This window comes from Salvelinus namaycush, chromosome 3 (assembly GCF_016432855.1).
Source record: "Salvelinus namaycush isolate Seneca chromosome 3, SaNama_1.0, whole genome shotgun sequence".
In the NCBI taxonomy this organism is placed as follows: Eukaryota; Metazoa; Chordata; class Actinopteri; order Salmoniformes; family Salmonidae; genus Salvelinus; species Salvelinus namaycush.
Genome location: NC_052309.1, coordinates 33,326,875 through 33,471,053, shown reverse-complemented (window position 1 = coordinate 33,471,053; position 144,179 = coordinate 33,326,875). Strand labels below are relative to the sequence as shown.

The following is a 144,179-nucleotide window of genomic DNA, read 5'->3' as shown; positions in this document are numbered from 1 at the left end:
CGGCCTGCCACAAGGAGTCACTAGGACAAGGAAATCCCAGACGGTCGGGTCGAACCCTCCCCTAACCCAGACGCCGCTGGGCCAATTGTGAGCCCCCTCATGGGTCTCCCGGCTGTGATGAAGTCTGGGATCGAACACGGGTCTGTAGTGACGCTTCATGCACTGCGATGCAGTGCCTTAGACCTCTGCACCACTCGGGAGGCCAGGCAGCCCAATTCTAATTGGTCTTTTGACCAATCGCATCAGATCATTTCACATCAAGATTTTTTCAGAGCTGATCTGATTGGTGAAAAGTCTAATTAGTGAAAAAAGATCAGAGTTGGGCTGCCTGTGTAAACGCAGCCCCTGACTCCCCTTAGTTTCTGCTGCTCTGACATACGCCATATTCCTCTTCAATCCACAGATGGATCATGTTTTATCAGAGGCTCGACAGCTTCCAACGGCAAAGATAAACACTGCCTCTCCCCATCGCACATAAAGGAACTTTTCTCAATTCTACATAATCTTTTTTAATATTCCCGCTCAATCTTGTGGTGTCAAAAGGCGGCCCTGATTTGTCAGCATGTCTCAGCGTGTGCCCGGGTTTGGCAAAGAGAGAGAAAAACAAATTACAAGACAGCAGTTCTCTTTTTCTGGGAATGAATAATCTGAACTCCGGGGGCTGATCTTGCGCCCGTCAGTCTCAAGCATATTCAATATGCTTCCCGGACTCCTGGACATCTACAGCACCCGATGCCATACGAAGGCCAAAAAGATCATCAAGGACATCAACCACCCCCGAGCCACTGCCTGTTCACCCCGATATCATCCAGAAGGCGAGGTCAGTACATGTGCATCAAAGCTGGGACAGAGAGACTGAAAAACAGCTTCTATCAGACTGCTAAACAGCCATCACTAGCACATCTGAGGCGGCTGCCTATAGACATAGATTAGGGATCACTGGCCACTTTTAGAAATGGATCACTAGCCACTTTAATAATGTTCCGTATCTAGCATTACTCATCTCATATGTATAAACTGTACTCCACACTATTCTACGGTATCTTAGTCACTTTTGAATTGTGTTTACATATTGCATCACCCATTTCATATGTATAAACTGTATTGTATTCTATACTACACCAGGACATCAGAGGCTGCTGCCTATAGACATAGATTAGGAATCACTGGCCACTTTAAGGAAATGAAACACTAGCCACTTTAATAATGTCTCCGTATCTTGCATACTCATCTCATATGTGTAAACTGTACTCTATACTCTTCTACGGTATCTTACTTACTTTAGTTGTTTGTAAATGTTGCATCACCCATCTCATATGTATATACTGTACTCTATACTACGCCCATTTATCTTAGTCCAATGCCGCTCTGACGTATATGTATATTCTTAATCCATTCCTTACTTAGATTTATGTGTATTTTCGGGAAATATGTTGTGAAACTGTTAGATATTACTTGTTAGATATTACTGCACTGTCGGTGCTAGAAGCACAAGCATTTTGCTACACCCACAATAACATCTGCTAAACACGTGTATGTGACCAATAACATATGATTCGATTTGATCTGATTTATGTCCATGCAGACGAATGCATGGGCACACACATATACACACACACAAGCACATGCTCATGCACACGCTTGTATTAAAAAGTATGCATAAACACACACACACGCATGCACACACATACATACATGCATGCACACAAACACAGTGCAGGTTCAGCAGTAGAGCAAGCAAGCTTTACTTTCCACATCACAGAGCAAGCTCAACTTTGGCTTCATTTGAATAGTTCTTAACCAAGGCCTAAATAAAGTAGTAAGGCTGCTACCACACTGGATGTTGAAGGTTACATGGATTGTGTCTAATTTGTTACTTCAGTTCCAAAAGGTTGGCTGGCAGTAAGGACAAGACCAATAATGGGTATGGAGAAACAAATAATCATTGAAAACAAAGACTTGTATTATCGATGAATTAACATTGCCAAGTAATATAAGACACCAGAACTAGTGGCTGTGATGTACTTGCCAACTCTTGCTGAATGCAAATTGGTGCCTACTTATGATTGGTCCTACAGTTGTAAATTGTACATAGGTCTGGAAAGCTGGATAGGGGGGATCATTTAGCTATTTGATTTTGAATTTTAGGACCCCTGTGTATGTATGGAAAAATATATACAAATGTGTCCTTTACTACTATAGCCCATAAAAATGCATTGAATAACACATTCACAATGGCAAAATATATCATAAGGAATAAGGTTTTGAAGTGTCTGTCCTATATCTAGGAGACACTGTATAAGAAATTTCAGGAAATATGTGTTTTCTAGACACATATTTGACCCCTTTTTTTTGTTGGCACAAAACAACTTCCATACTTCCATTCATTTGTATGGGTTGCCTTCAGACGAGTCCCGTGGGACTTCTTCGAGAAACACATCAAACCCAACACACAAGGGCACAAGCCAACAGATGGAACCCAATGACTGGCTCATTATTCAGGTATGAGATCCATGCACAATCACACAGCCTAGCCTATGGCTATGATGCTGCCCTCAACATAAGACGATGATGAGGACACCCTTCATGTCTGGGTACAAGGAAAAATATTACTATTATTGCTGAGCATTGAACTTGTTGTAATTATATTGCCTACTGTCCAGGACATATACTGTACACAGTGTTGACACCATGCCAATTAATGAACAATGGACAATATATGGAGGTGCAACACGTACTGGGACTGGGATTACTTTTTGCTGCTGGCAAGGAGAGATGGCCAGTCCCATATGGGCTACTACTACACAATAGCTTTTTTGCTTTTGCTTGTTTTTCTTCCTGTTGCTTCCTTTCCCCCTCTGTTTAGTCTAGTGAATTTATCTTACACAGAGGACTGCCCTACAGGCAATGATCTAGAGATGGAGAATTCAAATCTTACCCTATGCTGTTTTTTTTGTTGAACCTGATAATTAATTGCACACACCTGGTGTCCCAGGTCTAAATCAGTCCCTGATTACAGAGGAGCAATGAAAAAAATGCAGTGGAACTGGCTTTAGGTCCAGAGTTGAGTTTGAAGGATGTAGAGCACATAAAGTAGGGCAAATTTAGGTTTATGGTCATTTAAAGCATATTGCTAATAATAAATTAAGATAATGGATTTTTGACTGTTTAGGCATTAGGCTTGCATATCTGTCATATCTGCTTTTTGTTTTCATTTTCTTTATTTTTTCTTCATTACCCACCCTTACTCATCAAGTCTCCTAACTCAAATGTAAAGGTCTGAATTGGTTACTTATTTAGTTTTAACTTCTTCTTCGTCTTTGATACATTAAGACCAAAAATATGCTGCTTAATTGATTCCATATGTAAGGCTGACATCCGCCGTTATGCTATAACAATCTAATTATAGTGCAGGGCCGGAGGAACCGGGGAGGGAGGGTTGGGGCCTAGGGAGGAGGGGTGCTGGGGAAGGGGAGCAAGAGGGAACGGTTTATAGAGAGGGTCTTCTTGGTGTGGCGCGACCAATGGGTGGGTTTCCCTGTGGTCCTGTTTTTTATTTCACATCCATGGGCTTATCAACACTAAATATAACAATTACATTTTAGAAAAACAATGGCAACCATAGCTATTCTCTCATGGAATTTGAAACGTCTTAATAAACGTTCCAGCTGTCTTGATAGTCTAGCAGGAAAGTATATTGATATAGCAATGCTCCAAGAAACACACGTCCAAAAGGATGCACATAGACTAGAGAACTATTTGTACAAACTGACTGCTTTTTCATAAGGCCCAAACAAAACTAATGGTGTAATCATAATAATACATAAGAAACTCAAAATCACCATAGTTGGTAAAATCAAAGACCAAGAAGGCAGAATCACTTTCCTTAAATGTATCCATAATGGGGGAAAAAATGCTTTATTAATATGTTTGCTCCAAATTCATATGACCATACTTTATTTTATTCTCTGAACATCATATTGTTAGAATTAACTGAATTCAAACTGGTTATTGGGACAGACATGAATGCCATTCTGGACATGCAGGACAAATCTAATAAGACCAACTACAATCCGCAAGCAACCAAGGCTCTCCAACATATACTCTCTGATTACAACATTGATGCCTGGGAAGCTCATAAAAAAGAGTACACTTTCTATTCAAACAGGTGTAACGGATGTGAAATGGCTAGCTAGTTAGCGGTGGTGCGCGCTAATAGCCTTTCAATCGGTTACGTCACTTGCTCTGAGACCTTGAAGTAGTGGTTCCCCTTGCTCTGCAAGGGCTACGGCTTTTGTGGAGCGATGGGTAACGATGCTTCGTGGGTGACTGTTGTTGATGTGTGCAGAGGGTCCCTGGCTCGCGCCCGGTTCGAGGCGAGGGGACGGACGTAAAGTTAAACTGTTACACAGGCACAAAAAATTATATCGAATCGATTTCGTACTATTATCTACATATGATCATCATGTTTACTACTGCCAGATACACATTTCAGAATCTCTTAAAATAGCCACAAGATGGCACTTTAATGTTCCCTTTCTACAAAATCTTACTTATGTGAACAATTTGAAACAGAATTGAATTAATTCATAATGATTAACAAAAATTCAGTCAATGATCCTCTGATCTTATTTGATGCCATTAAAGGTTTTATTAAAAACAATGCATTTTTCATCTGGGCTGAATAAATCACAATTAAAGAAGTTACCAGAATTGGGAAAAGTTGTTAACAATGTTAGAGCGTTCTCAAAAAAAAAGAAATCAGACCAGGTAGTGACTACTCTCTCAAGTCAAGACAGAACTAAATCTATTGATAAGAGAGAGAACATAATTTGCCCCCATCATTAGACTCAACCATTACTTCTATGGTATATGTAAGGATGCCACCCAGTGTTCTCACTATCTTTGGTAAACACAAAAACTATTTTCAAAAGTGATATAGTCCCATCTCAAAATGTATTATCCTCAGATAACCTCTGAAGTCTATTACATATCTTACATGCCTTATCAGAAACCAAAGCTCCTTATGCAATTCTATCTCTTGACGCAGAAAATGCGTTTTGGAACATATGGGACTTGGCTCCAAATTCATTAATATGATTACAATTCTATATGCCAATCCCTCAGCCATAGTAATAACAGGCAATATCTGCTCTGCTCCCTTCAGAATAAATAAAAGTAGCAGGCAAGGTGATCAGCCTAGTCTCATAGATTAGACATAACACAGTCACCCAAGTCATAGACTGTTTTCTCTGTTACCGCACGGCAAGTGGTACCGGAGCACCAAGTCTAGGACCAAAAGGCTCCTTATTAACAGCTTCTACCCCAAAGCCATACGACTGCTGAACAATGAATCAAATGGCCACCGGATTATTTATATTGACCCCCCCATTTGTTTTTTACACTGCTGCTACTCGTTGTTTATTATCTATGCATAGTCACTTCACCCCTACCTACATGTACAAATTACCTTGACAAACCTGTACCCCCGCACATTGACGCGGTATAGCCTCGTTATTGTTATTTTATTATAACTTTTTTTGTTTTTGTTTATTTGGTAAATATTTTCTTAACCTTTACTTAACACCTATCCCGGATCCGGGAGCATCCTCATCAGTAAAAGCTGGCTAGCATAGCCTAGCATAGCGCCACAAGTAAATAATAGCATATAAATATCATGAAATCACAAGTCCAATACAGCAAATGAAAGATAAACATCTTGTGAATCCAGCCATCATTTCCGATTTTTTAAATGTTTTATAGCGAAAACACAATATGTATTTCTATTAGCTAACCACAATAGCCAAAGTAGCCAATATTTTCTACCGCATAGGTAGCTATCACAAAACCGACCAAATATAGATATAATTAGTCACTAACCAAGGAATAACTTCATCAGATGACAGTCTTATAACATGTTATACAATAAATTTATGTTTTGTTCGAAAATGTGCATATTTGAGGTATAAATCATAGTTTTACATTGCAGCTACCATCAAAAATATCACCAAAGCAGCCAGAATAATTACAGAGAGCAACGTGAAATACCTAAATACTCATCATAAAACATTTATGAAAAATACATGGTGTACAGCAAATGAAAGATACACATCTTGTGAATCCAGCCAATATTTCCGATTTTTTAAGTGTTTTACAGCGAAAACACAATATAGCATTATATTAGCTTACCACAATAGCCAAACACACAACCGCATTTATTCACCGCATAGATAGCATTCGCAAAAACCAGCAAACTATATAAAATTAATCACTAACCTTGACCAACTTCATCAGATGACAGTCTTATAACATCAGGTTATACAATACACTTATGTTTTGTTCGAAAATGTGCATATTTAGAGCTGCAAACCGTGGTTATACATTGTGAATATGTAGCATCGATTCACCAGAATGTCCGGAGCTATTTTGGACACTCACCTAATCTGACCAAAGAACTCATCATAAACTTTACATAAAAATACTTGTTGTATGGCAAATGAAAGATACACTGGTTCTTAATGCAACCGCCGTGTTAGATTTTAAAAAATAACTTTACCATAACAAACAGCTTGCGTTATTGCGAGACTTCTCTGCCATTTTGGCGGGCGCTTAGGAATAACATTTTCCACAGAAATACGAAATAACATCATAAATTGTTCTTACTTTTGTTGAGCTTCCATCAGAATCTTGTACAAGGAGTCCTAGGTCGAGAATAAATCGTTGTTTGGTTTTAGAATGTCCTTTTCTCCTGTCCAATTCGTGCCACAATGCTAGCCAATGTTGATGACGTTCCCAGTTTCTCTCGACGCAAAGAACGGAAAACTCCAAAAGTCCAAATAAACGTTGAATAAACTGATAGAACTCGGTTGAAAAAACTTGCTTTACGATGTTATTATCACATGCATCAAATAAAATCAGAGCCGGAGATATTAGCCGTGTATACCGAACGCTTATCATAAGACAATATGGAGGTGCTTCCCGCGCCTAGGTAGAGAAAGGAAATTCTGGACACGTCATTCCAAGAGCTCTTGTTCGACCTCAGATCAAGCTAGACACCCCATTCCACCTTCCACTGCCTGTTGACATGTAGTGGAAGGCGTATGAAGTGCATGCATATCGATAAATATTAGGCAATTGAATAGGCAGGCCCTGGAACAGAGCATCATTTTCAGATTTTTCACTTCCTGTCTGGAAGTTTGCTGCAAAATGAGTTCTGTTTTACTCACAGATATAATTCAAACAGTTTTAGAAACTTGAGAGTGTTTTCTATCCAATAGTAATAATAATATGCATATTGTACGATCTAGAATAGAGTATGAGGCCGTTTAATTTGGGCACGATTTTTTCCAAAGTGAAAACAGCGCCCCCCTATTGACAAGAAGTAACTCCTAACCTTAACCCTAACCTTAACCCCTAACCCTAACTCCATATCATACGAAATGGATGATGGACATCAACAAATTAATACATACCATATGAAACATATCATATAATACTAATTGAGGTGTCCCGGATTTACTATTACTATGTTACGTCTACCCCTGAGTCCAGGTTGAGGTGATTCCATCTCACCTCTGCTATTTTTATTGTCTATGGAGCCTCTGGCCCAGGCAATCAAAAGAAATTACAACAAATTACACCAATATCACTAAATTCTATGGATTACTTCTACACCAATATCACTAAATTCTATGGATTACTTCATCTCATTATACGCTGACGATATCTTTATCTAGACAGTGTATCGCAATCCCTCCCAAATGCTTTTTGAGAATATATATATTTCCTTCCTTAGATAAAACCGTTGGCATAAATTAAATCCAACCTCAGTAGATGGACTAATATCCCAGTTGCTTTAACTGGCAGAATATCTATTGTCGAAATGAATAATTTCCATGGATCAATTTCTGTAGTCCCCCTTCTGACTATTGGAATAAAATCAACAGTGCGATTTACTAATGTACAGTATATGGCAAGGTAAGCGATCCCAGATAAAATTGATGGGGAGTTGGGGTGTAAGCCCACCTCTTTTTGTTTATTATTCTTTACATACCAATTATACTATTACAAAATCCATTTTGATCAATATGATCATTTCTCTATATGCATTGCTTACTTTTGTTTTTCTTTTGACTGGCAGCCCATGCGCACGTTATATAAACTAAATATATCAATTGAAAATGTTATTGTACCTGTAAAACTCCCAACAAAAATGACAAAACAAATAAAAACTTGGTAAAGAAAAAAGAAGTGACCATTTGATATTCCTGATATATCACCATCGTGCCACCGTGAAACAGTGTGGCAGGGCTTACAAACAATTACAGACTACAAAGGGAAGCCCAGCCGCGAGCTGCCCAGTGACACGAGCCTACCAGACAAGCTAAATCACTTATATGCTTGCTTCGAGGCAAGCAACACTGAGGTATGCATGAGAGCATCAGCTGTTAAGGACGACTGTGTGATCACGCTGTCTGTAGCTGACGTGAGTAAGATCTTTAAACAGGTCAACATACACAAGGCTGCGGGGCCAGACGGATTACCAGGTCATGTGCTCCGGGCATGTGCTGACCAACTGGCAGGTGTCTTCACTGACATTTTCAACATGTCCCTGATTGAGTCTGTAATACCAACATGTTTCAAGCAGACCACCATAGTCACTGTGCCCAAGAATGCATGACTACAGACGCGTATCACTCACGTCCGTAGCCATGAAGTGCTTTGAAAGGCTGGTAATGGCTCACATCAACACCATTATCCCAGAATCCCTAGACCCACTCCAATTTGCATACTGCCCAAACAGATGCACAGATGATGCAATCTCTATTGCACTCCACACTGCCCTTTCCCACCTGGACAAAAGGAACACTTATGTGAGAATGCTATTCATTGACTACAGCTCAGCGTTCAACACCATAGTGCCCTCAAAGCTCATCACTACGCTAAGGATCCTGGGACTAAACACCTCCCTCTGCAACTGGATCCTGGACTTCCTGACGGGCCGTCCCCAGGTGGTGAGGGTAGGTAGCAACACAGCTGCCATGCTGATCCTCAGCACTGGAGCCCCTAGGGGAGCATGCTCAGTCCCTTCTTGTACTCCCTGTTCACCCACGACTGCATGGCCAGGCACGACTCCAACACCATCATTAAGTTTGCAGACGACACAACAGTGGTAGGCCTGATCACCGACAATGACGAGACAGCCTATAGGGAGGAGGTCAAAGACCTGGCCGGGTGGTGCCAAAATAACAACCTATCCCTCAACGTAACCAAGACTAAGGAGATGATTGTGGACTACAGGAAAAGGAGGACCGAGTACGCCCCCATTCTCATTGACGGGACTGTAGTGGAGCAGGTTGAGAGCTTCAAGTTCCTTGGTGTCCACATCAACAACAAACTAGAATGGTCCAAACACACCAAGACAGTCGTGAAGAGGGCACGACAAAGAATTTGCTGGGTCCTCAGAACCTCAAAAGGTTCTACAGCTGCAACATCGAGAGCATCCTGACTGGTTGCATCACTGCCTGGTACGGCAATTGCTCAGCCTCCGACCGCAAGGCACTACAGAGGGTAGTGCGTACGGCCCAGTACATCACTGGGGCTAAGCTGCCTGCCATCCAGGACCTAATTATTTCAGAGGAATTGGCAGAGGAAGGCCCTAAAAATTGTCAAAGACCCCAGCCACCCCAGTCATAGACTGTTCTCTCTACTACCGCATGACAAGCGGTACCGGAGTGCCAAGTCTAGGACAAAAAAGGCTTCCCAACAGTTTTTACTCCCAAGCTACAAGACTCCTGAACAGGTAATCAAATGGCTACCCGGACTATTTGCGTTGTGTGCTCCTCCCCCAACCCCTCTTTTACGCTGCTGCCATTCTCTGTTTATCATATTTGCACAGTCACTTTAACTATACATTCATGTACATGTGTACATACTACCTCAATTGGGCCGACCAACCAGTGCTCCCGCATATTGGCTAACCGGGCTATCTGCATTGTGTCCCACCACCCACCACCTGCCAACCCCTCTTCACGCTACTGCTACTCTCTGTTCATCATATATGCATAGTCAATTTAACCATATCTACATGTACATACTACCTCAATCAGCCTGACTAACCGGTGCCTGTATGTAGCCTCGCTACTGTAAATAGCCTCGCTACTGTTTTTCACTGTTGTTTTTATTTCTTTACTTACCTACTGTTCACCTAATACCTTTTTTGCACTATTGGTTATAGCCTGTAAGTAAGCCTTTCACTGTATTCGGTGCACGTGACAAATATACTTGGATTTGATTTGAAAAGAAAAACCAACCAAAAATGTAAGAAGTGCTATACTAGAAGTATTTTATCAAACAGAACATTTGTGAAATGCATTCAAAGCCTAAAACATCTCTTTCTAAGAGATGAATGATGCTTTGATGCAGCATAGTGGTGCAAAAAACATTAGATGGTCAGCCTTGCAGTTTCAATAAAAAGCACGGTGGAATTGTAATAAAGCAAGCGTTGGGTGTGAGGAATAAAAGTCGATAAAACCATTACCATTGTTCCTGAGCAGAGACATCAATGATGAATTCTTTATTCATACAGTGACCTTGAAGGAACGGAAAAGGGGTTACTGGTTTGAGCACAGATTATAAATCTCCAAGAACATACAATAGTCATCACTTAAAAACACATAATTACACATAAAAAGGGTTTGAAGGTTGAATAAAAAGAAAGCAATTCAACGCTAACATATAATACCACTCCCCTGTTTTGTTGCCATACATAAAACTTTAAATATCTACGGCTTCATGACCCTGAGACAGTGTTTTGTAAACAACATAAACACACAGCAAAATTCCCACCCATGGAGGCACTCGCTGGCAGACCTCCCCTCCCATAATTGGTAACAATGCTTGTGTTGGACGGCCTGTTGGACACTGATTAGGATGATTAACATGATCTACAGCCCCCTTCTCTCTCTCTTACCCACCCTCTCTCTCTTCACTCTCTGCCCCCATCTACCCCCCCACCCTCTCTCTCTTCACTCTCTGCCCCCATCTACCCCCCCACCCTCTCTCTCTTCACTCTCTGCCCCCATCTACCCCCCCACCCTCTCTCTCTTCACTCTCTGCCCCCATCTACCCCCCCACCCTCTCTCTCTTCACTCTCTGCCCCCATCTACCCCCCCACCCTCTCTCTCTTCACTCTCTGCCCCCATCTACCCCCCCCCACCCTCTCTCTCTTCACTCTCTGCCCCCATCTACCCCCCACCCTCTCTCTCTTCACTCTCTGCCCCCATCTACCCCCCCACCCTCTCTCTCTTCACTCTCTGCCCCCATCTACCCCCCCACCCTCTCTCTCTTCACTCTCTGCCCCCATCTACCCCCCCACCCTCTCTCTCTTCACTCTCTGCCCCCATCTACCCCCCCACCCTCTCTCTCTTCACTCTCTGCCCCCATCTACCCCCCCACCCTCCCCCATTTCTCAGTGTGTTTACAGCACAACAAGGAAGAGCCTTCATGAATATTGGCCTCTGGATATAGGACATATCTCCCGTCGCTCCTGGTTGACAGATAAATGACTTGGCCACTGTGGCTCCACAGTAAATTGGAAATTGGACTTGTATCTAAATGGGGGTGTCAGAGAGGGCAACTCTAAAGAGGCTGATGATCCACTGAGTGACATCAGGGCTATTTGTTAGTTGCTCTGTGTCTGTATTGGCTGTGGAATTTGTGCAACTCCACCTGTTGATGCCCTTGTAGTCTGAATAGAAGTTGTTTTGAATGTACAGTATGATGTTTATTAGTGTTTTAAAAGCCTATACATGTGATTGCCATATTGTGGAAATAAGTGTGAAGTGCTCCTCTAATACATATTTCACTAAAGCCAACAGGGAATTGATTGTCAATGGGTGTCTTGGACATCTGAGATGACCCAGATAACAAGAAAATCACTTTTCAAACCACGTCCCTCGCTGTCACAGCAAACCAAGCTTAATTGAAGCGTGATGACTTCATTGAGTCTAACAGCATTACATCGAATTAGGGTGTGAAATAATATTTGCAGGACAGGTCAGATGTATATCAGAACAGCATTTCATGTTTTCTGTTAGAAAAACTACATGAAAATTTAAAGAGGCAGAGCTTCTGCAATCGGGCAGAGCTATCAATTTAGACAATGGCATATTTAATGCAGGACCATTTTCCAGTTCAAAAGAAGTTCTATTTGTAATCTATTGGCTAAATTATCAGCCAACTTAAAAGTTAACTGCTGTATGATTTTATAATATGCATAAAAACACACTCTTTAACTATGCAATTAGCCACAATTTGTGTGGTCATGTACAATTAATTTGCTCCTCATTTTACTATTCACAAATTATTATCAACATCATTAAGTTTGATTTGCATTTTTTCAGCCGGAGCAAAGTTTCTGTTATACAGAAAAGTAAAGCATGAGAGATTCCCACTGGACCATAAACTATTGCTGTGCATAAACTGCATCAGCCAAACATATACCATATACTGCTGCTGCTTCATTTCATACAGAAATATTTGTAAGCTAAACATAATTCATCAACTTCACTAGGGTATGTGGGGCGCCAATTTCAAAACAGAAATCCCATAATTAAAATTCCTCAAACATACAAGTATTTTACACCATTTTAAAGATACACTTGTTGTAAATCCAGCCACAGTCTCCGATTTCAAAAAGGCTTTACGACGAAAGCACACCAAACGATTATGTTAGGTCAGAGCCAAGTCACAGAAAAACACAGCCATTTTTCCAGCCAAAGAGAGGAGTCACAAAAAGCAGAAATAGAGAAAATTAATCACTAACCTTTGATGATCTTCATCAGATGGCACTCATAGGACTTCATGTTACACAATACATGTATGTTTTATTTGGTAAAGTTCAGATTTATATAAAAAAATCTGAGTTTACATTGGCGCATTATGTTCAGTAGTTCCAAAACATCCGGTGATTTTGCAGAGTGCCACATCAATTTACAGAAATACTCATAATAAACATTGCTAAAAGATACAACTGTTATGCATGGAATTTTAGATCCACTTCTCCTTAACTTCTTTGGGCTGCAAGCCCGACATCGGTACACTTATGACAAAAGCCAGCTCAAGTGCAGGGCGCGAAATTCAAAATATATTTTTTAGAAATATTTAACTTTCACACATTAACAAGTCCAATACAGCAAATTAAAGATAAACATCTTGTGAATCCAGCCAACATGTCCGATTTTTAAAATATTTTACAGCGAAAACACCACGTATATTTATGTTAGCTCACCACCAAATACAAAAAAGGACAGACATTTTTCACAGCACAGGTAGCATGCACAAAACCAACCTAACTAACCAAGAACCAACCAAACTAACCAAGAAACAACTTCATCAGATGACAGTCTTATAACATGTTATACAATAAATCTATGTTTTGTTCGAAAAATGTGCATATTTGAGGTATAAATCAGTTTTACATTGCAGCTACCATCACAGCTACCGTCAGAAATAGCACCGAAGCAGCCAGAGTAATTACAGACACCAACGTGAAATACCTAAATACTCATCATAAAACATTTCTGAAAAATACATGATGTACAGCAAATGAAAGACAAGCATCTTGTGAATCCAGCCAATATTTCCGATTTCTTAAGTGTTTTACAGCGAAAACACAATATAGCATTATATTAGCTTACCACAATAGCCAGAAACACAAGCCATTTACCAGCAGCAAAAGTTAGCGATCGTAACAAACCAGCAAAAGATATATAATTTTTGACTAACCTTGATAAGCTTCATCAGATGACAGTCCTATAACATCAGGTTATACATACACTTATGTTTTGTTCGAAAATGTGCATATTTAGAGCTGAAATCAGTGGTTATACATTGTGCTAACGTAGCTACTTTTTCCCACAACGTCCGGATATTTTTCTGACACTCACATATTCTGACCAAATAACTATTCATAAACATTACTAAAAAATACATGTTGTATAGGAAATGATAGATACACTAGTTCTTAATGCAATCGCCGTGTTAGAATTCTAAAAATAACTTCATTACGACATGCAGTTTACGTTATGGCGAGAGCGTGCCCAAAATCTGGGCGCAAACTACTAGTTCACATGTTCGACAGATATATGAAATAGCATCATAAAATGGGTCCTACTTTTGATGATCTTCCATCAGAATGTTGTACAAGGGGTCCTTTGTCCAGAACAATCGTTGTTTGGATTTAGAATGTCCTCTTCTCCAGTCAATTAGCACGGAAAGCTAGCAAAGTGGCGCGAAGCTCTCCTTCCTGAACAAACGCAGACAAAGCAACACGCCTAACGTCCTGAAAAAATCTCAATAATCTAATAAAACTATATTGAAAAAACATACTTTACGATGATATTGTCACATGTATCAAATAAAATCAAAGCCGGAGATATTAGTCGTCTATAACGACAGCTTTAGAGAAGGCAATACCAGGTCACTTCTCGCGCTCTCCAGAAAACAGGAAATTGGGGTCACGTCATGCCAAGAGCTTTTATTCGACCTCAGATCATGTTATACACTCCATTTCTTCTCTCACTGCCTGTTGACATCTAGTGGAAGGCGTATGAAGTGCATGTATACTAATAAATATCAAGCACATTTATAGGCAGGCCCTAGAACAGAGCATCGATTTCAGATTTTCCACTTCCTGTCAGGAAGTTTGCTGCAAAATGAGTTCTGTTTTACTCACAGATATAATTCAAACGGTTTTAGAAACTAGAGAGTGTTTTCTATCCAATAGTAATAATAATATGCATATTGTACGAGCAAGAATTGAGTACGAGGCCGTTTGAAATGGGCACGATTTTATCCAGGCTACTCAATACTGCCCCTGCAGCCCAAAGAGGTTAATGCAACCGCTGTGTCAGATTTAAAAAAAACTTTACGGAAAAAGCAATAATCTGAGTACAGCGCTCAGAGACCAAAACAACCCAAACAAATATCCGCCATATTGTATAGTCAACATTAGTCAGAAACAGCATTATAAATATTCACTTACCTTTGATGACCTTCATCAGAATGCAATCCCAGGAATCTCAGTTCCACAATAAATGTTTGATTTGTTCGATAAAGTCCATCATTTATGTCCAAATACCTCCTTTTTTTTGCGTTTGGCCCAGTAATCAAAATTCATGAGGCGCGATCACTAGGTGCAGACGAAAAGTCAAAAAGTTCCATTACAGTCCGTAGAAACATGTCAAACGATGTATAGAATCAATCTTTAGGATGTTTTTAACATAAACCTTCAATAATGTTCCAACCGGAGAATTCCTTTGTGTTTAGAATTGCAATGGAACGCAAGCTACCTCTCAGGTGAACGCGCGTGGTCAGCTCATGGCACTCTGGGAGAGACCTTACTCAATCCCCTCTCATTCGCCCCCACTTCACAGTAGAAGCCTCAAACAGGGTTCTAAAGACTGTTGACATCTAGTGGAAGCCTTAGGAAGTGCAATATGACCCCATAGACACTGTATATTTGATAGGCGATGAGTTGAAAAACTACAAACCTCAGATTTACCACTTCCTGGTTGGATTTTTTCTCAGGTTTTTGCATGCCATATGAGTTCTGTTATACTCACAGACATCATTAACACGCTTTTCATCCAAAATTCCCAGTGCTGCCCCCTACCCTAGAGAAGTTTTAAGCAAACAACATTAAAACAAAACTCTTGGCCCTTGTCATGAGACCTACATACACTAATTATTTCCCAAATGCAAAATGACTGTCACAACAATTCATGACAGTTGTTTCTTCATAAGAAGTTATCGTAAGGGATTAAGTGGGAAGCAATTTAGCTTTTGTTTAGCTAGCATATCATCCAAGGTCTCTTTATCAGCCCCGCAACAAAGTTTCTCCCTGCATGCAATCACTGAATCCGAGGTGCTAAAGGAGCTCCTGAAACTTGACCCCAAAAAACCACCTGGGTCAGATGGTTTAGACCCTTTCTTCTTTAAGGTTGCTGCCCCTATCATCACCAAGCCTATCTCCGACCTTTTTAACCTGTCTCTCCTTTCTGGGGAGGTTCCCATTGCTTGGAAGGCAGCCACAGTTCGACCTTTATTTAAAAGGTTGAGATCAAGCTGATCCTAATTGTTATAGGCCTATTTCTATTTTGCCCTGTTTATCAAAAGTGTTGGAAGAACTTATCAATAATCAACTGACAGGCTTTCTTGATGTCTATAGTATTCTCTCTGGTATGCAATCTGGTTTCCGATGATCGATGATGTCGCCATTGCCCTTGAACCTAAGCAATGTTGTGCTGCTATTTTTATTGACTTGGCCAAAACTTTTGATACAGTAGACCATTCCATTCTTGTGGGCCGGCTAAGGAGTATTTGTGTCTCTGGGGGGTCTTTGGCCTGGTTTGCTAACTACCTCTCTCAAAGAGTGCAGTGTATAAAGTAAGAAAATCTGCTGTCTCAGCCACTGCCTGTCACCAAGGGAGTACCCCAAGGCTCAATCCTAGGCCCCACGCTCTTCTCAATTTACATCAACAACATAGCTCAGGTAGCAGGAAGCTCTCTCATCCATTTATATGCAGATGATAGTCTTATACTTAGCTGGCCCCTCCCCGGATTTTGAGTTAAATGCTCTACAACAAAGCTTTCTTAGTGTCCAACAAACTTTCTCTACCCTTGACCTTGTTCTGAACACCTCCAAAACAAAGGTCATGTGATTTGGTAAGAGGAATGCCCCTCTCCCCACAGGTGTGATTACTACCTCTGAGGGTTTAGAGCTTGAGGTAGTCACCTCATACAAGTACTTGGGAGTATGGCTAGACGGTGCACTGTCGTTCTCTAAGCACATATCAAAGCTGCAGGCTAAAGTTAAATCTAGAATTGGTTTCCTCTATCGTAATCGGTATTCTTTCATCCCAGCTGCCAAACTAACCCTGATTCAGATGACCACCCTACACATGCTACATTACGGAGATATCATTTATAGATCGGCAGGTAAGAGTGCTCTCGTGCGGCGAAATGTTCTTTACCATTCGGCCATCAGATTTGCCACCAATGCTCCTTATAGGACACATCACTGCACTCTATACTCCTCTGTAAACTGGTCATCTCTGTATACCTGTCGCAAGACCCACTAGGCCTCACTCCCCACTATCTGATATATGAACTGCAGCCCTCATCCTCCACATACAACACCCGTTCTGCCAGTCACATTCTGTTAAAGGTCCCCAAAGCACACACATCCCTGGGTCGCTCCTCTTTTCAGTTTGCTGCAGCTAACGACTGGAACAAACACTCAAACTGGACAGTTTTATCTCAATCTCTTCATTCAAAGACTCAATCATGGACACTCTTAGTGACAGCTGTGGTTGCTTTGTGTGATGTATTGTTGTCTCTACCTTCTTGCCCTCTTGCGGTTTTCTGTGCCCAGTAAGGTTGCTACCATGTTGTGTTACTACCATGTTGTCATGTTGTGTTGCAACCATACTGTGTTGTCATGTGTTGCTGCCTTGCTATGTTGTTGTCTTGGGTCTCTCTTTATGTAGTGTTGTGTCTCTTGTCGTGATGTGTGTTTTGTTCTATATTTATTTTTAATTTTTAATCCCAGCCCCCATCCCCGCAGGAGGCCTTTTGCCTTTTGGTAGGCCGTCATTGTAAATAAGAATTTGTTCTTAACTGGCTTGCCTAGTTAAATAAATTAAATTTAAAAATCAGTCTTGACAGTGTAAAGTCATAGGTCATAAACCAACATACACATTTCAGAATGGTTATGGCAGTTTTAAACTATTCAAGAACCTAGACACTTGGTTGGAGCACCTAGTCAATGTACAGTAATTTCTCTCAGTCCACTTTGCACCAATGTATACTATGTGAGAGACAAAACCACTTAACATTTACTGTCACTTGTCCCCTTGGAAGTGTTTAATTGACTCATGCTGAGAGATGTTCTTTAACTGGTGTTAAAGGTCCAATGCAGCCATTTTTATCTAAATACCTAATCATTTCTGGGTAACAATAAGTACTTTACTGTAATTGTCTTAGCTAAGAGCAATTTCTCAAGCAATAACTTAGCTAGGACTGTCTGGGAGAGGTCTGAGTGGGGAGGGGAAAATGAAAACTAGCTGTTACTGGCAGAGAGGTTTGGAACTCTTTTTCTTATTGGTCTATATACAGTAGGGGTTGCAGTTGCGTCACAAATCACTTAGCAACCACGCCAGGCGGCATGATGAAAGACCAAAGTCAGTCTGCTAGAACTTTGCCCTGTTTGTCCTCCAATCGTCTACATGGCTGGCTGCGTTTTACTACCACTGAAAACATTATTCTGTTTTTCTAAGGACACAAAAAATGGAGTGGGAGAACCTCTTAAAGTAAGTAAATATACTTTGAAAGTGATGAAAAACAATCTTGCTTGCTAGCGTGGAACCCTGTATTATCGGCATATTCAACAGCGTTTAAGAAATATATTACCGTCAATAGTGTTATCATGTGATCAAGCCATCCATTTCTTGGTGTCGTAAAAATGTTAGCTAACAGGTTATCAATTAGAATGTTTGATATTTCAGTTGAAATGCTACTTTTATTAGCTTTTTGACAAGTGGTTTAGCTAAAACATACATCCCATAGTATCGGCATACTATCCCCAGTCATTGGCCACCTTATTATTTTGTTCAATTGCAAGATATATCCGTTAAATTTTGTGTGTTTATCAGATAGTTGACTAGGTGGCTAGCCTTCCAACTTTTAATTGCGTAGCCCGGTTCGCCATCCTGTGGACTTAAACATTTTTATTTTTCAGTGTTTTAAGCAAATAATGTCTCATAATTTGTTTTACAGATTAATCTTATGTTTTGAGAAAGTAGCTAATAGTTTAATACTAAAATATAAATTAGCATGAATAATTTAAATCAAATAAAACTTTAATTTCAGTGATGTGCATTGACAAAAACAATAAACTCTTTTGGAGTTTGTGTTGCAGAGATGCACTTGGAAAGTAAAGGAGAAATACACAAGATGGGTTGAATAAATATATATATTATTTTAGACATGTCTTTTTTTTACAAATAAATAATTGCATATGAAAACAAACAAAACAAATAATTACATCAACCTCCATCCCTATATTATCACAGAAATCACAATAAAAGCAAGCTTCAAATCCAGCTTCACATTGCAGTTCTATAAAACACATAACAAACAGTAATCTTTTTCATACTTCAACATGTGTTTACCTGTGGAGGTGGCTGTATTCGAATTGCTGGGGGCAGGAACACCACACGAGGCTGCTGTGGTGATGTTACCAGGGTAGAAGGAGTAGGCGGTTGGTCCAGAGGAGGCCGCTTTGGTGGTGACAGACAGGGGGGTGATGTGTGCATCGTGGTGGTGGTAGACGAAACCACTGACGATGAGTTGGAGGAGCAGATGTTTGTAGTGGTGGGGCTGAGAGGCTGACGATGGTGTGGCCGAGAGAGCAGGCACATGGCCTTTTTCTGCAGCTGCGGGCTCCGGAGGCTCCTACAGGAGTTGCACACTGGGAGGCACTGGCGGTGGTGATGCAGCTGTGAGGAGTGGTTCCAGTGGGGGGTCCAGCAGAGGCGATGGCATTGGTCTCATCCATGGCAGCCCTCTCATGTCCTGTGTTCTGAGGCAACCCGACCCTCTTTTTCTTTGCCATCTCACCCCTCTCCTTCCACTGGCACGTGTATTCCTCCCTGGTGAGGCATGTGGCGACCACAGGGAGTCTTCTGTATCGGTCTGTCCCCAGGTCCTTCACTATCAGCCCCCCCCCCCCACTATCCAGGCTATATCACATCCGGCCGTGATTGGGAGTACCATAGGGAGACGCACAATTGACCCAGCGTCGTCTGGGTTTGGCCGGGGTAGGCCGTCATTGTAAATAAGAATTTGTTCTTAACTGACTTGCCTAGTTAAATAAAGGTTCAATAAAAAATAAATACAATATTAGGGGGTGCTCTTCTAGGGCTGGGACTGGAGCAAGGGCTGAGGGTCCTCCTATGGTCGTAGGGAGGAGGTGCTTCCAGGAGAGGCAGTGCTGGGACCCAGTAGGGACCGAGACAGTATTCAACAGGACCCTTCGGCGTTCAATGGCACCGGAGGGGATGGCTGACATTTAATGGGCTTTTAACCAACCGTGCTATTTTATTTATTTTTTTGCATTGTTTGTAACTCATTTTGTACATAATGTTGCTGCTACAGTCTCTTATGACCGAAAAGAGCTACTGGACATTAGAACAACGATTACTCACCTTGAACTGGATTAATCATTTTTCTTTAATGAGTCAGAACGAGAGGGATTTACTCCAGACACCCGACGAGGCCCTCATCCACGTCATTCGGAGGAACAAGACGGAGATATCAGGGAAGGAGATCGGGGTGCCTTGTAAGGATTCAACAAAGAGTGGCAAACTGCCTTTACCTTCGGTACTATTGGCCAACGTACATTCGCTGGATAATAAAGTTGACGAACTACAAGCACGTATATCCTACCAACAGGACATCAAAAACTGTAATATCTTATGTTTCACTGAGGCGTGGCTGAACGACGACATGAATAACATACAGCTGGCGGGTTACACACTGTATCGGCAGGATAGAACAGCAGCCTCTGGTAAGACAAGGGGTGGCGGTCTATGTATATTTGTATACAACAGCTGGTGCACGATATCTAAGGAAGTCTCGCAGTTTTGCTCGCCTGAGGTAGAGTATCTCATGATAAGCTGTAGACCACACTATCTATGAAGAGAGTTCTCATCTATGTTCTTCGTAGCTGTCTATTTACCACCACAAACTGATGCTGGCACTAAGACCGCACTCAATGAGCTGTAAACGGCTATAAACAAACAGGAAAACGCTCATCCAGAGGTGGCGCTCCTAGTGGCGGTGGACTTTAATGCAGGGAAACTTAAATCCGTTTTACCTCATTTCTACCAGCATGTTAAATGTGCGACCAGAGGGGGAAAAAAAACTCTAGACCACCTTTACTCCACACACAGAGAAACGTACATAGCTCTCTCTTGCCCTCCATTTGGCAAATCTGACCATAATTCTATCCTCCTGATTCCTGCTTACAAGCAAAAACTAAAGTAGGAAGCACCAGTGACACGGTCAATAAAAAATTGGTCAGATGAAGTAGATGCTAAGCTATGGGATTGTGTTGCAAGCACAGACTTGGAATATGTTCCAGGATTTGTCCGATGGCATTGAGGAGTACACCACATCAGTCACTGGCTTTATCAATAAGTGCATCGAGGACGTCGTCCCCACAGTGACTGTACGTACATACTTCAACCAGAAGCCATGGATTACAGGCAACATTCGCACTGAGCTAAAGGGTAGAGCTGCCTCTTTCAAGGTGCGGGACTCTAATCCGGAAGTTTACAAGAAATCATGCATTGCCCTGCGACGAACCATCAAACAGGCAAAGCGTCAATACAGGGGTAAGATTGAATCACACTACATCGGCTCTGACACTCATCTTATGTGGCAGGGCTTGCAAACTATTACAGACTACAAAGGGAAGCACAGCCGCGAGCTACACAGTGACACGAGCCTACCAGATGAGCTAAATCACTTCTATGCTTGCTTCGAGGCAAGCAACACTGAGGCATGCATGAGAGCCTTAGCTGTTCCGGACGACTGTGTGATCACGCTGTCCGTAGCCGACGTGAGTAAGATCTTTAAACAGGTGCACATACACAAGGCTGCGGGGCCAGATGGATTACCAGAACGTGTGCTCCGGGCATGTGCTGACCAACTGGCAGGTGTCTTCTCTGACATTTTCAACATGTCCCTGATTGAGTCTGTAATACCAACATGTTTCAAGCAGACCACCATAGTCCCTGTGCCCAAGAACACAAAGGCAACCTGCCTAAATGACTACAGACCCGTAGCACTCACGTCCGTAGCCATGAAGTGCTTTGAAAGGCTGGTAATGGCTCACATCAACACCATTATCCCAGAAACCCCTAGACCCACTCCAATTTGCATACTGCCCAAACAGATCCACAGATGATGCAATCTCTATTGCACTCCACACTGCCATTTCCCACCTGGACTAAAGGAACACTTATGTGAGAATGCTATTCATTGATTACAGCTCAGCGTTCAACACTATATTACCCTCAAAGCTCATCACCAAGCTAAGAATCCTGGGACTAAACACCTCCCTCTGCAACTGGATCCTGGACTACCTGACGGGCCACCCCCAGGTGGTGAGGGTAGGTAGCAACACATCTGTCATGCTGATCCTCAACACTGGAGCTCCCCAGGGGTGCGTGCTCAGACGACTCCAACACCATCATTAAGTTTGCAGACGACACAACAGTGGTAGGCCTGATCACCGACAACGACGAGACAGCCTATAGAGAGGAGTTCAGAGACCTGGCCCGGGTGGTGCCAGATTAACAACCTATCCCTCAACGTAACCAAGACTTAGGAGATGATTGTGAACTATAGGAAAAGGAGGACCGAGCACGCCCCCATTCTCATCGACGGGGCTGTAGTGGAGGAGGTTGAGAGCTTCAAGTTCCTTGGTGTCCACATCAACAACAAACTAGAATGGTCCAAACACACCAAGACAGTCAAGAAGAGGGCACGACAAAGCCTATTCCCCCTCAGGAAACTAAAAATAATTGGCATTGGTCCTGAGATCCTCAAAAGGTTCTACAGCTGCTACATCGAGAGCATCCTGACTGGTTGCATCACTGCCTGGTACGGCAATTGCTCGGCCTCCGACCGCAAGGCACTACAGAGGGTAGTGCGTACGGTACAGTACATCACTGGGGCTAAGCTGCCTGCCATCCAGGACCTCTACACCAGGCGGTGTCAGAGGAAGGCCCTAAAAATTGTCAAAGACCCCAGCTACCCCAGTCATAGGCTGTTCTCTCTACTACCACATGACAAGCGGTACCGGAGTGCCAAGTCTAGGACAAAAAGGCTTCTCAACAGTGTTTACCCCCAAGCCATAAGATAAGATAACAGGTAATCAAATGGCTACCCGGACTATCTGCATTGTGTCCCACCCGCCAACCCCTCTTTTACGGTACTGCTACTTTCGGTTCATCATATATGCATAGTCACTTTAACCATATCTACATGTACATACTACCTCAATCAGCCTGACTAACCGGAGCCTGTATGTAGCCTCGCTACTTTTATAGCCTGTCTTTTTACTGTTGTTTTATTTCTATACCTACCTATTGTTCACCTAATACCTTTTTTGCACTATTGGTTAGAGCCTGTAAGTAAGGATTTCACTAAGGTCTACACCTGTTGTATTCGACGCACATGACAAATACATTTTGATTTGATTTAATTTGAATATAAAATTGTCCATCCAGGATGAAAATGTTTATTTTGGCATCACCATGCACAGCCACATTTACATCACCCACATTGAGAACAGTTAGTCCAGCATTCTACATAAACACATAGAACACCAAATACCTGAATATTTTGTCTGCGTATTTCATCAGCTTCTGTCTGGTGAAGGGGAACCCATGGCTGGCCCAGTAGATACAGTACTGCACCAGAGAATTTTCATCCTCTGATGCAAGAAATGTGGGTGGTCCATTGCGACAACCACGGGTCACCCGGCCACTCAGCCTGTCCACCAGAGTCTGCTGAGGTACACCATGCACCTTGGAGAATAAGAAAAGAAAACTGTTATTAGCAGATAAAATTCACATACACCTGGTAATCTCCTAAAGTACAAAAGATGCCAATCCTTGGCAGCCTGGCGGATAGCCATCCCTGCCCCGCAGTCCTTCATGGTATGGAACATATCCACCTCACTCCACTGCTTCCTCTTGACTTTCTTTAAGTAGAACAGAACTCATTTGGCAGACAAAAACCTGAGAAGACTACCAAACAGGAAGTGAGAACTCGATTTTCAAAACAGTGCCAAATGATAACCCATATAGTTATGGATAAGCAAACACTTCCTAGGGCTTCCACTAGATGTCGCCGTCTTTAGATTTTGGTTACATGATTCTACTATAAAGGAGGGGCTCATAGGAGCTATTTTACTGAGTGGTCTTCAGAAATTCTCAGTCTCATTTTGCGCGCGAGCGAGAGAGAGTGCTCTCGTTCCAATGCTCTTTCCTCAGACAATGAAATTCTCCGGTTGGATCCTTATTGATGATTAATGTTAAACACATCCTAAATATGGATTGCATACATCATTTGACTTGTTTCTACGACCTGTAACGAAACCTTTTGAGTTTTTGTCTGGAGGGATTGCTCGTGCGTCATGAAAATGGATTCGTGGGCTGAACATGCTAACAACAAGTGGCTAAATGATGGGCTTTATGGAACTTTTCAGTCATTTATTGTCGAACTGGGAATCCTGGGAGTGCCTTCTGATGAAGTTATTCGAAGGTAAGTGCATATTTATAGTGTTTTTGTAGCTTCTGTTGACGCCAAAATGGCGACTATTTCTTTGGCTGGATTGTGCTCTGAGCGCCGTTCTCAGATTATTCTTTTTCCATAAAGTTTATTTTGAAATCTGACACAGCGGTTGCATAGAGGATAAGTTTATCTTTAATTTTGTGAATAACACTTGCATCTTTTATCAATGTTTATTATGAGTATTTCTGTAAAATCACCGGATGTTTTGGAATCAAAACATTACTGCACGTAACGCACCAATGTAAACTGAGATTTTTTAAATATATATATATATGCACATTATCGAACAAAACATAAATGTATTGTGTAACATGATGTCATATGACTCATCTGATGAAGATGTTCAAAGGTTAGTGATTAATTTTATCTCTATTTGTGGGTTTTGTGAAAGCTATATTTGCTGTGAAAAAATGTCTGTGCTTTTTTGGATTTGGTGGTGAGCTAACATAAATATATGTTGTGTTTTCGCTGTAAAACATTTTAAAAATCGGACACGTTGGCTTGATTCACAAGATGTTTATCTTTCATTTGCTGTATTGGACTTGTTAATGTGTGAAAGTTAAATATTTCTAAAAAATATTTTTGAATTTCGCGCGGTGCCTTTTCAGCGGAATGTTGTGGGTGTTCCGCTAGCGGAACCCCTGGGCGAGAAAGGTTAAACTGCACTCTAACTGAAGTTATACTGAATTGTACTGCAGTTATACTGCACTCTGACTGCAATCTTTTTTCATAAGGGCAGTGATAGATGTAAAAAAGATCATGGTTCAAAGTAAAAAATACATTTTTGCAGATTGCGCAAAACACCCCTGTCAGATGACTACAATTTTTGATACGGTAAAGCTTGACAACATTCATCTGTTTTCGTATAATCTAATACTTACAATTTCTTTCCTTTTTGGTTACTAAGCAGTTCTATCAACATTTAGCAACTAAGCTAGCAACATTAGCAAATCCGTTAGCTATAAGTCATAGGTTAAAAACTGCACTTACAGACCACACATATTAAATTATGTGTGGTCTGTTAGTGCAGTCAAATTTTACAATATACAGCGTGTCCCACAAAACGACTACATATGTAACTTTTATGAAAACTCCCATAATCTAACGTAACTGACAAATTGTAATGACAATTGGTGGTCAGCTAGCTAAAGGGTGTATTTAGTCGCAAAACTTACCGTTATTTTCCAGTTTTGAGTTTGAGGCGATTTAGTCCTCCAACCACTAGAGAGTGTCTGAAGAAAGGGGGTGTCCTATGTTGGGGTAAAATAGCTACAGTAACTTAACGTTTGTGTGCAGGCTAACTCAAATGAACATCTAACTTAATCTTAGTTACAGTTGAAGTCGGAAGTTTACATACACCTTAGTCAAATACATTTAAACTCAGTTTTTCACAATTCCTGACATTTAATCATAGTAAAAATTCCCTGTCTTAGGTCAGTTAGGATCACCACTTCATTTTAAGAATGTGAGATGTCAGAATAATAGTGGAGAGAAGGATCTATTTCAGCTTTTATTTCTTTCATCAAAATCCCAGTGGGTCAGAAGTTTACATACGCTCAATTAGTATTTGGTAGCATTGCCTTTAAATTGTTTCACTTGGGTCAAACATTTCAGGTAGCCTTTCACAAGCTTTCCTCAATAAGTTGGCTGGATTTTGCTGGTGTAACTTAGTCAGGTTTGTAGGCCACCTTGCTCGCACACACCTTTTCAATTCTGCCCACACATTTTCTATAGTTTGGGGTCAGGGCTTTGTAATGGCCACTCCAATACCTTGACTTTGTTGTCCTTAAGCCATTTTGCCACAATTTTGGAAGTATGCTTGTGGTCATTGTCCATTTGGAAGACCCATTTGCGACCAAGCTTTAACCTGTTTGGGCTGCAGGGGCAGTATTGAGTAGCCAGATAAAAGGTGCCCATTTCAAACGGCCTCGTACTCAATTCTTGCTCGTACAATATGCATATTATTATTACTATTGGATAGAAAACACTCTCTAGTTTCTAAAACCGTTTGAATTATATCTGTGAGTCAAACAGAACTCATTTGGCACAAACTTCCTGACCAGGAAGTGAAAAGTCTGAAATCGAGGCTCTGTTCTACTTCCTGCCTATAAATGGGCATGATACGTATTAGTATACATGCACTTCATAGACCTTCCCCTGGATGTCAAGAGGCGGTGAGAGAAGAAATTGAGTGTTTATCTTGGTCTGAAGTGGAATACAAGCTCTTTGTATGACGTGTCCCCCATTTCCTGTTTTCTGGAGAGCGCGAGGAGGTACCTGGATTTGCCTTCTGTTTAGCTGCCGTTATGGACGACCAATATCTCCGGCTTTGATTTTATTTGATACATGTGACCATATCATCGTAAAGTATGTTTTTTCAATATAGTTTAATCAGATTATTGAAATTTTTTCGGGAGTTTTGCCGTGTTCCGTTCTCTGAGTTTGTTGACGATGGAGAGATTCGCGCCACTTGGCTAGTGCGCTTGCTAATTCAAGAGGGAAAGTGGCCGTTCTAAATCCAAACAACGATTGTTCCCGACAAAGGACCCCTTGTCCAACATTCTGATGAAAGATCAGCAAAAGTAAGAAACATTTTATGATGCTATTTCATATATCTGTCGTACATGTGAACTAGTCGTCGGCGCCCAACTTTTGGGTACTCTAGCTATACCGAAGCTGGATGTCGTAATGAAGTTATTTTTTAGAATTCTAACACAGCGATTTCATTAAGAACTAATGGATCTATCATTTCCTATACAACATGTATTTTTTAGTTATGTTTATGAATAGCTATTTGGTCAGAATATGTGTGTCAGAAAAAGTGTCAGAAAAATATCTGGACGTTGTGGGAAATAGTAGCTACGTTAGCACAATGTGTAACCACTGATTTCAGCTCTAAATATGCACATTTTCGAACAAAACATAAGTGTATGTATAACCTGATGTTATAGGACTGTCATCTGATGAAGAATATCAAGGTTAGTCAAAAATTATATATCTTTTACTGGTTTGTCACGATCGCTAACTTTTACTGCTGGGGAAGGGCTTGTGTTTCTGGCTATTGTGGTAAGCTAATATAACGCTATATTGTGTTTTCGCTGTAAAACACTTAATAAATCGGAAATATTGGCTGGAATCACAAGATGCCTGTCTTTCATTTGCTGTACACTATGTATTTTTCAGAAATGTTTTATGATGAGTAATTAGGTATTTGACGTTGGTGTCTGTAATTATTCTGGCTGCTTTCGGTGCAATTTCTGATTGTAGCTGCAATGTAAACTATGATTTATACCTGAAATATGCACATTTTTTGAACAAAACATAGATTTATTGTATAACATGTTATAAGACTGTCATCTGATGAAGTTGTTTCTTGGTTAGTTTGGTTGGTTCTTGGTTAGTTAGGTTGGCTTTGTGCATGCTACCTGTGCTGTGAAAAATGTCTGTCCTTTTTTGTATTTGGTGGTGAGCTAACATAAATATACGTGCTGTTTTCGCTGTAAAACATTTAAAAAATCGGACATGTTGGCTGGATTCACAAGATGTGTACCTTTCATTTGCTGTATTGGACTTGTTAATGTGTGAAAGTTAAATATTTAAAACAAATATCTTTTGAATTTAGCGCCCTGCACTTGAGCTGGCTGTTGTCATATTGTGGCGGCCTCGGGCTGCAGCCATAAGAAGTTAACTTCCTGACTGATGTCTTGAGATGTTGCTTCAATAAATCACATAATTTTCCTGCCTCATGATGTCATCTATTTTGTGAAGTGCACCAGTCCCTCCTGCAGCAAAGCACCCCCACAACATGATGCTGCCACCCCCGTGCTTCACAGTTGGGATGGTGTTCTTCGGCTTGCAAGCATCCCCCTTTTTCCTCCAAACATAACGATGGTCATTATGGCCAAACAGTTCTATTTTTGTTTCATCAGATCAGAGGACATTTCTCCAAAAAGTATGATCTTTGTCCCCATGTGCAGTTGCAAACCGTAGTCTGGCTTTTTTATGGCATTATTTGAGCAGTGACTTCTTCCTTGCTGAGTGGTCTTTCAAGTTATGTCAATATAGGACTTGTTTTACTGTGGATATAGATACTTTTGTACCTGCTTCCTCCAGCATGTTGTTCTGGGATTGATTTGCACTTTTCACAACAAAGTACGTTCATCTCTAGGAGACACACTCAGGAAGGAGACGCATTCTATGGCGGCTGTGTGGTCCCATGGTGTTTATACTTTTGTACTATTGTTTGTACACATGAACGTGGTACCTTCAGGCATTTTGAAATTGCTCCCAAGGATGAACCAGACTTGTGGAGGTCTAAAAAAATAATTCTGAGGACTTGGCTGATTTCTTTTGATTTTCCCATGATGTTAAGCAAAGAGGCATTGAGTTTGAAGGTAGGCCTTGAAATACATCCACAGGTACACCTCCAATTGGCTCAAATGATGTCAATTAGCCTATCAGAAGCTTCTTAAGCCATGACATAATTTTCTGGAATTTTCCAAGATGTTTAAAGACACAGTCAACTTAGTGTATGTAAACTTCTGACCCACTGGAATTGTGATGCAGTAAATTATAAGTAAAATAATCTGTCTGTAAACAATTCTTGGAAAAACAACTTTTCATGCACAAAGTAAATGTCCTAACCGACTTGCCAAAACTATAGTTTGTTAACAAGAAATTTGTGGAGTGGTTGATACACTTAGGTTGGAGTCATTAAAACTCGTTTATGTAAACTTCCACTTCAACTGTACCTAGCTACCTAACTTTACAAACTGTATAGCTATCTAAATTAATTAACCTGTTTTGGAGACTGGTTTTTGTTTGGATTTTCAGATGACTGACGTGCCCAAAGTAAACTGCCTGTTACTCAGTCCCAGAAGCTAGGACTTGCATATACTTGGTAGCATTGGATAGAAAACACTGTTAAAATAATGTCTGTGAGTATAACAGAACTGATATGGCAGGCAGAAACCCGAAGAAAATCCATCCGGAAATGTCTTTTTTTGAGTTCACAGGCCATTTCAGTGCTAGGCTATGGGCTAAATACAAATAGATAGGACCCAGATTGCAACAGTCTTTAGAAAGGGTTTTAGGCTTGTTTTTTGAAAAATTAGCAAGTAGTTGGAAAAACTACAAGGTGTCTCTCATTAGAAAGTAGTGTTGTTGGCTCGTGAATGAGGTGTGCGCTCTTCGTTAATTATCTTCCCTATTGAACATACTATTCTCCCTCTTAAATATGATCATTTATGTAGATATTAGAGTACCTGAGGATTAATTAGAAACAGCGTTTGAGTTGTTTGGACGATCTTTACCGGTAACTTTTTGCATTTGTTTGTGTGCATGTTGAATGAGTGGATTACTGAGATCATTGGCGCCAACTAAACTGACTTTTTTGGATATAAAGAAGGACGTTATCGAACAAAACGATCATTCATTGTGTAGCTGGGACCCTTGGGATTGCAAACAGAGGAAGATCTTCAAAGGTAAGTGATTTATTTAATCGCTATTTGTGATTTTGTGACGCCTGTGCTGGTTGAAAAATATTTTGGTGTGGGGCGCTTTCTGAAATCTGACAACGCGGTTGGATTAACAAGAAGTTAAACTTTTAAATGATTGATGTATTTTCATGAATGTTTAATATTACAATTTTTGTATTTTGAATTTCACGCTCTGCAATTTCACAGGATGTTGTTGTAGGTGTCCCGCTAGCAGTTCATGCGCCCAAAGAGGTTTGAAATTGTGCGCACAATTGGCCCAGCATTGTCCGGGTTAGGGGAGGGTTTGGCTGGGGTAGGCCGTCATTGTAAAATAAGAAGTTGTTCTTAACTGACTTGTCTATTTAAATAAAGTATTGAAAATATTCTCCATTTCGAGTCCCTAGCGAGGGAAACTGAGGACAGAAAGATATAGCAACATAATATTCAGTGCTGTTTAATTTGAGCATAATGAAGCCTGTTTCTTTGTGATTCTGATCTCAGATACAGAGCTGTTAAACCCTGTCTGCAGATGAAGAGGACCCAATGAATGTCCCAAGAGAATAAGGGTACATCCTTGTATACAATTGGTTATATGTAAACCTATGTTTGCAAATGTAAACAAAAATACAGTTTAAATGTCACAATGTACACTGCTCAAAAAAATAAAGGGAACACTTAAACAACACAATGTAACTCCAAGTCAATCACACTTCTGTGAAATCAAACTGTCCACTTAGGAAGCAACACTGATTGACAATAAATTTCACATGCTGTTGTGCAAATGGAATACAAAAAAGGTGGAAATTATAGGCAATTAGCAAGACACCCCCAATATAGGAGTGGTTCTGCAGGTGGTGACCACAGACCACTTCTCAGTTCCTATGCTTCCTGGCTGATGTTTTGGTCACTTTTGAATGCTGGCGGTGCTTTCACTCTAGTGGTAGCATGAGACGGAGTCTACAACCCACACAAGTGGCTCAGGTAGTGCAGCTCATCCAGGATGGCACATCAATGCGAGCTGTGGCAAGAAGGTTTGCTGTGTCTGTCAGCGTAGTGTCCAGAGCATGGAGGCGCTACCAGGAGACAGGCCAGTACATCAGGAGATGTGGAGGAGGCCGTAGGAGGGCAACAACCCAGCAGCAGGACCGCTACCTCAGACACAGCAAAGAATTGTAGACCTCCACAAGTCTGGTTCATCCTTGGAAGCAATTTCCAAATGCCTGAAGGTACCACGTTCATCTGTACAAACAATAGTACGCAAGTATAAACACCATGGGACCACGCAGCCATCATACCGCTCAGGAAGGAGACACATTCTGTCTCCTAGAGATGAACGTACTTTGGTGCGAAAAGTGCAAATCAATCCCAGAACAACAGCAAATGACCTTGTGAAGCACGGTTGGGATGTTGTGGGGGTGCTTTGCTGCAGGAGGGACTGGTGCACTTCACAAAATAGATGACATCATGAGGGTAGAAATGTATGTGGATATATTGAAGCAACATCTCAAGACATCAGTCAGGAAGTTAAAGCTTGGTCGCAAATTGGTCTTCCAAATGGACAATGACCACAAACATACTGCCAAAGTTGTGGCAAACTGGCTTAAGGACAACAAAGTCAAGGTATTGGAGTGGCCATCACAAAGCCCTGATCTCAATCCTATAGAAAATTTGTGGGCAGAACTGAAAAAGCGTGTGCGAGCAAGGAGGCCTACAAACCTGACTCAGTTACACCAGCTCTGTCAGGAGGAATGGGCCAAAATTCACCCAACCTATTGTGGGAAGCTTGTGGAAGGCTACCTTAAACGTTTGACAAAGTGAATCAATTTAAAGGCAATGCTACCAAGTACTAATTGAGTGTATGTAAACTTCTGACCTACTGGGAATGTGATGAAAAATATAAAAGCTGAAATAAATCATTCGCTCTACTGTTATTCTGACATTTCACATTCTTAAAATAAAGTGGTGATCCTAACTGACCTCAGACAGGGAATTTTTACTTGGATTAAATGTCAGGAATTGTGAAAAACGGAGTTTAAATGTATTTGACTAAGGTGTATGTAAACTTCCGACTTCAACTGTATATATAGGGGCAGTACTCAGTTACATCACTTCCTGAAACAGGAGGTAAAAAATGTATGACATAGTTTCACAATATTAACATTCACTGCATCAAAATACATGATCATACACATGGAATGTGATCAACATTTACAGTAATATACGTACACATACAATATTCAATTAGGATTAAAAAAACAAAACACAATTTGGACATATTGAAACTTAGTTAGTGCAAATCCAACCCTTGTAATCTAGGTTGTGAAATGTCTGGAAGCAGGAGATGATGGGGTTAAAACATGTACAACTACTACTTCCAAATTCAATGCCAGATACTTTTCTCACAGAAGGTCTGAGTGACACTTGGAGGTGCCACTGTGATAATGAAAATGGTTTTCCTAAGACTACCACAACAATTATATTGTCTGTGCTAAATGTGTTTAAATTGTAAAAGAAAGAGAGAATAGTTAGGCTATAAGAAATAAATGTTATTCAATGGGGCAAGGCAAAGCAGAGATTACACACAAAATACTTCAATTGCACCCATATAACTATAGCCTATTATTAAAGTACAGTATGTTTAAAAAATCATAAACAATAGTATTTTACATGTTGTTCCAGATTATGTTTTATATATTCATACGTGTCCTCAAATAAATGACTGTGAAACAGTGTTTCTGTTTATTTAGAAGTGATTGGTACACCCTTCAAAGGGCGCATTTTTGTCATGAATACAAGGTGATGGTGCTCTTTACTTAAATGGCACAAGAGAATCATTCAGATTGGCACATCATATGACAACCATTTTGTCTAACTGCCTAAGGACTACCTGGACTGATAACTCCTGGCTGGTCGTGCTGCTGACCCAGTTTCAACTGTTCTGCCTTCGGCTATGGAACACTGACCTGTTCACCAGACATGCTATGCTCGGTTATGAAAAGCCAACTGACATTTACTCCTGAGGTGCTGATCTGTTGCACCCTCCATAACCACTGTGATTTATTATTTGAACCTACTGTTCATTATGAACGTTTGAACATCTTGAAGAACAATCAGGCCTTAATGGCCATGTACTCTTATATTCTCCCCCCGTCACAGCGTGGGGAGATTACGTAGAACAATTATCTGACGGACAGAAGAGTGAATATGCACACAAATGAAGCAATTATTTTTTAAATAAGTTTATTGATACATTTTAGATTGCAACTCAATTCATAAATACAAACTGTATACAGAAAGTATAATAAATGTAAGATAGTTAACTGACACGTATTCGCATTATTACAATGCTGTCTATATCCATTTGTTTTGCATAGAATGTGCGAGGATCTTCTTCATTTACATCATGGTGAAAACAAACAAACAAAAAACGAGAACAAAATGTTACAATGACTTCTCAGCCTTTGCAAAACGTGTTTTAATCGTAATTGAATCTTCTCAAAGAGGACTAAATAAATGTATGTGAACTAAATGAATACCTCATACTCGAGCACGGATGACACAGCTATCACTCCTGAAAGCGTTATATCACATCTGTATCTTAAAATATGAAATAAGCATCCTCTTTTGATTGAATAGAGGGTAGGTAACCAATGTCTCGTTCGAAATGACAAGCTGCACACTATTTTCAGACACATGAGAGAATGGCCCCTAATGTAAAACCCAAAGCAAGGTACGAAGTGAAAAAATTATTGATTGTGAGTGTCGTTTTGTCCTCATAACCTCATCAACATTTTGTGCTCCTTTCACATGTAATGCTGTTCAAAATCGCCTCAAGACATGACGTCACACATGCTTGTTAAGCTAAGAACTAAAGCAAATTAAATTACACAAGAATGCACTTACACTCAGCTCAGAAAAATTGTTCAACTAAATATCTCAGAAACACGCAAAATATGTCATATGTCGGGCCTCCCGGGTGGCGCAGTGGTCTAGGGCACTGCATCGCAGTGCTAACTGCGCCACCAGAGTCTCTGGGGCCGCGACCGGGAGGTCCGTGGGGCGATGCACAATTGGCATAGCGTCGTCCGGGTTAGGGAGGGTTTGGCCGGTAGGGATATCCTTGTCTCATCGCGCTCCAGCGACTCCTGTGGCGGGCCGGGCGCAGTGCTCGCTAACCAAGGGGGCCAGGTACACGGTGTTTCCTCCGACACATTGGTGCGGGTTGGAGGCGCGCTGTGTTAAGAAGCAGTGCGGCTTGGTTGGGTTGTGCTTCGGAGGACGCATGGCTTTCGACCTTCGTCTCTCCCGAGCCCGTACGGGAGTTGTAGCGATGAGACAAGATAGTAATTACTAGCGATTGGATACCACGAAAATTGGGGAGAAAATGGGATAAAAAAAAAAAAAAAAAAAATATGTCATATGTCAATCAACTAGTGTTTACACCCATTTTAATGAATTAAAGATTCATAAAACATCATTTTGCAAATTAGAATATAATAATCATGGCACTCAAAGTCCTGCTTTTAGCTCATTAGATCTCATTCAACTGGAGAGGTGTGAGAGACAACACATAGCTAGCGTTTAGAACACCCACAAAATGGTAGCTCTGATATACACTGCTCAAAAAAATAAAGGGAACACTTAAACAACACAATGTAACTCCAAGTCAATCACACTTCTGTGAAATCAAACTGTCCACTTAGGAAGCAACACTGATTGACAATAAATGTCACATGCTGTTGTGCAAATGGAATAGACAAAAGGTGGAAATTATAGGCAATTAGCAAGACACCCCCAATAAAGGAGTGATTCTGCAGGTGGTGACCACAGACCACTTCTCAGTTCCTATGCTTCCTGGCTGATGTTTTGGTCACTTTTGAATGCTGGCGGTGCTCTCACTCTAGTGGTAGCATGAGACGGAGTCTACAACCCACACAAGTGGGTTGGCACATCAATGCGAGCTGTGGCAAGAAGGTTTGCTGTGTCTGTCAGCGTAGTGTCCAGAGCATGGAGGCGCTACCAGGAGACAGGCCAGTACATCAGGAGACGTGGAGGAGGCCGTAGGAGGGCAACAACCCAGCAGCAGGACCGCTACCTCCGCCTTTGTGCAAGGAGGAGCACTGCCAGAGCCCTGCAAAATGACCTCCAGCAGGTCACAAATGTGCATGTGTCTGCTCAAACGGTCAGAAACAGACTCCATGAGGGTGGTATGAGGGCCCGACGTCCACAGGTGGGGGTTGTGCTTACAGCCCAACACCGTGCAGGACGTTAGGCATTTACCAGAGAACACCAAGATTGGCAAATTCGCCACTGGCGCCCTGTGCTCTTCACAGATGAAAGTAGGTTCACACTGAGCACATGAGCACATGTGACAGACGTGACAGAGTCTGGAGACGCCGTGGAGAACGTTCTGCTGCCTGCAACATCCTCCAGCATGACCGGTTTGGCGGTGGGTCAGTCATGGTGTGGGTGGCATTTCTTTGTGGGGCCGCACAGCCCTCCATGTGCTCGCCAGAGATAGCCTGACTGCCATTAGGTACCGAGATGAGATCCTCAGAGCCCTTGTGAGACCATATGCTGACACATGCACATTTGTGGCCTGCTGGAGGTCATTTTGCAGGGCTCTGGCAGTGCTCCTCCTTGCACAAAGGCGGAGGTAGCGGTCCTGCTGCTGGGTTGTTGCCCTCCTACGGCCTCCTCCACGTCTCCTGATGTACTGGCCTGTCTCCTGGTAGCGCCTCCATGCTCTGGACACTACGCTGACAGACACAGCAAACCTTCTTGCCACAGCTCGCATTGATGTGCCATCCTGGATGAGCTGCACTACCTGAGCCACTTGTGTGGGTTGTAGACTCCGTCTCATGCTACCACTAGAGTGAGAGCACCGCCAGCATTCAAAAGTGACCAAAACATCAGCCAGGAAGCATAGGAACTGAGAAGTGGTCTGTGGTCACCACCTGCAGAATCACTCCTTTATTGGGGGTGTCTTGCTAATTGCCTATAATTTCCACCTTTTGTCTATTCCATTTGCACAACAGCATGTGACATTTATTGTCAATCAGTGTTGCTTCCTAAGTGGACAGTTTGATTTCACAGAAGTGTGATTGACTTGGAGTTACATTGTGTTGTTTAAGTGTTCCCTTTATTTTTTTGAGCAATGTATATCATTCTGTGTCTTGAGCCACTGACGGTTAGCCTATTGAATATATATAATTATATCCCCATCACAGAGAAACTATGTATGTTTGAAGATGTCTTTCACTCTTAGTCTATAAGAGTACCACTGCCAGACAGCCACTAGGAAGGTTTCAATTTCCAGGTTAATTCAACAATGTCGCAAAAAAAGTAGAAATTGTGATGATGGAAATGGCAGATATAGGATTCATTTTCTAAAGATTGACAAATTTTTATCTGTTCGACAGGGGTGTATTTTTCTTTGTCTAACTTTCTTTATTGGAAAAATTATGATGGAAACTGTGTTTTTGAATAAATTATGATTTACAGGACAATGATTGTCCTGACTCAAGAATTCCTGAATTACTTTGCCTTGCTTTTCTGGTTGGCTGGCAAGTATCAACATCCAATTATTTCAGATCTACAGGAGTGCAAGTTTCACCATGGCACGGACCGTGGAGATACGTTGGCACATGAGAATTTTTCATCAGAATATAATATGCCAAATATTAGTCAATTATTGCATTCTATCCATGCTGGCTTTTGCGGGCAACCTGAGAAATAAAACAAATAGGTGGAAGGGCATACAGGCTGTCACCAATTTCTTAATGCGCGATTTTCCTAAATGGGTAATGGAAACACTTTTTTAAAAAGAAAGTTAAATAGAAACACACCCTAGCAGGCAATTGTCACTTTCTAAATGTTGACCAAAAATCACTGGACCAGTTAAAGGAAACATACTGTAGCTATTGTCAAATGATGGACCCTTATGAGACTTTTGAGTTAGCTTTTCTGCTATAGTTGCAGGGAAATTATCTCACAAAACATGTAAAGGGTCTTAGATAATCCTTCTGAAGCTAAGTGTGAACTGTGTTTGATCAAGCACTTTTGGAAAATCTGATTCTAAAGTCCCCCATCCTATATAAGATCCTTTATCTTCTTTCAGTAGGCCAGAAGACAGACTTGAACGAAGGCAAAGATTAACAGTGTCTCTCATTAGAATAATTCTACAGGAAGTCCTCCATAATAATGGTTATTTGTTTGTGTACCCAGAAGCACTGTCATGTGAGTGACTGTCCAATCAACCTACATGGAAGCATCTGAAATCGGACTCTCCTCTTCATAAAAGACAACCTTGACATTGGAAAGGCCCGGTCAAGGGTTCACTGTTGAGTCATTGATGGGTATATATTTTAGAGCACTGTTTTCAAACTCCAGTCCTTGAGTACCCCCAACAGCACACATTTTTGTTGTAACCCCGGACATGGACACCTGATTCAACTTGTCAACTAGTCATCAAGCCCTCAATGAGTTGAATCAGGTGAGTTTGTTGGGGGTACTCGAGGACTGGGGTTTGGAAATGTTGTTTTAGAATTACAAACAGAGACTATCTAATAACTGGAGTCAGAATGACATGTATGTGCAGTGGACAGGAGAGTAGTAGAGGACTAGGGCCGCTTTTAATGATTTGCAATCCTTAGTCTGTTATTGGGGTTGTGGCAGAGGGAACCAGTGACCGGCACTTAGCAAATACTCACTAATGAGGCTCACGGCAGCCATTTGCCCAGTTCCTAACCAATCAAAACACACATCAAACACTCTGGACAGTCTGTCTCACTATAATGAAGAGGAAAAGGGGAGTTAAACTTAATTTGAGTGGTGTTGATACAGTCCTCTGATCTAGTCAATTAGCACTGGACACACTCAGGTTTGTACACTTTGTGTGTGTCTGTGTCATAACTTTTCCATGGTGCAGAACACTGAAATATAAGAATGCTGTAGTTTGGGACAACTGATCTGCTTTTCAGACAACAATAACTGTATAAAACAGACCAAATTCAATATGCCTGGGGAAATGCTTCAGTCATCTTGACATTTAGTTTATTATATACTATCAGCAATACTCAGTGGCATTTTACAGTGTGTGCGTCTGAAATCTAAATTAATAAAAGGCTTTTATGTGGAGAAAAAAAAAACGTTTTACAGAGCCAATACAAAACGTAACATCTCTTGAATATACAGTAGCACAACATTGACAGAGCTGTAAAAACCCTCCTGGAGACTGTATTGCTTTCCTCAGCAGGGATGCTGCGCTAATAACGAGTGGTCTAAGCTGAGGCAAACAGCCCCATTGAAATGGAGTAAAGGAAGAGGACGTCGATGCAAGGCAAAGTGGACTTGAGTACATCCATTTTCTCTCTAATAAACTTGAACAAAGACACTGTTCACTTCAGATCGCTTCAGGAGGATTGCAGTGTATGGGAGCTAAGGACAAGTACTCAATGAGTACTGTACAAGATGACTACTTATCAAGTCATAGTAGGGGCCCCTCCACTTTTTGGTTTGTGTGTCGGTTACTCTGAGCATCATTGAACAAGTAGAGCCAAATACACAATCGATAAAAGGCAAAAAAACCTCTTAGTAGAACAAATTCCATACAACACACGAGGAATGCAAAGACCTCACCCCCAACTGCCAAACAAAATGGGCTAGTATTCATGTGTACTATTGAGCTCAGCATGTGAGAAGTTCACACAAAGAAGAGGACCAACATAACAAAAAAGCAATATCCCTTCTCCCAAAAGGCAAACATTGTACACTATACATGCGTACCTGTAGAATATCAAGATGTTTACTTTTTCAATCTTTTTTTTTACAAAAACACATGATATATAAAAGCTTTAATTTGCAAAAGAGCATATTCTCAATTTATCGAGGATATGTCCTTGACACACACAGATGTGATTGTGTATTTACAGATAAACTATATAAAAAAATGACTCTCTCGCTTATATCTCAAAAAAACATGTGTTTACCAATATGTTGGCCCAAATATTCTTGTCAAAGGGATTAAATCACTGAAAAAATATGAGAAAAGAAGAGGGAGAAAGAGGGTGTGGGTGCATGCAGTTGGGTGAATCAGAGATATCTTTGCATTCCCATCCTCTACACACAAAACGGATTTAACCGAAAGGAAAAATCAAATGTACTCATTAACAAAAGAAAGTCTGTGTGATGTGCTTCTCCTTGCCACAAGTGCATTGATATAAGGCACAGGCACAATTTTCCCCTCTTTGAACAGAGTGGGTCACAATGGTTCAGTCCCAGTACGAGGAAATGGTAGGGTGATCACCTATGAAGACCATCACATCTCCATCAAATCAAATCAAAGTTTATTGGTCGCATACACAGATTTGCAGATATGCTCTCTATGGTATTTATGGTATATATACAGTATATACTCTATGGTATATATTGAGATATACTCAATGTTTACCATAATGTTCCCTTAGCTGTGTGGGTTAAAAATCTGTGCTGCTGTTGTTCTCTTCATGATTCTATAAAGTCGACATTGACGTGAATTGACATGATATGCAAGTGTTACCAATCTTGACACATTGACAATCATAATCATTCACAAAAGAAAACACTATTGGCACACACTTCATGTTTCAAAACAAGAGACAATATTGTTAGAACTGCTAACAAACTGGAAAAATGTAATCATAGAACAAAATAGCAATGAGCCTTCTCTATCACTACATGTGTGGTAGATGACTTGAAGCAAAGAGTGTAAAATGGCAGGATATTGCAGGGTTTCTAAATGTGGGTGATCACCCTAGTGATTCTGGTACTGAAATTGTCTTCAGGACAGCGAACAGAACATTGTCACTCTGAGTGTCTCTTTGTAAATCGCAGGAGGATCCCTCTCAGTTTCTGCCAGAGGGTTGTTAGGAGGGACAGAACACTTTGTGTGTGTGTGTGTGTCTCTGTGTGTGTGTGTGTCTCTCTCTCTCTCTCTCTCTCTCTCTCTCTGTGTGTGTCTCTCTCTCTCTCTCTCTCTCTCTCTCTCTCTCTCTCTGTGTGTGTGTGTGTGTCTCTGTGTGTGTCTCTCTCTCTCTCTCTGTGTGTGTGTGTGTGTGTGTGTGTGTGTGTGTGTGTGTGTGTGTGTGTGTGTGTGTGTGTGTGTGTGTGTGTGTGTGTGTGTGTGTGTGTGTGTGCATGTGTGTTTGATAACAATGTGCATCATGTGTGTCGGTATGATCTATATGTGTATTTTTTATGTGTATGTGTTTCAGCATGTGTATGTGTGTTTCAATGTGTGTGTGTGTGTTTCAATGTGTGTGTGTGTGTTTCAGTATACATGTATGTGTGTGTATGTTTCAGTGCTTGTGTGTGTGCGTGTGTGTGTAGATATTTTTGTGTGTATGTGTTCTAGAGGCAGACGTTGTTGCTGATCTGGCAGGTGGAGCCTGTTCCGGCCTGTGAGAGGAAGAGTTTCCCATTGGGACAGACGCACACCTCATAGACAGTCTGTCTGGAGGTGGTCCCCGATGGAGAGGCCTTGCCCTCCGGCAGACGCAGCAGCCTGATCCTCCGTGCGTCCAGATTGATCTGACCAAGAGGAGACAAAGGAAGATAAAGGCAGAGAGATTTTATTTACGTACAGTATTTGTAGGTGGGTAGGTTGCTGAGTGAGTGAGAGAGAGTAGAGAGAGAGAGCGTGAGAGAGAGAACTGTGTGTGTGACTCCACCCATGTATTAGTTAAAAAATCACCAAGTATAGCCTCCTCTACCTAACAACAAAACAATCATAATGAGCTTGAGATGATAGATCACTCAAAGCACTGTTGACAATATACTGTAGATCTGTTTGCATGATCTGTTCATTGTAGAAAACAAAACACAACTCTACATTTTGCTAAAGGCATCTCTGCCATGCTTCTGGGCTGAAGAAAAGTGGCTATCGGTGGACAAAGCCATTACAGGCAATAACCTCTTAACGGTCACACACCTAACTCATCTCTGAGCGCTCCTTCATGATTTAAGATGAACAAATCTATACCCAGGCGTTTAAGCACTCTTAGCATCTTTTTTTCTATCTCGAACCTAAAAGGGTTCTTCGGCTGTCCCCATAGGAGAACCCTTTGAAGAACCCCTTTTGGTTCCACATAGAACCCTTTTGGGTCAAGGTAGAGCCCTTATGGGTTCCATGTATAACCCTTTCCACAGAGGTTATCCTATGGGGACAGCCGAAAAAAACCTTGTGGAACCCTTTTTCCTAAGAGTGTACCTATCAATTCCAGCAATAACTTCTAACTTTAATTTGACATTACCATTTGAATTGGTATTTCTTCTCTTTCACCCAACTTTACCATTCCATCCACCCAGTCTAAATCCCATCTCTCTAATCCCCCTTGCCCTCCCGGGACTGGGCTTGTATTTGCCCGACCGGGAGTGGAACTGCTCCATATATAAAAAGGTAAAAGGAGTCATTATCAGGCGCCTGGGTGGAAGCATTCCCATCAAATGACCTGGAACACTTTAGCAGGGAGTCTCAGCTGACTTCTCCACACATCTGCTATTGAGCAAATCTCTGCAGTGAGAGAAAGGCTGGGGGATGGGCAAGTCTCTAATAGGCAAACCTCACCACTAATTGCGGTTGCAAGTGCCAAGGGGCTCCTAGAGAGCGAGAGCTGTCTGTGAGGTGTCTGTCCACACATCAGGCAGGTGACACATGGACAGTTGGAAGGCTTCTCAAATGGAGTGTGAGGGCAGACACCTCACAGACAGATTTAGCAAAGCACTAAAATGTCTGATATAAGTCACATCAAGTCCATAAAATGGAGAGGGGCCTCTGTTTATGTGTTATATCATCTAGTCACATTACTCTGTTAAGTCTTCTTATTAAACTTAGGAAGAAGGGCAACAATAGGACAAATTAAGTTTTACCCTCATCCAGATTTTCCTCACATCATAACATTGACAGACAGATATACAGATGTAGAGTATACACAGTGTGAGAACTCTTAATGCAGCTTTATTTCCTTCCTGACCTCCTTCCTTCATGACATCAATGATGAACTGATCTGACATAACTTGAAAATGAAAGCTATCGAGTGAAATCCTTTAGATCAGTGACTACTTTAAGGGAGGAGGATGGAAAGATGGAAAGATGAAAAGATAAAAGTTGGGAAAATGGGTCCCCTACCTCTCCGTCTTTGGACTCCAGGCGTAGGTCACTTCTACACGTGGCCTGGATGTCCCCTGCCTCTGCCAGGATCTGGATTCCTTTAGGGGCCTCCATGTACAGAGACCGCGTGGGAGACTCCAGTCTGGAAGAGAGAGAAGAGACAATTCCACCAATGACAATATATAGTAAAGAATATCCAAGATAGAGCCTGGGAGAAAACAGAATAATTATGCCCCTTGGTAGCTATGACTGCTGTTTACTGAAACACATGACACACAAACAGAAAAACAAACAGAAAGTGAAAGTGTCAGGTGTATTCACTACATCATGACTTTTGCTAATCGTTTTTCTTCCTACAATAAAATGTGTCTGTTGTTCATAGTATAACGGGCTTCCATTGTCTCAGGATCTCATATCAGAGTATAACTTTTGTGGAGTGTTGTTATCCCTCAGTCAGTGAATGAAGATATGAACCAGAGCCTGGAACGAAGATATGGAGACAGTAGACAGTAATCTAGGATAAGAGGTTGTGGCTGCAGGTGAAGTTCTTCTCTGGCCCCTGCCAGCCTCAGCCGCTGCCCAACAAGGAAATTAAGTATCGATCACATGGTCAAACAAACAACTAGCAGCATTTATATTCCAATAAGTAGCTGTCATCTTTATTCATATCAAACGGGTTTGGTTGACCTTACTTAAACATTTAAATAATGAAGGGGAGGGAGATCAATGCTAGCTGAAGGATCTCGAATTATATCAAATTTTCCTTACATATTGCTGTGATATTACTTGACTGTATTCTAGTATTGTATTATTATGTTTCATATTTCATATTCATATATATTATGTATCATATTTTATAAACTGGGTGGTTCGTGCCCTGAATGCTGATTGGCTGACAGCCATGGTATATCAGACCGTATACCACGTGTATGACAAAACATTTATTTTTACTGCTCTAATTACGTTGGTAACCAGTTTATAACAGCAATAAGGCGCCTCGGGAGTCTGTGATATATGGCTAATATACCACGGCTAGGGGCTGTATCCAGGCCACTCCGCGATGCGTCGTGCCTAAGACCAGCCCATAGCTGTGGTATTTTGGCCATATATCACACCTCCTCAGGCCTTATTGCTTAAATATATCATATTATAATATTCTAGGATATTTCTGCCATCTGACTTGTTAACATTGGAAAAAGGAGGACAGAAAAGACAACAAAGGGGCCTGGGTTATTATTATAAGAACATAATGGCCACCAAAGGCTGTGCAATGACACTGGGAAATCATTAAACGCTTATAAGATTCAGGCAGTCGGAAATAATGTGGGCAGAATGTCAAAACAGGCTACATATCTAGCGACTGAGACACAACCCTAAATTACACCTCAGTTGTTAAATGATAGGCCATGTAACTGTTATCACACTGCAATCTCTCCATCTCATCTTCAGCCCTTGAGAGAAAAAAATGCCCTGTTTATACCTAGTGCTAATATGCTTCTTTTGACCATTGACTTATGGCATCAATGTGTCTTAAAGTAAACTAATAAATATATATATTTTTTAAATATACAGGGAGGGACCAGGAAGTCTGGTCAGCATGGATGGAAAAGAGACACATTTTAATATCATGTCTAGACACGTCTGAAAAGATGGGCACAATCAGAATGTGGACAAGATCAGGACAACGGACGCATGTTAGAACCAGGTATAAATGGGTCTTAAACTGTACACTGAGATGAAGATGAATGAAGAGTGTGTGAACAGATATGTTGAGGATATTTAACATTGAGGAGATGTGTTCAACATCTAAGAATGTAATTGGAAATATAGAACATTTCCCCCTTGAATCAAAGCAGATTGTTGGAGGGATGTGTGGTTATTTTCATCACGAGACTCTTCCATTTTTTGTCTCTCCCCTGCACAATCCTATTCAAGGATTTCATTAATGGACAAAGTGTTCCTTCAACAAATGCCCATATAAGCCTGGCTGTCACATTGCTAATGAACGAGTGAAGGTTATGTACCAACACTTATATTGATCCTGTAGTTGTGTTCCAAATTACCATTTACCTAGCACAAGCATGTTAGTTACTGTAACATACAGTGCATTTGGAAAATATTCAGACGCCTTGACTTTTTCCACATTTTGTTACATTATACCCTTATTCTAAAAGTTATGGGGGGAAAAATCCTCATCAATCTACACACAATACCCTATAATGACAAAGAGAAAACAGGTTTTAGAATTTTTGTTAAAAAAAAAATATATATGTATATACAGCTCTGGTAAAAATTAAGAGACCACTGCAAAAATATCAGTTTCTCTGATTTTACTATTTATAGGTATATGTTTGGGTAAAATGAACATTTTTGTTTTATTCTATAAAACTACTGACAACATTTCTCCCAAATTCCAAATACAAATATTGTCATTTAGAGCATTTATTTGCAGAAAATGACAACTGGTCAAATTAACAAAAAGGATGCAGTGTTGTCAGACCTCGAATAATGTAAAGAAAATAAGTTCATATTGAGAAATCGGGGAGAAGGGCCTTGGTCAGTCAGGTGACCAAGAACCCGATGGTCACTGACAGAGCTCCAGAGTTCCTCTGTGGAGATTTGAGAACCTCCCAGAAGGACAACCATCTCTGCAGCACTCCACCAATCAAGCGTTTATGGTAGAGTGGCCAGACGGAAGCCACTCCTCAGTAAAAGGTACATCACAGCCCGCTTGGAGTTTGCCAAAGGCACCTAAAGGACTCTCAGACCATGAGAAACAAGATTCTCTGGTCTGATGAAACCAAGATTGAACTCTTTGGCCTGAATGCCAAGCGTCACGTCTGGAGGAAACCTGGCACCATCCCTACGGTGAAGCATGGCGGTGATAGCATCATGCTGTGTGGATGTTTTTCAGCGGCAGGGACTGAGAGACTAGTCAGGATCGAGGGAAAGATGAACGGAGATCCTTGAAAACCTGCTCCAGAGAACTCGGGACCTCAGACTGGGGTGAATATTTACCTTCCAACAAGACAACGACCCTAAGCACACAGCCTGGACAATGCAGGAGTGGCTTTCGGGACAAGTCTCTGAATGTCCTTAACTGGCTCAGCCAGAGCCTGGACTTGAACCCAATTGAACATCTCTGGAGAGACCTGAAAATAGCTGTGCAGCGACGGTTCCCATCCAACCTGACAGAGCTTGAGAGGATAGCTTGTAGCATCATACCCAAGAAGACTCGAGGCTGTAATCACTGCCAAAGGTGTTTCAACAAAGTACTGAGTAAAGGGTATGAATATAAATTTGCAAACATTTCTAAAAACATGTTTTTGCTTTGACATTGTGGAGTATTGTGTGTAGATTGATGAGGAAACCTTTTTTTTTTTTTTAAATCAATTTTAGAATAAAGCTGTAACGGAACAAAATGTGGAATAAGTCACTGGGTCTGAATACTGACCGGATGCACTGTAAGTGCAATTCAATTGTACCAACCAGGGAGTTTGCGTGTGGACATAATGCTTTGGACATAATGTCCACTCTTTGACAGAAAACATAGCTCTAAGTGTGTCTGCTAAAACATAGATTAACAGAATAATGCTGTCATGGTACACCACGTCCTTTCAAAGAGGATCAACACAACTGGACATTACTTTGTTTGGAGTTGGACGTCAGTGTGGGAGGATGAGAAACAGCATCAGACTATCTCTACTAAAGGAGAAAACATTTCATGTTGGGTTTAGTTGCCATATTGTGATCAGAAAATAGTCTAAACAAAAATAACTATACCCTCATTGGTTAGATTCACAAAAAATGAATTTCAAAAAGCATTTATTGTTATGAAAATTAAAGCAACCACTCCCATGCATTAATCAGCCCAAAGTGCACTTCCTCTTTGAAAAGCCTGTGATTGTGAGCCTCAGCCTGGCTATCTATCTGTATTCAGGGTCGGGGTGTGCTGTGTGCCTCAGATGCTTCTGGAGGGAAAATAAAACAGATTATAAGACAGAACGTTACAGCAACAGCATCCTTGGCATTGTCTCAGGATCACAGAGAGTCGACTAATCAGACGCTTGACCAAGAAATTAAGGTTGTGTTGGGAATAATAGAAGAGGCTGAGGTAGATGTGATGTGCATCTCCTGGTGCACTGTTCAATTATTTATTATTAATGTTTTTGCCATTGCCCTCACTGGCTTTCATGCAATTTAAATGTGATCTTGTCCGAGGTGTCAGACTCGGCGATGTAATGAACACGATGGGAGACAGAGAGCTGGTTTCAAGCGCAGGGCGCAACAGGTGTTTATTTGTAAAGGACCACAGGAGAATGAAGGTAGCTGGGTACAAAAAGGCACCAGTACAGGCAGGGAAAAGGATAGTATCGTCGTCCAGGAGATCAGGCAATAGGTTGATAACAGGAAATCCGATAGGCTAAAGTACAGGCAGGGAATAGGAAAAAGCCACCGTTAGTGAGGATGGCCAAAAACTATCATACACAGGAAGATTACATTACAGTAAACACAGTGATCCGAATAGAAGTGGATCACAAAACAAGCAATACCTCACAATGATGAGGTGCAAAGAACTAAAGTAAATAGTGTGTGATAATGACATACAGTTGTGTGAACAAGTGATCAGAATTCAGGTGATTGGGATCTGGAGAGTGAGCTGCGTTCAGGGGATCTACGTGTTTGAGAGTGTGAGCTGGAAAGTGGTCTGGAAAGTGAGCTGCGTTCAGGGGATCTACGTGTTTGAGAGTGTGAGCTGGATGCAGACGTTACAGGTGACAGTTGCTATCCATTGGAGTGCTGTGGTTGGTTCCCTAAAATTCTGAGGAGGGTTTAGCGAAGGTTCAATTACTCTGATAAATATATACTTTATAAAGGTGGTTTGTCTGACAGGTCTGGGGCTTATTGCAGTGTGGATGGGAGTGCTGACCCCATTGGGGCCCAACTACAGTCACAGCATTTGTTTTAATGATTACAAATCACCTCCAAAACTCTGCTCAAAGGTAAAACAGTTATAGCGGTCAAACAATAAATCTGGATAAATGGCGGCTCCGTTTTCAAAGAAAGCCATTTATGGCTTAATGTCACATTACTTTTTGAGAACACATTCCATGTTCAAGGAGTTATTGTGGTGCTTTTTTGCTCTCAGGCTAGGCGTCATATTGTTTTGTTTGTATCTGTGTAGAGAACGGGTCAGGACATCTGTCAAATAGTCCTGACCTCCTTTCTGCCGCCATAAGTGAGAAATGCATTCAATAGAAGGACATGTCCTATGGATGACACATTAACATCAACCATAGAGATATGATGATGGTTATTGGTCAAATTCTATAACAATAGCAGGGAGAGGGAGAATATGACACTCAAAATAGAACATGGTGGGATCCAGAATTCTTACCTGCCAAGGATTCCAACACATTATGTAAAGATTAGATTTTTACTCATGCTCCACTGCGCTCACCCCTCTTTCTAATGTAATTGGATAGTTTCGGCCATATCTCATTTTCAATTGGCCACTTGTCATAAAATTATGCATAAATAGAAGAAAAAGCCCTAGCCTACAACCAACAATTACACTGGGAATTGTATGCAGGAGCTTCGGAGCATCATTCAAAGTGATCTGTCCTTTTCTGACGGAACGTTTTTAAATGATCATTTCAAAAGCGCCATCAATGATGGATGAGTCATCACACAAAGTCATATCTCTGGAAGCAATATTATACATTTGTCATGGAATGCTCTCTGTCTGTCTCTCTCTGTCTCTCTCTCCACTCTTTCTCCAATTAACAACCCAAATAGCACTGTAACAGTAATCCAAATGCAATCTATATGTATCTACACCAAATGAATTTACACAAGATATAGTATGAATCATATGTACATCAGTAAATATATTAGAGTGAGCTATGTCAAGAATCCGGTATATAAATAAATATTTGAGGTGATGTCAGGGAGTGGGAGAGAACTGTGTGTTTATAGTGTGTTCCTTTTGATTGATGGGTGTCAGAATGTTCGCTGTACATGGTGGCAGGGCTGATAACCAGTGTCACCTGTCAGCGAGGGTAAGGCCACTGTTACCATCTCTCCTCTCACTCTGACAGGGCCAGGGGGAGGGAGATAAGTTCTGTGTCTGTGGCTTTACTAAGTTCTTTTAGGGGGTAAGGTGGAAGGTGAAGTGAGTGTGAAGTGAGTGTGTGTCTGTGTGTGTGTGGGTATATGTGTGTGTGTCTGGGGGGGTGTATATATACCGTTTTTATACATTTTCTATAGGATTGAGGTCAGAGCTTTGTGATGGCCACTCCAATACCTTGACTTTGTTGTCCTTAAGCCATTTTGCCACAACTCTGGAAGTATGCTTGGGGTCACTGTCCATTTGGAAGACCCATTTGCGACCAAGCTTTAACTTCCTCACTGATGTCTTGAGATGTTGCTTCAATATATCCACATCATTTCCCTGCCTGATGTGCACTAGTCCCTCCTGCAGCAAAGCACCCCCACAACATGATGCTGCCACCCCCGTGCTTCACGGTTGGGATGGTGTTCTTCAGCTTGCAAGCCTCCCCTTTTTCCTCCAAACATAACGATGGTCATTATGGCCAAACAGTTCTATTTTTGTTTCATCAGACCAGAGGACATTTCTCCAAAAAGTACGATTTTTGTCCCCATGTGCAGTTGCAAACCGTAGTCTGGCTATTTTATGGCGGTTATGGAGCAGTGGCTTCTTCCTTGCTGAGCGGCGTTTCAGGTTATGTCGATATAGAACTCATTTACTGTGGATATGGATACTTTTGTACCTGTTTCTTCCAGCATCTTCACAAGGTCCTTTTCTGTTGTTCTGGGATTGATTTGCACTTTTCGCACCAAAGTACTTTCATCTCTAGGAGACAGAATGTGTCTCCTTCCTGAGCGGTATGATGGCTGCGTGGGCCCATGTTGTTTATACTTGCGTACTATTGTTTGTACAGATGAACGTGGTACCGTTAGGCATTTGAAAATTGATTCCAAGGATGAACCAGACTTGTGGAGGTCTACAATTTTTTTTCTTAGGTCTTGGCTGATTTCTTTTGATTTTACCGTGATGTTAAAACTTCTACGGACCACCCATCCCATCAGATTTAAAAAAATAACTTTAGTAAAAAGCACAGCATGCAATAATCTGAGACAGCGCTCAGCCATTCTCCGCCATGTTGGAGTCCAAAGAGTCCACAAAAATACGAAATAACATCATAAATATTCCCTTACCTTTGATGAACTTTCATCAGAATGCAGTGCCAGGAATCCTAGTTCCACAATAAATCGTTGTTTTGTTTTAGAATGTCCATTTCCTCTGTCGAATTAGCAACTTTGGCTAGCATGTGTAGCTCACGTGTCCATGAAGATTTTACGCATGAACGAAAAATTCAAAAAGTGATAATAAAAGTTGAATAAACTGGTCAAACTCAGTTGAGAATCCATCTTTAGGATGTTTTTCACATATATATCCAATAACGTCCCAGACGGAGCATTTCTTCGTGTCTACCTAACGCATTGCAGACAAAGATATGACAAGCCCTAAGTGCGTAGCCAAATACTGCCAATATGGCTGACCTCTCACTCCAACGACTCCCATCCTGTCCCACAGAAGGCTAGACACTTCATTCCACGTTCTACTGCCTGTTGACATCTAGTGGAAGGCGTATGAAGTGCATACAGATCTATAAATACAAGACAATTGAATAGGCGAAGCCTTTCACAGAGACCCATTTCAGAATTTTCACGCCAAATGAGTTCTGTTTTACTCACAGATATAATTCAAACAGTTTTAGAAACTTCAGAGTGTTTTCTATCCAATAGTAATAATAATATGCATTTCATATGATCTACGACAGAGTACGGGGCCGTTTAAATTGGGCACAATTTTATCCAGAAGTGAAAAGGGCGCCCCCTATTTCCAAGAGGTTTTAAGCAAAGAGGCACTGAGTTTGAAGGTAGGCCTTGAAATACATCCACAGGTACACCTCCAATTGACAAAAATTGTGTCAATTAGCCTATCAGAAGCTTCTAAAGCCATGGCATCATTTTCTGGAATTTTCCAAGCTGTTTAAAGGCACAGTCAACTTAGTGTATGCAAACTTCTGACCCACTGGAATTGTGATACAGTGAATTATAAGTGAAATAATCTGTCTGTAAACAATTGTTGGAAAAATTACTTGTGTCATTTACATAGTAGATGTCCTAACCGACTTGCCAAAACTATAATTTGTTAACAAGACATTTGTGGAGTGGTCGAAAAACAAGTTTTAATGACTCCAACCTAAGTGTATGTAAACTTCCGACTTCAACTGTATGTGTGTGTCTGTGTGTATATGTATGTGTGTGTGTGTGTGTGTGTGTGTGTGTGTGTGTGTGTGTGTGTGTGTGTGTGTGTGTGTGTGTGTGTGTGTGTGTGTGTGTGTGTGTGTGTGTATGTCTGTGGGTGTGCATGTACAGCTTCTTCTGTCTATTCTATTCTTTTAAGACACAGAAGTGAGATTACTAGTGACCTCACCAACTCTGCAATTTAAACACAACCGGCTCCAGTCTCTCAAAGTACACTTATTGTTTCCTCCCCAACACTTCAATTAATGTGTATGTGTGTGTGTGTACCTACATGTTTTGGTGGTAGCGAGATAGGTGGTAGTATAGTCACAAGGGGGTAATATGTTGGTGGAGGCTTGTGGCTTACGCTCCATGTGGCTCTGAATGCTCATTGATATGTATCTGCAATGTATAAGGGTTCAAGTCCTTTGTTCTATTTCAGACTTCCTTTGTTCTCTATGATAAGGTTTGAGGCCTTTGTCTTTGTTCTCTATTATAGGGGTTCAAGTCCTCTATTAAAAGGCTAGAGTCCTTTCTTTTTGTGAAACCTTCTTTTTGAATAGAAGTGAGTTGCTAGTTGAGTTGCAATTTTTACAGGTGTGGTTAATGTAAGTCTTCAACAAGCTTTTTGAAGTGAACAAAAGTTTTATGGGTAGCCAGGCTACTACAGAGACAATTTGTGTTCTAGAAGAGGTTTGAGTCCTTAAAAGGGGTTATATAAATAGATATACAGTGGCAAGAAAATGTATGTGAACCCTTTGAAATTACCTTGATTTCTGCATAAAATGGTCACTAAATGTGATCTTCATCTATGTTACAACAATAGACAAACACAGTTTGCTTAAACTAATAACACACAAACAATTATACATTTTCATGTCTTTATTGAACACACCGTATAAACATTCACAGTGCAGGGTGGTAAAGTATTTGAACCGTTGGATTTAATAACTGGTTGAACCTCCTTTGGCAGCAATAACCTCAACCAAACATTTTCTGTATTTGCGGATCAGACCTGCACAACAGACAGGAGGAATTTTGGACCATTCCTCTTTACAAAACTGTTTCAGTTCAGCAATATTTTTGGGATGTCTGGTGTGAACTGCTCTCTTGAGGTCATGCCACAGCATCTCAAATCAGATAGAGGTCAGGACTCTGACTGGGCCACTCCAGAAAGCGTATTTTCTTCTGTTGAAGCCATTCTGTTGCTGATTTACTTCTGTGTTTTGGGTTGTTGTCCTGTTGCATCACCCAACTTCTGTTGAGCTTCAATTGGCGGACAGATAGCCTAACATTCTCCTGCAAAATGTCTTAATAAACTTGGGAATTCATTTTTCCGTCGATTATAGCACACTGTCCAGGCCCTGAGGCAGAAAAGCAGCCCCAAACCATGATGCTCCCTCCACCATACTTTACAGTTGGGATGAGGTGTTGATGTTGGTGTGCTGTGCCTTTGTTTTCTCCACACATTGTGTTGTGTGTTCCTTCCAAACAACTCAACTGTGGTTTCATCTGTCCACAGAATATTTTGCCAGTAGCACTGTGGAACATCCAGGTGCACTTTTGCAAATTTCAGACGTGCAGCAATGTTTTTTTTGGACAGCAGTGGCTTCTTCCGTGGTGTCCTCCCATGAACACCATTCTTGTTTAGTGTTTTACGTATTGTAGACTCATCAGAGATGTTAGCATGTTCCAGAGATTTCTGTATGTCTTTAGCTGACACTCTTGGATTCTTCTTAACCTCATTGAGCATTTTGCGCTGTGCTCTTGCAGTCATCTTTGCAGGACAGCCACTCCTAGGGAGAGTAGCAACAGTGCTGAACTTTCTCCATTTATAGACAATTTGTCTTACCATGGACTGATGAACATCAAGGCTTTTAGAGATACTTTTGTAACCCTTTCCAGCTTTATGCAAGTCAACAATTCTTAATCTTAGGTCTTCTGAGATCTCTTTTGCTCGAGGCATGGTTCACATCAGGTAATGCTTCTTGTGAATAGCAAACTCAAATTTTGTGAGTGTTTTTTATAGGGCAAGGCAGCTCTAACCAACATCTCCAATCTCGTCTCATTGATTGGATTCCAGGTTAGCTGACTCCTGACTCCAATTAGTCATTAGCCTAGGGGTTCACATACTTTTCCAACCTAAACTGTGAATGTTTAAATTATGTATACAATATAGACAAGAAAAATACAATAATTTCTGTGTTATTAGTTTAAGCACACTATGTTTGTCTATTCTTGTGACTTAGATGAAGATCAGATCAAATTTGATGACCAATTTATGCAGAAATCTAGGTAATTCCAAAGGGTTCACATACTTTTTCTTGCCACTGTATATATATATATTTTGGTGTTAAATAAATATATAAACATAGAGATATATATTATACAGCTTTGGAAGTTAATATAATGCCATTGTTAAGAGAGAAAACCAGTCTAGAAAAGGACGGAACAGCTCCTCCAGATGTGAGCATGATAAATATTTTAAATTCACTGTCTTGTGATAGGAAGAACCATTTCAAAGTAGACAAGTGTAGGCAAGAGATAATAAAGAAATATTTCGCCATTATTGACAAAGATGGAATATGGAATCTGTCTGATATACAAAAAGTTTGGGGAAAAATACAGAGAATGTCTAATTCCTTGACAAAGACGATGGTCTTTAACTGTATTAGCCGAAGTAAGAAAACAGGATGAGAAATTCTTTCGGGAGAATCAAATCAAAGTTTATTTGTCACGTGCGCCAAATACAAAAAGTATAGACCTTACAGTGAAACGCTTACTTACAGGTGTCACGTTCTGACCTTTATTTTCCTTTGTTTTGTCTTTAGTTAGTATGGTCAGGGCGTGCGTTGGGGTGGGCAGTTCTATGTTGTCTGTTTCTATGTGGGGTTTTCTAGTTTGGCCTGACATGGTTCTCAATCAGAGGCAGGTGTTTTGTGTTGTCTCTGATTGGGAACCATATTTAGGTAGTCTGTTTTGTATTGTGGGTTGTGGGTTATTGTCTATGTCTTTACGTAAGTTGCCTGTGTCTGCACTTGTCATAGTATAGCTTCACGTTCGTTCGTTTGTTGTTTTGTTAGTTTGTCAAGTGTTCTTCGTTTCGTCTTCGTTAAATAAATTCAAGTATGTATTCAAACCACGCTGCGCTTTGGTCCGATCCTTGCTCCTCCTCAGACGAGGAGGATTACGACGTTCGTGACAGAATAACCCACCAAACCAGGACCAAGCAGCGTGGTAACGGGCAGCAGCGACAGCAGCAGCAGCGTACACAGGACTTCTGGACATGGGAGGAAATTCTGGACGGTAAGGGACCCTGGGTTCAAGCTGGAGAGTATCGCCCCCCTCGTGAAGAGCTGGAGGCAGCTAAAGCCGAAAGGCGGTGGTATGAGGAGGCAACACGGAAGCGAGGCTGGAAGCCTGAGAGTCAGCCCCAAAAATGTATTGGGGGGGGGGGGGGGGGGGGGGGGGGGGGGGGGGATAAAGGGGAGTGTGGCGAAGTCAGGTAGGAGACCTGCGCCAACTTCCCGGGCTTACCGTGGAGAGCGAGGGTACGGGCAGACACCGTGTTATGCGGAAGAGCTCACGGTGTCTCCTGTACGTGTGCATAGCCCGGTGCGGTACATCCCAGCTCCACGTATCGGCCGGGCTAGAGTGGGCATTGAGCCAGGTGCCATGAAGCCGGCTCAACGCATCTGGTCTCCAGTGCGTCTCCTCGGGCCGGCGTACATGGCACCAGCCTTACGCATGGTGTCCCCGGTTCGCCAGCAAAGCCCAGTGCGGGCTATTCCACCTCGCCGCACTGGCCTGGCTATGGGGAGCATTCAACCAGGTAAGGTTGGGCAGGCTCGGTGCTCAAGAGCTCCAGTACGCCTTCACGGTCCGGTATATCCGGTGCCACCTCCTCGCCCCAGTCCAGTACCACCAGTGCCAACACTACGCACCAGGCTTCCTGTGCATCTCCAGAGCCCTGTTCCTCCTCCACGCACTCGCCCTGTGGTGCGTGTTTCCAGCCCGGTACCACCAGTTCCGGCACCACGCACCAAGACTCCTGTGCGTCTCCAGAGCCCTGTACGCCCTGTTGCTGCTCCCTGCATTAGTCTTGAGGTGCGTGTCCCTAGCCCGGTACCACCAGTTCCGGCACCACGCACCAGGCATACTGTGTGCCTTAGCAGGCCAGAGTCTGCCGTCTGCCCAGCGCTGCCTGCGCTGCCCGTCTGCCCAGCGCTGCCTGCGCTGCCCGTCTGCCCAGCACCGTCTGAGCTGCCCGTCTGCCCAGCGCCGTCTGAGCTGCCCGTCTGCCCAGCGCCGCCTGCGCCGCCCGTCTGCCCAGCGCCGCCTGCGCCGCCCGTCTGCCCAGCGCCGCCTGCGCCGCCCGTCTGCCCAGCGCCGCCTGCGCCGCCCGTCTGCCCAGCGCCGTCTGAGCCGCCCGTCTGCCCAGCGCCGTCTGAGCCGCCCGTCTGTCCTGAGCCTTCAGAGCCGTCCGTCAGTCAGGAGCCGCTAGAGCCGTCCGTCAGTCAGGAGCCGCTAGAGCCGTCCGTCAGTCAGGAGCCGCTAAAGCCGTCCACCAGTCAGGAGCCGCCAGAGCCGCCCGCCAGTCAGGAGCTGCCAGAGCCGCCCGCCAGACAGGACCTGCCAGAGTCGTCAGTCAGCCAGGACTTGCCAGAGTCGTCAGTCAGCCAGGACCGGCCAGAGTCGTCAGTCAGCCAGGACCGGCCAGAGTCGTCAGTCAGCCAGGACCGGCCAGAGTCGTCAGCCAGCCATGACCTGCCAGAGCCGTCAGTCAGCCATGACCTGCCAGAGCCGTCAGTCAGCCATGACCTGCCAGAGCCGTCAGTCAGTCCGGAGCTGCCCCTCAGTCCGGAGCTGCCCCTCAGTCCAGAGGCACCCCTCAGTCCAGTGGGGCCATTTAGGAGGGTCGCCGTTCCTAGGGGGGGGGTGTACTGTCACGTTCTGACCTTTATTTTCCTTTGTTTTGTCTTTAGTTAGTATGGTCAGGGCGTGAGTTGGGGTGGGCAGTTCTATGTTGTCTGTTTCTATGTGGGGTTTTCTAGTTTGGCCTGACATGGTTCTCAATCAGAGGCAGGTGTTTTGTGTTGTCTCTGATTGGGAACCATATTTAGGTAGTATGTTTTGTATTGTGGGTTGTGGGTTATTGTCTATGTCTTTACGTAAGTTGCCTGTGTCTGCACTTGTCGTAGTATAGCTTCACGTTCGTTCGTTTGTTGTTTTGTTAGTTTGTCAAGTGTTCTTCGTTTCGTCTTCGTTAAATAAATTCAAGTATGTATTCAAACCACGCTGCGCTTTGGTCCGATCCTTGCTCCTCCTCAGACGAGGAGGATTACGACGTTCGTGACAACAGGCTCTAACCAACAGTGCAAAAAAGGTATTAGGTGAACAATAGGTAAGTAAAGAAATAAAAAAAACTGTAAAAAGACAGTGAAAAATAACAGTAGCGAGGCTATATACAGTAGCGAAGCTATAACAGCAGCGAGGCTACATACAGGCACCGGTTAGTCGGGCTGATTGAGGTAGTATGTACATGTAGATATGGTTAAAGTGACTATGCATGTAGAAGTTGGAAGTTTACATACATTTAGGCTGGAGTTAATAAAACTTGTTTTCCAACCACTTCAACCACTGTTAAAACTTCTTATGGTTGAGATCCCGCTAACAGGATCGATATGACAACAGCCAGTGAAAGTGCAGGGCACCAAATTCAAACAACAGAAATCTCATAATTAAAATTCCTCAAACATACAAGTATCTTATACCATTTTAAATACAATTTTTAAGGTAATCTTGTTGTTAATCCCACCACAGTGTCCGATTTCAAAAAGGCTTTACAGCGAAAGCACCACAAACGATTACGTTAGGTCACCGCCAAGTCACCGAAAAACACAGCCATTTTTCCAGCCAAAGACAGGAGTTAACAAAAGGCAGAAATAGAGATAAAATAAATCTCTAACCTTTGATGATCTTCATCAGATGACACTCATAGGACTTCATGTTACACAATATATGTATGTTTTGTTCGGTAAAGTTCATATTTATATAAAAAAATCTCAGTATACATTGGCGCGTTATGTTCAGTAGTTCCAAAAACATCCAGTGATTTTGCAGAGAGCCACATCAATTTCCAGAAATACTCATAATAAACGTTGATCAAAGATACAAGTGTTATACATGGAATTTTAGATCCACTTCTCCTTAATGCAACCACTGTGTCAGATTTCAAAAAAGCTTTACGGAAAAAGCAAACCATGCAATAATCTGAATACGGCGCTCAGAGCCCAAACCAGCCAAAAAGATATCCGCCATATTGTGCAGTCAACAGAAGTCAGAAATAACATGATAAATATTCACTTACCTTTGATGATCTTCATCAGAATGCACTCCCAGGAATCCCAGTTCCACAATAAATGTTTGTTTTGTTCGATAATGTCCATCATTTATGTCCAAATAGCTATTTTTGTTAGCGCGTTTTGTAAACAAATCCAAAGTCACGAAGCGCGTTCACTAGGAGCAGACGAAATGTCAAAAAGTTCCGTTACAGTCCGTAGAAACATGTTAAACGATGTATAGAATCAATCTTTAGGATGTTTTTAACATATATTTTCAATAATGTTCCAACCAGAGAACTCCTTTATCTGTAGAAATGCAAACCCCTCACGTGAACGAGCGTCACGAGCCTGTGGCACTCTCAGACCACTGACTCAAAGAGCCCCTATGAGCCCCTCCTTTACAGTAGAAGCCTCAAACAAGTTTCTAAAGACTGTTGACATCTAGTGGAAGCCTTAAGAAGTGCAACATGACCAATATCCCACTGTATCTTCAATAGGGAATGAGTTGAAAAACGACCAACCTCAGATTTCCCACTTCCTGGTTGGATTTTTTCTCATGTTTTGCCTGCCATATGAGTTCTGTTATACTCACAGACATCATTCAAACAGTTTTAGAAACTTCAGAGTGTTTTCTGAATACTAATAATATGCATATTTTAGCAACTGGGACCGAGTAGCAGGCCGTTTACTCTGGGCACCTCTGGGCACCTTATTCATCCAAGCTACTCAATACTGCCCCTAGCCTTAAGAAGTTAACAAACTATAGTTTTGGCAAGTCGGATAGGACATCTTCTTTGTGCATGATACAAGTAATTTTTCCAATAATTGTTTAGAGACAGATTATTTCACTTATAATTCACTGTATCACAATTCCAGTGGGTCAGAAGTTTACATACACTAAGTTGACTGTACCTTTAAACAGCTTGGAAAATTCCAGAAAATGATGCTATGGCTTTAGAAGCTTCTGATAGGCTAATTGACATCATTTGAGTGCAGGAGGGACTGGTGCACTTAACAAAATAGATGGCATCATGAGGCTGGGAAATTATGTGGATATATTGAAGCAACGTCTCAAGACTTAAGTCAGGAAGTTAAAGCTTGGTTGCAAAAGGGTCTTCCAAATGGACAATGACCCCAACCATACTTCCAAAGTTGTGACAAAATGGCTTAAGGACAACAGGGTCAAGGTATTGGAGTGGCCATCACAAAGCCCTGACCTCAATCCTATAGAACATTTGTGGGCAGAACTGAAAAAGCATGTGCGAGCAAGGAGGCCTACAAACCTGACTCAGTTACACCAGCTCTGTCAGCAAGAATGGGCCAACATTCACCCAACTTATTGTGGAAAGCTTGTGGAAGGCTACCAGAAACGTTTGACCCATGTTAAACAATTTAAAGGCAATGCTACCAAATACTAATTGAGTGTATGTAAACTTCTGACCCACTGGGAATGTGATGAAAGAAATGAAAGCTGAAATAAATCATTCTTTCAACTTTTATTCAGTGTGCTGTGAAATCTGTGAATGTATTGTCATGTTTTTCAAGTTGTATAAACTGCCTTAATTTTGCTGGACCCCAGGAAGCGTAGCTGCTGCTTTGGCAGCAGCTAATGGGGATCAATAATAAATACAAATACAAATCAACATAATAAACCTGCTGTTATGAGATTTGTGCAGGTTCCGAGTGAAACCAACAACATTATTCGTTCAGTAGAAGAGAAACCTGGTGTATGTCATTATTGCGGGATTTCTGGTCACTGGCAACGAGAATGTCGGAAAAGAAAATGTGTTCTTATGAGGAATGGCCAGGAGAAGCAGGGTCCGTCTAAGGGAAAATGGAATCACGATAACTGTCACGATCGTCTTGACTTTGTAGAGAGGACCAAAACGCAGCGTGTGAGAAATACATTCTTCTTTTATTTGAGAAGAGCAACGAACGAAACAAAACAACAAACTGACGACCGTGAAGCTATATAAACAGAAATGGTGCTGACACTGACCACTACACACTGACATAGACAATTACCCACAAATACCTAAAGCCTATGGCTGCCTTAAATATGGCTCCCAATCAGAGACAACAATAAACAGCTGTCTCTGATTGAGAACCAAATCAGGCAACCATAGACTTTCCTAAACACCTACACTGAACACTACCCCATACATACAAAAAAAAACTTAAACAAACACACACCCTAAACTAGACAAAACACACAAAGACAACCCACCCCAACTCACGCCCTGACCAACTAAATAAATAAAAGAAAAAGGAACAATAGGTCAAGAACGTGACATAACCCCCCCCTTAAGGTGCGAACTCCGGGCGCACCAGCATAAAGTCTAGGAGAGGGTCTGGGTGGGCGTCTGTCCACGGTGGCGGCTCTGGCACTGGTCGTGGTCCCCACCCCACCATAGTCACTACCCGCTTTCGTAGCCTCCTCCAAATGGCCACCCTCCACATTAACCCCACTGGATTAAGGGGCAGCACCGGACTAAGGGGCAGCACCGGACTAAGGGGCAGCACCGGACTAAGGGGCAGCACCGGACTAAGGGGCAGCACCGGACTAAGGGGCAGCACCAGGATAAGGGGCAGCACCAGGATAAGGGGCAGCACCAGGATAAGGGGCAGCTCCGGACTGAGGGACGGCAGCTCCGGACTGAGGGACGGATCCTGTCTGGATGGCGGATCCTGGCTGGCTGGCTCTGGCGGATCCTGGCTGGCTGGCGGATCCTGGCTGGCTGGCTCTAGCGGATCCTGGCTGGATGACGGCTCTGGCGGATCCTGGCTGGATGGCTCTGGCGGATCCTGGCTGGACGGCTCATGGCTGGCTGACGGATCTGGCTGCTCATGGCTGGCTGACGGATCTGGCTGCTCATGGCTGGCTGACGGATCTGGCTGCTCATGGCTGGCTGACGGATCTGGCTGCTCATGGCTGGCTGACGGATCTGGCTGCTCATGGCTGGCTGACGGATCTGGCTGCTCAAGGCTCGCTGACGGCTCTGGCTGATCCGGTCTGGCGGAAGGCTCTGGCTGATCCGGTCTGGCGGAAGGCTCTGGCTGATCCGGTCTGGCGGAAGGCTCTGGCTGATCCGGTCTGGCGGAAGGCTCTGGCTGATCCGGTCTGGCGGAAGGCTTTGGCTGCTCCTGTCTGGCGGAAGGCTCTAGCGGCTCCTGTCTGGCGGACGGCTCTGTAGGCTCATGGCAGACGGGCGGCTTTGCAGGCTCATGGCAGACGGGCGGCTTTGAAGGCTCAATACAGACGGGCAGTTCATGCGGCGCTTGGCAGACGGACAGTTCAGACGGCGTTGGGCAGACGGGCAGTTCAGGCGCCGCTTGGCAGACGGGCAGTTCAGGCGCCGCTTGGCAGACCGGCAGTTCAGACGCCGCTGGGCAGACGGCAGACTCTGGCCGGCTGAGACGCACTGTAGGCCTGGTGCGTGGTGCCGGAACTGGAGGTACCGGGCTAAGGACACGCACCTTCAGGCTAGTGCGGGGAACAACAACAGGGCACACTGAACTCTCAAAGCGTACTATAGGCCTGGTGCGTGGTACCGGCACTGGTGGTACCGGGCTGAGGGCACGCACATCAGGGCGAGTACGGGGAGAAGGAACAGTGCATACTGGACCCAGGAGACGCACATTTGGCCTAGTGCGTGGTGCCGGAACTGGTGGTACCGGGCTGGGGACACGCATCTCAGGGCTAGTGCGGGGAGGAGGAACAGGGCATACTGGACCCTGGAGACGCACATTAGGCCTAGTGCGTGGTGCCGGAACTGGTGGTACCGGGCTGGGGACACGCATCTCAGGGCTAGTGCGGGGAGGAGGAACAGGACATACTGGACCCTGGAGACGCACATTAGGCCTAGTGTGTGGTGCCGGAACTGGTGGTACCGGGCTGGGGACACGCATCTCAGGGCTAGTGCGGGGAGGAGAAACAAGACGTACTGGACTCTGGAGACGCACAAAAGGCTTGGTGCGTGGTGCCGGAACTGGAGGACTGGTACGAGGGGCTGCCACAGGAGAGTTAGTACGTGGAACTGCTACAGGAGGTGCAGGACTAGGGAGGCGTACAGGAGGCCTGGTTCGTGGGACTGTCATTCCCAGACGGTTAGCACGCACCTCAGGACGAGCATGGAGAGCTGACTCAGGTAACATCACTTCCCGCACACGCTCTGTCGGGTGGATTTTGTGCCTCACGCACCAACACAGCAGCTCCCTCATTTCACTCTCCTCCAACCTCCCCAATAAATCCTTAACAGTCTCTGTATCATTCCCATTGCTCACCTCCAATAAGCCCGACTGGCTCAGGTTCCTTCTTAGGGTCCTCACGGGTAGCACGGGAAGTTGACGCAGATCTCCTATCTGGACTCGCCACACTCCCCATGAGCCCCTCCCCAAGAATTTTTTGGCGTTTCCTCGAGGGCTTCCTACCGCGCCTTCGTGCTCCTTTCTCCAGCTCCATAATCCTGTAACCCTCCTCGCACTGCTCCAGCGAATCCCAGGCAGGCTCCGGCACTTTCTCTGGATCGCACGCCCACCTGTCTATCTCTTCCCAGGTTGTTCTCCACTCATCCTTTTCCCGGGTCCATTCCTCCACTAAGCGCTGTTCCATCCTTTCACGCTGCTTGGTCCTGGTTTTGTGGGTAATTCTGTCACGATCGTCTTGACTTTGTAGAGAGGACCAAAACGCAGCGTGTGAGAAATACATTCTTCTTTTATTTGAGAAGAGCAACGAACGAAACAAAACAACAAACTGACGACCGTGAAGCTATATAAACAGAAATGGTGCTGACACTGACCACTACACACTGACATAGACAATTACCCACAAATACCTAAAGCCTATGGCTGCCTTAAATATGGCTCCCAATCAGAGACAACAATAAACAGCTGTCTCTGATTGAGAACCAAATCAGGCAACCATAGACTTTCCTAAACACCTACACTGAACACTACCCCATACATACAAAAAAAACTTAAACAAACACACACCCTAAACTAGACAAAACACACAAAGACAACCCACCCCAACTCACGCCCTGACCAACTAAATAAATAAAAGAAAAAGGAACAATAGGTCAAGAACGTGACAATAACAGCCCCAACGACACAATGCTGATGCAGAAATTTAAGAAGCTCTCTCCAGCTCAGCAGCAGATTTTGCTGGATGCTGTGGAGGTAAACTAATGGACTCCCTCTTACGTCCCATCCCAGCTGAAATTGGATGGAATATATGTGAACATGATGGTTAACAACTTTGCAGTAGATTGTTTAGTAGATACGGGTCCTGAAGTCACTTTATTGCCCATATATTATGCAAGACATGTATGTCCTCAGTACACAGGCAAGAAGATGAGAGCAACAGGAGTGGGGGGGTGACAGATATGAAACAGACCAAACCATTATCAAATTCTATTGGTCCAATGAAGATTGATGCACGGGTGTGGATAGGCTCATTTGAACAACCTATTTTAGGCCTTGATGTTATTATGCAACTTGACTCTACATTGAACGTCTATGAAGGTTAAGGTGACGTGGCAAATTAGACAACTGCAGGGCTCTACAGTTCAGAACCATCCTATTTGTACTATGAAGAAAAATGAGAGTGGAACTTGGGATATGGAACCAGTGTGCTTGACAGGTGTTGCCCCACCTTGCACAAAACAATATCCCATTAGCAAGGAAGCTATGGACGCTACTAAAGTAGTGATTAAAGATTTATGGGACATGGGTTGAAAAGACACCATGTAATCCAGCTACTCTGATGTATCCTACAGATACAACATTACTTGAACACGACTGTTGTGAGTTGGTTTTGGATCAGCTCTCTGATGGGTTTATAGAGTTTATCTTATACACAGATGGTTCGAGCATTGTGGAGGGGGGTGTGAGGATGGCTGAGCATGGGTAGTTACTACAATGGACAATGTGATACTACCATGCACGTTAGATTTGAGAAAAGCAGACGTTCACTTCATGAGTGACACAATGCTTAACTATTGCATACAACAGTAGGGGAAGCAGACAGACAATTAAAAGAGGTGTGGGGAATAACTCCCAAGGGGGAACATGATGTAGTACCAGGACAGTGGGTGATGCTAAACAAATATGAAACAGACACATTAGGGCCAAAATGGGAAGGTCCTTATCAAGTTTTGCTCATAAAGAGGTCAGCAGTAAAAGTACAGGGGCAATCACGATGGATACATGTCATTCATTGCAAGGTTGTCCATTTTGATGACAAAGTGAAGCCTGGAGAATAAAGAACTGATTGATTAGCAAACGGGGGCCAATCTCAGGTGAAGAAGCATAGTAAGATGATCAGAAATTGATAAGCTTCTATGTTGTATACCGCAGTCATCATATTAGGGATATCTAGGTGAAAGGTCAACATTTTCCTGAAAATTGGGGCTTGATTACTTAGGGAAATCTATGTGAAATATGAATTTCTCTTAAAACCAGGACATGTTACTTTCACTTTTTGTTTCCTTCGTTACAGGTTATGATAATCTATCGTCTGAGGCTGCAGCAATATCCTTCAATTCAAGGAATGTACCTGAAATAATACAAGATCACCGGTGAAGTGCAACCAGTGGAACGGAAGAAGAATTTCTCACTACCGGCAGACTGTCAGAACAGAAATCTATGTGGGACTGATACCAGTGTGGAAGAGCTGGTCACTTTTAAAGGACTTGGTGAATGATTACCTTGCCAATAGGATGATTGAATATTGTCTTGCAGACAATTGTTATTTTTTGTGTGTGTGAGTTTCCTCCTAATACAGGATGTGGTAGGAACCGAAACATCATCATTACACCTTTTTTGAAATCAATTTCTTATTGTAACAGCAAGTACTGTGTGCCCTTTGTGTTTTATAGAAATGCAAGGTGTTTAATGTGAATGATTTTATGCTTACTGCTAATGTTTTTTATACTGTCTATTTTTCATGTTATTTAATTGTTTTCTAAAAATACATTTTAAGTATATTTATTTTTAAAATGGTCTAGGGGGGAGTGTAAGAATATGTTGAAGATAAATACACAACGCAGAGACAGAGGACGAGAGGTCAAAAGGACAAGAAGTCAATAGAGTAATAACGATTAAGGGAAATAGTGTTTTTTCTGTAATAGGGAATTATTGATCAATGGTTCAGAGACATGGGAGGAATATGTCTTCTGAAATAGGATACTTGTCATTTGGCCATTGGCTAGTTTTATTGCAAGGGATTCTAATTGGTCAACCACAGGCTAGGGCTAGGTTATAAAACTACATGCTGTCCCTTTGTTCTTGGGAGATAATCACAGGAGAGAACCACTGGAGAGCATCACTGAGGACAGGGGAGAATGACCATCTACCTCCCTGTATGATTTGTCCTCTTCGAATAAACCTATTTTCCTCCCTGATTTGCATTGGGGTCTGTGTTATTAAAGAATAACATAAATTGCTAACATTCATTATCTCTCTCTCTACCAATGTGTCTCCCCTGCCATGTCTACTCAACCACTTGCCAGCCAGCACCTAAACTCATTTATCTTTCCCTCTTCACGAGTGAGAACTTCCTTCAATTCGATTTTGATGAGCATCCGGGCATTGATCTGGGCGTAGTGAGGGCCAATCCAAGCAGCAGTCCTGCCAAAGATACGGCCATTGATCTCTACATGTCAGAATCCACAAAACAACGCTTCCGAATGGTTCTCCATCGACATTCCACTGGACAGGAAGTAGAGCTAATTGCTGGAGGAGTATACATTGCTTACAGAGTTTCTCCAAGCTACAGGTCATTGGAAGAAAGAATCGAAACCTTCTGAACCAGTTCAAAGGCTTTAGCAGTTTAATGTTACACTGTAAAAAGGGCTCTAAAGTGGAACAAAATGTTTTGCTATGTGACGAAGAGTTTTTTGGGGGGGCGCACTGTGCGACTAGGAAAAACCCCCAGATAATAATTGTTTTAATGATACGGCTACACTCTACCGTTGTTTCCATGTGCACTAAACAAAAAAAGCAAGTGCAGATTCGACAGCGTCATGGCTGCACCATTACTATAGCAAAAACGGCTTGCTTGAAGCCCAACCAGGTCAAAAGATCTGACCCATATTACCTGCGCAACATTTTTATCTTCCTATTGTGGCTCGCCGGGACCGCAGTTTACATTCATAAACCATGTCGTGGGATGTTCTAAAACTACTCGCGAGTCATTAATGATTTGTTTACTCTTTGTTCAGTCATGTTACTTCATTGGCTAGCTAACAACCTGGTAACTTTACCAGTATATCCAAACATTTTGTAGCACAGAAAGAAAGGAAAAGGGATGGTAATCCTGTGTGGTTCAGCTTGTAGAGCAATGCCAGTTTTGTGGCTTCAATTCCCACATGGGACCAGTATGAAAATGTATATACTCACTACTGTAAATTGCTCTGGATAAGATGGTCTCCTAAATTGTAATTGGATAGCTTCTTCAGGAGATCAATGATCATAGCATTTTTTGTGTATACACAATATGTATGTACGTATATATACAGTACCAGTCTGCAGCAGAGGTAACTCTGGGTCTTCCTTTCCTGTGGCGGTCCTCATGAGAGCCAATTTCATCATTTCAAAGTTCTTGAAATGTTCCAGATTGACTGACCTTCATGTTTTAAAGTAACGATGGACTGTTGTTTGTCTTTGCTTATTTGAGCTGTTCTTGCCATAATATGGACCAAATAGGGCTATCTTCTGTATACCACCCCTACGTTGTCACAACACAACTGATTGGCTCAAACACATTAATAAGGAAAACATTCCAGAAATTAACTTTTAACAAGGCACGCCTGTCAATTGAAATGCATTCCAGGTGACTACCTCATGAAGCTGGTTGAGAGAATGCCAAGAGTGTGCAAAGCTGTCATCAAGGATAAGGGTGGCTCCATTGAAGAATCTCAAATATAAAATATATTTTGATTTGTTTAACACTTTTTGGGATACTACATGATTCCATATGTGTTATTTCATAGTTTACAATGTAGAACATAGTAAAAATAAAGAAAAACCCTGGAATGAGTCAGTGTGTCCAAACATTTCACTGGTACAGTACTGTATATATCTTTTTTTGCAAAGCATAGCTTTATTGTGCATAAGTCAATGGAACTTGGAGATACACAGAGAGTAGCCACCCAGTCTAAGGGCCTGCGGGTGCTGCATCAGCGATCTTCTTGGCTGCTGCATTGGCTGTCTTATGGCCTTTCTATTTGTGCTTCTTGGAGAAACGCATGTTCTTCGTGAACTTAGTTTCGACCCTTTTCATGGACTCGTAGCGGTTTGATCTGGGCTTCTTGATCCCATTCCTGTGGGCCATACGGGACTTGTGGGTGGTGTGATTCTTTGCCATTTCTGTTCTGTGGCTCTGCCACACGTACGAGATGACAATCGGAAGAAAGCAATGATCATAGCAATGAATGAATGACAGATTTCTTGAATGTTGTCAGGACAAACCTGACATTTTAAAGAGACAGTGTACAATTTTAAATGTAATGCATCTCAGTAGGAACATTTTGCTTTTACACATTGTAGAAACCTAATACTCCTCACATGACTGGAATTTCAATAACATGGATTTGTATCAACATCTTATAATAAACTCTTTGCAGTGTTACATATTAGTTTCAAAAGTGGCTACAATTCATAAAGGCCCAATATAGGCTGTATCTCAATCAATTGAAAAAAATATTATTTTAAGGTGCTCCTACATTCCATGTGGTGCTCGTAATTTAAAATTTTTTGGGAGCACCAGTGCTACCGATGAAAAATGTTAATTTAGAGCCTTGGCCATGTGTTTTGCGCCATCATAACAGATTTTATCCTGTGTTTTTATCCTTATCTAGAAATGAGAATTAAAATTGTCTGAGGATGGTGCTGGACCATCTGAAATAAAAAATAAAATGCTTTAAATAAAGGTTATATCAAGGTCATGTGACATGATTGCGCACAACACAGTGCTCTAGATAGGGAAGGGTGGCTGGGGAGATGTATTTCTAAAAAACATGCAACAATTTAAAAGATTTTACTGAGTTACAGTTCATATCATATAAGGAAATCAGTCAATTTAAGTATATTCATTCGGCCCTAATCTATGGATTTCACATGACTGGGAATACAGATATGCATCTATTGGTCACAGATACCTTAAAAAAAAGGTAGGGGCGTGGATCAGAATACCAGTCAGTATTTGGTGTGACCACCATTTGCCTCAGGCAGTGCGACATATCTCCTTTGCATATAGTTGATCAAGCTGTTGATTGTGGCCTGTGGAATATTGTCCCACTTCTCTTCAATGGCTGTGCGAAGTTGCTGGATATTGGCGGGAACTGGAACACAATGTCAAACACGTTGATCAAGAGCATCCGAAACATGCTCAATGGGTGACAGATCTGGTTAGTATGCAGGCTATGGAGGAACTGGGACAGCTTTCCAGGAATTGTGTACAGATCCATGCGACATGGGGCTGTGCATTATCATGCTGACACATGAGGTGATGGTGGCAGATGAATGGCACGACTATGAGTCTCAGGATCTCATCACGGTATCTCTGTGCATTCAAATAGCCATTGATAAAAATGCAATTTTGTTCGCTGTCCGTATCGTATGCCTGCCCATACCATAACCCCACCACCAGCATTGGGCACTGCTCAGAACCTTGACATCAGCAAACCGCTCACCCACATGACGCCAAACAAGCTGTCAGCCATCTGACCGGTACAGTTGAAATCGGGATTCATCCATGAAGAGCACACTTCTCCAGCGTGCAAGTACCCATTAAATGTGAGCATTTGCCCACTGAAGTCGGTAACGAAGCCGAACTGCAGTCAAGTCAAGGCCCTGGAGAAGACAACGAGCCGCAGATGAGCTTCCCTGAGACGATTTGTGACATTTTGTGCAGAAATTCTTTGGTTGTTCAAACCCACAGTTTCATCAGCTGTCCAGGTGGCTGGTCTCAGACGATCCCGCAGGTGAAGAAGTTGGATGTGGAGGTCCTGGGCTGGCGTGGTTACACATGGTCTGCGATTGTGAGGCTGGTTGGACGTAGTGCCAAATTCTTGAAAACAACGTTGGAGGTAGCTTATGGTAGAGGAATGAACATTAAATTACCTGGCAACAGCTCTGGTGGACATTCTTGCAGTCGGCATGCCAATTGCATGCTCCCTCAACATTTTTGACATTTGGGGCATTGTGTTGTGTGACAAAACTGCACATTTTAGGGTGGTCTTTTATTGTACCCAGCACAAGCACGTAAACAAATGTGTGCACAACATTTTAGAGAAATAAGCTTTTTGTGTGTATGAAACAATTCTGGGATCTTTTATTTCAGCTCAAGAAACGTGGGACCAACACTTTACATGTTGCTTTTGTATTTTTTTTCAGCGTATAATGGTTGACATTGGTAGTATGCATGGGGTTAGAGTAGGGCTTCCCATACTCGGCCCTCGGGACCCTAAGGGGTGCACATTTTATTTGTTGCCCAAACACCACACACCGGATTCAAAGCTTGATGATTAGTTAATTATTTGAATCAGCTGTGTAGTTCAAGAGCAAAATGTGCACCCCTTGGGGTCCCAAGGACCAAGGACCTTGGGTTAGTAAATCATTTCACAGGCAATAATCCAAATCACACCCTCACTCTCGCTGAGCGACACACCATGGTTTAGGGAAATGCCCTGTAATCTTCAGTCAGCCCAAATGCACTAGCATAAACTAAACTGTACAGTAGGTCCTCTGCCCACGACGGGAGCAATTTTTCCATCATTTTATAATAGCAACCCAGTGACATGCCACAGCAATTCCCCATCCGTTTTTTTGTTGAATGTTGTTTGATTATAAATGCACAGAACATGAGAAAGGTGATGCATGGTGTTATAGCTGTGTGTGAGTTTGTGTATGTATGTATGTACAGTATGTATCTACAATATGTGTGCACATCAGGGTGGATTATTCAAAGAGAAATGTATTTTACCGTAGCTCTTTGAAGGGCTCGGCCCTGACGTGTGGCGTCTCCACAGATTTGCTGAACACGGCTCCCTCGGCACCTGCAATCACAGAACCACAACATTAGCCAGGAGACCTCCCCACTCTGCAAGCCATCGGCCCGTCGCTCAATACCACACTGTGATGCCAAATCAATGGACATAATCTCTGAAGCCACAAATCTATTTGGGCCGCCATGTCCAACAAGTTCTCACCTACTCCACACAGTTAACTTTGGCTCTGAGCTACTGTAGTCCCACTCTATGCTATTGAATAAACCTTTAGGTTAGGGTGCTGCATCACAGTAAGCAGAATCAGGCTAGCGGATCAAAGGTCTCGACTAAATGTGTTTCAAAGCCCATTGTGTCACCGTAGGGACACCAAAACACCTAGAAATAAACGTGTTATTTCAATTATAGGAACGGGATGATGGTCGGGTACCAGAGTACTTGAGAAAATTTACAAGGCCGTTACTCCTTTAGGGTTGTTTTTAAATTACAGCTCTCAGCTTTTCGCTCTGAATGTGGTGAGGGTAAATATGCAAAGAGAAACGCTCCCTCGCCCATGTGGAAAGATAACTCTGTGCTTAACGATCTGTTCCAGGAGGAGCTCTTCTGTTCTTCTGATGTACAGTCTTCAGAAAGTATTCACACCCCTTGACTTTTCACACATTTTGTTGCTTTACACAGTGGGATTAAAATGGATTTAATTATCAATGATCCACACAAAGTACTCTGTAATGTCAAATTGGAAGAAAAATTCTAACCTTTTATTTTATTTAAAACACTAATATATCTTGTTTAGATAAGTATTCAACCCCCTGAGTCAATACATGTTAGAATCACCTTTGTCAGCGATTACAGCTGTGAGTCTTTCTGGGTAAGACTCTGAGAGCTTTGCACACCTGGATTGTACAATATTTGCCCATTATTCTTCAAAACATTCTTCCAACTCTGTGAAGTTTGTTGTTGATCATTGCTAGACAGCCATATTCAAGTCTTGCCATAGATTTTCATGCCAATTTAAGTCAAAACTGTGACAACAGTAGGCTACTCAGGAAAAATATATGTCGTGTTGGTAAGCGACTCCAGTGTATACAGTTGAAGTCGGAAGTTTACATACAGTTAGGTTGGAGTCATTAAAACTTGTTTTTCAACCACTCCACAAATTTCTTGTTAACAAACTATAGTTTTGGCAAGTCGGTTAGGACATCTACTTGGTGCATGACACAAGTAATTTTACCAACAACTGTTTACAGACAGATTATTTCACTTATAATTCACTGTATCACAATTCCAGTGGGACAGAAGTTTACAAACACTAAGTTGACTGTGCCTTTAAACAGCTTGGAAAATTTCAGAAAATGATGTCATGGCTTTAGAAGCTTCTGATAGGCTAATTGACATCATTTGAGCCAATTGGAGGTGTACCTGTGGATGTATTTCAAGGCCTACCTTCAAACTCAGTGCCTCTTTGCTTGACATCATGGGAAAATCAAAAGAAATCAGCCAAGACCTAAGAAAAAAACTTGTAGACCTCCACAAGTCTGGTTCATCCTTGGGAGCAATTTCCAAACGCCTGAAGGTACCACGTTCATCTGTACAAACAATAGTACACGTATAAACACCATGGGACCACGCAGCCGTCATTCCGCTCAGGAAGGAGACACGTTCTGTCTCCTAGAGATGAACGTACTTTGGTGTGAAAAGTGCAAATCAATCCCAGAACAACAGCAAAGGACCTTGTGAAGATGCTGGAAGAAACAGATACAAAAGTATGTATCCACAGTAAAAACGAGTCCTATATCGACATAACCTGAAAGGCCGCACAGCAAGGAAGAAGCCACTGCTCCAAAACCGCCATAAAATAGCCATACTACGGTTTGCAGATGGGGAGAAAGATCGTACTTTTTTGAGAAATGTCCTCTGGTCTGATGAAACAAAAATAGAACTGTTTGACCAATTGATCATCTTTATGTTTGGAGCAAAAAGGGGGAGGCTTGCAAGCTGAAGAACACCATTCCAACTGTAAAGCACGGTGGTGGCAGCATCATGTTGTGGGGGTCCTTTGCTGCAGGAGGGAATGGTGCACTTCACAAAATAGATGGCATCATGAGGGAGGAGAATTATGTGGATATATTGAGGCAACATCTCAAGACATCAGGCAGGAAGTTAAAGCTTGGTCACAAATGGGTCTTCCAAATGGACAATGACCCAAAGCATACTTCCAAAGATGTCACAAAATGGCTTAAGGACAACAAAGTCAAGGTATTGGAGTGGCCATCACAAAGCCCTAACCTCAATCCCATAGAAAATTTGTGGTCAGAACTGAAAAAGCATGTGCGAGCAAGGAGGCCTACAAACCTCACTCAGTTACACCAGCTCTGTCAGGAGGAATGGGCCAAAATTCACCCAACATATTTGGAAAGCTTGTGGAAGGCTACCCGAAACGTTTGACCAAAGTTAAACAATTTAACGGCAATGCTACCAAATACTAATTGAGTGTATGTAAACTTCTGACCCACTGGGAATGTGATGAAAGAAATAAAAGCTGAAATAAATCATTCTCTCTACTATTATTCTGACATTTCACATTCTTAAAATAAAGTGGTGATCCTAACTGACTTAATTAAGACAGGGAATTTTTACTAGGATTAAATGTCAGGAATTGTGAAAAACTGAGTTTAAATGTATTTGGCTAATGTGTATGTAAACTTCGACTTCAACTGTATTTGTATTTGTGTTTAAGGTAATTGTCATGCTGAAAGGTGATGTCACGTTCCTGACCTATTGTTCCTTTTTCTGTTATTTATTTAGTTGGTCAGGGCGTGAGTTGGGGTGGGTTGTCTTTGTGTGTTTTGTCTAGTCTAGGGGTGTTGTATGTGTATGGGGTAGAGAAGAGTGAGGTTGTCTAGTTATGTCTATGGCTGCCTAGATTGGGTCTCAATCAGAGACAGCTGTCATTCATTGTCTCTGATTGGGAGCCATATTTAAGGCAGCCATAGGCAGTAGGCTTTTGTGGGTAGTTGTCTATGTTGAACGTTTGTTGCTTGTCTGTGCACTTACGTTATTTAGCTTCACGGTCGTTTGTTAGTTTGTATATAGTGTTCGTTTTGTGTTTTCTCTCTCTTCTCAATAAAAGAAGATGTATTTTGCACATGCTGCGCCTTGGTCCAATCTGTCTCAAGAAGACGATCGTGACAGGTGAATTAATCTTCTATTGTCTGTTGGAAAGCAGACTGAACCCAGTTTTCGTCAAGGATTTTGTCAATGCTTAGCTATATACTGTTTATTTTATCCTAAAAAACTTCCTAGCCCTTGCCGATGACAAACAACATGATGTAGTCACCACCATGCTTGGAAATATGAAGAGTGATACTCAGTGATGTGTTGTGTTGGATTTGCCCAAAAACAACTCCTTGTATTCAGGACAAAAAGTTAATTTCTTTGCCACATTTACTGCAGTATTACTTTACTGCCTTATTAAAAACAGGATGCATGTTTTGCAATATTTTTATTCTGTACCGGCTTCCTTCTTTTCACTCTTTCATTTATGTCAGTATTGAGTAACTATAGTACAATGTTGTTGATCCATCTTCAGTTATCTCCTATCACAGCCATTTATCTTTGTAACTGTTTTAAAATCACCATTGGCCTCATGGTGAAATCCCTGAGCAGTTTTCTTCCTCTCCGGCAACTGAGTTAGAAAGTCTGCCTGTATCTTTGTAGTGACTGAGTGTATTGATACACTATCCAAAGTGTAAATAATAAATGCTCCATGCACAAAGGGATGTTCAATGTCTGCTTTTTTGATAACCCAACTACCAATAGGTGCCCTTCTTTTCGAACCATTGGAAAACCTCCCTGGTCTTTGTGGTTGAATCTGTGCTTGACATTCACTGCTCGACTGAGGGACTTTACAGATAATTGTATGTGTGGGGTATGTTAAACACTAGTATTGCACACAGAGTGAGTCCATGCAACTTGTTATGTGACTTGTTTAGCAAATGTTTACTCCTGAACTTATTGAGGCTTGTCATAACAAAACGGTTGAATACTTTTTGACTCAAAACATTTCAGCTTTCCATTTTTAATTAATTTGTAAACATTTCTAAAAACCTAATGCCACTTTTACATTACGGGGTATTGTGTGTAGATCAGTCACACAAAATCAAAATTTTATCAATTTTAAATTTAGACTAACACAACAAAATATGGAAAAAGTCAAGGGGTGTGAATACTTTCTGAAGGCACTGTATATCTATTGACAGCAGCACGGCAGCGTTGGTCCTCCTGTATGCATCCCAGAGTCCTCTTGGGCGCAGGCTTGCCAGGGGGGGTCTGCTCTGTGTTGGGTTTGAAGAGCTCCGTGGGGGAAGTTTGATCCATTCTTTTACTTTGACAGCTTTGCTGCTGGGAGTCACACCTCCTCAGCAGGAGTGAAGGGAATGGCTATGAGACTGTCACTGGACTTCTGTGTTGTAATGTATATGGATGAGACGTAAAACAACTCCACTTTCAGGGGGTTTAGAGTCCACCTGTTGTAAAGACAATTGATTCGACATGATTTGGAAAGGCACACACCTGTCTATATAAGGTCCCACAGTTGACAGTGCATGTCAAAGCAAAAACCAAGCCATGAGGTCGAAGGAATTGTCCGTAGAGCTCCGAGACAGGATTGTGTCGAGGAACAGATCTGGGGAAGAGCTGGCTGCCTTAGAGTTGGCCGCCCAGCCAAACTGAGCAATCCGGGGAGAAGGGCCTTGGTCAGGGAGTTGACAAAGAACCCGATGGTCACGCTGACAGAGCTCTAGAGTTCCTCTGTGGAGATGGGAGAACATTCCAGAAGGATAACCATCTCTGCAGCACTCCACTAATCAGGAATTTACAGTAGAGTGGCCAGACGGAAGCCACTCCTCAGTAAAAGTCACATGTCAGCCTTCTTGGAGTTTGCCAAAAGGCATCTAAAAGACTCTCAGACCATGAGAAACAAGATTCTCTAGTCTGATGAAACCAAGATTGAACTCTTTAGCCTCAATGCCAAGCATCATGTCTGGAGGAAACCTGGCACCATCCCTACGATGAAGCATGGTGGTGGCAGCATCATGCTGTCGGGATGTTTTTCAGCTGCATGAACTGGAAGACTGGTTAGGATCGAGGGAAAGACTAATGGAACAAAGTAGGACCTCAGGACCTCAGACTGGGGCGAAGGTTCACCTTCCAACAGGACAACGACACTAAGCACACAGCCAAGACAATGCAAGAGTGGATTCTGGACAAGTCTCTGAATGTCCTTGAGTTGCCCAGCCAGAGCCCAGACTTGAACCCTATAGAACATCTCTGGAGAGACTTGAAAATAGCTGTGCAGCGACACTCCCCATCCAACCTGACAGAGCTTGAGAGGATCTGCAGTGAAGAATGGAAGAAACTCCCCAAATACAGGTGTGCCAAGCTTTTAGCGTCATACCCAAGAAGACTCAAGACTGTAATCGCTGCCGAAGGTGCTTCAACAATGTACTGAGTAAAGGGTCTTAATACTTTATTTATTTGTAATAAATTTGCAAACATTTCTAAAAACGTGTTTTGTCATTTTGCGGTATTGTGTGTACGTTCATGAAGGAAAAAAATGATTTAATCCATTTTAGAATAATGCTGTGACGTAACAAAATAAACTATGGCTATGTACAAAATATACCCCAACTTTGCATGCGCCAGTTTTCACGCAAAACGTGGCATTTATTAAACATTTTCTTGATGTGAGAATGTGCTCACCACCCTGCAAACTTTAGCGGTTGAAATATTGTATTGCAAGCTGGTAAGTAAGTATTTTGTGAAATTGGGGGATATGATGAAAAGCTTATTCATTAAAGATTTCTAATAGGAAATAACATTTCTAACATTTGCCATTAATGAGAAGTGCGAAAATCTGTGTGTTTTATATTTAGAATCTAAAATAATTAGACATAGGAATTTCATAACCATTGCAGAATATATTCCTCACCTTTTCTGGCCGGGATGGGTGCATATTCCCAATGGAGACATACACCAAATTACCATGCGCATCTCTCATTTAATTGGACCTAGTAGCCTAGTAAATAGATAGGCTATATGTATTTCAAGTTTTGCAATATCATAGGCAGCGCGGTTTATAATATTGGTATACAGTCGAATTTAACTGCTAATCTTTTACATTGAAGTAGGCCTACAGTATGTAGCAAGTTTCAAGTTTTATTGTCATGTGCACAAGTAGCCTACAGTGAAATACCTTTCTTGCTTGCTCTTTCCCAACAATGCAGTAATTAATACCAGTAGTACTATAAAACATAAATTACAAAGTCAAGTAGAACAAAAACACACAAGAAATACAACTGTAACTACTGTAATTTAATTTTTTTAGTAGCCTGCCCTACAATGTTTCAGAATTCAAAAGCAGTCCATCATATTTAGGTTGGGGGAAAAGTTGATATAAAACATTGTTGAATTCAAAACATTCTGATTACAGGTCCCTGACAATTTGCCATTGCTATTGTTTTCTCGTTCAGAAACTGCCACAGTCCTTTTCCAGATACAGCATAAATTACTGCTAAAGATTAAGATTCTGCCAAAAAAGTAAATAGACCAGTAGTTTATGTAAAATATTTGACAGTATGGGTAGGCTACAGCATTGCTGTGCGATAAGAGCACAACATCATTGTCTATTTCATCTCAGAGCCTATACCAACACAGGATATATAAACCCAATAAACTATTGATAAACTAAATATTGAACAAAGATTCATCTTTTGCATGCCGTGGTCTAATCACAATAGTTCAAAATTATACAGCAAATAAAGGGCGTTAATGTCACCATAAAAGCGGAATGGAGGCGTTTTTCTGGCTGTTTTCAGGCTCGTTCACGCATGCACAGTTTTACGACAGTTCTGATTGATAACGGGAAACGTGTATGTATGGTTGCGCCAAGTTTATAATTCTCAATATTTTTGTACAGTATATGCGCAGACTTTTCAGAAATGGCGCATCCAAAAATATAGTGTGAAATTTACGCAACGGTTATAAATGAGGCCCCAGATTTTCTGAGCAATCTTTCGAACTATTGGACATGTAAAGGCCCATCATCTGTAAATCCCTCCCCAGCGTTGATCTGAGCATGTGCTAGCACGAGCAGGCGAGCTTCCTACTTTTGCGCAAGTGAGTTCGGAAATAATGAAAGTATGCATCTTTGAAATAGTTTTCACATACAAACTTTAAATGTCCGAACTCAGAATCAAATATTCTTAATTAAAAAACATGGTCGATGTGTTCGAACGTTTATTTTGGTTGCCGATTTTCTGCATTTATCAAAGCCCAATCAGGTAGCCTGATTTCAGATGTGCCCATGTAAACAGGATTATTAGGCAAATCGTTCTTGCGAAGCATGTAAACATTTAAATCGAACTATCATATTAATCTGACTATTTACAATATTTGTATTATTGTGTGCATGTAACTTAATGTAGACTACTGCACACACATATACACACAAACTAATAAGACTACACTCAGAAAAAATGGTTCCAAAAGAGTTCTTCTACTGTCCCCATAGGAGAAACCTTTTGGTTCCAGGTATAACTCTTTTGGGTTGGATGTAGAACCTTCTGAAGAAAGAGTTCTACCTGAAACGTAAATGGTTCTACCTGGAACCAAAAATAGTTTTTCAAAGGGTTCTATGGGGACAGCCAAACAACCTTTTCAGGTTCTAGATAGCACCTTTTTTTCTAAGAGTGTATAGCAGATAGGAGACATCCCACAGTCCCCAACCCCAAATAGCCCGTCACAAGTAACCCACCAACTTACAGAGCAGAAAATAAAACGTTCATACATATTTCTACACTGTAGCCCTTCAAGTACACATGAGCCCTTCAAGTAAATATCCAGGCCTCACAGCCAAAATATTGCCCTTTGCTCAGATGGTATGGAAAAGAGTTGTGATGCAGCTTTTATGGGGAGATATTTCACTTTATGGTGTCTCCTACGGTAAGCGACTATTATATTATGAGAGAAAGGTGGTCAATACAGTGCCAGCTTAGCGGTAACAAATTTCACAATTACTTTTTTGTGTGAAAATGCTGACAGAGAAAAACTCAGCCCCCCGCCTGACAGCCGAGATTGACATTGATCGGTGAGATACACAAACCATTCAAACTTGCCAACCATATCCATGAAGAGTAATAGAGGCTGTCCATATGTAATGTTATGTTCATAGAATACATGGTGAGGGTGTGTGATGAGCTGTCAAGACAGCAGCATGTCAGAATACTGTACTGTCAAAGCCAGTTTTGGGGAGGGATTTACAGATGATGGGCCTCTTTTGGCAAAAAAAAAAATCACACTTAAGGTGAGTACAGTCTGTTGAAGTTTGTTTCAGTAGGTGTATTCATACAGTCAGAGGGATTCAACCAACAATATAACCCAGCATGGTTTTGGCAAAATGCATAACAGCATTAACACATTGAGTTAGAACTTGGAAAATCTGTACTAAACGGCCAGTGCAGTTTAGCAAAAAACACAACATCAGTTCCCCATTCTGACACAGTAGAGCCCAGACAGCCTTCAATCAAACACTACTACCAGCCAGCTAGCCACAGTCCATAGATGAAAATAATAGATGATCAAAGCCCCTGGGAGAGAAATGATTAAAGCGACTCAGTGTGGACAGACAGACTGCAGCCGTAGTCAGATCAAGACCAGGAAACAAAATCACTGTGGGAAGAAAAAGGCTGCCTTTAGCCTTTGGCTGTATGCACAGTGTGTGGCTGAGTCTGTGGTGCCATTCAGGCTAACTGACAGATCAGTACTGTTAGTTAGGAGAAAGGACTGTAGCAGTACAGTATGTGCCTTTTTGGTATTAGGCATACCACACAGTGTCTATAATGTCTTCACTTTCACACCTTAATTAGAGAGCAAGTTAATGTGATGCAGTCCTAATATGGACACTGTAATAGTGAATGTTTGATATTCCCCATATACAGCATACTACATAGTTGGGTATCTGGTAACACAATGGGGTTCAACATAGGGAGCAGTACTGGATAGGATCAAACTGTCTGCTGCCTTAATTGCAGTACAATCAAAGCTTAGTTGTACTACGAATGGCCTTAAATCAATAGCCAGCCTATGAGATTCAATCGATCAATATCTTCTCACTTGTATTTACACATCACCTCATGGATTTTAGTCGACTTTCATACATAGGCAACCACACACGTGCACATGTTATTATCTGTTATTATCTATGCATAGTCATTTTAATAACTCTACCTACATGCACATATTACCTCAATTACCTCGACACCGGTACCCCAGCACATTGACTCTGTACTGGTACCTCCTGTATATAGCCTCGCTATTGTTACAGTATTTACTGCTGCTCTTTAATTATTTGCTATTCTTATCTCATACTTAAAAAAAAAGGTATTTTCTTAAAACTGCATTGTTGGTTAAGGGCTTGTAAGTAAGCATTTCACTGTAAGGTCTACACCTGTTGTATTCGGCGCATGTAACAAATACAATTTGATTTGATTTGATGTGTGCACAAGCGTGCTTACACACACACGCGCACACACTCGTAAACGCGCACACTCACATGCATTCACATTCACACACCTCTCTCTAAACACTCCATTGGGAACCTGACTGGGCCAACTCTCCCAGTGACATCCTGTAATGCACCGGCCATAAACGTCCATAAACAGATTGAGTGAAAGATCGATAAAGCCATTTAAGTTTTATTTCCAACTTCCCACATAATGTCCCTTCTGAAATTATTTTGTCAATGTGTTTCCATTACGTCTCCTTCGACCCTCCCAGTCCGCCAGTCTCCTTTTGATCAATCAGCACATTATGAAGCATGCAGCAGGATATATCACTAGTGTTTGGAGGCCTCATAAACATTCACTTAATGTCTTCCATAGCGACTGGTGGTGGGATAGAGGGAGGCGATGGAGAAGAGTATATGGGCAAAGGATGACAAATGTGAGACGTGTTTTTAAATAGCCTATGTAGCACAGTCTGTACAGACCGGGCCTCCCAGTGAGAGGTTATGTTGTTTATCCAGACATATCAGTAGGCATTACGGCTGCACCCGCATTACATGGCCTGCGGGTCTTCCACATCAGTAGTATTTAACTGGGATTGCACTGCTGCTGAGCTGATATCTGGATCTACTGCTGTATTTACACTAGGATGTTCAAGGGCCTTTTTATGATAGCAGACCTGTATCTACACATAGAATCAATCAATGTTTAAATTACCTTTGGCTATCATGATTGCATAGATGTATATCGATTGAGATGGGATAGATGTACACTACCGTTCAAAAGTTTGGGGTCATTTAGAAATGTCCTTGTTTTTGAAAGAAAAGCAACATTTTTTTGTCCATTAAAATAACATCAAATTGATCAGAAATACAGTGTAGAGATTGTTCATGTTGTAAATGACTATTGTAGCTGGAAACGGCTGATTTTTTATGCAATATCTACATAGGCGTACAGAGGCCCATTATCAGCAACCATCCCTCCTGTGTTCCAATGGCATGTTGTGTTAGCTAATCCAAGTTTATCATTTTAAAAGGCTAATTGATCATTATAAAACCCTTTTGCAATTGTTAGCACAGCTGAAAACGGTTGTGCTGATTAAAGAAGCAATAAAACTGGCCTTTAGACTAGTTGAGTATCTGGAGCATTAGCATTTGTGGGTTCGATTACAGGCTCAAAATGGCCAGAAGCAAAGAACTTTCTTCTGAAACTCATCAGTCTATTCTAGTTCTGAGAAATGAAGGCTATTCCATGCAAGAAATTCCCAAGAAACTGAAGATCTCATACAACGCTGTGTACTACTCCCTTCACAGAACAGCGCAAACTGTCTCTAATCCGGGGGACGGGGACGGGGACTTGCTTCCATTCAGTCACAAGAGCATTAGTGAGGTCGAGCACTGATGTTAGGCGATTAGGCCTGCTTCGCAGTCGGCGTTCCAATTCATCCCAAAGGTGTTCGATGGGGTTGAGGTCAAGGTTCTGTGCAGGCCAGTCAAGTTCTTCTACTCTGATCTCCACAAACCATTTCTGTATGGACCTCGCTTTGTGCACGGGGGCATTCATGCTGGAACAGGAAAGGGCCTTCCCCAAACTGTTGCCACAAAGTTGGAAGCACAGAATCGTCTAGAATGTCATTGTATGCTTTAGCGGTAAGATTTCCCTTCACTGGAACAAAGGGGCCTTGCCCGAACCATGAAAAACAGTGCCAGACCATTATTCCTCCTCCACTAAACTTTACAGTTGGCACTATGCATTCGTGCAGGTAGCGTTCTCCTGGCGTCCACCAAACCCAGATTAGTCCGTCAGACTGGCAGACGTTGAAGCGTGATTCATCACTCCAGAGAATGCGTTTCCACAGCTCCAGAGTCCAATGGTGGCGAGCTTTACACCACTCCAGCCGACTCTTGGCATTAGGCATGGTAATCTTATGCTTGTGTGCGGCTGCTCGGCCATGGAAACCCATTTCATGAACCTCCCGACAAACAGTTCTTGTGCTGACGTTGCTTCCAGAGGCAGTTTAGAACTCAGTAGTGAGTGTTGCAACCGAGGACAGACAATTTTTACGTGCAACACACTTCAGCATTCCCGCTGTCCTGTTCTGTGAGCTTGTGTGGGCTACCATTTCATGGCCGAGCCGTTGTTGATCCTTGACGTTTCCACTTCACAATAACAGCACTTACAATTGTCCAGGACAGCTCTAGCAGGGCAGATATTTGACGAACTGACTTGCTGGAAAGGTGGCATCCTATGACAGTGCCACGTTTAAAGTCACTGAGCTCTTCATTAATAAGGCCATTCTACTGACAATGTTTGTCTGTAGAGATTGCATGCCTGTGTGCTCAATTTTATACACCTGTCAGCAACGGGTGTGGCTAAAATAGTTGAATCCACTAATTTGAAGCGGTGTCCACATACTTTTGTATATATAGTGTATGTACCTCAATTACCTAGTACCCCGTGTATATTGCTAAGTTATTGTTACTCATTGTGTATTTATTCCTTGTGTTATTATTTTTCTATTTATTCCTCGTGTTATTCTTTTTGTATATTTTTTTATTTTCTTACTATTTCTATTTTTTAAAATTCTGCATTGTTAGGAAGGGCCCGTAAGTAAGAATTTCACTGTTAGCCTACACCTGTTGTTTATGAAACATGTGACAAATAAAATTAGATTTGATTTGTATATAGCCTCGTTATTGTTATTTATTGTACTATTTTCTATTTTTATTTGCATATGTTTTTACTTTTTAACTATGCATTGTTGGGAAAGGCTTTGTAAGTAAGCATTTCATGGTAAAGTCTACACCTGTTGTATTTGTTGTATGTGACAAATAAAATGTCATTTAATTTCCAATTAATGGAAACACCAGTGCAGCATCCATAAATAGGATTCCAGCAATAATACTCAGAGAGAGCAAAATCCAGGTGGCCGAATGCAGGAAAATTGGAACTATATATCTGCCTTGGGTGCAGTGCCATTTAGCGGCAGAATTACATAAGTTTGTTTCCAAGGACCTTTTATAGTGAAAGTGGTTCTCGCTCCTGGAACAAAAGTGCACTTGAGTGTTGCGGAGAAGTAGGTTCTTGGACGTGATGTACAGTTGAAGAGTGCTCCAGGGATCCTCAGTAGTACACTAGATTGCAGATTATAATTAAATACATTTAGCATCAGCCTCTTTGTTGGAGTAAGTCAGACAGGGGTGGGATGGTTGCATTGGTGAAAGCGGTGGGGAGGAGAAGAGCACACCCCACATATAAAAAAAAAAAAAATGGTATACTATGGTATAAATATTATAGAATTCACTGTAGTGTTTCTGCAGACTTTACTGGAGTATTCACTGTAGTGTGTTTGAGGACCAAAGTAGGCAAAAACACTACAGTCAATACTGTTGTATTTACTGTAGTATACTGTAGTATTTACAGTTAACTATAGTATAACTACTGTAGTAAAATAAAACTTTAGTAAATACTATAGTAATTAATGTCGTGTTTTTGCAGATTGTAGTATACTGTAGTATTTACTATAGTGTTTTTGCGGACTGTAGTATACTTTAGTATTTACTGTAGTGTTTTGCAGACATTACTGTAGTATTTACTATAGTGTTTTTGTTTTGTTATCTTTGACATAGAAATGGAGGCTTTCTCCTTCAGGAAACCTACTGGAGAAACAGTAAAATACCACATTTTCCATAACCTGTAGCTATGTGAGACTGGGAGTCTGAACAGATAGTTCAGAGCTTCTGTTCTTTTCTATAACCCGTTGGGAACACAATTTATGGACTATACTTGGCATAGATTTCTCACTTATAGGTGGACAAATTGCGATATGGTGGAGGGGAATGGGCAGTGTATATGCAAATTAAATAGTGTAGTATAGTATTCTACAATTTACTATAGAATTTAATAGTAAGTACTGTAGTATTCTATAGTAAACCATTTTTTCACGTGGGACTGCATCAAGAACATGGCTCAACAGGGACTGATAACTTGTAGATATTAAACGGGGAAATAGTTTGTTAGTAAAAGCAAGCAGTAAAGTATTTTAAGGAGACTACTGCAGATGGCATGAGAGTGATGTTTAATTACACCAGAACATATTTATTTTGTAGCCGATCATTTTTGATGCACAATTGCAAGTAAATGTAGGCTATCTGTTTACTGTATGTATTGATTTTCTATATACTTGTACATTAAGTACTATATTTGCAACGTCATGATTTCACAGTGGCTTTCAAGTAGTCTACTGTCAATCTGCTCATCCAGTTTATAGCTACAAACTGCAGTGCTCACACCCGTACATGAAGTACTATATTTGCAAAATCATGATTTCACAGTGGCTTTCAAGTACTGTACTGTCATCTGGTCATCCGGTTTATAGCTACAAACTTCAGTGCTCACACCCGTAGTAGGCGCCTAGTATAGAGGGAGATGGAGCGGGATGGGAGAACAGAGTGTCAGTGGGGCCGATAACATCATCCTCTGCTACCAGGCCATTTGTCACCCAAGGAGCTACTGTAGCATGGAGCCGTACATGGAGCTGTGGAACACATCACTGTGCCTTGTGGTTAATCAAGCTCCGGGCAGCCACAGTCTGGAAGAGTGATATCACACTGATGAGTGTGTGTTTGTACAGTATATATATATGTGTGTGTGTGTGTGTGTGTGTGTGTGTGTGTGTGTGTGTGTGTGTGTGTGTGTGTGTGTGTGTGTGTGTGTGTGTGTGTGTGTGTGTGTCCTTGACCAGACCTTGGGAGGAATCATTAGAACAACAGGCCCATTGCAAGAATAAAGTGAACAAGTAAAAAAGGAATGGGCATCACTGTTTGGATAACTGTTAGTAGCAATATCTCATTGGTCTGTCTATTCTTATTGTGTATACCGTAAACTACTTCATTCCAAGGTTACTCTTTAATTTCAATAAAGCCAAAGCCCGGTTTAGGGTGGTACTATATAATGCACGTTGGCTATATTTAGACAGACAGCCCAATTCTGATATTTTTTTCACTAATTGGTCTTTTGACTAACCAGATCAGCTCTGAAAAAGATATGATGTGAAGATCTGGTGTGATTTGTCAGATATACAGTATATACAAGAGGAAAGTCATTGTAAATCGAAAACCGATCTCATACTGCTGCAAAAGTCATCTAAAGATTCTCAGGCTTACATTTCAGTCCATTACCAATGCCATCCATGTTCCAAGATACCATTAGTTATCATGGTGGATGCAGTTAGATGCTATTTTCATTGGAAGCGAGGTATACATCAACACCTAGACCATCCTCCCTCTCACATATCCTTGACAGGAATTATATATCCTCAAAATGAGAAGAAAAACATTATACGTCTGTAATGCCAGTGACATACAGTACTGTGCCTTCAGAAAATATTCACACCCTTTTATGTTTTCCACAAATTTGTTGAGTTACAAATTGGGATTAAAATGGATCTAATTGTAATTTTTGGTTAACGATCTACATAAAACACTCTAATGTCAAAGTGGAAGAACAATTCTAAAATAATAATAATTAATTAACAGGAAATTCATTCATATATTTTGATTAGATAAGTATTCAACCCCCTTAGTCAATACATGTTAGAATCACCTTTGGCAGCGATTACAGCTGTGAGTCTTTTGGGTCTCTAAGAGCTTTGCATACCTGGATTGTACAATATTTTCCCATTTTTCTTTAAAAAATTCTTAATAAAGCTCTGTCAAGTTGGTTGTTGATCATTGCTGGACAGCCATTTGAAAAAGATCAAGTCTTGGCATAGATTTTCAAGCAGATTTAAGTCCAAACTGTAATTAGTCCACTCAGGAACATTTAATGTTGTCTTGGTAAGTAACTCCAGTATATTTGGCCTTACATTTTAGGTTATTGTCCTGCTGAAAGGTGGATTTGTCTCCCAGTGTCTGTTGGAAAGCAGACTGAACCAGGTCTTCCTCTAGGACTTTGCCTGTGCTTAGCCCTATTCCATTTATTTTTATCCTAAAAAAACTCCATTGTCCTTGCCGATGACAAGCATACCCATAACATGATGCAACCACCACCATGCTTAAAAATATGAAGAGTGATACTCGGTGATGTGTTTGTTGTGTTGGATTTGCCCCCAAAATAATGCTTTGTATTCAGGAAAAAAGTTCATTTCTTTGACACATTTTTTGCAGTATTACCTTAGTGCCTTATTGCAAAAAGGATGCATGGTTTGGAATATTTGCTATTCTGTACAGGCTTCCTTCTTTTCATTCTGTCATTTAGGTGGGTATTGTGGAGTAACTATAATGTTGCTGATCCATCCTCAGCTATCTCCTATCACAGCCATTTAACTCTGTAACTGATTTAAAATCACCAAATCATGGTGAAATTCTTGAGCGGTAGGGGTTTGGTGTATTGATAGACCATCCAAAGTGTAATGAATAACTTCACCATGCTCAAAGGGATATTCATTGTCTGTTTTATACTCATCTACCAATAGGTACCCTTCTTTGCGAGGCATTGGAAAACCTCCCTGATCTTTGTCGTTGAATCTATGCTTGAAATTCACTGCTCGACTGAGGGACCTTACAGATAATTGTATGTGTGGGTTACAGAGATGAGGTAGTCATTCAAAAATTATGTTGAACACCATTATTGCACACAGAGTGAGTCCATGCAACTTATTATCTGACTTGTTGGGCAAATCTTTACTCCTAACAGTTATTTAGGCTTGTGATAACAAAGGGGTTGAATATTTATTGACTCAAGACATTTCAGCTTTTCAAATTATAATATATATATTTTTTACATTATTCCACTTTGACATTATGGTGTATTGTGTGTTGATCAGTGACACACAATCTAAATGTAATCCATTTTAAATTCAGGCTGTAACACAACAAAATGTGGAAAAAGTAAAGGGGTGTGAATACTTTCTGAAGCTCTGTATAAACAAGACTTGGTAGGCAAACAATGCCTCCATGATTTTTCAAATGGCCTGCCGGGCTCTCAAACACATCTTGTTTGTCAGAGACACTCAGTGCTGTAAACCCTGAGACTGTACTGACTTCATGGTTACAATCTAATCTAGCTTTGTGACCTGTGGTGGGCTCGATTTATGTGGACCGTGAAACCAAGCCCTAGGAAGAGGCCCAGGTAAAGCAGAGTGCAGAGAAGCAGAGGGTATAACTCACTGGCTTTTATGGATTCTTTATCATCTACTTAGCATGGTCACCTGACAGAAATCCAATGGTCACTTTGCAAAGCACATTCCCCATTCAGACCTGATCAAATGGTGAAATGTAGTCTCCCTCTCGCGCCTTAAATAAATGTCATGTATGACACCCGTCACACAGTAAAACCCTGCTGCTCTTTATGATCTTCTTACTGAAAGCTGGAGCCACAAAGAGAGAGAGAGAGGGAGGGAGGTGGATAAACTGAGGAAGAGAATGAAGTGAAATGGATGAATGTCATCATATTCAGGAATGACTTGGCTATAATGTTGATGGTAATGCAGAAGCTGAAACATAAATAAGGTTTGGTTATCATTACTGTCATATTTCCATTATTCCATTACTATTTCTAGGAAAGGATATACAGTACTTCACAGTTCCAGGTCTCTCTCGCTCTCTCTCTCATACACTCTCTCATTATCAAATCAAATCAAATGTATTTATATAGCCCTTCGTACATCAGCTGATATCTCAAAGTGCTGTACAGAAACCCATTATCTATCTATTCTCTCTCTTTATCTTTCTCTCTCACACTATTTCTCTCTTTTTTTTTCTTACAGCAGACACAAGGTGCACTGAACCCTGGGAAGCACAAGGCATGAGGCTATAGACCACTTCAGCCCATGCGGACTACTGGACACCGATACAGAGCAGTGGATTCTAACAACAACCTAGAGCACCAGGACTGTAAGACTGTGACCCCAAATTAACCAGGTCAAAGGGGACCGCTGGCCACCTGCTTTTGGGTTGTAACCCCATCATCAACAGTCTGGACCAGCACTGCCAGGTAGCCACCCTCCATGAGTGGATGTGACCCTAGCCCTATACAGTAATTAGATACTGGCTGAGAGTGGAGGAAACTGAGGTCAGGTCAAGTGGCTCTCCAGCAGTCATACACTGTAATACACATCACAGCTGAAAGTCTGAAGACCACCATAATAGATACAGTAGATAGGAAGAAAATAAAGGCATGGTTGTTTGGCCACAGGGTGATATCTGTATCTGTATCATGCTCTCCTCATAAACCTGATATGAATTAAACATTTCCCATTTTCTCTGATGGGTGTCATATTATGGACTAGGGATTGTAAAAATATTATGGAGTTGGCATTGTCTGCCCCATCTGTTAGATCAAGCATCTGGACTGGCGTAGTGATTACTCTCTGGGTGATGTGGTTAATGTGTGAAGAGACAGACACATCACTAATGGATGGGACTACTTTCTGCACGTTGCTTCTCTCAATCCACATTGACATCCCCCTTTGTAGCATCTAAAATGGGGTTTGCCACATCATCTGTGCAATTCTAATAACGTGGTTATTTTTATGTCTGCATGCAGTATGATATGATTTAGCGATAGTTTTGCATACCCTAGCATACCTGTAGACTTCCAGCCATTGTGCTAACGCAAGTTAGCATTGTTTCGCGAAACTACCTCTAACTTCTTTCCTACTGTACGCAGAGAGATAAAAAGGGCATCTGCCAGAATCTCACAGTATCCCTTTCTTAACATATTTGTTTCCGGGCTCCTCCCTCATCAGTGTACTGATGTGGTTATTAAGTGTGCTATTCAATTTAAATTAGCCTCCACTGCAGTGAGTCAATGGGCTCTAATTGAGGCTAATCAATGAGCCTTTAATTATAATTATAACAAAAAAACAGCAGCAGGTAATGTCATTATTCTGTGGACTCCTGCTAATTATGGTATGGGAGAGACGGGGATAGAGAGGGATGGGGGGAATATGGGAATACTCTATTGAGCATGCTCCATTAAAAATCTGGAATTCCCTGTTACAAGCAGATTTGAATTACCACAAAGGAGTGCTCCATTGTGTCCTTGCATTCCAGGCTAATTCATTATTTTCTCCCATTGTTTTTCCTGTGTAATTGATTACGTGTGGTTTCCTAGGGAAGACGATGGAGGATCGCTGTAGACTGCTCGTGGCACTTCTGTACTGTACTGGGCTGGCTCACGAGAATGTACAGTTGAAGTCGGAAGTTTACGTACACCTTAGCCAAACACATTTAAACTCAGTTTTTCACAATTCCTGACATTTAATCCTAGTAAAAATTCACTGTCTTAGGTCAGTTAGGATCACTACTTTATTTTAAGAATGTAAAATGTCAGAATAATAGTACAGATAATTATTTCTTTCAGCTTTTATTTCTTTCACCACATTCCCAGTGGGTCAGAGGTTTACATACACTCAATTAATATTTGGTAGCAATACCTTTAAATTGTTTAACTTGAGTCAAACGTTTCTGCTAGCCTTCCACAAGCTTCCCACAAAATGTTCGGTGAATTTCAGCCCATTCCTCCGGACAGAACTGGTGTAACTGAGTCAGGTTTGTAGGCCTCCTTGCTCGCACACTCTTTTTCAGTTCTGCCCACACATTTTCTATAGGATTGAGGTCAGGGCTTTGTGATGGCCACTCCAATACCTTGACTTTGTTGTCCTTAAGCCATTTTGCCACAACTTTGGAAGTATGCTTGGGGTCATTGTCCATTTGGAAGACCCATTTGCGACCAAGCTTTAACTTCCTCACTGATGTCTTGAGATGTTGCTTCAATATATCCACATAATTTTCCTGCCTGATGTGCACCAGTCCCTCCTGCAGCAAAGCACCCCCACAACATTATGCTGCCACCCCCGTGCTTCACGGTTGGGATGGTGTTCTTCGGCTTGCAAGCCTCCCCTTTTTCCTCCAAACATAACGATGGTCATTATGGCCAAACAGTTCTATTTTTGTTTTATCAGACCAGAGGACATTTCTCCAAAAAGTGCGATCTTTGTCCCCATGTGCAGTTGCAAACCATTGTCTGGCTTTTTTATGGCGGTTTTGGAGCAGTGGCTTCTTCCTTGCTGAGCAGCCTTTCAGTTTATGTCGATATAGGACTCGTTTTACTGTGGACATAGAAACTTTTGTACCTGTTTCCTCCAGCATCTTCACAAGGTCCTTTGCTGTTGTTCTGGGATTGATTTGCACTTTTCTCACCAAAGTACGTTCATCTCTAGGAAACAGAACGCATCTCCTTCCTGAGCGGTATGACGGCTGCGTGGTCCCATGGTGTTTATACTTGAGTACTATTGTTTGTACAGATGAACGTGGTACCTTCAGGCATTTGGAAATTGCTCCCAAGGAGGTCTTGCCTGATTTCTTTTGATTTTCCTATGATGTCAAGCAAAGAGGCACTGAGTTTGAAGGTAGGCCTTGAAATACATCCACAGGTACACCTCCAATTGACTCAAATTATGTTAATTAGCCTATCAGAAGCTTCTAAAGCCATGACATCATTTTCTGGAATTTTCCAAGCTGTTTAAAGGCACAGTCAACTTAGTGTATGTAAACTTCTGACCCACTGGAATTGTGATACAGTGAATTATAAGTGAAATAATTTGTCTGTAAACAATTGTTGGAAAAATTACTTGTGTCATGCACAAAACTATAGTTTGTTAACAAGAAATTTGTGGAGTGGTTGAAAAACTAGTTTTAATGACTCCAACCTAAGTTTATGTAAACTTCCGACTTCAACTGTATATACAAAGTACACTGCCATTGGGTCACAGTTCACTCTGTCTTGATTAAAGGTCTCCAGAGTGCATAGTGTGTGGTCTCGTGTACAGTATACAACCATTATGGTTCTTCGGGCTTCTGGCTTATTCAGTGACGTACAGTATTACCATAATATTACTCTGAAAACAATTGCTCTAACTGATAATTCATAACACTATTCTGCTCCACAATGGTGTATTGATAAACAAAAAAATATATAAATTATATCCACCTTGTGAGGAACTTGAAAACGTCATGTAAAAGCAACAGTAAACAGTTAAACTTTGAATTGCATTACAGCAATGTTGATTTCATAATACAGCCATGCAGTCTCTCAGGGCTCTCTCATTGGACATTAATCCATGCATTTTGATGGGGGCATCAAGGATCACAATCAAACTCACTTCCTCCAGTGCTCTTGTCAGAAATATTTCACTTTTGTTTTCCTCAAGTGTCGAGCTTTATATTTTCACTTCATTGCTTTCAGATGGATACAGTTACACTACGCCTACTGTGGATTTATATAGCAACGCTCAATTTGGAGACCGTCTTGAAAGAGTTGCAGAACACTGTAATCAAGTGTTACCCTGCAGCACTGATTGAGCCTTGTGTTACAAAGCGAGACACATACGAATGAAACAATTAAACTCAATTTTTGCCTCTGAAAGCCAATTAATGTCACATTTAAGTCGCAGGTTGCTTTTGCCACCAATCAAAGGCTATATTCTTATCCCGAAGTTGCTTGTTATGTTCTCTGGACGCAGCACCTGTCGCTCTTGTGTAATAAAAAATACAATCATTTCAGGGAGTTGATTAGTTCTTTAGAGATCTTGATTTACTTCATATCACAGCTAGCACCAAATTGCAAAGTTAGCATGATTCCAAACACCTCCCCTATTCCCCATTGGATCCTGCGGCTTCCTGGATCAGTTTTTACAGTAGATAGTGCAATAAATGCCTAATGAATGCAGCAAAAGCTCTATCATAGATTTCCAATGACCTCAGTTGGGCCAATTAAAGTTATATAATCAGCATAATTATGCATTTTATTGTTCGGACAAAAGCATTCATTTGGTAATGGCATGTGACAGTTTTATAGGAATCTGGCCTCACTTCATCCTGCCTGATGGACGGAATGACGGAGGGAATGACGGAGGGAAGGGGTCAGCAGCAGCTTTCCCAGGCCTGAGATCATTGGCTATATTTATTGATTCATACAGCTGTTGTTTGGCATGGTTTGGAGCACACGCAGACAGGCATGGATGCACACACACATACAAATGCATGCACGCACGCAAGCATATACACATATACTGTATGCCTGCATGCCCAACCACGCATATGCACAGAAACTATTAGTACAACAGAGGCCTATTTAGAACTAAGAAGGCTTTTTGACTGACGACTGTGGTTGCCAAGGCGTTTGATGAACCCTGTGGCCCTTGGCAGCACCATCAAAAAGGGTCAGAGATAAATGGAGTAATTGAAGAAACATCACTACATTTTTTATCTTTCCCTACCCTCTCTCTCTCTCTCTCTTTATTCCTCCCTCCCTCTCTCTCTCTGTACCACTCCCTCCCTCTTTCTCTGCATCCCTGTGCTTAGTGGAAGGGAAGAGAAAGGGGATACCTAGTCAGTTGCACAACTGAATGCATTCAACCGAAATATAGCTGAGTTGAATAGGGTAATGAACTCTGGCTGAGGAGCTCTAGGGGGGAAATAAATGTAGATGAGGGTGAGTAATTGCTGCCTTGGGAGGGATGTTCAGAGATGATCAAATGCACGAAAAACAACCTGAAAATGTTCACCCTTTTTCTATGAATGTGAATGAATGATTGAAATTATTGGATTTGTTTTTTTCTACATACTTTTGATTACCTTACTCAAATACTGTAACAATCTTATAAAACATAAAAGTGACGGAATCTGCTCTTGTTCAACATAATTGGATGATTTCTCCAAATCAAAATAATACAGAATCACTCATCGTCCCTTATAGAAAACTTAGACTCAGAGTCTTTTATGTCTTATAGTCTAATTTATGTTAGGCTGTTCTTTAAATGTGAGTTGTCAATTATTATTTTGTCTGTGATGATTGTTCATTCAATTGTTGACTAGCCGTCAAATGGCAATTTTTTGCTAAATTTCAATTAACTGTAAAATGATTACATCCAGAAGATCACCACACTGAAAGATGGTGAGCAGTCGAGTTTAAAACTCCAGTTCAATAAATTGCTAGTAGACTTTTGAGTATAATGCAGTGTCTGGTCCAGTAACTTACCTGTCACCCGTAGCCTCTCTGCTCCCACCACCACCTCCTGATCATCAGCAGAGAACAGCAGCTTCCCTGTGCTAGATTTCACTTCCAACATCTTCCCTCGTGCATGCACTCCACTGGATCCTGGACAGAGCAAAAGGTGTCAGGAAAAGTCAGTGAAGTTCTAGTTTAACAGGTAGCTGCTATATGAAAAACCAAGAAAGACAGCTTGATTTATGCAAAGAGACAATAACTGAACTATAACTACAGTCAAATACTTCAAGAGTAAGACAAAGTAAAGCAGATCAAAACACAACTACTGAGAGAATGGGGAAATAAGAAAATATAGAATGAACACAGCCCGACACCAAAACAAACTGTTATTGATAGTACAACAAACAGCAGAGAAAAGACAACTCCTTTACTTGGATGATCCTGAAATGGTTTCATGTCGTGGGGAGAAACAAGCGATCTGAGCAGAGGGCGACTGACACGTCATGAAAACAATTGATTCTGCTTCGCTGTGTCTTGAGTGGAGCCTCTAGCATACCGTATTCCTATTGCTCACTGATCCACTCAACATCTTTGCACGATAATCAACAGCCAGAAGACAAATGTCACTGCAGTTTACCATGGGAGTAGTGTTTGTCTGTAGCTGTTCATGGATCGAAATGTCTGTTTGGAACAAAAGAGAACTCTCATCCATGTCAATGGATTTTCATTGCGTTGTACGGTGTCCATATTAGGACAACCTCCATGGATGTGTGACTGTCTCCGATCGTGTTGCATGATATTACCTGCAATAAGTTGTGTGACCAGCTGATTCTTCCCATTGAGGATATTGATGGACACATTTTTGGAGGATTGCAGTAACAGTGGGCTGCCCTGCGGAGACAAAGCAAGTAAACAAACAATGCAGTTCACCAAACACAAACCCAACGATAGTGACCCTAGTGCTCAGTGTGAGTGTGTAACTAGGACTGTATGTTTTACAGATCATTTCCATTAGCCCACAAGTCAAGAACCAATCTGGAATGCAAATCACGTCTGAACCCTGGATCTGTCTTACGTGCCAGATTAATCTTGCATGCTTCAGTCAAGTTCTTAATTAAAGATAGCAGGCAGCCATTGTGTTGCGCTTAAAGCCGGCAAGATAATGCATCTCATGTATATTAGAGATAATATTATGGCCCTTCATGCTTATCAAGGTTCCTTTCAGCTAAGCAGTACAGTAAATAAACAAAATATTGATATTCCTGAATAGACATACATCACTTTAACAATGTGGTTGAGCACATGAGATTCGAATTAAGAGGTTATGTCATATTGTTCTTTTAGTATATTAGGTCCCACTGGCACAAGCAGGAATGGTTCTTGTTCTCCTGCGATTCATGGAATTGAATTTCTAGCCTCCCAGACTCTTTCTCCTGCAACAGTGTGTATCGTTAGGACCTGCTTTCATGTACACTGATTGTGCCGCCTCTCATCCCTATTAATGGTTTGTTCCACAAAATGAGTGTCTTTTGCATCCCTTTGATATTTTAAGTAGAAATTGTGCACACATATTGTATTTTAAAAGCCTGTTTTATTAAATGAAATGCCCTTTAATATACCATAAATCTTAAATTAAACGCCTGTCCCTTTTAATAGCCCGGCATCGGCACACATTTCAGCAAATAAACACTGGGTCTAAATAAATTGTTTACGAGTGAACTTCAGTGAGTACTGCAACGATTGAAAAAGAGGATAAAGGAGAGCAACATCCTTGCCATGGATGAGCCAGCAGTGTTGCACATGACAGAATGGGATTTTTGAAATCGTCAACCCTGTTACTTTACTCGGCACTAAAACCTTTCAGAGTCATAGTTTTGATGGTTTCACCCTTAATATCACTGCCGTCCACTCACCAATTGTATTCCTGAAAACTGTCATTTACACATGACAGCATAAGCTACAAATAGATATAATTGGTTTAGGGCTTTATGGGCGGGAACTTTCTTTTTTACTTCACCCAAAAGTCAGTATGTGAAGTGCTATTTTGACAGTTTCAAAATGCAAATAAGTTAGATCAGTTTAGGTAATACATTTGTTCAATTGTTTATGATAATGTTTTATCAATATTGTCACATGAAAGACAAAATGATTTTGTTAAAAAGTCTATTTACAGCCCTGAATAAATTGCAGCTTGACGTTCGCTACTGGTAGCTGTGAGGTAGCAGCTAATGTTAGCTTGTTCTAACTAGCTCTCCTCTTCCTCTGTTTCTGAATGAATTTATGTATATTTATTTTTCTAGCTAGCAAAATAAGTGAGCTAGATTTTGTTTGTGTACTGCCATCGATAACATAACTGAATCGATAACATAACTAAGTTTGTCACTAGTACTGGCTAGTAAAATCTAGCCAGTTGGACAGTGATAGCCGCAAACTAAAACCGGGGATAGAGACAGGGAAGATAATTAACTTTCTGTTTCATCTGCTGCTGGTTAGCTAGCTAATGTTGACTCAAATGTGTTTTTCCACATGTAATTGATAAAATTTGATTTTTATTCTATAACGAATATAATTGTGTCAATGTGACAAAATCCTCTCTGAATATAGCTAGCTACCATGTAGAATATGGCTACTAGACAACAGTAGAAGCTATCTATGCTACAACTTCAGTCTATCAGGTTTTCTGACATGGTTTTCCTGTCTGGCAGAGATCTATTTCTATGATTGTACTGTTAGCTCCTGGTAGTTAGTATATTACTGTATTACTATATTACTGAAATTACTCAACCTTAAATTAACTAGATAGGATGGAATACTTTGAGTTTGGTCCACTATGACTGTCCCTGATCAGGTGATGGCTTATCCATGTGTGATGGATGAACCTATCCAGACACAAACAAAGAAAGTCTTTGTCAGATAATGTCATTCTGGTTAGCCTACAGCCCTTTAGTGACTCAAAAAGGTTTTTATAGTATGTGTTATGGATTTATGAAACAATAAATAATTTCTTTCCCACACAGAAAATCAACATTTGGCTAGCCTGGTCCCAGATCTATTTATGATGTCTTGCCAACTCCTATTGTATGATTGTTGTCATGCAATATTACCATAGAAGTTGGCTATACATATGAGTTAGCTATATGACACAGTCTGATAAAAGATCAAGCTAACATTTGGCTAATTGTCAGAACAGAAAGAGTGAAACTTTAATGTACTGGAGGCCATCTCTAGAAATCATAGGGTTTGTTACAAGAAAGATACCAAGGAGAATAGGATGTGGTTTGTTTGTGTAGTACATGAATGAGAGGGAAAACGTTCATGGATTGTAGGGGACTGAAATTGTTTTAGGTTGTGGCACTCCAGTTAGTATGAATCATTGTGGACATAGGCACCAGTAAAGGTAACTATCAAAGATGTCTACACTGACGCCCTGTCTAGGAAATAGGGTTCCATTTGGAATGCAGCCCTAACATTGAAAGATGATAAACTATTGTTCCTCCTGTGCAGGGTGAACCTGGAGTTGTCCTACACTGAGTTGACAGAGGAGCTGGGTTGTGTGAGAGCTCTGGCTATCGAACAGATCCCGAAGAAGGCATCTCATGAGCTGATGGGTAAGTATGTCCCAAACACATTATGCAAACATTAAAGATTACACTCCATATTTAATAAAATAGAGTACCCTTGTGAAACCAGATTGACTACTGTGCTCACACTGGCTTCACTTCACTTGCAGTGAAACAGAATGTGAGCTTGCAAGATCAGACTTGTTTAGGTAGGTTATATAAATACAGTAAGCTTGATGCCATGCCATCTGATGCCTCACCCCCCCTTCCAGGTCTAAGAAACTCCCCAGCTGCCCAGCATCGCTCCCTGGCCTCTAAACACCCCTCCCCAGACCGCCTCCACCCTCACCTCTACCTTCCTTCCCACTCCTCACCTCCTTCTGGCCCTGCCTCCTACTTTTGCCGGCCAACCAGCCACCGCTTCCAGTTCCACCACAGCTACTCTGACATAGTCGACTCCTCTGCCCACCAAAGGACACAGCCGTGGCTCCTCCATGACCCTCTCCTGCATGCTCCTCACCCTTGCATGTTTTTCTTTCCTTATACCAAACATCCTGGATGCCAGCATGTTTAATTCATGACTCGTATGGCCTTGCAGATGTAGACGACTTGTGAAGACTGTAAAATAATTGTTCCCCTTCTGACTGTTCACGTGATAGGCTATAGGCCTAGTGTAATGGATGTACAGAAGAAATTGAAGTTGTAAAAGACAATTATTGCTATTATAATGCTTATTCTAATCATATTATGTAATATCAGATACATTTTGATGGCAAAATTCCCTGAGATGAATGTTGTTTATAATGTTATGAAGTGTTAAGTGAGACCTGAACGTGGCGTAAATTATTAGAATTTTCTTTCATGCTACACTTCTCAAAGGCACCCAATTGGTGGAACAACCCTAATACAGTATACTATGTGGGAGAGGGAGAAGAATTGGAGAAGAGAGAGAGCGAGAGAGGAACAAGAGAGAGATGGAGGGAAAAAGCAGTAGAGAGGATCCTTGCTTAGGGTTTTCTATCTCTTTCTCTTTATCCCCCTTGGACCAGACAACTGTCTTCTCCCATTTCTCACCTCTATCGATAATTACTATTCCACTCACCTCCGCCGTTGTTGGCCAGCTCTCTCTCTCTCTCTCTCTCTCTGCTGGTGCTAGACAGATGAGATAAAGCATGCGGCTCTGCACATTATCAAGCTATCCATCCAATGCATGCTCTGTGGTATTATTACTGCCAGGCAGAGTGTGAGTGAGCGTCTATCGCTCCATCTCCTATGACATCACCTCTCTCTGATACTACTCTCCCTCTTTTGTAAACCTTTGGCAAATATGACCATAACTCTATCCTCCTGATCTCCGCTTACAAGCAAAAACTTAAACAAGAAGTACCAGTGAAGCGCTCAGTACGGAAGTGGTCTGATGAAGAGGATGCTAAGCTACAGGACTATTTCGCTAACACAGACTGGAATATGTTCCGGGATTCATCCGATGTCATTGAGGAGTTTACCACATCAGTCACCGGCTTCATTAATAAGTGCATTGACGCTGTCGTTCCCACAGTGACAGTACGTACATATCCCAACCAGGAGCCATGGATTAATCCGGACATTTATAAGAAATCCCTCTACGCCTTCTGACAAACCATCAAACAGGCAAAGCATCAGTACAGGACTAAGATCACATTCTACTACACCGGCTCTGACACTTGTTAGATTTGACAGGGCTTGCAAACCATCACGGATTTCAAAATGAGAACCAGCAGAGAGCTTCCCAGCAAAGTGAGCCTACCAGACTAAATGCCTTCTATGGTCGCTTCGAGCCAAGCAACAATGAACCATGTGTGAGAGCACCAGCTGTTCCGGATGACTACACTGAGTAAGACCTTTAAACAGGTTAACATTCACAAGTCCTCAGGGCCAGATTGATTACCAGGATGCGTACTGACCAGCTGGCAAGTGTCTTCACTGACATTTTCAACCTCTCCCTGACCAAGTCTGTAATACCTACATGTTTCAAGCAGACCAACATCATCTCTGTGCCCATGAATGCCAAGGTAACCTGTCTAAATGACTACCGCCCCGTAGCGCTCACATCCGTAGCCATGCAATGTTTTGAAAGGCTGGTCATGGCTCACATCAACACCATCATCCCAGAATCCCTTGACCAACTCCAATTCGCATTTCCCACCCAAACAGATCCACAGATCTCTATTGCACTCCACACTGCCCGTTCCCACCTGGACAAAAGGAACAACTATGTGAGAATGCTGTTCATAGACTACAGCTCAGCGTTCAACACCATAGTGCCCTCCAAGGTCATCACTAAGCTAAGGTCCCTGGGACTGACCACCTCCCTCTGCAACTGGATTCTGTACTTCCTGATGGGCTGCCCCCAGGTGGTGAGGGTAGGTGACAACACATCCGCCACGCTGACCATCAACACAAGGCCCCCGTAGCGGTGCATGCTTAGTCCCCTCCTGTACTCCCTGTTCATCCACGACTGCATGATGTCAGGACTAAAACCTCTACCTCAACGTGGGCAAGACAAAAGAGGTTATCGTGGACTGCAGGAAATGGAGGGCCGAACACGCCCACATTCACATCAACGGGGCTGTAGTGGAGTGCGTCCAGAGCTTTAAGTTCCTCAGTGTCCACATTGCTAAGGACCTATCATTGTCCAAACCCACCAACTTAGTCGTTAAGAGGGCACAACAATGCCTCATCCCCCTCAGGAGGCTGAAAAGATTTGGTATGGGCCCTCAGATCCTCCAAAATTTCTACAGCTGTACCATTGAGAGAATCTTGACTGGCTGCAACACCGCTTGGTATGGCAACTGATCGGCATTCGACCGCAAGGCGCTACAGAGGGTAGTGCGTACGGCCCAGTACATCACTGCGGCCGAACTCCCTGCCATCCAGGACCTCTATACAAGGCAAAATTAGAGGAAGGCCCTAAAAATTGTCAGACTCCAGCCACCCAAGTCATAGACTGTTCTCTGTACTACCGCATGGCAAACGGTACCAGAGCGCTAAGTCTGGCACCAAAAGGCTCCTGAAGAGCCACCCCCAAGCCACAAGACTGCTAAATAGTTAACCAAATAGCTATCCAGGACAATCTGCATTGACTCTATGGACACACTGGACTCTACCCACACACTCACACATACTTACACTGACACTCCAACACAACACACACACACACACACACACACACACACACACACACACACACACACACACACACACACACACACACACACACACACACACACACACACACACACACACACACACTGGCACACGTACACACTGGCACACGTACACACTGGCACATATTCACCACTTCCACACTCATCACATATGCTGCTGCTACATCTATCCTGTTACCTAGTCACTTTACCCATACCTACCTCAATTTCCTTGTCACCTCGACTCGGTACTGGTACCCTATGTATATAGAGTACCACAGTATGAGTCATAATAACCATAAATAACCATAAAACCTAGAGGTCAAATAAGGAAATGATTCCAATCGTTTTTCCACCATTCATTTTTCCCGTAGGGGATTTTAGAAAAACTTTGTGTTTCATGTAGGCTTACGCTGGCGTGGGGTTTTGATAACAGTCTAAATCTCTTTTGGACAAGGTGACTTTAATCAATATTTATTTAATATTTAATCAATATTTATTTAATATTTAATCAATGCTTGTATTGACCCTCAAAAAATGAAATGCTAATTAGCTGCTAATGTGGCTATCATAAAAAACTACAAATGCCATGATGATCTGGACGAGACTGCCGAATCGAGGCAAAAGTAAGAATCTCTGGATTAACAATCTAATGTTAGCTACATTTAGTAATTAATAAATTGGCAAAATGTCTTTAAATTGACAATTCTGTGAACTGTCTTGTGCAAATTTTAAATTGACACAATACCTGTGAGCAAAGGTGTTAGCTAGAGATTACGTGCAAGATCTTTCAGGGATTTGTAGTCTGAGAGTAAATAGAGCCGAATATATTGATAAAAGCCACCCCGTCTGAGAGAGATTTACATAGTTATCAAAATGCCTACATGAAACACAGCCCTTATTTGAATTGTTTCTAAAATTCCCGATGGGAAAAATAAATGGTGGAAAAACGATTGGAGCCATTTCCCTGTTTGACCACTAGGTTTTATGGGTATTACGATACCTCCATTTTGGGGCTATATAGCCAAGCTATCATTGCTCATTGTGTATTTACTCCTCGTGTTACAATTTTATTATATTATTATAATGTTTTATTTTTGATTGTATTCTGCATTGTTGGGAAGGGTAGTAAGTAATCATTTCACTTTGACTCAACTCCTGTTGTTTACGAAGCATATGACAATTAAAATGTTATTTGGTGGTGGAAGTGTCAGGGGCAGTACTTACTGGTCTGGACTGAATTTCTTTAGCATACAGAGGTTGAAGAAACTCAGAGTCCCCCTCCAATTTCAGGCCCTTCTCCGTTATTCTTAAGTTGCCCATACCATCCTGTATAGAAAGAGAAAAGGAATAGGATATGGTCAATATTTAAGTATGAGTTGAGAGAGTTCCATCTGCTGATGAAGCAAAGACATAAATATTAAATGTGTAATACAAAATTGGTACTAATGCACACATATCATGAATTCATCCCATCCATACTTCTTTGGATATAAACATCTTGATATAGGCATAAATCAACTAGCTACAGTGAAGGCATGAATACCACAATATCAAGCACTGAATATTGGAACCGTGTTCACAAAGCCCCTATCCGTTTCTCTGTGTTACTGAACCATGTCAGACTAAAGGATATCAAACAACGATGAGCAGAGCTTTGGAGAACAGAGAGGAGTTCACAGAGCGCCTTTGATTCCAACAGGTTTGACTTTGACCTTTTGCTTCCCCTGATCAATAAATAAGCATGGTGGATCACTGTAAAGATGGTATACTTGTCTGATAAGAGACAGGAGCTCTCATTCTCTCTCTATTCCTCCATGTGATCATCAGGAGAAACCAAGCCTCTTTTTTTCACCATATTTGATCCTGAGTTCTGAGGAGCATTACCAAATGGAGATCAAGACCTGTGCAATCCCTCTGGATCTGAATGCTTTAAAACACCTTCTGACAATCCCTACTCTCTCCGTCTGCCCACCTCTTTCTACCAACTCTATTCCAATTCTGACAAGATAGTGAGAAATGTAAAGTAAGTGAGACCTGAACGTGGCGTGAATTTGTATATATCTATCCTGTGGATCGGCAAACCATATGAGATGATATAGCTGCTAAATGTAAGTAGCATAGACACTTTGAAGAAGGCAAAAGCCTATGTGATGACTAGATCTATATTTTTTGGCCGCAGTATGTCCACCTTCCCTCTATGGAGGAAAGTGACTGTCTTCATCATCAGATTCAGCCATTGATTTACATCAAAGATTCGGATTCACTCTGTCCTGCTTTTGCTGTAATATTATTCACTCGTTACCCCCACAGCTCTTCCATTTCAGAAGCTATCTGAACCATCACTGAAGACGCACAATAGTTGAAATAGTCACTTGTTCATCCTCTTCATCTCTCCCTCTGTTACAGAAACTCACATCCCAGGAGTTTGAGCATCTGAGACATGCTGTGGCACTGTGTATAAATGCACAGATCTCTGAGTACTGTAGGAAACTCGAATTCCAGGAATTTCACCGATTTTGTGATCCTTGCACCTCTCCCAAAAGAGCGCAACATGAGAGTAACACAGCTAACAACCCACTGAGTAAAGATGTAATTTCAGCATCTAGTTTTGATTTACATTTGGTTGAGTTGTCAACTAATGTGAATTCAATGTGAAATCAACAACAAATATCACCATGTCATTGGATTTAGGTTAAAAGTTGGGTGATAAACAGCCAGTTCCCTATGTTGATTACTTTTTTCAAATCCAATCAGTTTTCCACGTTGACTCAACATTATCACATAGATTTTTTTGTTGAAATGATGTGGCAGCAACGTTGATCAACCAATTTTTCGCCCCAGTGGGAAGAAACTTCACCATTATGAAAAGGGAGACTTTTTCATCTTTGAGAAACTTTCTGGCAATGTACCCGGGGGGTTTGAAACCGGTGCTGGACTATTCCTGGAATGTTTTTGGACAAAACAGTTGAAAGGTATCAAAACCTAATATCCTGGACAATTCGAGGTGACATAGCCATAATCTCTTACCTCCCAAACACACACGTATTTGGGTATGGGAATGCAACAGCCAGTGTTCGCTCGCTCTCTCTCTCTACTCCCTCTCTCCCTACTCCCTCTCTCTCTGAGTGAGCAGTATGGTGTGGGGTGGTGCGGGGAGGACAGGCAGGAGGCATGTCATGAATAATGCAGATAGGCACTCATTGACAGAGGAGCACCAGTACACTCAGGTGTGTCTTCTCCTCTCTTCTCTGTTTTTCTCTATTTTCCTCTACTCTCCTCTCCCCGCTCCACATCGCTCCGGTCCGTCGGGAATCAACAAACCTTCACTCGCATGCCACAGTTTATGCAGCATCAAGGAGTAAATTGATTTCCACTCAACACATCTTGGCACGAATGTCACTGCTCTGGGAGTTTGATATTTATTGTGGACCCAAGAATGGGAATGGAGCGTGTGTGGCTTGTGTGTAGCTTGCATGTGTAGTGTGTGTGTGAGCATGTGTGCATGCGTGCCTGCCTGCATTTGTGTGGGTGCCTCCCTGCTGGTCTGCCTGTGTCAGTGTGTGTGCGACATTGTCCCTGGCTAAGATATAGATTCCATCTCTTGATGTAACTGAGGGATGGCGGTGAGCCAGCGGGAGCGAAGCACACAGCCAAAACAACACTGCTCCTTGTCGACAGCTGTTAAGGGTCCTCTCCGCCAAGCCAGCAGATCTTATCTGCCACGCTGACAAAAGGAGACGACGACACAGCAGCAGCACACATTTGCATGAGAGTCAGGAGGTTGTTCGCCCCCTGTTAGCTAATGAATGCACATGCATCAGTACAGGTGACCTACCTGCTGAACAGAACCAAGCTGTCAAGCTGTGCCAGGCGTGGTGGACTGGGCAGGAGACACAAGGTGATGGGGCAGTGTCTGGGACAAAGGACGCTTTGAGACGTGAGAATGCAAGTGCGTGCGCTCACACATACACACACAGATGTGCACAAAAACACACACAGATGGCGTACACACACACACACACACACACACACACACACACACACACACACACACACACACACACACACACATACAGTACACAGACTCACTCCACAACCGGAGAGAAAGTGTGGGACACCTTGAAATCCCTATGATTCATAATGTCAATATTGAGGAACCTCAGAGCTATTATCTAATGACAGCATCAACATGTAACTTATTCCCTCATCACTTGAGCCAAGAACAAATAAAGTGAGATGATTTAAACATCTTTTTGACGAACAGAGAAAATTATTAGTTAGCTTTTTTTATATGCTGTAGTCACTGCACAGGATCTATTTATTAGGATCCTCGTAAAAATCATAAAATCATGTATTTTACTAGGAGAGACAGTACTTTTCCTTTGCAATCTCTGCATGACAGCCTATTTGAGTTTAAATTATTAGCAAACATTCCTTCCCCGACTGAGTCATTGCACTTATTCAATTGCCGAAAAACTATTCTACTGAATCATGTAAAGTAAGTGTAACACATCAGTGGATATAATAAGAAGACTGACGGAAAAGAACAGATGAGCTTTAGGCCTAGTTCATATTGTCCGGTAAAACAGTAGGTTGTTGTTGTAGTGGAAATAGATGTAACTATTTTAGAGAGGGTTGGAGGCCATGTGTCACACCCTGACCTTAGAGATCCTTTTTATGTCTCTATTTTGGTTTCGTCAGGGCGTGAGTTGGGGTGGGCATTCTATGTTTTGTGTTCTATGTTTTCTATTTCTGTGTGTTTGGCCGGGTGTGGTTCTCAATCGAACGATTGAGAACCATACTTAGGTAGCCTTTTCCCACCTGTGTTTTGTGGGTAGTTGTTTTCTGTCTTTGTCTGTACCAGACAGAAATGTTTCGTGTTGTTCGATTTTCGTTTATCTCTTTGTTATTTTTGTCATAGTGTTCACTTTTCTAATAAAGGCATGAACACTTACCACGCTGCGTTTTGGTCTCCTCCCTTAGACGATCGTTACACCATGGCATGGTTCATTAACATATAGAATGGGATTACAAAATTCCTCAGCACACAGCCCAGCCATGATTCATAAAGTCTAATACACTACAATCTATCAGGATATACGATGTGATCATACTTAAGGATTACCATAGCTTAAATTACAACACCCCTTCCAGCAGCTTACAGTTTTAACCCCTGAATGAAGGATATAATGTTCAATTGCAGATCACAGGACATGAAAACAAACAATAAGCCATATGCTATAGGTGAAAATGTGGGAATGATGTGATCCTGAAGCATGTGTAGATATGATTTTTATAGGTGAAAATGTGGGAATGATGTGATCCTGAAGCATGTGTAGATATGATTTTTATAGGTGAAAATGTGGGAATGATGTGATCCTGAAGCATGTGTAGATATGATTTTTATAGGTGAAAATGTGGGAATGATGTGATCCTGAAGCATGTGTAGATATGATTTTTATAGGTGAAAATGTGGGAATGATGTGATCCTGAAGCATGTGTAGATATGATTTTTATAGGTGAAAATGTGGGAATGATGTGATCCTGAAGCATGTGTAGATATGATTTTTATAGGTGAAAATGTGGGAATGATGTGATCCTGAAGCATGTGTAGATATGATTTTTATAGGTGAAAATGTGGGAATGATGTGATCCTGAAGCATGTGTAGATATGATTTTCGCATTTGAAATGACAGCCGTTTTTTTCACTTCAAATGCCTTTGTCACTACAACTTGTCCTGAAGTGAAAAAATACAAAAATAAATGACAAAACAGACAAATGTCTAGCTCGGAACATTGGGTGCTCTTTCAACGCTCCTTTGCCACCATAGTGGCTTGCTTGCTACTTCAGCTCTAACTCCTCTGTAATAAATTTTGACAATGCACTGATAAAAAGTTTCAACCCTCTGGTTTCAAATTACAACACCTCAGCCCATCTTGCAGACGATTCCACTTAGTCCACAAGTGATAGCTGCAATTCTGCTGTGGTCATGTAGCTATATATATACAGTTGAAGTCGGAAGTTTACATACACTCAGTTTGGAGTCATTAAAACTCATTTTTCAACCACTCCACAAATTTCTTGTTAACAAACTATAGTTTTGGCAAGTTGAGTAGGACATCTACTTTGTGCATGACACAAGTAATGTTTCCAACAACTGTTAACAGAAAGATTATTTCACTTATAATTCACTGTATCACAATTCCAGTGGGTCAGAAGTTTACATACAATAAGTTGACTGTGCCTTTAAACAGCTTGGAAATTCCAGAAAATTATGTCATGGCTTTAGAAGCTTCTGATAGGCTAATTGACATAATTTGAGTCAATTGGAGGTGTACCTGTGGATGTATTTCAAGGCCTACCTTCAAACTCAGTGCCTCTTTGCTTGACATCATGGGAAAATCAAAAGAAATCAACCAAGACCTCAGAAAAAAATTGTAGACCTCCACAAGTCTGGTTCATCCTTGGGAGCAATTTCCAAATGCCTGAAGGTACCACGTTCATATGTACAAACAATAGTATGCAAGTATAAACACCATTGGACCACACAGCCGTCATACCGTTCAGGAAGGAGACAAATTCTGTCTCCTAGAGATGAACGTACTTTGGGGTGAGAAGTGCAAATCAATCCCAGAACAACAGCAAAGGACCCTGTGAAGATGCTGGAGGAAATGGGTACAAAAGTATCTATATCCACAGTAAAACACGTCCTATATCAACATAACCTGAAAGGCTGCTCAGCAAGGAAGAAGCCACTGCTCCAAAACCGCCATACTACACTTTGCAACTGCACATGGGGACAAAGATTGTACTTTTTGGAGAAATGTCCTCTGGTCTGATGAAACAAAAATAGAACGGTTTGGCCAATTGACCATCGTTATGTTTGGAGGAAAAAGGGGAGGCTTGCAAGCCGAAGAACACCATCCCAACCGTGAAGCACGGGGGTGGCAGCATCATGTTGTGAGGGTACTTTTCTGCAGGAGGGACTGGTGCACTTCACAAAATAGATGGCATCATGAGGTAGGAAAATTATGTGGATATATTGAAACAACATCTCAAGACATCAGTCAGAAAGTTAAAACTTGGTCGCAAATGGGTCTTCCAAATGGACAATGACACCAAGCATACTTCCAAAGTTGTGGCAAAATGGCTTAAGGACAATGAAGTCAAGGTATTGGAGTGGCCATCACAAAACCCTGACCTCAATCCTATAGAAAATGTGTGGGCAGAACTGAAAAAGCATGTGCGAGCAAGGAGGCCTACAAACCTGACTCAGTTACACCAGCTCTGTCAGGAGGAATGGGCCAAAATTCACCCAACTTGTTGTGGGAAGCTTGTGGAAGGCTGCCTAAAATGTTTGACCCAAGTTAAACAATTTAAAGTCAATTCTACCAAATACCAATTGAGTATATGTAAACTTCTGACCCATTGGGAATGTGGGTCATTATATACTATTATTCTTATATTTTTACTATTATTCTTATTATTTCACATTCTTAAAATAAAGTGGTGATCCTAACTGACCTAAGGCAGGGAATTTTTACTAGGATTAAATGTAAGGAATTGTGAAAAACTGAGTTTAAATGTATTTGGCTAAGGTGTATGTAAACTTCCGACTTCAACTGTATATACATATACAATATATAGTGGAATTGCCTTTTAGATTGCTCTACGCAGCATCCAAATACCACATCTACTGATCGAGGCCTTCAAAGCAAAGAGAAGCCAACACCAAATCATCCATCAAGAGTATGTTGGCTTTGAGGAGGGGAGTAAGAGATAGTGAGAGGGAAAGAAAGGAGCAGATAGAGAAAGAGGGAGATGGAGAGAGAGGGAAAGAGACAATGGAGACAGACACAATAGAGAGGGAAAGAAAGTGAGATGGGGAAAAAAGAAGAGGAGCGAGACACAGACAAAGAAAAAGAGAGGGATGAGAGAGAGAGATATCTGTCCCATTGAATTAACCTGGCAAAGTGTGCACACCACTCCATCTGAGTTTGACCCTGATTTAAGAGAGGGGGATTCACTGTCAGTCAGCTGCTATAGATTTCCTATTAACTTCATATTCATTCGGGCTGTACAACACAACCCTGAGCCGCCTATAGGAGTGCTGAATCAAGATGTGCCATGACAGTGATTGATATGTGAATAGACAAACTGCTGTGCCAGAACACACTAGAGCCCCCTCTCCTACCGTTGCAGAGCTGTAATGGATCGCTCGTGATACAAGACCAAAACGTGCAATTATCACCTCTTAGTATCTCATCTCTCACCGCTAATTGTAAACAGTTATTATTTTTTTTCAGGTGGATATGAGGGAGTCTGAGAGAGCTTCTAGGAAGAGTCAGTGATTGTCACGCTCAAGCCCTGACATTGTGACTGTGCTCTCTCCGAATTGAAGAGACACAGTTTGGACGTTGATTGACTGGGCTGATGATGAAACGCAATGTCCTGGAATTGACCTGACCGAACCGCTCAAGCAGAGGGAAGTTGACTGTCCACCACCACCACCTCCAAACTTTGTTTCCTTCCAAGACGACCGCAAAAACTAAAGTGCCTCTGTAGCATTCCCCGCCACTCTCTGTTTGCACAGCGAGACACTTAATTAGGTATTTTTCGTAGCCTCCTAGCCTCTCCCCCAGATCCATGCCACTGGACCAGGATTCCATAAAAACCTGCATGTACAAATTTACGACACCAGGGCTTTATTGACTCTGAGCAGGGAGATTGAATAGCCTTGTTTTCAAGGCACAACATCAAAGGGAAGTGCTGGCTTCAAGGTCTTAATAGATTCTGCCACAGCAGAGTGGGGAAGGCTTTTTACTCCCCTACTGCAGAGACACTGGACAAAGGCAAGCCTCTTATTCACTCTCTGTGCTCCTTTTCAATATGACTGCTATGGTGCCTCCCCCCAGTCAAAAAAAAGTATTCTCTCTTTGTCATCCTCTGTCTAACACTGAAAAACAGGCAATTTTCTTGAGATATTTTACAGAACATTTCGCTGTATGTTTCTATTGAGCAATGATATTTTGCACTGTCCTTGGACCCAGTTAAGAAAGCTATAGCCAATAGTGCAGTATAGATTGTCCTGTCTATTTTAGCAGGGATGTGTCAATGACAATGTATGCTCCCTCCGGACTCGAACATGGCCTTGCAGCTCTAGAGATAACCTTTTAATTGATTGGAGGTGACCTGTATAACGCTACCTATGATTAACTAGAGCAGTGTAGAAGAGAGTAGTGGGGCTTACGTGTATTTTTGTCGATCACATTTCTTTGTGGAATGTACTACGCTGCTCTACTACGTTGTTGAGATACATCGAGTTTCCTTGTAGGCCTATTTGGCAGTAAAACTGTGAAGCCAGCTGTAGCTTATTGCCTGTTTCTGTTTAGGAGTCTTTTATTAAAGAATGTGAAATAATGCTGTGTTTATTTGCTGCTTTTCATTAAATCATGTAGCTGTTCTTTAGGCTATGGCCTAAAATACCTTTGTTAATATAGGCAAAATATTATAGTATATTTTTTAGCATAGACTACCGAATTTATGAAAGTAAACAGTTCATGCAAAGATTTTGGGATCTGGTAAAAGGCCGACATTTGTGCGTTTCAATTCAAAATAGACTGCCACATGACAAAATAAATAGAAACATGACAAAAGAAATGCAAATATGACAAAAGAAATGGAAACATTGTAACAATATCAGCCTCTATGATTAAAGGGATCGGAGTCCCTGCAGACGACACAACAGTGGTAGGCTTGATTACCAACAACGACGAGATGGCCTACAGGGAGGAGGTGAGGGCCCTCGGAGTGTGGTGTCAGGAGTATAACTTCACAGTCAACGTCAACAAAACAAAGGAGATGATCGTGGACTTCAGGAAACAGCAGAGGGAGCACCCCCCTATCCACATCGACGGGACAGTAGTGGAGAAGGTGGAACGTTTTAAGTTCCTCAGTGTACACATCACGGACCAACTGAAATGGTCCACCCACACTGACAGCGTGGTAAAGAAGGCGCAACAGCGCCTCTTCAACCTCAGGAGGCTGCAGAAATTTGGCTTGTCAGTGAAAACACTCACAAACTTTTACAGATGCACAATTGAGAGCATCCTGTCGGGATGTATCACCGCCTGGTACGGCATCTGCTCCGCCCACAACCGTAAGGCTCTCCAGAGGGTAGTGAGGTCTGCACAACGCTTCACCGGGGGCAAGGTACCTGCCCTCCAAAAAGATCATCAAGGACAACAACCACCCGAGCCACTGCCTGTTCACCCAGCTATCATCCAGAAGGCGAGGTCAGTACAGGTGCATCAAAGCTGGGACCAAGAGACTGAAAAACAGCTTCTATCTCAAGGCCATCAGACTGTCAACCTTTTTAGGACACACGTTTTGCTAGCGGAACCCCTCGACAACATTCCGCTGAAAAGGCAGCGCGGGAAATTCATGTGTATGTGACCAATAAAATTTGATTTGATTTATAATCCCACTAAGTTACCTATTTGTTATCATTAAATGTCCTGAATAATAGAATGGAAAATATGTTGGGTGTCATAAAATAGACTAGGTAGGCAATTGTGCACAGTAGCCTACATTGTTGTCCAACACATAGAAACATATGAAAACATTATCTCATTACCTTGATTATTTCTCTGTTAAATCATCTAGACCCAGCTGTAAATCAAGCAGACAATAGCAGATTATCAACATAAATGTAGGGGTGTTGGATTAGATCCAACACGGATCACAACTGTCTTCACTTGCGCAATGAACGAGACATCAACATATTCTGGACATTCTTCCCGAATACCGTTTTCCCACCCTGGCTGTTTTTGCATGACATGCTACAGTGTATTTACAACATTTGTTTGTCACTTGACTGTCATTCAGAAAAAAAAATCCTGGATCAGTTGATGGTCAACAATATCACTAGGCCTAACTAAACAGCTGGATACCAAATGCCCTCCCAACAAGTATACTGTAGGTTCATTAGCCTACGCATGATGCATAGCCTATTGAAGAACCACGCATGTTAGGTGAATATTTCTGTAAGAAGGATTCGATTTTGCAATCGCGTACATCGTTTTGGATTTGTGTGCAAATGAAAACAGTTTTAAGTGGTGCTGCCGTTAATAGTGCACCATCTCATATACTGAGCAATACTTTTGTCCTGCTGATGGCTCATAGGGGGTTGATGGGTTTTGTTGTATATTAATGAATGTATTGGTAGGCTTATGAATTATTCGCCCCAACCCTGTTTTATTTATTCTTTCTTTTCTTTTATTTCACCTTTATTTAACCAGGTAGGCCAGTTGAGAATTGTTCTCATTTACAACTGCGACCTGGCCAAGATAAAGCAAAGCAGTGCGACAAAAAACAACAACACAGAGTTACACATGGGATAAACAAAAGTACAGTCAATAACAATAGAAAAATCTATATACAGTGTGTGCAAATGGAGTAAGGAGGTAAGGCAATAAATAGGCCATAGTAGCGAAGTAATTACAATTTAGCAAATTAACACTGGAGTGATAGATGTGAAGATCATGATGTGCAAGTAGAAATACTGATGTGCAAAAGATAATTTTTTAAAAATAAAACAATATGGGGATCAGGTAGGTAGTTGGATTGGCTATTTACCAATGGTCGGTGTACAGCTGAAGCGATCGGTGAGCTGCTCAGATAGCTGATGCTTAAAGTTAGTGAGGGAGATATGTCTCCAACTTCAGCGATTTTTGCAATTCGTTCCAGTCATTGGCAGCAGAGAACTGGAAGGAAAGGCGGCCAAAGAAGGTGTTGGCTTTGGGGATGACCAGTGAGATATACCTGCTGGAACGCGTGCTACGGGTGGGTGTTGTTATGGTGACCAGTGAGCTAAGATAAGGCGGAGCTTTATCTAAAAGGAAGGCAACGAATGCAGAGCATTTTATTCAAGATTCTGCCCAATGAACAAATGTATTTTAATGTCATAAGTGAACCAATATATAAGAGCCTTCAGACAGGTTAAAACAAGTTTTCCCACAGAAGAAATATGACAGCCTTCACGAGTTCCCCATGGAGCCACCAGCCAATCGCACACACACGGATGAGAGTCGCCAACAAAGGAGTTCACTTCTGCTGCAGCCTTTGCTGTAAAATATAACTCGTTGCGGCGGTGCTTTGGGGGATTGTGTAGTACAAGGTGTGTACAGTAGGTATGGGGAAGGGTCTCTCTCTCTCTCTCTCTCTCTCTCTCTCTCTCTCTCTCTCTCTCTCTCCTTTGGGGGATTGGAAACCAATTGCAATTCTTCCTCTCTCCTCTGATCAAGTTGAGCTAGAGACTCAGGCCTGTCGCACTCCTTTATCCTGGCTCTAATGTTGATTTCACATGGGAGATGTCTTGCATTTCCACTATTATACACCATCCCCATCCAAACAGAGACTCTGTAGAGGAATTTTAATCTGTGTAACTGCTTAGTGATTTATCGTTCCCCAAGGGTAATTGTGTGGCGCCACATGGTAGAAAGTGGATCACAGACGACATTTTTTATTTATTTTTAAACATCCTATACAGTAGAATTGCTTTTAGTCTATTCTGTACAGTATGAGTAGGAGTGAGTAGAGTCAATTGAATAAATAAAATGTATGCCTGAGATTCTAAAGCTTTTCATTTTGACTAGTTCGTCGAGGTAGTACGTTGAATAGTCCTGCATTCCCCCAATGTTATCTCCCATCCCCGAAGATAGCGAGTCAGCCCTATATACTGGGACAAGTTGTCAGAGTTATCTCCTGTCTACGTTTTGATCTCTACATTTTGCTTATTTTCTCCCCATGATAAAACCATAACCTTCAGGCTATGCCATATCAGAAGCGGCATCCTTAGCATTCACTGGGAATCTACAGTATTGTCAAGGCTGTTTAAAACTAAATTGGATGAGTATTTTTAATTCTAAAATATATTCATGTCCATTTTTCACATATTATTTTATTTGTATTATTATTATGTTAATAGCAAATACTGTGTCATCAAAAAGTGAATCCCATCATCAGATAGAAAGAGACAGACAGAGGGAGAGAGAAGGAGAGAAAGGGGGTAGACAGAAGATCTGAAATAGATTTCCCTTGTCTTGAAAACATGTAGATTTGTCAATGATCTGCACATCTTGTTTTCTCAGGGCCCCTGCAGTGAGCTTAAAGAGAGAGAATGGCCTGCAAGGAAAGAAATAATGACAAGTAACATCACTCTGATCTGTGAATGCTAGTATTGATATTTACTTCAGATCAATTGGGGAAAAGTGTCTATCTAAGGAAGTCTGCAAAGAGCAAGTGTTTGGCATTGAGACAAAGTGCAGCATTAGGTAGAAAAATAATAATAACTGCTATCATGTTTTTTATTTAGAATAACCGCAATCATATCTACTACCACCTTGAATGTAGAGTGCAGTAATAACCAAAAGCCTTGACTAGAATGACATATAAGGTTGGCTGGATATAAATGCTAATAATTTAAAAAAAAATGTTTACAATTATTTTGAATACGAATAGCCAGAGGCACACTCCAACACTCAGACATCATTTACAAACGAAGCATTTGTGTTTAGTGAGTCCGCCAGATCAGAGGCAGTAGGGATGACCAGGGATGTTTTCTTGATAAGTGTGTGAATTGGACCATTTTCCTGTCCTGCTAAGTATTCAAAATGTAACGAGTACTTTTGGGTTTTAGGGAAAATGTAAAAAGTACAATATTTTCTTTAGGAATGTAGTGAGGTAAAGGTAAAAGATGTCAATATAAATAGTAAAGTATTGTACAGATACCCCCCAAATCTACTTAAGTAGTACTTTAAAGTATTTTTACTTAAGTACTTTACACCACTGGTGCCGACAGAGGAGAAATCAGCAGACACTCAGGGCACAGAGGACCAGAGCTAACCATGCGTAGTCCAGAGGGACACTAGCTCTAAGTGTATAGAAATGTCCTGATACTTTCCCAACCAGCGGCTACTACAGGGGCACCACTGTAGTACAATCCTCAGGGATAGACCACTAGTGTCTTTGATCTCCATTTCAAAGAGACACTGACTTCCCTCTCTTTTCACTCCTCCTCTCCCCTGCCTTTTTATATAATATAATCTATCTACTGGTACAAACCACAACTTGATCAATAGAATGAAATTCCACTCTAAACAACCAAATTGTGTTATGCACATTTAGGTATTTTCAAAGAGAAACCAAGAACGATGTGAAACCTCTAATAAGGGTCCATGACACAGCGCAGGAAGGAGGCTAAAAGCATGCAGCATCTTTATATGTATATCACTCTTTATTTATAGCACAGAGGCAGGGGAGAGAAAGAGGTGGTGTAAGGTGACGCTGTCCTAATATGGACGCAGTAACAGATAGTTGCTTGTGTACTGTATGTAGGCTTACAATACACCCCCCCCCCCCCATCCCTCTAAACTGGAGTCAGGGGTAGTGGTAACATACGTATCTTTACTATGATATGTTACATTTCGTATGGTACAGTATGTATTCATTTGTGGATGTCCATCACTCATTTCGTATGATATGTCACGAATTACAATTTGTATGATATGTTAAGAATTCCAATTTGTTGTGGCTAACGTTAGCTAGGCGTTAGAGTTAGGAGTTAAGGTTATGGGTTAAGGTAAGGGTTCGGAGTTAAGGTTATGGGTTAAGGTAAGGGTTCGGAGTTAAGGTTATGGGTTAAGGTGAGGATTCGGAGTTAAGGTTAAGGTTAGGAGTTAGGGATAGGGGTTAAGTTTGGGCGAAGGGTTAGCTAACATGCTAAGTAGTTTCAAAGTAGCTAAAAAGGTAAAGTTGTACGTGATGTGATTCAAACACGCAACCTTTGGGTTGCTAGACGTTTGCGTTATACATCCATCCTCCCTGACTAGCCTCCCTCCTTTGTAACTATGCTACTATTTTACATCTAGTCTTTGAGGCCAGGCTGATTACTCACAACTCCTTTTGTTTTTGCCTTAACTAACCTTCTGTCTTATGTAACCATACCAAACGTAACATATCATATTAATTTGAGTGTCAGATTTACGTTTACTATGTTACATCTAGTGTTTGAGCCCATCCATCCTCTCCGACCAGCCTCCCTCCTTTTGTTTTTAGTTTAAATAACCTTCTGTCTTTAGTAACCATACCAAATGTAACATATCATACTAATTTGAGTGTCAGATTTACGTTTACTATGTTACATCTAGTGTTTGAGCCCATCCATCCTCTCCGACCAGCCTCCCTCCTTTTGTTTTTTAGTTTAAATAACCTTCTGTCTTATGTAACCATACCAAATGTAACATATCATACTAATTTGAGTGTTACAGATTTATGTTTACTATGTTATGTCTAGTCTTTGAGGCCAGGCTGATCCCTCACACCTCCATTGTTTTTGGCTTAAGTAACCTTCTGTTTTATGCAACCATACCAAACGTAACATACCATACTAATTTAAGTGCCACAAATGTACTTTTACTATGTTACATCTAATCTTTGAAGCCAGGCTGATCCACCACACTTCCAAACAAAATCCAATTCCAGCACATTCTCCAATCTGCTCTACATTTTGTAAATGAATTACATTTGAATGGTGGAAAAACAAGCTGGCATGTTTCTCCATGCTCTCTGTCTCTGACCTTTCCGTGCTGTTTCTGTGTAGTGAGACTTAATTGTCCAGAGTGAGAGCCAGCCAGCCAGTAGGCCGCACATCATCAACAGACTGGGAATTAAACAGGCAGTGAATCCAGCAATCTGGAGGCTGCCTGGGAGAGAATGGGCTGTTTAGATTCAAAGTGGGCCAATTCATATAAGACAGAGGCCTCTCTGCATGGAAAAACAACTATCCAGTTGGCACAGGGATGGAAAGGGAAGAAGCTTTTAGCTTAACTCATTTAAACCCTAAGGGGAGTCAGACAATCAAAGCTCATCAATGTTATTTTTCCTCGTTGTGTGTGCAGCTGCTGCAATATATGTCTATCACCACCGGCTGTACATCGATACATTGTGATTGCAACATTCAGACAGTAAAGTCACATGAGGAATTTCTTTATGAAAATGTAAAATAATTTATTATGTGTACAAATAAACAAAATTAAGAGACAAAACAATATTGTTTGTTCAATTTACCGTGGTGGCTGATGAACCTCAAATATTGAAGAAAAATAATTGACAGAAATTATTTAGCAGAAAAATTTGTTGAATGGATGAATGGGTTGCATTTATTCAACAATTCATTTCCTAGGTCTCATGAACCACCTATGTGTAGAACCTAAGATCTTATTGTGGAAACAAATGTTGCCAGGTCTGTCATGCTGTAGTTGATTTTGATTATGAGGACCAGAGTACCAAATAATCATATGTCTGTGTATTTGTCAGGTAAACCAACATGATGACAGACGTGGCCTTCCAGCTTGTTGTATATGTAATTACAGATATGTGTTCCGATTCAAGAAACTAGGTGTCACGCCCTGACCATATAGAGAACTTTTTATTCTCTATGTTGGTTAGGTCGGGGTGTGACTAGGGTGGGTCATCTAGGTAATTATATGTCTATGTTGGCCTGGTATGGTTCCCAATCAGAGGCAGCTGTTTATCGTTGTCTCTGATTGGGGATCATATTTAGGCAGCCATTTCCCCTTTGTGCTTTGTGGGATCTTGTTTTTGTGTAGTGCCTGTGAGCACTGCATTTTCTTCACGTTTCGTTTGTTCGTTTATTGTTTTGCTTTGAGTTTCACTAGTAATAAAATATGTGGAATCCAGATCACGCTGCGCTTTGGTCCAGTTATGACGATCGTGACACTAGGCATATGTCGCAAGTCACAACTTCACAGGAGAGCCTTTTGAACTGATTTTCTCGAACATGTGAACTTTCATGTGCCTTAATATCAAATCTGTAAATACTGTACGAATAAAATTGTTAAATTACGAGCATAGCTGGTTTAGCCACAGAAAAAGCTAGCAACCTTCCCGCTAGCCATGATTGGCTGAGATAAGTGGGCTGGACATGCCGAGAGATGAGTTTGGATTGGTCGGTGTTGCATCTTGTGTCTATAAAATGAGCTGCTCGTAATGCGTAAATAATTTCTACAGCATTTTTTTTTGAAAGATATTAGGTTAGCCATAGAGAACTGCAAATACAGTATGTTGCTGCCCTGAATTTATCGGGCGCTATCGACAAAGGTCAGTGGGAAAAAGTTGTGATGGACTACTTTCTGGACTACTTTCTAGACAAAGATCGTGCCATGCAATGCTGACTCTCTCATTTCATAACACATTTTGAAATCAGTGGAACACAACGGGCCAAACAAGCTGTGCAAACTAAACGGATACCACACAGGATGTCTTATAAAAGGGGTTGCAGTCTGCCATGAAACTTTCATCCATACAGGTAAGAATCTAGCTACAGATTCAGATATTATACGTTTCTAATTTTGTCCGAAAGTTGATTTCATTGCAAGCTAAAGCTTGCTGTTAGCCAGCCAGTTGGAGTTCGATGGCTGCTAACTAACAATGAGGCTAACGCTATTTGGTTAACTTTAGCTTGTTATGACAATGGGTTTGTATTGCTAGTAACGTTATTCTATGGATTGGGATTATAGTTCATTTTTTATCTATCTAGCTAACGTTAACGAGACATGTCTAAACAAAAGATCCCAAGTTAAAGCTTGCTTTTGGCTAGCTGAGGTTAGGTGGCTGGCTTGTTAGCTAACATTAACTTATGTGTATGAAGTGTGTGTAATGTTAATGATGTTTTCTCAGAATGCCATTTCGCATTGCTAGTTATAGCCTTGTGTTAGCTAGCTAACATTGAACATATTGGTTAACTTTAGCTAACTATGACAATCGGTTTGTATTGCTTGAATGCCATTTTGCATCTATTGTATAATAATGCTAAAATACTTGTATCTGGAATTTGTCTTTCAGCATTAATCAGTAGAACACGCCTGACTCTAATCCACCAGTCATACAGTCATCAACAAGAGAGCTGGCCCAAGCAAGCAATGGCAGCAGCACAGTCATTATCTATATGCACCATTTCTTCACCAAAGACTTTTATCTCCCTCAACAACTTTAAACATCTGCTATCTGAGCAGCTAACCGATCGCTGCAGCTGTACATAGTCCATCGGTATATAGCCCACCCAATTTACCTACCTCATCCCCATACTGTTTTCATTTATTTACTTTTCTGCTCTTTTGCACACCAGTATCTCTATTTGCACATGATCATCTGATGATTTATCACCCCAGTGTTAATCTGCTAAATTGTAATTATTCGCTCCTATGGCCTATTTATTGCCTACCTCCTCATGCCTTTTGCACACATTGTATATAGATTCTCTTTTTTTTTCTTTTTTTCCTCTACTATGTTATTGACTTGTTTATTGTTTACTCCATGTGTAACTCTGTGTTGTTGTCTGTTCACACTGCTATGCTTTATCTTGGCCAGGTCGCAGTTGCAAATGAGAACTTGTTCTCAACTAGCCTACCTGGTTAAATAAAGGTGACAATTTTTTTTTTTTAAATACGGAGTTGGGAAAACTCGTGTGGACCTGAATTGTGATAACTGCAGTGGCCAAAACAAGAACAAGTTTGTGCTCTGGTATTGTGCCTGGTGGATCATGCACAAGCTCCACCACAATCTGGACCTTCACTTCCTGATCACAGGCCACACCAAGTTTGCCCCTGACTTGTGCTTTGGCCTCATCAAGCAGCGCTTCAGAAAGACCAGAGTGAACACTTTGTCTGAGATTGCTGGTGTTGTGAAGTACAGGGGTTAACATCCCACAGCTGGTTGGACTGGAGGATGATGTGGTGCTGGTGGAAAGCTATGGCTGGCAACAACACCTGACTCCGTACTTCAGGCCACTGCCACAGATCATGCAGTACCAGCACTTCAGGTAAAAAATAATTTTATTTTTATGAGGTTATTCTTATCTAAACTTGGGAGGTGAATTGATGTTGTGCAGGGTTGTAATGTCTTCCGATTTTTTTGTTATTCTCTGTTTTACAGTTTCAATGCTCCGGAGCCTGGTGTTGTCGCCAAGGAGCGTTCGGACTGTCGGGTCCAGGTTTCAGCTGCTATGCAACGCTGACATCCTTCCTCCATAGATTGTCTGCCTGTAAAAGCACAACCTGGACTGGACACAGCTAGACAAACTATCTTTTTGACAAGATCAGGGAGTTTTGCGATGAAGAGGCTATGGACATCACGTGCCCTGCACCAAAGTCAAGGGCAGGACAGAAACAGACTCTCCGAATATAGATTCACTTGTTCATGTGTGGTTTGGACGGACCAGTCATCAGCACTATCTGCAGTGCCTCTATTCACATGACTCTCTCCTAACACGCACGCCATACGTTGCTGCTATTTTTTAATCCTGCTGCTCAGACACTACACCCCTGATTGTATGCATATAACTACCTCGTCTATCACTATCGTTATTGTTCTTGTACATCCTGTATATTTTATTTATATTGACACTATCTATTTCTGATATTGCTACTATGCAAGTAACCATTTGGCTGTACCGTTTACACCTTCTGTAGAGACCATCCACTTAGCAACTTAGCAGAATATTGATATGTTTGGTCGTAACATGATTTTGTGACATACCACAACAATAGCATGTGACTATCAAGTCTCCACCACTTAAATATATAGCGCATGCATCTGTTTATGTACTGTACATGTGCATCTCACTCAGGTTTCAACTCAGGTTGCATGGCCTTAACTTATGTATGGAATACTATGTGATAAGTGCATGTGTAGCAGTATTTAAAGTATGCTAATGTACTGGTGTGAAGGCATTTGGGCAGTGGTGTAAAGTACTTAAGAAGTACCTTAAAGTATTTTTACTTAAGTTGTTTTTTGTGGTATCTGTACATTACTATTTATATTTTTGTGAACTTTCACTTCACTACATTTTCGTAAAGAAAATAATATACTTTTTACTCCATACATTTTCCTTGACAACAAAAGTACTTGTTACATTTTGACAGGAAAATTGTCCAATTCAAACACTTATCAAGAGAACATCCATGGTCATCCATACTGCCTCTGATCTGGCAGACTCACTTAAAACTTCTTGTCAATAGGGGGGCGCTATTTTCACTTTGGAAAAAATCGTGCCCAAATTAAACTGCCTCGTACTCTATTCTAGATCATACAATATGCATATTATTATTATTATTGGATAGAAAACACTCTCAAGTTTCTAAAACTGTTTGAATTATATCTGTGAGTAAAACAGAACTCATTTTGCAGCAAACTTCCATACAGGAAGTGAAAAATCTGAAAACGAGGCTCTGTTCCAGGGCCTGCCTATTCAACTGGCTTATATTTATCGATATGCATGCACTTCATACGCCTTCCACTAGATGTCAACAGGCAGTGGAAGGTGGAATGGGGTGTCTAGCTTCATCTGAGGTAGAACAAGAGCTTTTGGAGTGGCAGGTCAGGAATTTCCTTTCTCTACCTAGGCGCGCGAAGCACCTCCATATTGTCTTCTGATAAGCGTTCGGTATACACGGCTAATATCTCCGGCTCTGATTTTATTTTATACATGTGATAATAACATCGTAAAGTATATTTTTTCAACCGAGTTTTATCAGATTATTCAACGTTTATTGGGACTTTTGGAGTTTTCCGTTCTTTGCGTCGAGAGAAACTGGGAACGTCATCAACATTGGCTAGCATTGTGGCGCGAATTTGACAGGAGAAAAGGACATTCTAAAACCAAACAACGATTTATTCTGGACCAAGGACTCCTTGTACAAGATTCTGATGGAAGCTCAGCAAAAGTAAGAACAATTTATGATGTTATTTCGTATTTCTGGGGGAAATTTTATTTCTATTCTCCGCCGTTTTGGCGGGCGCTGTCTCGCAATAACGCAAGCTGTTTGTTATGGTAAAGTTAGGTAAAGAGTAAAGAGTATTTAGGTATTTCACGTTGCTCTCTGTAATTATTCTGGCTGCTTTGGTGATATTTTTGATGGTAGCTGCAATGTAAAACTATGATTTATACCTCAAATATGCACATTTTCGAACAAAACATAAATTTATTGTATAACATGTTATAAGACTGTCATCTGATGAAGTTGTTTCTTGGTTAGTAACTAATTATATCTCTATTTGGTCGGTTTTGTGATAGCTACCTATGCGGTAGAAACATGGTGAAAATATGCAGTTGAGTCTTTGGCTATTGTGGTTAGCTAATAGAAATACATATTGTGTTTTCGCTGTAAAACATTTTAAAAATCGGAAATGATGGCTGGATTCACAAGATGTTTATCTTTCATTTGCTGTATTGGACTTGTGATTTCATGAACATTATATTATATGATATCCCTGTCCCGTTAGGCTAGGCTATGCTAGTCAGCTTTTTTGATGAGGAGGATCCCGGATCCGGGATGGGTATTAAGTAAAGGTTACACAAATGCTTTGTTTGAAAATTATGTCTGTGTTGGTGTGCCCCTGGCTATCCATCAATAAAAGATAATACAAGTGTGCCGTCTTGTTTGCTTAATATAAGGACGTTGAAATGGTTTACTTTTGATACCTACAGTTGAAGTCAGAAGTTTACATACACTTAGGTTGGAGTCATTAGAACTCGTTTTTCAACCACTAAACACATTTCTTGTTAACAAACTATAGTTCTGGCAAGTCAGATAGGACATCTACTTTGCATGACACAAGTCATTTTTCCAACAATTGTTTACAGACAGATTATTTCACTTTCACTGTATCACAATTCCAGTGGGTCAGAAGTTTACATACACTAAATTGACTGTCCCTTCAAACAGCTTGGAAAATTCCAGAAAATGATGTCATGGCTTTAGAAGCTTCTGATAGGCCAATTGACATAATTTGAGTCAATTGGAGGTGTACCTGTGGATGTATTTCAAGGCCTACCTTCAAACTCAGTGCCTCTTTGCTTGACATCATGGGAAAATCAAAAGAAATCAGCCAAGACCTCAGAACATTTTTTGTAGACCTCCACAAGTCTGGTTCAACATTGGGAGCAATTTCCAAATGCCTGAAGGCACCACGTTCATCTGTACAAACAATAGTATGCAAGTATAAACACCATGAGACCACGGGGCCATCATACCGCTCAGGAGATGCGTTCTGTCTCCTAGAGATGAACGTAGTTTGGTGCGAAAAGTGCAAATCAATCCCAGAACAACAGCAAAGGACCTTGTGAAGATGCTGGAGGAAATGGGTACAAAAGTATCTATATCCACAGTAAAACGAGTCCTATATCGACATAACCTGAAAGGCCGCTCAGCAAGGAAGAAGCCACTGCTCCAAAACCACCATAAAAAAGCCAGACTATGGTTTGCAACTGCACATGGGGACAAAGATTGTACTTTTTGGAGAAATGTCCTCTGGTCTGATAAAACAAAAATAGAACTGTTTGGCCATAATGACCATCGTTATGTTTCGAGGAAAAAGGGGGATGCTTGCAAGCCGAAGAACACCATCCTAACCGTGAAGCACGGGGTGGCAGCATCATGTTGTGGGGGTGCTTTTCTGCAGGAGGGACTGGTGCACTTCACAGAATAGATGGCATCTTGAAGAAGAAAAATGATGTGGATATATATTGAAGCAACATCTCCAGACATCAGTCAGGAAGTTAAAGCTTGGTTGCAAATGGGTCTTACAAATGGACAATGACCCCAAGCATACTTCCAAAGTTCTGGCAAAATGGCTTAAGGACAATGAAGTCAAGGTATTGGAGTGGCCATCACAAAGCCCTGACCTCAATCCTATAGAACATTTGTGGGCAGAACTGGAAAAGCGTGTGCAAGCAATGAGGCCTACAAACCTGACTCAGTTACATCAGCTCTGTCAGGAGGAATGGGCCAAAATTCACCCAACTTATTGTGGGAAGCAAGTCGAAGGCTACCCGAAACGTTTGACCCAAGTTAAACAATTGAAAGTCAATGCTACCAAATATTAATTGAGTGTATGTAAACTTCTGACCCACTGGGAATGTAATGAAATAAATACATTCTGAAATAAATCATTCTCTCTGCTATTATTCGGACATTTCACATTCTTAAAATAAAGTGGTGATCCTAACTGACCTAAGACAGGGAATTTTTACTAGGATTAAATGTCAGGAATTGTGAAGAACTGAGTTTAAATGTATTTGGCTAAGGTGTAAGGTGCCCCTGGCTATTTGTTAATTATTCAATTTTTTGAAATACAATAATGCCATCTGGTTTAATATGGAATTTGAAATTATTTATACTTTTACTCAAGTATGACAATGTAGTACTTTTTCCACCAGTGGATGTGGCTGGGGGTTATAGCATTTCTTTCACATCAATTTAGACAAGTGTATCTGGGTAAGCGTCATCTTATATTTATAAAATATTTTTATCTGGACATTTTCTGTTTACCTGGATTTTTTCCCCATTGTAGGCTACTACCACTTTTAGTCTTTAGCACATGACCTCATGTGAATCCTTATAGAGATGGGTGGGGCTGGCTTATGAGGGTGTGAACAATGATGAATGGGTGTAGACAAAGGAGAGCTCTAATAGGTACCAAAACATTCAAAGGCCCTTTTCTAAAAAGTGAGTTTACAAGTGTATCAACTTTCTAAGTAGAATTAATTTCCCATTGTTCCTCAAGAATGTTGTGTTGATATATAATTTTGTAGCTCCGAGTCTCTACTTTTATCCAATGTAAAAAAACTGAAATTCTAAATTTGCTACGTAAGACTGAATCCAGGTGGTGAGTCACATATATTACAAACAAAACTATACATTGTAATGCATAGACATTTCTGCTGATGCCAGTGAAAGCAACACAAGATGAGTTATATAATTCTGACTTGCTGCTTAGAGACAAACTGCAGTGCTGTACCATGATGAGAGAAAATGTATCAGAGAGAATGTGAGATAGATAGAGATAGTACAGAGCAGAGAGAACGACTGTGGAGAGTGGACCGAGACGAGGGATAAAAAACTAATTTGCCACACTGACATATTAAACAGCCTCTCTCGGAGGTTAATAGAAAATTTTAAACATTTCAGTCTGGCAGAAATCTAGCACTGCCTCCGTGGCCCGTCACCACCTGCCATAAACAAACAGAAAAACAAGCTCCACAGCCCCTTTATATGACAGACCCGCTTAGCTCAGTCCAGGCCTGAGAGCACCAGCAGCACCAATGAAAACACAATGATGGGCGATGACTCGGTAATGGCTGGTGTCAAGTACTGGGGATTAAAGGAAAAGTTCACTTCTGAACAATGAGAACTACCTCTGACTCTCAGGTCAATGGTGATACTGGTGAATCGTGAATGTGCCAGGCTTTCTGTCCATGTCCTCTATCCTTCATCAGAGAGTGCTGTGCTAATCAAACGGGTGTTGAGGTGGTGGCACAAAAACATGGGAATGGCTAAATGGACTGGGGATGAGAATGATACAGCATGTATCTGGCCAGACAAGAAAGGCTTGTCTCTTGGCCCTGTGGAGCGTTAACCGGGGCTGTTGCTGCTCCATCCTGCATGGGCCCTAGATTAGTGTCCCCAGAGTGGTGATCCACTCCCCAGAAAGAGGGTTATGGCTGGGAGGTGGGGTTGGAGCAGCTGCTCCAGGGAGGCCCCTATCCACCCTATTAGAGAGCAGACTCTCCCAGTCAGGGCAAGCAGAGCAGGGTGGCCTGGCATGGAGCCCAGAGCAGCCAGGCTTGTGTTTGAATAGGACGACTACCTCTGACTCTCAGGTCAAAATGCTGGGTAACCTTTCTGCCCACAGTTAAAAAATGCAGCAGCAGCAAGTAGAGGTGGTTGGTGAGAAGACAAGGTTCCTGTAACCATGCGTGGCTCGTCTGTCTCTGACATGCACCAATGCTTTAAGGTTAGACTCCGGGCACACATTTTTTACATTTACATTTTAGTCATTTAGCAGACGCTCTTATCCAGAGCGACTTACAGTAGAGTGCATACATTTTTATTACATTTTTTTTTTTATTTATTTATTTTTTTTTACATTTCATTACATTTTTACATACTGAGACAAGGATATCCCTACCGGCCAAACCCTCCCTAACCCGGACGACGCTATGCCAATTGTGCGTCGCCCCACGGACCTCCCGGTTGCGGCCGGCTGCGACAGAGCCTGGGCGCGAACCCAGCCCAGCCTGGGCGCGAACCCAGAGACTCTGGTGGCGCAGCTAGCACTGCGATGCAGTGCCCTAGACCACTGCGCCACCCGGGAGACCAGTCTGAATCGGTATGCCCCACTTATCTCTCTTCCTGCTCTTAATGAGAAAGGTTTAACAGTATGACAGTGAGTTTTACAGGTAGACCCGGAATAAGGATAGTGTTGCTAATTACCATTACTGCTGACACATGATGTTAGCGGAGTTTGCCTTATGAGTCCACTCCAGAACAGTACAATGTGATGAATTTAACCGGGGCAACCCAGATAGGACTACTGCCAATAGATCTGTCTCTGTTTCCCCATTAACTTTGTCATTCTGTGCTGCATTGGCAAGGAGTGCACAGTACACCTTAATCTATCTTAGTCTAGACCACAGTTTCACTTGCATTAGAACATCCCCATTTAACACAACGAGGAGTTCTAAATGCTGGCAGACAAGCACTAGGTCTCAGAGGTAGAGTGGGAGTCTGAGGAGACATGGCCTAATGTTTGAATCTGTTTGGTCTGGTATCAAGCCTGCTCTGTCACTGGACTCTGACTCCAGCTAGCTACTTCCTTTGCTGTCCTTATAAGACACAGAATTGCAATTTCTAAACACTCGTAAAAAGACAGCCTGAAGGGGAGCAGCGACCTCACCAACTCTGTCATTTAAACACAACCAGTTCCAGTCTCTCAACTGACACTTATTGTTTCCTCCCCAAGAGTTAATTGTGAATCTGCCCTGCAGGCCTGTGTATGTGAGTGTGTGACCATTCTCCCATGTCTGTGTGTGTGTGTCCCTTCAACACCCACCTCCTCTCCACATTCATTTTCACAGTAACTCAAGACTTTGAATATTTAATCCAAACCCATCCTTGACATGTCATCCAGTACTGTGGGGCTTCGGAGCAATTAAATGCAACATAAATCTGACAAGCAGACTACTGCTCTTCTGCATCCATGGATCTCCAGGCCTGTCCTCAATCACTCTCCATACAATCTATGTCCTTGAGGCCGTCTAAGGAACATGAGACAGCAACATCTTACTAGGGGTTATCCGGGAGACAGTGGACTGTGGACTGTTTCATAGGCTGTAGAACTAATGTAGCTTCGGCAAAAATGTAGATAGATATTTGATCTTACATGTTTGAAGCTTTTAAAGGGGCTGTAGTTTCTTCCCTACAAGGATGATGGTAAAATCTAAGTTTTATGCAGGCATTTAGCTGGATCACTTTCACCATGATATCACATCCCACTTGGATCTATTTGGATAAAGGTTAGGACCGTTAATATAGCCACTCAGCGTCTAGAACATATGCAGTTGGACACACCAGACATCCAAATTGCTTTGAGTATTTGTATTTATTTTATTTTATCTTTATTTAACTAGGCAAGTCAGTTAAGAACAAATTCTTATTTTCAATGATGGCCTAGGAACAGTGTGTTAACTGCCTTGATATGAGTATCTGACTCATCGCTGAGGATTATCGAGCAAAAAGCAGCCTCAAACGACATGGCTCAAAGGGTTCGAGCTCCAGACTAACACTCCAGATATTCAGAGAAACACAGTGGAAATGTATGTCAAACTCTACAGTCTAGTGCTAAGTACTGTATGACATGGCATTGAGGTGAATGGTACACATGCGTAATCTAATGTAGTGTATGGCCCTGGTGTCACCACTCTCCTTTGCTGACATCACCCCTATCCTGTGCTGATGTCACCTCTCTACTGTGCAGGAAGTGACAGTGTCATTGGTTCCAGACGGGCACCTTGAGGCGGTTGCACTTGAATACTAAACATGCCCTCAACTGAACTCTCTCAAGTAGAGAAGAAAATAACAGTGGGGTACTCAGAAACTAACAACATGCAGGGATGGAAGGAAGGGAGAAAGAGAAGGCGAGAGGGGGGGAGGAGAGAGGAGGGGAGGAAAGAGACCGATAGCATGGAGTTAGCTACGTGGACTAACACCGTAGCAGATCGACCACTGTGAGGGAAAATTAAGGCGGCGGGCTAAAACGCCACAGCTTGTAATTACTGGCCTGTCATTATAGCCCCCCATGGAGAAAACCCCTATTATTCCAGCAAACTTCTAAGCAAATACAATAATCAATTCCCCTAGAGCACAGTCATAAAAGCAAATCCCAAGTAAAACGCAGGTAAGGAGGAGGACTTACAATGGTGAAGTTCATGACCTTTAGTATCCAGATGGTTAAAGCAAGGTTGACCAGGATCAGGATCATTAACAGGAGCACGAAGAAGTAAAGGCAACGTTTCCGCCAGCCATAAATCCCCACTTTGTACACATGTGGTTTCTCTGAGCTCTGGACATTGTTCCTATGAGTGCACTGTTCTTGGGTCATCTGCAAGAGAAGAAGAAGAGGATAAGTGACTTCCTGAAAGTAAAGAAGATGTATTCTGAAACTATCACACTCCCAAAAGCGTACATTCTGGCCCTACTGTTGAAGCCATAGTCAGCCATTGAGTTTGAGCACAATAAAATACAGTTTAGTTAGTTTGATTCCTAACTCATTGTCCCATAAGCTTTCTATATCTCCATTACTCTCTCTCTGCACCATTGATGTGCTGATAGTGTCCATTAATAATGATGATTCTAATTGTCTGCCTGTAAAGTGGGAGAAGACATTGTTCACTTCAAGCACCATAATTATAGCCTTATAACTCTGTACAAAATACAATTTATTGTCTACAGTGCTAGGAGAGGCTGGCTTCGCCGCCAAAGCCAATCACATTTGACAACCACACACATTCACCGCTAACTGAAACAAGACAGCCCCTGTGAAAACTCTAAAGCCAGTCAGCAAAACATTTGATTTTACTGTTGCATTTCAAACAGGACCAAATACTCAATTACATTCGATTAAATTTTGTTTATCACTTAATGCACATCTCCAGATTGGCATCAATCTTACATTTTCCAAAATAAACTTTGAGTTTAGAGCAGAACTGTACATACACAGACTAAGAGCTTGATTAATTGAATCTGGGGTGTTAGTACTGGCTCGAACCAAGGCTTGCAGACACTGTAGATCTCTAGAACTAGGGCTGGGGACCCCCAGTGCACTACACAAGAGCAACACACAATCTACAATAGGAGGTAGAGGGTTCCTTTCAGTGACTCTCACCAGGTGGGCTGGTGATATAACAAAAATGAATGTGGATACAGTTGTAAGCATCCCCAGGTGGTGTGTACACAATATACAGTACAGAAACAAACAGACAGCGAGAGACAGGATCTACACACAGCAGTACTGTATTTCTGTAAAACATCACTGTTGGAGTATTAACCATAACCCTGTTGGAGGCCATCGGTAAATCAGAACTTTGTGTGACCCCCTGGAGTGTCATCTTACTGTACATCAGCCACATAAACCTCATGTCGTATTACACACTGAGTTAGAGAGAGTCAACTCATACACAGAGTCAACAGCGTCATCTCTCACCACACATTCCAGATGGGGAAGAACACCCACATACAGTATGATTGGAAAAATGTAGTCAGCTTACAGTTTAAATCATGGTATTTTACACCCATAAAGGGACTGGTGCACAGAAGGAAAAACTGATGCTCCAGGAAAAATACATGGACATTTGGAGGCCCACCAGAGCACTGCCCTATGAGAGCTTCCTCTGACTATTTAGCTACTGTCCAACGGGGGGACTCTGTTCTGTTATTAGGAGCCTAAAGAAAGCACAGTGGCACAAAACAAAGTCTGTTTCCGATTAGAGGTAATCCAAGCATTGCTGAATGTTGTTGGTTCTTCTCTCTTGCCAAATCACTGGGCATCTCTCCATTACGCTGTTTTATAAACAACATGTGGATCGGGTAACAGAATCTGTCAACTTCTTCCCCAGTTTTCCATTCTGTCCAAATTTAAGGGGGAGTGTATTGTATATGCACAATTATGGGAAGAAAATATTGTGCCATATGCCCCTTTTAACTAATTAACATTCACAAGCAGTCCTAATGTTCATTTTCACCTCACAACATTTCTAACATCTATCTTCGCCATATTCTTTCCTTTGCCTTATTGTCTTATTCCACGGAAACACTGTTCCACTTTACATAAAGTAGCTAAGTATGGCTAATTTATACCGATTTTTAAGGTTATAGAATCACAGTCAACAACTTGAGTGTTGAGTCTGCTCCAAATCTAACAAAGTGTTCTCTCAATAAGTCATAAGTAACTGAGCTCCAGCTACACAATCAACAGAATTAATTAACTAATGCTGGTCTGAAGGCGTGAATGAAGCCCATCATTAACCATTGCTGTCTGCAGGGCACAATGAATACTTTAAGAGCTCAACATGCTCTGTGTTCTTCGTCTCTTACACATACATTAGGAGAGCAAGCTTTTCAAAATGGCCACTCCTTGCTTATCAAACAGCTTACAAACCTGATTAAGGAAACTTGGCAAGGTGTGTAAGTGTGTCCCTCCCTGGCTTTTTTTGGCTTAGAATGCCCTCCAACATAATTAGATAAGATACCTCTGAACATCATTGTCTAATGGTGTTCTGATGATCTCAGGGCCCATGTACTGAAGTTAATCGTTCTGAAGATCAAACCTAAAAAATGATGTATTCATGTTCAAGAACAGAGGGTGACATACCAGTGGATTCAAAGACTCAAGTTCAACTTGATTTAAGAAGGAAGAACAACCTGGTCTCAGAGAATTTCGTATCATTCTGTACGACATCTATGATATGTTACATTTGGTATGGTTAGATAAGACAAATGTCTTAAGGCAAAAAAAGAAAGGAGGGTGGTAGGGCAGGCGGCTGGGCCTAATAACGCGAACATCTAGCAACCCAAAGGTTAAAAGTCTGAATCTCATCACGGACAACTTTAGCATTTTAGCTAATTAGCAACTTTTCAACTACTTACTACTTTTTAGCTACTTTGCTCTGACTTAACATGTTAACTAACACTTCCCCTAACCCTTTTAGCTAACCCTTCACATAAACCTAACATATTTAGCTAACCCTTCCCCTAGCCCTTTAAGCTAACTCCTAAACTTAACCCTATCCTTAACCCCTAGCCTAGCTAACGTTAGCGAGCTAGCTAACATTAGCCACCTAACTAGAATTCGTAACTTATCATATGTTTAACAAAATCGTAACATATTGTACTTTTGGCAAATTTGTAACATAATGTATGTTTTGCAAATTTGTGACATATAATACGAATTGTAATTCGTAACATATCATACTAAATGGGCATCTCGGATTTACTTACAGAATCATACAACATGCTCTGAGACCAGTTTGGGAAGAAACATCAGTACTGTTGCAGTACAGGCCAAATGTACTTCTCTTCATGTATTGATTTTTAGGTCACCAAAGTTAAAAATCCCTACAATTGCCATAATATTATTTGATTTACTGTAGGTCTCGCTGCATATCTGAGCGACCACAAGCAGAGCAGAGTAGATCTCAGCCAAACTATTTCAATCTGCTTTAAATTGACACTACTTAAAAAAATGTTTGGGGGGAATTACATTGGCTAGGGGTTGAGAGGAGCAGCGCCCCATTGTGATTAAGACATGGGCAAAGAGAGAGAGAGAGAGAGAGAAAAGGAGCAGAGAGAGAAAGATGGAGCAGAGAAACCCTCCCACAGATCAGCCTATAATGTGGTGACAGGTCAGAGGGAGTCAATCGCACAACACCCCTCGCCTCCTATCGCCTCCCTCCCTTGAGAAAAGACAGTGATGGCAAATTGCATTTCTCTGCGCTGGAATCTTTTCTCTCACTTGCTCTCTATACTGTGAGAGGTTAAAACCTTAATCCTTAGATTGTCATAAGCGCTGTGGCAGTTTTTTTAATAACAGGTCACAGCGACTGTGGTGTGAACAGTGTACAACAATTGCATCCAAGAAGAGTCTCTGGAGCAGGGCTATGATGTGGAAAGCTGTATTGAAATGAGTCTGTTGCTCATTAATATTGTGACATTCACACATGTTGCAGGAGTCGGTATACAGACATTTCAGCTTATAATCAAAATTGTACACAGTACACACAATGCAAAAACAGTACATGAAATGAAAATGTTATGAAAAATATAGAAAAATGACCATCAGCTATCTATAAATAGCTATAGACACCCACTGTTGTTTCATGCCCATCTCTTACATTACATGGTTAGCATGGAGCCAGAGAATATGAAACACCAGGAGCTGAAAGCTTTCTTTAACCAGATGGCATACTAGTTCTCTCACAACTAAAATCACAAAATATTAATCAAAGAGCCAAGTATTGCTCCCTTTTCCCTGTGTGCATTTACATAGTGCTTACAGTAGAATTAGAAAAAACACAATCCCAATGCTTTTCAGGAGCACCCTGATAAAAACTTTAAATATTTCCCAAGTAACCCACATTAAAAAATAATACAGTTTACTATAGAATATTATAGTATTTTGTAGTATAGCATTTTGTAGTAAACTTAGTACACTGTAGAATACTATATTCCACACTGTAGTATCTCTTGATTATGTGTAGTACTTACTATACAATTTTGTATTATACTGGAGGATACTATACTACCCACTGTATCCCTTGATAATGTATTGCTTACTTTAGAACTGTTTAGTATACTGGAGAATACTACACCACACACTGTAGTATCCCTTGATCATGTGCAATATAGCATTTTATAGTATACTGTAGCCAGGTCATTCAAGATTGAATTTGAAATTGGACATCTATCCATGTCCTGAGGATGTCTGGAAATGCCTTCAAAACCGGCCACTAGGGGCAACAGTGAGCGCTATTACTCAATTATTAAATTCCAAGATGGCATAGCAGTCAGACGTCCTTTTGTCCTCGTCTTGTCGTGTCCCGTATATATATATATATATTTACACCTTTCTTCGCATATCTTTTATATATTTTCTTTTCCAAAAACTCAACTTCAAAACGCTTTCCTGCAACCCGCCTCACCAATTACAAAAAAAAATTATTATTTACCTCAAATCTGAAAATCCACAATAGAAGCTAGCCAGAAGCTAACCAGAAGCTAGCCAGAAGCTAACCTGAAGCTACCCAGAAGCTACCCAGAACGTTAGTATTTCAGCTAACCACGGTTTGTGGTCATCAGCTATTCCTTTAGCTCGATAATCTATCGGCACTTTTGTAAAACGTGACTCAGACCAGAACATACCGGACCTATTTTTCTCCATATCCCCGGATTTCAACCGCAAGCTCTGGACATTTACACCTTGATTTCGCAGCTAGCTAGCTGCTACCCATGTAACTATTGGCTTACGTCGATCCCAGAGCAAACATCAATTATTCCGGAGCTAGCCAGCTGAAGAGTTCCATTCAGCCACTCCTGGACTACAACCACCTATCCGGACCCGTTTTACTGCCAATGCGGAGCCTCACCGGGCCTTCACGACTGACTACCGACGTTATCTGCCCGAGGGAGTTATCCAACTGGCACCTCCGTCGCGACGTTACCTGAACGCTCATCTGGGGCCCGCTAATCGTTAGCTGTCTTATCGGCTGCTATCTGAATAAGTCTATCGGACAATTTTTCTTGGGTCACTATAACTATATCTATTTTGCCAATTGGATTGATCCCCCGACCACACGGAACCCCACTAATCTACCGACGGAAACGCACAAGGTGTCTAAAAACAGACCTCCATCCTATGCTAGCTTGCTACCGATAGCCCGGCTAGCTGTCTGAATCGCCGGGACCCCAACCAACCTCTACTCACAGGACCCTTATGATCACTCGTCTAAGCATGCCTCTCCTTAATGTCAATATGCCTTGTCCATTGCTGTTCTGGTTAGTGTTTATTGGCTTATTTTTTATTCTATTACTGTAGAACCTCTAGCCCTGCTCACTATACCTTATCCAACCTTTCAGTTCCAACACCCACATATGCGATCACATCACCTGGTTTCAATTATGTTTCTAGAGACAATATCTCTCTCATCATCACTCAATACCTAGGTTTACCTCCACTGTATTCACACCCTATCATACCTTTGTCTGTACATTATTCCTTGAAGCTATTTTATCGCCCCCAGAAACGTCCTTTTACTCTCTGTTCTAGACGTTCTAGACGACCAATTCTCATAGCTTTTAGCCGTACCCTTATCCTACTCCTCCTCTGTTCCTCTGGTGATGTAGAGGTGAATCCAGGCCCTGCAGTGCCTAGCTCCACTCCTATTCCCCAGGCGCTCTCTTTTGATGACTTCTGTAACCGTAATAGCCTTGGTTTCATGCATGTTAACATTAGAAGCCTCCTCCCTAAGTTTGTTTTATTCACTGTTTTAGCACACTCGGATGTTTTAGCCGGGTGTCTGAATCCTGGCTTAGGAAGACCACCAAAAATTCGGACATTTTCATCCCTAACTACAACGTTTTCAGACAAGATAGAACGGCCAAAGGGGGCGGTGTTGCAATCTACTGCAAAGATAGCCTGCAGAGTTCTGTACCCAAGCAATTTGAACTTCTACTTTTAAAAATCCACCTCTCTAAAAACAAGTCTCTCACCGTTGCCGCCTGCTATAGACCACCCTCTGCCCCCAGCTGTGCTCTGGACACCATATGTGAACTGATTGCCCCCCATCTATCTTCAGAGCTCGTGCTGCTAGGCGACCTAAACTGGAACATGCTTAAAACCTTTTCTCAATAGGGGGTGCTGTTTGCACTTTGTAAAAATTTCGTTCCCAAATTAAACTGCCTCGTACTCAATTCTTGCTCGTACAATATGCATATTATTATTACTATTGGATAGAAAACACTCTCTAGTTTCTAAAATCGTTTGAATTATATCTGTGAGTAAAACAGAACTCGAGTTGGAGCAATCTTCCTGTCAGCAAGTGAGAAATCTGAAATCAGCCAGGCTGTTCTAAGGTCGGTTTATTAATTTGCATGTCTTCTATTGGTTGAGATGCACTGCATACGCCTTCCCCTGGATGTCAGCAAATAGTGAGAATTGGAATGGAGTTGCTAGGCAGATCTGAGGCCATATAAATGGGCTGGGAACGTGGGGTCCTCTCTTTCCTTCATTCGCCATGACGCAAGACAGACCTCAGGATGGCGTTCTAGAAAGCTCCCGTTATAGCCCTTAGATATATCCGGCTCTGATTTTATTCGATATAGGTGTTAAAGACATTATAATATTGTTATTTTAAACCGAGTTATATCAGTTTATATCAGTATATTGCGATTTTTGGATATTTATTTGTGCTGCGTTCTAGTGAGTTGGGCACGTCTGGGCCACATGGCTAATGTTTACTGCTAATTCCAAAGTTGAAGGCAACAATCTACAACCGAGCAACGATTCTTTTGGACAAAGGACAACTTGCCCAAGATTCTGATGGGAGCTCATCAAAAAGTAAGAACTATTTATGATGTTAATTCGTTGTTCTGTTGAAAAATGTAAAACTCATATTAAGCCATTAATTTCGGTGCGGTCTCGCTTTAACGCACGCTGTATGTCGTAGTAACGTTAATTTTAAAAATCTAACACAGCGGTTGCATTAAGAACTAATGTATCTTTCATTTGCTGTCCAACCTGTATTTTTTAGTCAAGTTTATGATTAGTTACTGATTAGATTAGGTGCCTCTCCCAAGATTTCTCCCGACATATTGTTGGCAGCTTGGCTACTATTCTCATTGTATAACCACGATTTGTGCCGCTAAATATGCACATTTTCGAACAAACTCTATATGTATTGTGTAATATGATGTTATAGGACTGTCATCTGAAGAAGTTTGAGAAGGTTAGTGAAAAAATTAATATCTTTTGCTGGTTTATTCGTTATCGCTATTGTTGGCTTGAATTAATGCTGTTGTGTGGTTGGCTATTGTAGTAAGCTAATATAATTCTATATTGTGTTTTCGCTGTAAAACACTTTAAAAATCTGAAATATTGGCTGGATTCACAAGATCTTTGTCTTTCATTTGCTGTACGCTGTGTATTTTTCATAAATGTTTTATGATGAGTATTTAGGTAATTCACGTTGGTCTCTGTAGTTATTATAGTTGCTTTGGTGAGAGTTGTGATGGTGGCTGCAATGGTAAACTATGATTTATACCTGAAATATGCAAATTTTCCAACAAAACATATGCTATACAATAAATATGTTATCAGACTGTCATCTGATGAAGTTGTTTCTTGGTTAGTGACTATTTATATCTTTATTTGGTCGAAATTGTGATAGCTACCTATGCAGGAAAAAAATGGTGGGAAAAAAAAGTTGTGTCTTTTGCTATCGTGGTTAGCTAATAGATTTACATATTGTGTCTTCCCTGTAAAACATTTTAAAAATCAGAAATGATGGCTGGATTCACAAGATGTGTATCTTTCATCTGGTGTCTTGGACTTGTGATTTAATGATATTTAGATGCTAGTATTTACTTGTGACGCTATGCTAGGCTATGCTAGTCAGCTTTTTTACTGATGGGGGTGCTCCCGGATCCGGGATTGTGACCAAGTAGAAGTTAACACCCCAGCCATCCTACAATCTAAGCTTGATGCCCTCAATCTCACACAAATTATCAATGAACCTACCAGGTACCACCCCAAAGCCGTAAACACGGGCACCCTCATAGATATCATCCTAACCAACCTGCCCTCTAAATACACCTCTGCTGTTTTCAACCAAGATCTCAGTGATCACTGCCTCATTGCCTGCATCCGTAATGGGTCAGCGGTCAAACGACCTCCACTCATCACTGTCAAACGCTCCCTGAAACACTTCAGCGAGCAGGCCTTTCTAATCGACCTGGCCGGGGTATCCTGGAAGGATATTGATCTCATCCCGTCAGTAGAGGATGCCTGGTTATTTTTTTAAATGCCTTCCTCACCATCTTAAATAAGCATGCCCCATTCAAGAAATTTAGAACCAGGAACAGATATAGCCCTTGGTTCTCTCCAGACCTGACAGCCCTTAACCAACACAAAAACATCCTATGGCGTTCTGCATTAGCATCGAACAGCCCCTGTGATATGCAACTTTTCAGGGAAGCTAGAAACCAATATACACAGGCAGTTAGAAAAGCCAAGGCTAGCTTTTTCAAGCCGAAATTTGCCTCCTGCAACAAACTCAAAAAAGTTCTGGGACACTGTAAAGTCCATGGAGAATAAGAACATCTCCTCCCAGCTGCCCACTGCACTGAAGATAGGAAACACTGTCACCACCGACAAATCCACTATAATTGAGAATTTCAATAAGCATTTTTCTACGGCTGGCCATGCTTTCCACCTGGCTACTCCTACCCCGGTCAACAGCACTGCACCCCTCACAGCTACTCGCCCAAACTTTCCCCATTTCTCCTTCTCCCAAATCCAGTCAGCTGATGTTCTGAAAGAGCTGCAAAATCTGGACCCCTACAAATCAGCTGGGCTAGATAATCTGGACCCTTTCTTTCTAAAATTATCTGCTGAAATGTTTTGCCACCCCTATTACTAGTCTATTCAACCTCTCTTTCGTGTCGTCTGAGATTCCCAAAGATTGGAAAGCAGCTGCGGTCATCCCCCTCTTCAAAGGGGGGGACACTCTTGACCCAAACTGCTACAGACCTATATCTATCCTACCCTGCCTTTCTAAGGTCTTCGAAAGCCAAGTCAACAAACAGATTACCGACCATTTCGAATCCCACCATACCTTCTCCGCTATGCAATCTGGTTTCAGAGCTGGTCATGGGTGCACCTCATCGACGCTCAAGGTCCTAAACGATATCTTAACCGCCATTGATAAGAAACAATACTGTGCAGCCGTATTCATTGACCTGGCCAAGGCTTTCGACTCTGTCAATCACCACATCCTCATCGGCAGACTCGACAGCCTTGGTTTCTCAAATGATTGCCTCGCCTGGTTCACCAACTACTTCTCTGATAGAGTTCAGTGTGTCAAATCGGAGGGTCTGTTGTCCGGGCCTCTGGCAGTCTCTATGGGGATGCCACAGGGTCAATTCTTGGACCGACTCTCTTCTCTGTATACATCAATGATGTCGCTCTTGGTGCTTGTGAGTCTCTGATCCACCTCTACGCAGACGACACCATTCTGTATACTTCTGGCCCTTCTTTGGACACAGTGTTAACTACCCTCCAGGCGAGCTTCAATGCCATACAACTATCCTTCCGTGGCCTCCAATTGCTCTTAAATACAAGTAAAACTAAATGCATGCTCTTCAACCGATCGCTGCCTGCACCTGCCCGCCTGTCCAACATCACTACTCTGGACGGCTCTGACTTAGAAAATGTGGACAACTACAAATACCTAGGTAATTGTAAATGAGAACGTGTTCTCAACTTGCCTACCTGGTTAAATAAATTTGAAATAAAATAAAAATAAAAAATTACCATCAAGTATGCTTGGGTTTTGCTAGGGCATTGTGGATGGGGATGGTGAATCAGAAGGTTGCGTGTTCGATCCCAGTTGTGGACAGTTGTGTTTATTTTTATTTTTGGTTTAAACCCTATCCCAAACTTTAACCCTTACCTTAACCATTTCCACCCAGGTCGGCTGTCATATTTAAAGAATATACAGATTACGGTACAGTCTGCACTCAGGCCATGCTTTGTATACATAACAGGCTGTTATTACACTTCGCAAAATTGCACAATGCGATATATTATTGCAGGCCAAATGTCTTGTGGGACATGAAACCCTTATTTGAGAATGGTTGTCCTGTATGGCTCAGTTGGTAGAGGATGTCGCTTACACCGCCAGGGTTGTGGATTTGATTTCTGGGGCCAGCCATACGTAAAATGTATACACGCATGAATGTAAGTCGCTTTGAATAAAAGTGTCTGCATTTTTATTTTATTTTACTTAACTAGGCAAGTCAGTTAAGAACAAATTCTTATTTTCAATGACAGCCTAGGAACAGTGGGTTAACTGCTTCGTTCAGGGTCAGAACGACAGATTTTTACCTTGTCAGCTCGGGGTTTTGATCTTGCAACCTTTCGGTTACACGACCAACGCTCTAACCACTAGGCTACCTGCCGCCCCAATGGCATATATTATTGTTCCCTCTACCTTATCCTTTACCTATAGCTCTTTAGTAGGCACAGTACCTTCCCGCACTGGAGAAAGTTTCTATACATTGATACCATTACCATTCTGCTCAATAACAGGACTTTGCAGACTAAAGTAAACAAGGAGAGAGAGACCAGAGTTGACCCTGTTTGCCGTGTACTCAGGAAGGAACTGTCAGGAAGGAGAAGGACTGAGAGGGGCCATAGACAACACATGCAACTCTACTTAGTATCCATACACTTACAGAGAGAAACACCTCTGAAAGCTTTGGTGTTATATGAAGAAAAGAACAGCACTCTACCTCAAGTGATCTGAATGAGACTCAATAGTATTTTCCATTGCTTTAAAAACAGCACAGCAGTCAGGTAAACTGTGTATTGATTGTTTAAAAAGACAAAACATAACTTGTGCAGGGAGATGACGCCTATTTAAAAGGCATCATGTGACTAGTTGTAGTTAGGGAATAAATATTAAAGGAAATGATCAATATGACTCAATTAATGCCTTCATTGTAAAAACTTTATGAGCCCATTCCAAGAGGGGTGAGTGACTCTTCAGGACCATTGGATTTGACTGCTGCTCCCCAATTATATTTTATAGTGAGTTGGTGCACCCTAATGAAGGCCTAATGATCTGGAGAGTGACAAGAAACAGCCGATGGAGGAGCTGCTTGCACAATGTCAAGCCAGGATATATGTTACTCATCAAACTGCCAGAACTAAACAAAAAGAAAAAGAACTCTCAATATGCCCATTTTTAAATGTCTCCCAAGAATAGAATATCAAGAATATCAACAACACTAATATAGAGAGATGTGGAAAGCAGTTTTCACAGGAACTACTTTTGCAGCATCTTGCCAAACTCGACTGGGAAGCACTGGACATCATGTGGCAACTATTCAAAAGTATAATCCACACATTATCTCTGCCTCTCTCTTATACTCTTCCCCTCACTCTCTTTCACTTTTCCTCTCTCTCCTCTCTCTCTTCCTCACTCTCTCTATCTCTGTCTCTTTCTACTCCCCCTCTCTTGCTCTACTCTCTCTCTCTCTGATTTCCAGTGGGCAGAGAAAACATCAGTACACAGTCTAGCTAAATGTTAAACAGATGAGAAGGAGCTCTCATTTTGAAGTGTGTCTGTGCTACATACTGAGCCTTGGCACAGATCCTTCTGAGAAAAACTCAGACATCTTCAACAAGCTCTGTCTCTGGGGCAGACTGGAAAGGAGCTGTTGATTCTCACAGGATTTACATACACATGTGATACAGAGGAAAGGACACCTATTTGGCTTGTTTGCACACTACAAATACAGGAATGCACAGTACAATGCACAATAGAGTTTGCAATGCCCAGCTGATATTGCATACCAAGGCAATACTGTGCTTGCAATACAGTGCTGTACACATGAGATCTGTGGGTGATTTTATTCAGTAACTTTATACAGAATGAATAACACAACATTTGTCCCCATCTCTGTCATCTCAGGTCACTGCTTGCCTGGCTGTGTTTATCCCTCTGAGGAAATAGCTAAATATCACACCTCCTCTACTCCTGACACCCGCCCCTCTGCCTTTGACTCACGTGGTCACAGCAAATATCAACAACGCGAATAAACACTCAACACCTGCTTGGATCCTCGTTGCTATATAAGGGTTTAGGACTGCCCCAATGGACACACAGCATTTGTTGTTCACAACACTATTTTGGGAATAGTGTTGCCAAAGACCGCCAATCCCCCCCTGAACCCTGCCCACACACATAGACATACCAGTAGCCACAACCCCCTCCTACACTGCTGAAACTACAGTCAGTAGTAAAGTAGTAAAGTATGTAACTCTTCTCAGTGGACCCCCACAACCATAAGCCTGCTGCCTGAACTCTTTCCACAGTAAGTTACTTATTTATAGGAACATGTATCCCATAGGGGCAAAGTAATTGAAACAAAATGTGTTGCCGACAGGACTGATATGGTGAAGTTGGCCAGTCAGTCCCAGCGTACGATCGCTAGCGGCTGTGAGGAGAGAGTTACAGAGCAACACCCTTGAAAATCTTTTTGCGATGAATGTTTCTGAAAAAGTTTGGGCATTCCGCCTCCGTAACTTCTCCTGGAAACACATACATTCCCTGCCTCAGTCCAGAGGTCTCCGTGAACAATGGTTATAAAATAGACTTTCGTGAGTGCTGGGAAAAACATGAAGCAAAAACAAACAGTTACTGAGACAAACTAAAATGACTCTTTTCAAAAGAGAAGGGCAAACTTAATTTAGTTTCTTCCGAACAATAAGGCAATAGTGTTCTAAATAAAGAGCAGTCTTCTTCACGCCTACTCCCCATTCCATCACTCAACATTATGAGTAGCAAACTTAAAAGTCCCTGTAAAACAAAAGACAGGAACTGAGCGGAAAAAAACTTACCTCTCCCCCTGTCTTGCTCTCCTTCTCCTATCCCTCTGTCTCTCACTCAGGGCTCTCAGTGATCTCTCACTAAATCAGGGTGTGTCAGGCAGATAAAAGGAGATTGAGCTCCTCTTAAAAAGCTGCATGACAGACTCCAGGCAGCCCCCTTGTCAGCTTTTCCAATAACATGTCCCTGCCCAAGTCGTGAGGTATTTCCTGGACACTACGCACACTCCGTTATCCAAGAGGTCTCGTTGGAGGCTACTCTACTCCACTCTGCTCTGCTTCTCGCGGGGACTGGAGATTCTACACCACTCTGCTAAGGCTGCTAGGGCTGAGTTACAGCCTTATGGTCGCCAGACAGATTTAGAAGCCCAGACACATGTGGGAAGTTAAAGAGGCAAGGCTGCCTGGATTGTGACAAGCCTTTCTGACGGTGTGTGTGTGTGTGTGTGTGTGTGTGTATGTGTGTGTGTGAAAGAGGGACTGGAAGAATAGAAAAAATACATTCCCCTCCTCCACTTAATATGCTGTGGCCTGCCAGTCTGTCCAGCAAGGGAGGAAATAACCACAAAGCTTTTCCTACACAGCACTTTCTTTTTTTCTCCTACCAGCCATACCCACAGTGTGGTCAGAGCAGATGAATAATAGTAATCATTGTTTAACAGGCACAGCCCGTTCAGCATTTTAAGTGGTCAGTGAAGACAGCCCACGGACACCAGGGAATGCATGGTGTTGTTGTTGTTGGTGATACGGAGCTTCAGTCGCTTTGGTTGATTTTTTTTTTTTTCAATAAAGGGAAATACCTAACAGGCCTGCAGTAAGAGAGACAACACTCCTCAGCTTTTCGACTTGCTTATGAGGATGTAGCCTGCTGTTTGAATACATCTGGGGAGATCTATTTTCCTGTTTTAACAAAAGATTTAAAGATTCCAAGAGGAAGCTGTGAAGACGGGGGTGTTCGATAAAATTAGTGCCTTTTGCGTCCATTTTATATTTTAAGTAGAAATTGTGAAACAATTTTATAAGCCTGTTATATTAAATGAAGTGCCCTTTAATATAGACCACATGGATAATACAATAAATCAAATTTTTTATATGAATATTGGCTTGATAAAGTTCTGAAGTTGAGCATTTTGCCATATCTCTCCATCAACCCTGTGTCACTTATAGGAAGATTTTAACCCACTTAATTCCAAAATGTCTCCAAGTTTAACATTCATTGGAAAGACCTAGTTATTTGGCTGCTTTGACTAATTCATTTCAGAAGATTATTATTGATTTCATGTGATTAGTGATTCATTTATGTCTGTCCCTCATTTCAAGGTCAACCCTATTACGTGAGCTGAACTCTCATTTTAATATGGTGAAACGATTCCTTTTTAAATATATATTTTTCAAAAGAAACATTGAATATCTAATAGTCAAATCATAGATTAAAAAGCAGGTGAGCTGGTTGTACTATTTTTGGCAATTTTCTGGTGGAAAACTGAGCGGGTCGAGCATAACATCTCAACCCTGTTTCTAGCCTACCCATACTGTAGATGGAGAGGCTAGAAATGTTTTAATAAAAAAAGTGAAGCTTGCATTCAATTTCCCCTCCCTGTAGGACACAACAAGCCTGTCACAAGGAGATTCATTACTTTTTTAAGAAGAATTCAACAATCCCTGTTACAGTCAACCTGGTTACATTATTTGGCACTTAATAGACACTAACTATGTTTATTTATTAGGGAAACTTTTTTTAATTAAGTTGAACATGTGCTTTTTATCACAGAATGTTAAAATTAGGTGAAATCCCTTATTTTTAAGTTATACTTCTTAAAAGGCACCGAATTGGTGGAAAGATCCAGGGATAGAAGAGATAGAACACCAAAACAAGAGTATGTCTGAGTTTCAGGAGGGAAAAGCTTTTGCTTACTCCTGTCCTTATTATGTTGTTGTGTGAATCTCACCTCGGAGACAATTCCCCAACCTGTTATGTGTATATCCAGGCTAGAATTGGCTGCGGATCCTCCCAGGGCTCTTTCTTTATTCTGACATGTGTTTGAAAACAACCAATTAGAGTGAGATTCCAGCAACAGGATTTAGAGCTGGTCCAAACACATGGAGCCTTGGTAAATATGGATTGTGACACAGATGTCATCATGAATAAATACCGGTTTTCATTCTTCTACCAACATTCACTACTCTCTCGCTATTTCCCTTCCAAACACCTGCACTACTTCTGAAATATAGGCCAGTAATTCCCTGATTATTTGTGTCATGATTCTGATTCCACAATTCATCAAATATGGTATTATGGGGCACTTAATCACAATATTGAAAGGATTCGATTATCGTCTGATCATAGAGCTACTCTATTAAACCAACAGAAAATGTCAAAACATTAGCTGACTATTACAATCATATGTGAGTGAATACCTATAGTTACAGTTGAAGTCGGAAGTTTACATACACTTAGGTTGGAGTCATTAAAACTAGGTTTTCAACCACTCCACAAATTTCTTGATAACAAACTATAGTTTTGGCTAGTCGGTTAGGACATCTACTTTGTGCATGACACAAGAAAATTTTCCAACAATTGTTTACAGACAGTATAATTCACTGTATCACAATTCCAGTGGGTCAGAAGTTTACATACACTAAGTTGACTGTGCCTTTAAACAGCTTGGAAAATTCCAGAAAATGATGTAATTTAGAAGCTTCTGATAGGCCAATTGACATAATTTGAGTCAATTGGAGGTGTACCTGTGGATGTATTTCAAGGCCTACCTTCAAACTCAGTGCCTCTTTGCTTGACATCATGGGAAAATCAAAAGAAATCAGCCAAGACCCCAGAAAAAAATTGTAGACCTCCACAAGTCTGGTTCATCATTGGGAGCAATTTCAAATGCCTGAAGGTACCACGTTCATCTGTACAAACAATAGTACGCAAGTATAAACACCATGGGACCACGCAGCCGTCATACCGCTCAGGAATGAGATGCGTTCCGTCTCCTAGAGATGAACGTACTTTGGTGCGAAAAGTGCAAATCAATCCCAGAACAACAGCAAAGGACTTTGTGAAGATGGTGGAGGAAACAGGTACAAAAGTTTCTATATCCACAGTAAAACTAGTCCTATATGGACATAACCTGAAAGGCCGCTCAGCTAGGAAGAAGTCACTGCTCCAAAACCATCATAAAAAAGCCGGACTACGGTTTGCAACTGCACATGGGGATAAAGATTGTACTTTTTGGAGAAATGTCTCTGGTTTGTCTCTGGTTTGATGAAACAAAAATAGAACTGTTTGGCCATAATGACCATCGTTATGTTTGAAGGAGAAAGAGGGAGGCTTGCAAGCCGAAGAACACCATCCCAACCGTGAAGCACGGGGGTGGCAGCATCATGCTGTGGGGGTGCTTTGCTGCAGGAGGGACTTGTGCACTTCACAAATAGATGGCATGAGGTAGGAAAATTATGTGGATATATTGAAGCAACATCTCAAGACATCAGTCAGGAAGTTAAAGCTTGGTTGCAAATGGGTCTTCCAAATGGACAATGACCACAAGCATACTTCCAAAGTTGTGGCAAAATGGCTTAAGGACAATGAAATCAAGGTATTGGAGTGGCCATCACAAAACCCTGACCCATCCTATAGAAAATGTGTGGGCAGAACTGAAAAAGCATGTGCGAGCAAGGAGGCCTACAAACCTGACTCAGTTACACCAGCTCTGTCAGGAGGAATGGGCCAATATTCACCCAACTTATTGTGGGAAGCTTGTGGAAGTCTACCTGAAATGTTTGACCCAAGTTAAACAATTTAAAGTCAATTCTACCAAATACCAATTGAGTATATGTAAACTTCTGACCCACTGGGAATGTGTGTCATTATATACTATTATTCTGACATTTCACATTTTTAAAATAAAGTGGTGATCCTAACTGACCTAAGGCAGGGAATTTTTACTGGGATTAAATGTCAGGAATTGTGAAAAACTGAGTTTAAATGTATTTGGCTTCCCACTTCAACTGTACATGTCAGCCAATCTTTCTTTTTTCGAGCTAATCTAGCTAACTATAGATGTAGGAACTTTTGTTGCTGAGAATTTTCCTGCACAGCGTTGTGATGTATATAAATTCACTGAAAACCCGGACTTACACACATTTATATTAAATTATTGCACTTTTTATTTAACCTAATTTTGGCCAGCTAATAGACTACCACAGTATGAGTCATAATACCCATAAAACCTAGTGGACAAACAGGGAAATGGTTCCAATCGTTTTTCCACCATTCATTTTCCCGTAGGGGATTTTAGAAACTCTTAAAATAAGGGCTGTGTTTCGTGTAGGCTTACCCTGATGTGATGTTTTGATAAATCTCTCGAGGACAAGGTGACTGATCAATATATTCACCTGTATTTACCTCCAAAAATGAAACGCTAATTAGCTGCTAATGTGGCTATCATAAAGCACTACAAATGCCATGATGATATGGATAAGACTGCCGAATTGAGGCAAAGGTAAAAATCTCTGGATTGACTATTAACCAATGTTCATAGCTAAATGTAGTAATGAATAAATTGGCTACATTTCTTTAAATGGACAATTCTGTGAACTGTCTTGTGCAAGTTTTAAATGGACACAATACCTGTTAGCAAAGGTGTCAGCTAGAGATGACGTGCAGGAGCTTGCAGGGATTTGTTGTTTTGCATGATGTCTACTTTGATGCTAATTAGCATTTTCGAATCTGAGAGTAAATACAGACAAATATATTGATAAAAGTCACGTTGTCCAAGAGAGATTTACACAGTTATCAAAACGTCATGCCAGGGTAAGACTACACGAAACACAGCCCTTAGTGTTTCTAAAACCCCCTAGGGGAAAAATGAATGGTGGAAAAACAATTGGAACCATTTCTCTGTTTGACCACTAGGTTTAATAGGTATTATGACACCTCCACTGTGGGGCTCTATAGCCTATCCACCAATCATGCAACATTACGCTCAAATCTTGTTGCTGCAGGATTATTTTGCTGCAACAATACTGGTGAAATTAAGATCCTACATCTGTAACTACGTTAACTAGCTAAGCTAACTAGGCTAGCTAACTAACTAGCTCGGCTTCCCCAGCATTGGTCCCATGCAGGCCCTCTGGCTTTGCTGTTTGTTCTGGTCACTCACTGTGTTTGATTCATTTACTGGAGTAATTACTGGGGATTGAAAGTCAATCACTTTCAATCCCCAGTAAGAAGAAGGAGCATGCTTGTACCGACAGGACGCATGGGGAGGGAGTAGCTCTGTTTTGTACCGTCAACACTGTGATTATATGTAGAAGCCAGACAGCATAGTTTAAATTAATCCTTTAAAATTGTTAGATCAATATATCCCCAAGCAACCGGGAGAGAATGAGCAGTCAGTTATATATAATGGCGAACCAATCTGTGGGCAAATGGCTTCCTTACAGGAAAAAACAAAGAACTTGGAGATACAAATGAGAGCAATGCAGAGCTGAAGGATGTCCATGAAAACATAGCAAAAATGCTCT

The 144,179-nt window shown here is 41.5% G+C and overlaps 1 protein-coding gene across 1 annotated transcript; it reads right to left on the bottom strand.

The window, feature by feature from the left end:
* Positions 1-40,216: 40,216 nt before the first annotated feature.
* sgcd (sarcoglycan, delta (dystrophin-associated glycoprotein)) lies at positions 40,217-139,021 on the bottom strand. Its single transcript, XM_038988947.1, has 8 exons — positions 138,666-139,021; positions 125,406-125,591; positions 99,293-99,394; positions 92,124-92,211; positions 91,351-91,470; positions 68,725-68,797; positions 42,076-42,199; positions 40,217-40,478 (listed from the first exon to the last, which is right to left on the bottom strand). The coding sequence occupies exons 2-8, from the start codon at positions 125,589-125,591 to the stop codon at positions 40,299-40,301; spliced, it is 873 nt and encodes a 290-aa protein (XP_038844875.1). The 5' UTR covers positions 138,666-139,021; the 3' UTR covers positions 40,217-40,298.
* Between the last annotated feature and the right edge of the window lie 5,158 nt (positions 139,022-144,179).

Coding starts and splice junctions, on each gene's coding strand:
- sgcd (XM_038988947.1), bottom strand. CDS start 125,591: ATGACCCAAGAACAGTGCACTCATAGGAACAATGTCCAGAGCTCAGAG. Junction 92,212..99,292: donor AAGAAATTCAGTCCAGACCA/GTAAGTACTGCC, acceptor TTGTCTCCGCAG/GGCAGCCCACTGTTACTGCA. Junction 91,471..92,123: donor GGTCACACAACTTATTGCAG/GTAATATCATGC, acceptor TGCTCTGTCCAG/GATCCAGTGGAGTGCATGCA.